Here is a 144,179-nt window from a genome sequence, read left to right on the forward strand (position 1 = left end):
CCCCACTGCGGGATGGACCAAAGACTTACCCTGCATGAAGGAGCTGCTAAGAACATCCGGTCGCAGCATTGGCACAACTGCGTGTGAGGAACTCTTCAACTGGGTAGTGCAACATACTTGGGCTGCATGCAGAAAACTCACTTGAATCAGCTGCTGCTGCTTCAGCACCCACAATAGTGGTGAGCCAGGTACACCAGTCACTTCGATCCTGCTGGTGTAGGTTAAACTGATTTGGGGCCATTCTGTCATGGTTGAACTTGCTTGCTAGATATCTCTGACTCTTAATATAGAGTCAGAGTAGACTCTTAATACACAGACTTCTAGTGAGGCTTACCCTGGATGTTGTCTATAGTGAATGGGGAATAACCATCATCGCCAAGAGCGAGGAGCGAGTGGAACCCAGAGAACTGTGTAAGGAAACACTGGAGCCCCGGTCTCAGGTGTGAATGTTGTATTAAAATACTTGTTTTTATCACAAACGTAAGCGTTTGGCTGGACAATAATCTCTTGTTGCTGCTTTGTGCATGTTGAAATGTCAGCCTATTAACAACCCCTGTATCCAACTTCCCCCATGGGAGCCATGGACTGCTCGTACCACGCTAATCCTGAAAGTCAAGTGTTGAAGGGGTACTTGTCTGAGAATCCATAGCAGGTTGAGACCCAGGACTTCAGGAGTAAAAGGCCTCAACCCACAAGGTTGCATCCAGTAACTCTGAAAGGGGTTATGACACAATCATACATATATTTTGACATGTAAGCGGGGGGATAACATCATACAAATGCAAAGTAGTGATAAATAAAAAAAATGGAAAAATCCTTCCACTCTAATACGGAGAAGAAAGGAAGCATTCTACTAGGGGATTACACATGGAGCAGTCGGCCGATAGGGCCCATTTTTAAGGATTTAAACCAGAATCAGAGCTGGAGCAAAGCCTGTGATCATGTACATGCATACACAGGTTTTGGTCATTCATTGGTTAATGACAAAATCTGAACTGGAGTGAGGCTTAGGGCTGAGAGTGAGGTAAAAGAACAGTGCATGCATAGGGCCACGATTAGGCAGTCTGAGCGCTTTTAAGAAGAGCAAAAAAATTCAACATGATAATGTCCAAGGCTATAACAGTGATATGGAACTGTAATAATTACACTTAGACACTCCACAATGAGACACAACACTATATTATCACCCCTCAACCAGCTCTGAATCACTGAACACAACTTCTTGTTATTTTTCCTCACATCCCACATCACTGTAAGACAGTAGAAGCTGAGTCATGCACATTTCTTTTACCAGCTGCATACTCAGGGCCATATTTATCAGTATATCATGCAGCACAGAAAGTTACCTTGCTGCGCTGCCTGATAGGTAAAGGCGGGAATGTGCTGTACTTAACATTGCACAACAGACAGCGCATTCCTGCTTTTCCCAGTGCTGGCGCACATTGTGCTGCTTAGCACCAGAGCAGGCACTTTTGCACCAAGGTGCAAGGGTGCCTGTGTTGTTAGTAGGATTGTATTTGTGCAGGAAGGGACTGCATGAAAACAAACCCCTGAGGCATTTTCCTCTTTCAATGTGTGCTGTAGAACTGGAGGAAAAATAAAGATATTTCCCCTTGCTACACCTCACCTGTGGAGGCCTAGCCGTTTTGGCACATCTCCAGGTCTGCCACTTATGATAAATCTGGGAATGCTTCAAATTCATGGTTTTTTTCATGGAAACACCCATGCACCACCCAAAGAATGCCTCCCTGGGGCATAGTAATGCAACACAGCAATTTGCAGGCCGTCTGAGGCCGTCAGAGAACGGAAGAGACCGGACCGGGCCCCGTCCCTAAAAACGAATCTGCTATATGTAGTGGTTTGCATTTTTGAAAACCACCGACATCGCCAGGTTACCATCTTTGTGTGTGATCGCCCCCTAATTGACTGCATCTGTTTGATTCCATTCATATTAGCCGTCAAGTAACTGTATTGGGCCGTAGTAGATATGGTTCTAACGAGAGGAAGCAAAACTAAAGTAAAGGGGTGTGGGGGAAAGTCTCTAGGCCCTATGGATGATTTTATCATCAAGGCAAATACTTTTATAGACCAAAGCATTAGTCTAATTGAAGGCAGGGTGTCTTTAGATCTTGCGTTGGCAAAAAGGTCATCTATAGGAAATTTAAGGGATGCAAAAACCCCGGATGCGCCGGATAATAGTGGGCGTGGGCCGATTTGTAAGGGCAGGAGAAGCCTTCCAAATAATGTAGACCTGTCGGCCTCCCAACTTTCCGACTTTCAACTAAGCTTAGATCTATTAAGGATGCCAGAATTAATTCCCGAACTAACACCAGATGAAAGAAATAATACTAGAGGCAGGAGGGAGGGGGCGATAAGGAAACGAAAGACAAATTTAAAAAATACTATCCACCATGATATTAGCATCCAACATGAAGAAAAAGTTACAACACCTCCACATGTTGATTACTTTCCTGACTCCTCGGCCATTAACCAGTCCTTACATGAGAATCTAGATCCTATCAGTGTGGAAAACTCCACCCATTCTCCATCTAGTAACACGCAAAGGGACAATGCAAATTCACAATTGATAAATAACATCGCAGAGCTTCTAAAAACCTTCATTGCTCCACTTGAACTAAGACTGTCCCAGATGGAGCACCAGCTACTGCACCTTGTTAATATCATGAAACCTAACCAAGTACTGGGGGATAAAAAAAAGAGGGGAACTAAGCCACCTCCTCAAAAGATGCCACACGTGCAAAACAAAAAATACGAAACTGCACCCGTAGAAATTCCATCTAAATCACAGTCTTCTGAAGCACGAAATATAGATAGAGCAGAAGAACCTTCCGTTAACAATAATATATACTCTCTTCAGGATAATGTCCCGATAGTAAAAACTTCAGGTCCTAAAATTCCTCCCCCCAAAAAATCGTTGTTTCAAACTAATACTCTGACCTTAAATAAACAGGCTCCTAAAATAGTAACAACTGAAACCAGCAGAGCCGATATGGGGGGATTTCCTGAAAGTAGACTGGCGGTAGACTTGCCACCGGAAGCAAGCCCATTTGTTGTAGTTATGACAGGAGTGCCCGAGCTAGAAGACCATGTCATGGAACCCACATGGTCGCTGAAAAATAAGGTTCAATACTGGCTAAACAACAATCGCCCCATCTCAGAACCTGGGTCATCTAGGATTCTGATGGTCCGCAGAACCCCTTGGGTGGGAAATAGTAGGAAAACGATACCGGGAGACTGTATCTTGATTTCATTCGAACATCCTTGGGTGGCGGATTACATATGCTCATGGGAGTTTCCGAATGCATACGGTGAAATAGGAACCAGGCGACTCTCCTTCTTTTATCCCTGTAGGTCTCTTAGGGAGTCTCCCAATAACAATGCTCCTCCTTGGGAAACAACAGCTCCAGTTCACGGCAAATATTTCAACCAACGGCAAGTAGTGGGTTCCCGTTTCCGTGAGCATGGTGGTTCTCGGTACATACCGGGACCACGATATTGGGGTGGAGGACGAGATGAATGGGGTGCCCACTCACAGCGGATGCCAAACAGAGAGCCACCCCAAAGGGAACCCTGGTCCAGTATTCCAACGGACAATAGATTCAGTGTCCTTGAAATGGTTGACTGACCACTAATTCCATCTAAAGTTACCAACCATAGCATATTACATTCAACGTCTAATTCTATAACGAATTGCCCAATACATGAAGTTGTGACAAATGCAGAACCGCAGCCGTTATCTATTCTCTTTTGGAACATAGCGGGGCTTCGCTCCAAAATTGAAGATGGTTCGGCAGCAAACTTCCTAGAGCAGGGTAAAATTATATGTCTACAGGAGACTTGGTCTTTGACGGAGCTTCATCACCCGGGTTTTCAAACATACTTTACGCCAGCTTTGGGAGGTGGCATTGGTAGACCCAAGGGGGGGCTGACCACCTATATTGCTAACACAGTAAATTATTTCAAAACATCTTTAGTTGCATCTGACCCAAATTTCCAACTATTTAAGCTTGTTCCCAATAAAACCGAGCCTATCCTCTTGCTTAACTTGTATAATAATTTAGAGGACGATACATTTTTGTCTCTTATCTCCAATATTAAGGAGAAATTGATAAATAATTCTATAGCTGGTAAAGGGCCAGTCCACCTCATATGTGGTGGAGATTTGAATCTACATCCATGCCCACACGTTGGGAAAAACAGATGTGGGATCGTGGATGAAGATAATGCTCCCATTATGCACTTTACACATAGCAAAGTGGGGACCGCCATGAACAATGTGTTATTAGACTTAGAACTTGAAATAGCAAATGAATTAATTCCAGGGTCAAATTTTTTGCAACCAACTTATGTGGGCAGGGGCCATAGTACGACAGTAGATTATATTTTCTTCTCGTCAGGTTTGTCCCCCCGAGTGAGGTCTTTTGAGGTTTTGTTAAACACTTTAAGTGATCATTCTGCTCTTAGATTAGAGCTATATCGAACGAAGGGTCAACCTGCAACTGCCGCTATAGCGACAACTCTCGCACAGAACAATCTGGAGCTAGGCAGGATAAACGGTTATACACTGAAGTGGGAGGCGATCAATCCGGAAGTAATTACTGGAAAATTGGTAAAAGAGGCATATATAAATATAATTAAATGCCTTGATTTATCGCAATCTGATGAAGAAATTTTAACTAACTTCGTACAAATACTAGAGAAGATCAAGGTACTTCTTACCACAACTTCAAAGAGGTCACATCCAACTAACAAAGGGTGGTTCAATCATTGCTGTACCACGGCCCTAACAAATCTAAAGAAGGAATTGAAAAAAACAGATAGAGTTCCGGCAATGATCCAACTTTTGAGGCTGCAATATGTTTGTGCACAGAAGCAAAGAATCCTTGAATTAAAAAAGAAATGATGGGATGACTTACACTCTAGTGCCGTCTCAAAGAATAGTTTGGTTTTTTGGCGAACTGTCAAAACACCATATTTCTTGGATTCAGATAGCCCCAAGATAGAAGTGGCCATTGATGAAGATACTTGGGTGGCACACTTTTCTAAGATCTTTAAAGAAACAGTAACAGTAAGAACAGGACCAGAACCCTCTCTCCCAAAAGTTGACTATCCTATTTCCCTGCACTTTGACATTACTGAGGTCCTAGCGGCCCTGAAAGTAAGTAAGAGTGGGAAAGCCCCAGGCCCTGATGGGGTTCCAGTAGACCTGTTTAAATTTAATCCGGATCTCTGGTCCCCCATCCTTACCAGAGTATGCACCGCAGCGGCAAAGGTGGGTTTGATTAAATCATGGACAAATTCAATTATGGTTCCAATCTTTAAAAAAGGAGATCGTCAAGACGTTAATTGTTATCGTCCTATCTCCCTACTGGACTCTTTAGGCAAAGTGGTTGGTAGAGTCGTGCTTGAACGACTCCGGCAGTGGGCTGAGGAGGGAGACATTATTTCAGACCTTCAATTTGGATTTCGGGAGGGGTTTGGAACGGTGGAGCAGGCCCTTAATCTTAGCCTGATTATGGGAAAATATTGCCAAGCAAAAAAAGAAATGGTATATATGGCCTACGTAGATTTATCCGCCGCTTTTGACTGTGTTTCACACACAAAACTTTGGAAAATCTTGACATATATGGGAGTGGACCCCCCTCTTTTGGATTTTATGAGAGAGCTATATTCAGGGGCTTCTGCAAGGGTGCGCTTTGGCACGAAGGGGGAGTTGACCGCGCCCTTCGACGTGGAGCGAGGAGTTAGGCAGGGGTGTGTCCTCGCTCCCTTCCTCTTCTCTCTGTACACAAATGGCTTGGAGGTGGAGATGTTGAGGGGGGCTTTGGACCTACCTCGGGTAAAACGGCGTTTGATACCTGCTTTGCTCTATGCGGACGACGTGGTCATCTTGGCACGCACTCCACGTGAACTGCAGAAGTCCCTGAATAGATAGGTTGAGTTTATGGGTGGCCTGGACCTACAAGTCAATGTCAAAAAAACATTTGTCATGGTAGCTGGTCGAGCCAAAAAACGAGTAAAGAACATCTACCTCAATGAACAAAAATTGGAGGTGACCACTAAGTATTGCTACCTGGGAATAATGATTGACGACAGGCTTAATTGGAGACCAGCAGTTGAGGCTAGATGTCATCTGTTCAAAAGAGCCATAATGTCCCTGACAAGTTTCTCACAGAGATTAGGGAAAAGGCCTCCAGTGGAGCTATTAAAAATCTACTTAGCCAAATGCCAGGCGATTGCCCTCTACGGAGCTGGAGTCTGGGGATTCGTAGATGTCGGTGATCTTCAGGTCGCTGAAAACAATTTCCTTAGATTTCTTTTAGCTGTACCAACGAGCACCTCAGTCTATGCCCTCCATCTGGAACTTGGAATCTCCTATCTCGAGGATCTGATAAGAATTCAGCCTTTATTGCTCTGGCGGCGTATTTTGACCTCTGATAATAATGCCTTATCACAGGAAATTTTGATAGACTCAATGACCATTGACCATTCTCTAAAAATAAATTGGCTTCGGTATATAAGAAATTTCTTCAAGGATCTTGGCCTGGAGAAATATTATTCCGAACCCAAAAAAATCATTGAACTACCGAAGAGAGAGCTGAAAAAACTGGCTCTAACTCATTTAGAGTCCCTGAGGTTGACATCTGAGGCAACAAAATCATCGGTCCTCCACGCCAATTTGATTCAGACCACTCATTCCATCCAACCATATTTAACATTACAGATTAGCACCTATCACAGAATGTTACTGACAAGATTCAGACTAGATTATTTCTATAGATTAGTATCTTTCCCCGAGAGAAATAGATGGGATTTGATTCCCACCACCTGTCCTTGTGATGAAGTATCAATGCAGTCAAATTTACATACAATTTTGTTTTGTAAATTTTATCATCCACATAGGAAGGTTTGGTTACTACCTGTATTAAAGCGATGGGGACTAAGACAATGTCACCCGGCGATGCTACGTCTTCAAATGTTAGAATCTGAATTGATCTGTTATCATGTCCTTAACTTTTTAAGATGTATTGTGAAACATAGGAACAACCTGTAAAATGGATTTTGATTTTAGTCCCTGTTGACGAAGCGAAATTTTGTGAATCCTCGGTCGAAGGTTATACGACATCTGTCTGGTTTAACTACCATTTTTCTGTTTTAAATATGTGTTCTTATTTTGTATTCTACTGTTTAAAAATGTTCTTTTATGGTTTTTAAATCTGTAAAAAACCGAATAAAGAAGATATTATTACTATTATTACAGCAATTTGCACTGCATTGCGTTACTCTGAATTTATGAAGCCACTCAGGGCCACACAAGGTGGCCTTATCTGGCTTGATCAATTGCATGGCAATGGTTTCTTTTCTTTTGCACCATATTGTCTGGTGCAAAAGTGACGCAAATATGATAAATATAGCAACAGGCAGTGGACCAAACCTAAATGCTGCAAACACAACCGTTATCTCCCAACAATTAATTTGTCCAATCAGGTAATTTCAATATAGCAATGTGTGCACTCACTGTAAGCACCCTTTGCCCTACGAGTGCCAACCTGCAATAGGTGAAAACAAGTTAACAAAGCAAACAGCGGTGCACCACTTCCACAGTCCCAATGTTTAAAGCATATCCACAATGTTCTGGAGGTAGTAGGAACTCTTCCTTTTATTGTTGTGTCATCACTGCATATCAAAAAGGTCAGCCAACGTGTTTCGTCCACTTACATGTGGACTTGTTCATGGCACCAAGAGTAGAGAAATATCCATCCTTGTTTGACCAAGAGGATATTACTACTCCTTCCTTATGCAATAAATGGTGATAAAATATTATCCGTGGTAAGATCTGTCTAAAGATCTTGAGGTTTAACGGAACAACCGAAAAAGTCACTGTCTGATGGATTTCACCTTTTGACCATCATCTATATTAGATCAGCATAATGTAACTGACTCTTTATTTCTAATTGCTGTGTCAAGAACCCTTAGCTACCGTACCCTTGACCACCCCGGGAAGTTTATATTTTAAAAGTGCAGGATCTTGTGCCTTTTTTAAAGAAATTGCCACAGATTTGGAAGTCCTCCACATATTTACCGCAACATTTTTTCAAATATATATTTTTTGCCTAAATATAAATATATTCCCACAGATTTCTTTTTTGTCAATCGCCAACGGAATTCAGCACTCAATGAGGAGGAAGCAGTATGGGAATATATGCTTCATTTTAATTTACATCTCATGGTGTATGACGTATATATATAAAATGAAATATGTATAAAATATAAGATATAAATGTGTGTGTATAAGTATATACATATATATTTGAAGCGATTTATGTTTAGGACACTGCATTCATGTTCATGCGTTACATGAACATGCATGCCCTGGGGCACTCACAAAATTTCTATGTGGGGTGCGCAGGGGCCATCCCAAAGGCCCCATGGCCACTGCTGGCTCACCAGCCAGTAGCCATATGGAAATGGTTTGGGCTGTGAGGGAATACTTAAGGCCCCTACTAGCACCCCAGTCAGCTTCCATCGAGCGGGAGCAAAGTTGTGTTCCCTGTTCGGGAGATTGTGGGCAGGGAATTATATTTGTATACCCTACCTGCACTCTACTGGGCTGGGAAAAGCAGTGTCCCTGGCAATGGGATCCCTGGGACAATGCTTTTATCAGGCCCTGGGGGGTGGGATCCCCGGGCACAGTCTATGGCTTGGGGCGAGGAGTTGATGCCCCCATCCCCATTACATAAATTAACCTAGGGCATGGAGTCCCCGGGATCTCTCTGAGGCTGAGGGAGAAAGGCCCCATGCTCCCCCTTCTAAATTATTAGTTTGGCCCAGTAGATGGGATCCCCTGAGCTTTAAAGAAGCACAGGGAGGGGAACTGCACAACCCACTGCCCAAATAAATAAATTCGCCCTAGGGGATGGGGTTCCTGAGACCTTACAAAGGCTCAGGGAGGGGGCCATGTGCCCCCTCTCAAAATAAAAGAATTGACCCTTGGGGTGGGGACCTTGGGCCCCCTAAAGGCCTGGGGAAAGGGCTTCATGTCCTTTCCTACAAACAATCAATATTGCCAACATACCAGGCCCTGGCCCACCCAGGGGGCTGTTTTTTAAAACAGTGTGATAAGATCTTTTAAAAATATGATTGTCCGGGTACATTCAGCGGTTTTCACTGCAGCTGCGTCTAGTTTTCCTGTGGAAAATTGCATGGGGGAAACAGGTTTTGGGACCTCCCCTTTTTCTCTGCCCCACTTCAAAGATTACCCTGAAACTTTCCAGATAAGGGCTGAGATGGATGACATTTTTTTGAACATTTGTGTGAAGATTAGTCAAACGACACCAAAGTTAGAAGCAAATCAAAAAAATCTATATTTCTTTCAAATGTGGTCCTGACTATAACTACCCCTTGCAACGACCACTGGATAACATATAAGGATTATGTTTTGTATGGAGATATGACTGTGTAATATGCGTCTGCATAAATGCAGCTAACAGTTGCACACATTCACCAATCCCAATAACTTCTCACGTCTTTCCTTTTCTAATTCATTTAAATTATAATTTTATTAACATTTTTATTTGTTATGCCACTATCAGTTAAGCACTTTTATATAAATATATACATAAATAAATACATGAGGAAACAATATACCAATTATAAATAGGATAAGAAAGGGAGTAAAAAAAACATGCAAAAATTACATGACGTAAAATACAAATATTAGGCTGCATTCAATACCCCAGAGGCCATATATTGTTAAGGTTGTGGCTTGCCTCGCCTCAATATCGATTTTCTAATTATTGAACGGGGCCCGATATGTTTCCCTAGCTTTCTAGCCCTCCATACTTTCCTCTCGTATGTACCCTTTTCAAGATTAGAAATAGCTAAAAGCCGGGAAATCCACTTTTGGAGTGGGGGGTGAGGGGGCAGGGTCCAACCAGGCTGATGATATACAAATTCTAGCTACAGCCATGGCCAAGAAGACAAACCCTCGCTGTGCCACTGGCACTCCTTCCTTCGCAACCCCTAATATTATTAGATCAGTTGTAAGTCTTATTTGAATCCTCAAAGGTTGTGTCAAAAATGTGTCTATAGCTATCTTCAGAGGCTCTAAAAATGGGCAAGAAGAAAATATGTCAATAATATCGGCATGGGCACTACAACATCGGGGATAGAGAATCCCTTCTTTGAAACCCCATTGGGCGATCATAGCTGGCGTGTGGTATAAAGAAAAGATCATTTTATAATGCTGATCTCAGTACGGAGTGGCCCAGCTTAAGTGAGTCCAGAGACTCGCCCCTTCAATGCTTAACTTTTGCTGCCACTTCTTGCGATGTTTATCTAAGTCATCATCCATCATTTGCTTCATCCCTCCATAAATCTGGGTGATAGAACAGCCCTCTGGATCTCCTATTGCCTCCATAATAGGTTATTTAGAGAAAGCTTCCTCCCCTTTCTTTTTTGAGATGTAGCTTCAAACCTAAAGGTATTTAAAACATTCTTTACGATCAATATTGAAGAGCAACTGGACCTTCTCAAATGGTATTACTCTGTTTGAATCAAGCAAGTCCTCCTTCTTACCCACTACTAGTGCATCCCATTGTGACATTCCCCATCAGTGAATATCCCTGTGAATGATGGATTACCAAAAAGGGGAGTGTACAAATGCATCCTACCTAACCCTAGTTTCTTCCTAACAATAGTCAGACAGAAACTGCTGCCCCTAGGGTCTTAAATTAGACTTTTTTTAATATCTAGGGGCTCTGTATCTCAATAGCCAATTAGGGGCCTCTTTTTCTAGTAGCAATTCATATACATCTGGGGGAGCATCACTTCTCCACTGGTCCATGACCTTTCCTCAGAGTAATTCCTGCATGTATTGAATTACTGCAGTCCAGTAATACATTTTTAAGTCTGGGACAGCCCACCCACCCCCTTTCCCTGGGAAGGGACATGAACCTGAGGGCCCTTCCGGTCTTTCCATATGCCCATGTAAACTTGTTGACCATTTTTTCCTTCTCCATAAATCAGTAACTTTCAAACACTAGGGGTATCGTTCTGAAGAAATACAGAATCTTTGGGAGAAATATCATTTTAATTATGTTACATCGTCCAACAATCAAGAGGTGCAAATTATTGAACCTGTCAAAATCTTACTTCCCCTTTTGGATCACAGGGGCCAGATTTTTTTCCATGATCTTACCCAGCTCAGCGGTTATGATAATCCCTAAATAAACTACAGATTCCATCACCAGTGGATCCGGCAAGCAGATCTTACTGTTGATAGCAATTTGTGTTTTCCCCCGACTAAGCAAATAGCTAGAGACCACCCCGAAGCGTTGGGCCTCAATCTCTATCTCCCTTAAGGCTTCATACAGGTTAGATGTCATTAACGTCTGATCCCTTGTCCCCCAGAATTTTGGTATTGAAGCCATGGAGCCGGATAGGCTGGATTCCTATATTGGCCTAAATTTTCTGCATTAGGGGGTCTATGTAAAGTGCAAATAAAAGGGGAGAACAAGGACACCCCTGTCTAGTCCCCCACGTGATAAGGATAGGGTTGGTTTATTCACCCATTAGATGAGTCGGACCCTGGGAACTCTATATAATGTCTGTATGGCCTCAATAAACCCCTTTCCAATCCCCACCTTCTTAAGTGAGGCCCAGAGGTACTCTCAGGAGACCCTATCAAAGGCCTTCTCGGCATCGAGTAGAATAAGTGCCATAAGGTCTCCGGTAACTGATGTGCCGTCAAATAGAGTTATAACTCTAATTTTATTTTTCCATTATCTTTCTCCTGCCTTCCTTCACCTTTCATTTCTTCTTTTTTTTAAATGTCCGGCCCTGTTTGTCCTGACGGCTAACAAGTGCCCAACTTGCTCGCTATATCCATGGCAGCTTTGCCTACAGGCCAGGAATTCTTTGCTGCTCCTGTTGCAGCGTTTTCCGCAGCAGATGCCTTTACTAGTGCAAGTTTCTGGAGAATCCTCTCAATGCTGAAGCTATTAGCTATAGCCCTAATAAGTTCCTCTTCTGTGTCTATCATTGTGCTATAGATCATGACTTTCTTGTTCCGATTCAGAGAGTAGCTCAAGGTCCCCCCTCTAACCCTGGCCTTTAGAGCGTCCCACACCATCCCACACCCAGCAATGCCCCTATTGACCTCTAGAATTCTTCCAGCCATTTTCTCATATGGTGAACATATTCAGGGCCTTGAAGCAAAACCTCTCTCAAATGTCCAGGTGTGCTCCGGTGCATCTGCCCCTGTGGTTGTTACTTCTAAGACCAAGGAGTTATGGTCAGACATAACCCGGGGGATCTTCTTGGTGGTGCAGGTCGTGAGCAACTGATGCGAGACCAAAAAATAATCCAAACGTGCCACTGCTCCATGTGGGGCTGAAAAATATGTGCTGCCCCCCTCCAGGGGTTTTAAGTGTGACCAGACATCAGTAAGCCTGTTATCTGTTGAGTGAGGGTGTGATGCACATTTGTTTTCCCAGACCGTATAATTACCCAAATTCCCATTCCATAGCCCCCCAGACCATTGATATTCAGGTCACCACAGAGTATGATTGGTGATGGCCATTCTGTGTGCTCCGAATATCGGCATGCAACAGCCCAAACTCTTCTTTGACTTTCCGTCACTTTGCCGGGTCATTCAGCCAACATATATTTATCGTCACAATTTGCATTCTGACTGCGCTTTTCCAGCCTGTTCCAGCAATTTCTCCTTTTTTCCCCCTTCCTCCTTAGTTTACTCATGTAGTGTTTTTTGTTGCTTTTTAACCCATTGCCTACCCCTCAGAATGACCCATCCCCCACCCTGCTACCCCACGCTCCTCTGTCCTTGCAGCCTCCCACCCACCTCCTTCCACCTACACTGTGAGACAAGCAGTCCGAAGGTATGAGTGATGGAGCCTGTACAACAGACCCCCGCAACCAGCCGGATCCCACCGCCCTTTTATATCTGTTTGTGAGATATCCCATCACAAACCCTTTTCATCTGACAAAGACCTTACTATAGAGAGGGGCTGTTCACCCTACTAGGTTTTAGTTTATCAATATACTCTTTGGCTTGAATTTCTGAAGTAAAAACTCATGCGGTGTTTTATAGATGATTTGCAGGCAAGCTGGATTCATCAAATAGGCTTCAGCCCCTACGATTTGGCATAGTTGAATCAACTGTCTTAGTCTCCACCGTCTCTCCACTGTATAGTGGCAAAAGTCTGGTCTTGCAAAGAAAAGTGGTCTTCATACATTCGTTTGGGCTTCGGGACGCGCTTTTGAAATCACTTCTTCCCAGAGCAGATAGTTCCCAAAGTAAATCAAGATTGCCCTCGGCTTTGGGTTTTGTACATTGCGTGGCTGACCTGGGTTTTTTAGAGACAGTGGGAAGCGATGCACCCACTTTTCAATTCCAGTGCTGGAGTTCCCAAAAGGCTTTCTTCATTAATTTCAGCATATAGGCTTGAATATCATTGCCCTCTGCTCCTTCTTTGGTGCCAAGAATGTGCAAGTTGTTCCTCTTTTGACGATTTTCGAAATCTTTCAGCTTCCATTGGAAATCTGTCAGTTGTGCCATCTGCGACTCATTCCCAGTTTGGGCTCTGGCCACATTGTCTTCTAGCATTGCAGTGTGCTCATCTATAGCCAACAAACTTGTGTTTATGTCTACACAGGCTTTAGCCATCTTTTGCACAGCGCCCTGAAACTTTTTAGTTGACAGCCATTTTTTTTCCCATCTAGTCAGGTCTCTTCTTGGAGCTGCTTGATGGATTCATAGGTTAATTTCAAAGAATGCTTTTCAATTTGCGTTATCCTTACATTACTGGAGACTTCCTCCTGCCCTGGAGGATCGGGGTAGACTTTCTGGGTAGCAGAAAAGTCCCATTTCAAAGCAGATTTTACATTAGACCTAGCAAGTTCATCCGCAATTCACTCAGACGATTGAGGGTCTCAGTTCTTCTTGAAGAGCCTCTTCCTTTTCACCACTGTCCCAGGTCCCGCCTGCTAGGTGCTCAGGCTTGAGCTGGAGAGCTGGGTGTCCCTCCCAGCTTTTGAATCACTGGAGCTAATATCGGAGCCCGGTTAGTGAGAAGAATTTGTTGCCTAGCTCCTGAGAGTCTTCCAGCCCTTTCTGCCCTGTTGCCCCCTCAATTAGCGCACTGATGTCCAAATCGACCAAGGCCCGTGTCTGTAGGTATGAGGGACCGGCAGGATATTGATGCCTATTTGCCTCGATTGAGGCCATTTGTGCAGGTAGAGACAAATGCCTCTGATTATCACAACTTACAGGCCCCGTCCTGAGGCACCCTCAGGGTTAAACCATTCCCAAGTGCAAGCCGGCCCAGTCAGTACCTCACCTATCACATCTGCCTTGCTTAAAAGGTCAACCACACCAGGCTTATTCTTCCTCCAAACTATCGATACCCCCTTGCAGGTCCTTCAGGTCACTGAGGGCTCCCATTACTTCATCGATGTCATCAGCGGGGATTACAACAGTGGGGAAAAATTCTGTGATGCTCTGTTGCTGCTGCTGGGGTTGAGTCTGAGGCTGTGCCTGCAGCTGGAGTAAGGATTCAATCCTGAGACTCTAATTTTATTTTCCCCATTATCTTTCTCCTGCCCTCCTTCACCTTTCATTTCTTCTTTTTTTTAAATGTCCAGGCCCTGTTTTCCTTTCAGGAACATTTTAGCGTTGGTATTAGTGCTGGTTCCTGGCTTCCCCAGCTTGGAGTGCTGCAGAGGCATATTGCTGCTTTGGTTAGGGGAGGCTGGTGTATCAGCGCTAGCATTTGCATCAGAGTTCTTGGCCCGAGCAGCATGACTTGGCTTAGGAGGCATCCCTCTTTTGGTGCGGATCCGAGCTGTGAGTCACCTGGTCCTGCAGGCCCCTCCTCTCCTTCAGACTGGAGTAGCTGCTGATGCAAGCTGCAAAGCTCTCCGAGACCCCCGCACGCCGGTGATTATCGCAGGTGCCACAGCCACCTCGACTGTCGGCAACACATCCGTAATGAACGACCCAAGCCAGTAAATTCTCATTGGGTGATTATTGTGTCTCCATTAGGGGATATCCTCTGCTTTACTGCATATAGATCCGAGCAGCGAGGAGCGACCAGCACAGCCATTCATACACGAGCCATCTTGTCTGAGGGAATTGCCTCTTTTCAATTATTCTATCCCTATTTAAAACGCTAGAGTAAATGAATGAGATCTCGAAAGCACCAACTTAACACAAATAATCCTTTAAGGAAAAGGAAGCAAGCAGAAATTACTAATCTAGCACCTATTTGCCTGTAACCTTTGTTTCTGGATTAGTGTGCTACCCGCTGTAAAGCACTTCAGTGACTAATCAAGAACAGTAAGTTTGATATAAATGCATTTATAGTTACAATTAGAGTAACCTGGGTTGGGATGAGGTGTGGAGACAACTGATGGATGATGCTGAACCCAAGCTCCTTTTCACCTTGGCAAGGGGAGACAGTGGAGACTGAGGCCTGTATGACGATGGCTGTCATGTGCTGACAATTCCCCCACATTATGCCGAGCCATGTAGTTGTCTGACTCTGCAAAGGGCAGCATGAGCACTGCAATGCATGGCTGGGATGCAACAGCACCCTAAGAACTGGAGAGTGAAAGGGGCCTCAAATACCAGGCTTGGAGTGCCTTCAAACTGTCCTCCAATGCCCCAACCCCCCTGGGGATTTATCCGCTGCATTAAAGAGCCAGTCAGGCATTGCCAAACAGGCTTGTGGCTGAAAGTACAACTTTTTAGCTATTTCTACAATATCTCAATAATACCTATCTGTGTGTATATCACAACCTGATAACATCCTTAATGTCAATCATATGTGTGGAAAGAAATTCCTTCTTTGGAAGCCAGGACATTTTACCAGGTTTTCACCCACCCAGTGAAGCAGCTATCTGTTTGACTTATTTTGTTTTTCCACTTCTCAGTGACTAACGGTTACAATTGTGAGTGTGAATACGGTTGTTTCTTTCTCTCATAGTGCAATTTTATCTACCTTCCGTGTAGTGTCTTTATCGAGAATCTTTCTAGTGTGGTGATCTTTCCCTGTAGCACGCCTATGTACTGCCGTGCTACTGACATTGCATTCAGTCCCTTGAGTGATACCATTGTTTTCATTTTTCTTGAAATCACAATAGTTTCCTAGAGAAACCATTTCCATGTGCTAGGTTTCATGATGAAACTATCCGTCTAACCCTTTTATTGTTGTAGGTTGCTGATAGAGGCAAATAGTGGGATATTAACCTCACTCAGAAGGTGGAAATTCAGGTTCATATTCAGTTGTTGTTATTTTATGTCATGTTATGCAGATTTGTGGCGTGCACTATCACTCGAGAGGGTATCCTGGTGCTGAGCAGGTGTGAGGCTAGACAAACCTAGGACCTAGTGAGACTACTAAAAAAAGGTCTTCTGCTTCTTCCTGAATTAAAAAAATGAGGAGGAGGCTCTCATGTGTAGTGGCAGGTCATTCCACACTTTAGGAGCGATGTAGGAGAAGGCTTGATCGCTGGATCTGGTTTTCCATATGCTTGAGATGTGTGCAAATAGGAGTCAGGATGAGCGAAGGTTTCTACAAGGTTTGTGAAAGCAGATGCGACTGTTGAGGTATGCTAGGCCCGTGTTCTGTGTTGCCTTCAGTGCTGCCCAGTCTCAGGTGTTGCACCTGTGCCTCAGGAGAATAAGAACTGCACTACATTCCAACCAGTGACAGGCCTCCCCATTAGATTAACCCATACTCCCATAAGAGGATGAAACATGAAAGCACTCAATGGGTGTGCAAGGACCAAGACTCTGGATGCCTTTAACCTCACTCTGAAAGTTGAACCTAATCACAAGAAGTTTAGGGAATGGCTAAACAGGGAGCCTTTCAGCCTTGCTTTCAACCAAACTCAATACAGAGGTTGTGACTGAAGGACCCACCCAATTGGACCGTAACTTTCCTTTCTAAGTATTACAATGTACTGCGTTTCCTTGTCTGTTAGTGCTATGAAGTAACTGAAGGGCAACATGCAGCACTTTACAAAACTTGTAAATAATATATACATCTATCACCATCACAGTCACTCACATCAGACATCGGCATCCCAGCATCAAGACAATGTGCCCCTATTGTCCCATACCATTGTACTCTATGACTTATAAACACGCTTTTATTAGCAAGGCAGGTAGCTGCATACATCTAGCTGTGTTATCCTGTCTGCTGACGTCCACCAACCATCTCCTCCTTGTGTGCTTCTGCCTTGAGCGCCATTTTACTTTTACTGTCTTATTACGCGTTTCATTGGAAATGTCTTCTTTTGATGTGAGGGCTGCTCTCCCCCAAAAAAGAGCATCTCAATAATTATTGTTTAAATCTGAAGCCTGTTCAAAGTCTACACCCTAAATATGTCAAAGCAGAACCAAAATGCAGAGCATCAGAAATGAATGGCCACCTTGCTACGCGGAATGTGATTGTATCTTAAGTGTATATATCACCTGCAATTATTTGTTACTGGTACCACTGGTGTCCCTCTGCTTACACTTTTATGGTTCTTCAATTTGCCTTTTTGTAAACACATCAACAGTTCAAATGGTCTTATGTACACATGTTACTGTATAATGCACTTCCCTTTGATGCCATAACTTCAATCCATAAATGATGCAAATGCAGTAATGAATCAAATCACACCATTCTGTAAACGTTACCAGTATAGTGATACCTCGGAATGATTTGTACCACTCTGAGTAGCACAAGGTTTTGACCTGGTGAGTAAGCGGGGAGGAGTTGTGTTCATGTGTTGTGCTTGGGATGAAATGCACAGGGGCCATCCCAGGAGACTGTGATGAACTTGTCCATCCAGGCATTAAGCCCAATAAGGTTAATTATCTATTTATCCTTGGAGATAGGTTAAAAAGGAGTAATTATCTCTGTCATCAACCATGAATTCAAATCTATGTAGTGCAAAGCTTATTCAAAGATGGATGGCTGTGTAAAATCCTCGATTTGTGGAGAAACTGCTAAATCCTCTGTTTGAAAATCTATGGAGGATTTGTCAGAGAAATTACCACTTGCATACCATCAATAAGGGGGAAATCATTTCAATAGTTAAGTAATCTTATCATGAGGTGTATCCTACAATGTAAGATTTAGCCTGCTCTACCAATTGAAGGATTTTGACATACTAACCAACGTTAAGTCAGGTCCATTATATATAAAAAACGTAAACTTGGGTGTGGTCTCAATTGTACAATGCTGGCACTGGCACTCTATTTCTAATTCACCTATCGTCCCTACCTCAATGCACCCGCCAGTACTCCAATGCCCAGATTCTGAAAGTACAGCGGGGCGCTTCCGTGTTTGCACTCATGTTTCATGCCCTCAAGTAATTTCTGCATTAAAGAAGGGAATTTATATTGCTTCTGGGCCCCTTCTGTAAACAAACTGTTCCCTCTTTTGCATTGGGCCTGCCCCAACAAAAGAGGGAATCATTTGACCTTGTGTCTTTGCCGCATTGCTGACCATGGTGCAAAGGCAAACAGGTTATCTGAAGGCACATTGCTATAATATGGTACAAAGGGTGCAAAAGCATGTTTCAGTAATTTTAACCATAAATGTTTGGTAGAAATAAGTTAGAATGTTTTGGGAAATGTTCCGACACAGTCTGAGGGCCCTGAAAAACAATGAATGATTCTACGAGTTGTAATCTTAAATTCTGCCTTTTGTCACATTGGTTGAGCCTGATATCCATAGTTACTCTTGAGTACCTGATTTTCAGGATCTCCACATGGAATACATCTACATAGAAAGAAACTACATTTCAACTATTTATAAAGTTAGAGGTTCTCGTTGATATATGGAGCATCTCCAGCCCTTGTGGCTGCATCTCAACAACATGCACCCAACAAGGAGTACAATTTGTAATTATCCTGATAATTACTGGAAAGAATATGGTTGACTTTGCCTCTTGTCCACTGTCCATTTGTAGTGCAGGGTGTATTAACAACACACATTGCTAATTTAGCCTTAAATTACAGCAAATAAAAATGTTTTTTCCAGCCTGTGGTAAAACAATTTTAACCTTAACCGCCTCCCAATACCCATACATTTGATTTTCCACACCAGCCATTACTTCCCAAATTGTTAAGTAAATAGTTTAGTGTATTTTAATGTGAGTATACATTTATCAACTAATACAACTTAAAAGGAGACAAACTCAACAGTCAAAATGTCCAGGAATTATATTGATAATAAATTATCAGCATTAATAGCTGAGTTGGTACATAATGGCTCATGATTTGAAAAATCTATTCATGCAAATATATTTTGGATTTCTTGAACAAAGAAAGAAGAGGAAATATAGATTATTTTTAAATGCTAGGCCAAGCTTGTAAAACTAATAAAAAATGTGCCAGCATGAAGCCTTTGGCACAATAAGAATATTCTTGAAGCATATACTGTGGTGTGACAAAATGTGTTTGTAGACAGTGCCATTTAACTGTAGCCTCAGATTTCTGAGTGGCACAGGTCTGAAGCAGCAAACCTTGAAATGTATTATCTTAGGGTCTCCCCAGACAGCATTTCCTATGTAGCCTTGAGGCACTGCTTTTGAATGCAAGTTATTAAATTGATTTTTTTTGTTTCCATGTTCAATGAACATTAAAATTAAAGTTCTGCTTTGTTTCCCAGTACGGCGGGGAGGGGAAATGAAAATATATGCGTTCTAGCCATGTGTAATGATTAGGGGGATAGCATGGATAATGTTCCCACAACAAAACATTTTAGCTTCTCTTGCAAAATGGCAATGGCAACCCATTACTGCAGCATTTACTTAAAGACAGTTTATAGCACACAAATTAGCACAGGACTTTCACAGGTGTTTATCTTCAGAAATGCTGCTATCGGTAAGGCCCCATAGTAGTGTGGTTCTTTAAAATCTTTAGTTCATTTTTAATCGTCATGCACCCTTAAATACTGATCAATGTTCCATAAAATTATCTAATTTATTTTAATAATCTGAGAGCTACTACAATTTCTGTTTAGATTATTGTTTCATTGATTTAGGTAATAATGATAATATCTTTAGAGGAATCAGACTATATTACTAGTGTAACAATTCTTTTAATTTTAAGTAGGTAAAATAGCTCATTTTTTTAGGCTGGCGGAAGAGTTCTGCTTGCAACCTGTCTGTGCACATGTTAAGCACAGGGTCAACTGAGAGATCTTTATTAGTTCAAGTCTTAGTTCAAGTTACGATAAGGCTGAGTAACCATTCCTATTTTGTGCTTACAAACTCATTCTTGTGTTCACCATAAGACAACTCAGTTTGTGGTTGTGATGTATAATTTGGCAATACTAAAATCAGTAAAATTAAACTGGATAACAGCACTTATTGGCAATGCACCCAGAGATAATCAATTTTGCAGTGGGACTTTACAAATGGCCAATTTTAGCATTGATATTGCTAGCTATAGAACACCACGGTACTTTATGGGAATTGGTACAACACTTGCTGCACTAGGCTAAATGAATATAAACTTTTGTAGATGAAGGTGCCTCATTTCTTTTTTAATCGTAGATTTTAATATTTTAAGTGTAACATGCGTTGGCATATTTTTGCAATGGGTAGACCACACTATTTTCTCCTGTGTGTGATCTTTTAATTTGACTTTTGTGTATATAGTCTTTATTGGCTAGCAGTTGCGGCTCGCCAAGGGAGTGCTGCGGGGCGGTGAGGCGGGTCGGGGAGGGATTAAGGGAGGGGGTAATGGAGTCCAACATACGGTGGACAGGAGTGTGTAAGTTATTAAATGAATAAAATTATTTACCTTGCGCACGCTGCATCGCCAACTCAGCGATGCAGCGTGCGTAAGGTAAATAGTTTTATTTATTTAATTACTTACCTTACTCCTGTCCGTCGTATGTTGGACTCCACTACCCCAGCGCCCTGCCCCTCCCCCACCCCACTGCCCTGCAGCACTCCCTCGGTGAGCCGCCACTGTTGGCTGGTCATCCTGCAAATACAGCGCAGATTTACAAAGAAGAAGGAGAGAGCAGTGCAGCACCATCTATACTAAGATGTGGCGCTGTTCTGCTGTCTTTCTGCACTTGCGCATTTTAAGCTGACATGTCCACACCCAGACACACACACATATATACATATATACATATTCACTGAAAAAAACACAGGTTTCAGGGATGATATAGTTAGGGATTAGCATTTCAAAAATCTTAGAAATTCACTGAAAAAACACAGGTTTCTGGGACGTTATAGTTAGTTGGACATTTCACTCTCATAAAACCAGAGAAATTCGGCTGTTATAGTTAGTAGAGCTAACTATAACTCGCGCCCTCGCAATGCACTGCTGATGACGTCCCATATTACATCACTCATGACATGGTCAGTGACATCACTCATGACATCACTGATGAGCTGATGAAATCTCAAATTACATCACTGATGACATCACTGATGACATCATCCAGTGAATGAGTGTTTCAAAAATTCTAAAATGGTATATATATATATATGCCAAGGTGTATTAAAGAATGAGTGGGTGTATGAGTGTCTGAATGGATGATTTAGTGAGAGTGTGACTGACTGTATAAGTGAGTGATTAAACGTGTCTTAGTAAATGCATGGGTGAGTGATTAATCTGTGTGAATGTCTGTATCAGCCTGTCAGTTGGTGTGTAATTGGCTGCATGGGTTGGTGAGTAGCTACATCAGTGTCTATATGGTTTAATGATTGGTTGTCTGAGTACCTGTATGGGTGTCTGAGTGTCTGTGTGGGAGGGGTGTGTGTGACTCCCTGCACAGATGTGCAATAGGGTGATTCACTGGGTGTATGGGTTTATGAGTGCGTGTGTTAGGGACTGTATGGGTGAGTGAGTGTACGTATAGCTGTGTTGATGAGTAAATGGATGTCTCAGTGGTATATGCGTAAGTAACTACATATGTGAAAGGCAGTATATGTGAGTGTTGGAGTATATAAGTGAGTATATGTGACAGTGAGTGATTGTGACAGTGGCTGCATGGATAAGTGTGTGCTTATGTCAGTAATTGTTGAAGAGAATACGTATATGGTATCATCTGTATGAATAAATGAGGTGGTGTGTGTGTATAACTGTGTAGATGAGTAAATGGCCGTGTAATTAATTCTTTGGTTGACTGACTAGGTGTTTGAGTAACTCTTTGGGTGAGTGGGAGTGTGTGAGTGTCTATATGGGTGTATGAGTGGATACACAATATGTGTATTGATGAATGAATGTGCATATAAGTGACTGTATGGGTTAGTGAGTGTATGTGTGTGTAGACATATGAATCACTGAGCGGGTATGTACTAACTGCTATTGGTCTGTCTATGGTTTCGATATTGGTAGTCTGAATTTTAGAGTGAGTGTATCAAAGGTTATATTAGGGTGTGAGGAGGTGCATCAGATGATTACATGGATGATGTCATCAGTGATGTAATCAGTGATGTCATTTGAGATGTCATCAGTGATGTCATCATTGATGTCACTAACCATGTCATGAGTGATGTAATATGTGATGTGATCAGCAGTGCATTGCGGGGCGCAAGTTATAGTTAGCTCTACTAACTATAATGGCTGAATTTCTCTGGTTTTATACAAGTGAAATGTCTAACTAACTATAACGTCCCTGAAACCCGTGTTTGTTTCAGGGAATTTCTAAGGTTTTTAAAATGCTAATCCCTAAATATAACGTCCCTAAAACCTGTGTTTTTTTCAGTGAATTTCTAAGGTTTTTTTAAATGCTAATTCCTAACTATACCGTCCCTGAAACCTCAGGTTTTTTCAGTGAGTCTCTAGGGTTTTTTAAATGCTAATTTCTAACTAAAACGTAGTACTCACGTTTGCATACTCTGTAAATTTGTGTAAAAAAGGTGTATGTATTTCTTTCTGCACATTATACAGGGCACATGAGTATTCAATAGGATATTTGAGGGGCTCTATAACACATATATACATAAGACATGCCTGCCTGTGCAACTAAATGACAGAGCAGAACTGAGAAGATTTGACCACCTATGGGAGAAGTTACCTGCTTTTTATGCTACACTCTTCAGATGCATAACACATATAAGAATACATTTACAAGTAGACATATACCTCAGTCACGACAGCACGCTGACCTTTAAACTTGGCAGCTTGCACTTCCCATTTGAGTACAGAAAGAGACGAGAGAAATTCAGAAAGAAGCAAGAGAGTTACGGAAATAGGCAAAAGAGGTGCAGAAAGAGGGAACAGGAGTGCAGACAGAGGCAATAGAGGTGCAGAAAGATTGAAGAGGGGTGCAGAAAGAGGCAACAGGGGTGCAGAAATGTGCAAGAGAGGTTCAGAAAGAAGCATCAGCAGTGCAGAAAGAACCAACAGAGGTGCAGAAGGAGGCAAGTAGGGTGCAGAAAGAGGCAAAAGAAGTGCAGAATGAAGCAACAGAGGTGCAGGAGACAAGAGAACTAGAGAAAGAGGCAAGAGAGTTTCATAAACAGACAAGAGAGGTACAGAAAAAGGGAACAGGGGTGCAGAAAGAAGGAAGAGAACTGCAGAAAGAAGCAACAGAGGTGCTGAAAGAGGCACGAAGGGTGCAGATAGAGGCAAGAGAAGTGCAGAAAGAAGCAACAGAGGTGCAGAATGAGGCAAGAGTGGTCCAGAAAGAGGAAAGAGAGGTGTAGAAAGAGGCAAGAGAGTTGCACAAAGAGGGAAGAGAGGTGCGGAAAGAGGCAAAATGGCTGTAGAAAGAAGCAAGTGAGGTGCAGAAAGAGGCAAGAGAGGTGCAGAAAGAGGCTAGAGAGGTGCAGAAACAGGCAAAAGGGGTGCAGAAAGGGGGAATAGGTGGGCAGACTGAGGCAAGAGAGGTACAGAAAGAGGGAAGAGGGATGCAGAAAGAGGCAAGAGGGGAGCAGAAAGAAGCAACAGAGGTGTAGAAAGAGGCAAGAGAAGTGCAGAAAGAGGCAAGAGAGGTATAGAAACAGGCAGGAGAGGTGCAAAAAGAGGGACAGGGGTGCATAAAGAGGCAAGAGTGGTTCAGAAAGAAGGGAAAAGGGTGCAGAAAGAGGCAAGAGGGGTGCAGGAAGAAGCAAGCAAGGTACAGAAAGAGGCAACAGAGGTGCAGAAAGAGGCAAGAGATGTGCAGAAAGTAGAAGAGATGAGCAGAAAGAGGCAAAAGAAGTGCAGAAAAATAAAAGGTGCAGAAAGAAGCAACAGAAATACAGAAAGGGGCAAAAGAGGCCCAGAAAGAAGCAAGAGTGGTTTGCACACCATTAGTACCAATTTAATACCCACATTTAGCAATAAGTAATAGGTGACTATTGTAGGTTTTCAAGAGCCTTCCACCACGCTGTAACACTTGTCGCTGCATTTTTGGTAGCGTTTTAGCTGGAACCAAGGTTTTTTTTGTTCAAATCTGCAGATTATGCAGCAGATTATGGATTATGTGGCAAATGCAGAAAATGTATCATTGTGCGAAAGTGGGTGCAGCCAAACAGTCGCATAATTCCAGTGGCCCTGCTCATACCTCCGACTAGGTCCAGTAGTGCTCCTCAGTTTTTCCTACTTTTTTTGTCTCATTGAGTTTATAGTTTAGCTTCTATGGAAGCGAGGAAATCTAAACCTGAGGTTACAACTCCACAACACAGACTACCATACCACATAATTACTCTCCATAAAACATAATTTCACTCTACATAATTCCTATACAATAAATACCACATATGGGGTGGGCGGAATTTGCGTAGTCGCATTACGCAAAGCTCCGCGAAATGATAAAAAATCTCCGCGAGCACGCAAAAATTACGTGAACACGCAGAATTGCTTGTTCGTGATGCTTTTTTCCTGTTCGCGTACACTGTTTGCGCACTCTGTGGAAAATATCTTGCAAACACGCATTTTGAAAGCGCAAACAAGCAAAAAATACCGCGAAGCCGCGGATTGCGGAATATTGGGCAATTTCGAATTCTCCGCAAAACGCGAAATTACCCAAATTCTGCAAATTCCGTGAGTGGAACGGAATTTACCACCTAGGCATACTTTCTATCCACATAATTTCAATGCACAACATACTGCATAATTCCACTGCACAAAACGTACGTCCACTCCACTCCAAAAAAATTCGTAAAAAACGTTTACATTTACAATGCCAATAGCCATAACTTTTGAAAATGCGCGACCTATTACATTCCAAATGCTTCTTTAACTAGTAGTCGTATTTGCAGAGTGGTGGTAAAGGGGGCTACGCTCCGACCAGTCCTCTGGAATTCCGCTGCGTAGGACTTACAGGAGGTACCATGAATGTTTGTTCGCCCTAAGTCCCTCAGGAGTAAAGTGCACTTCATCCTCCAGCCAGTAGTGTACCAGGAGGCACATTTGCAGTGTGGTGGAGAAAGGGGGCCGTGGCCTCCAAAAACTTCTTAGCAATCCCACTGTATAGGACTTACTGGAGGTAACAGGAGGGGTGGTTGCCCCCAAGGACATTCTTGGGGGCCAACTACCCCTTCTATTACCTCCAGTATGTCTCACACAGCAGGATTGCTAAGTACTCATAGCAGGCCACGCCCCCTTTGCCCACCAATCTGTAAACATGCTCCCTGGCGTGCTCTTAGATGGGGATTGAAGTCCCCTTCACTGCTGGGCGTCCTTAGGGGCCAACTAGCGTACCTGTTACCTCCAGTAAGCCCCACACAGTGGGATTGCTGAGAGGTAGACAGAGGGCACACCCCTTTCTCCACCACTCTGCAAACGCGCCTCCTGGCGCTCTCTTGGATTGGGGGATGAAGTCCCCTTGTGTCCTGAGGGTCCCTGGTGTCCAACCAGCCCTCCTGTTATCTCTAGTAAGACCCACACAGCTGGATTGCTGAGAGGTGGTCCAAGGCCGTGCCTCCTTTTTACTCCACTCTGGAAACGCAGCTCATGGCGCACTGCTGCTTGGGGGATGAAGTCCACTTTAGTCCTGAAGTCCTCAAGACACAAAGGGACCTCATTGCCCCACCAGCAGTGTGTCAAGGTGCGCATTTGAAGAGTGGTGTAAAAAGGGGCGTGGCCTCAGACCACCTCTCAGCAATCCCACAGTTGGGGCTTACTGGAGGTACCTGGTGGGCTAGTTGGCCCCTAAGATCCCTTAGTAATAAAGGGGGCTTAATCCCCCAATCCAGAACACGCCAGGAGGCTTCGTTGGCAGAGTGGTGCAAGGAAGGGGCAGGGCATCTGGCAAGATGCCAGCTTTTTTTTAATTAGCTTTTTGGAAGGGGGGCTGTGTGGCCCCCCTCCCTTAATTATTTTTGGACCCTGGGGATCCCATCACCCAGGGTCTGAGCATTTTTTTGTTTTAAAAACATAACGGGAAGAGGGCCGCGCGGCCCCCCCTCCCATGGCCGATTTTGGCCCTGGGGACCCGTTCCCCCGGGGCATGGCCACATATTTTTTAATTTAAAAATAAACCTTTTTAAGGAGGGGGTAGCTGAGGCCATTATTGGCCCCGGGACCACATATCCTTGCCTCGTTTTTTTTTTTTTTTTAATCATTGAAGGGTCGCCTGGCCACACGTTGGGGACTGCCGGGGGAGCCTCAATGCCCCCGCAATCCCAGCCGGCTCCCTGCCTCCTACAGGAGCCGGCATTGCTTTTGGACAAGGGGAGCCACTGACTTGGCAGCTCCCCATGTCCAAAAGCAATTCTGCTTTGCTTCATGGAAGTGAGAGCAGGTTACCTGCTCACGCTTCCACGAAGCAAAGCAGAAGTTTGCAATGACAGGGCATGAGCTGTGCTCCTGCTCTGTCATTGCAAACTGCAATGTCCTGGGGGTAGGCACCCCGGGACATTGCTGGAGCCGGCCCTGGGGGGTGGTGGTCCCCAGGGCCATTGAGGGCTCCAGGAGGGGGCCCCACAGCCCCCCTCCCAATGTGATACATAGCCCCAGGGAGGGGGTGGTCCCAAGGGCCGAAGGGTCAGCAACGGACCCACAAAATGTATGTATGTATGCCCCAGGGGGTGGTCTCCCGGGTTGCGGGGGGCCGTGTTCCCAGCATGTAATTATTAAAGCCCCGGGGAGGGAGGCATGAGCCACCAACACATTTTATATTTGATAAAAGCACCAGGGATGTGATGGTCACCGGGGCTGCGGGGGGGCTGCGTGCCCCCTGCATATAGTCAGTATGGCCCCGGTGAGGAGGCAGTCTCTGGGGCTGTGGGGGACCCCGTGGGCTCCCGCACTATATTTTTTGATTGCCCCCAGGACCTGCCTCGTCCTGGGGCTAATTAAAATTAAGCGTGCAAGACTGCGCTTCGTTTTTCAAATATTTTTAGCAGGATTCGTGCACCCGGTGCAAATTCTGCCAATTTTTCTTTTAATTTGTTTTTTGGGGGGGTCCTGGGGGTCCCTGTGGGACCCCCTGAGGAGGCCTAGGGGGTTAGGGGGTTTCTACCCTGCCCCTTTTCTTGTTTTTTTACATTTCTAAAACTTTTTTCAGGAACTCGGTTTTATCGAGTCAGATGATGGCTGCCAACACTTCTTGGTTTGCATTGTTGACTGTTAATCAAAATGAAACTCATGCTCGGGAGGGTTCGCAAATCATCCTCGGCCACCAGATATCAATGTTTTTATTTTTTAAATTTCTTAGGAAGTACTGAATGGATTTTAAAAAAAGGTTGCTTTCTGAACCAAGACCTACCTTTTTGCCAAATTTGGTGTAATTACGTTCAGCAGTACGGGCTGTAGCTTTGACTAAAGTTTCCTATAGAAATTAACATGGAGAAAACGCATTTTGAGACCCCCTTTTTATCTCAACCCCGCTCGATGAATCACCCCGAAACTTTCAAGAAAGCAGCTGACCTGAGCGAACAATTACTTTTTGAAATTTCACGAAGATTCGTCAAACGGTACCAAAGATATTGGCATAAAAAACCTTTTTGAATAGATACGAGGTCCTAACTATAACTACCTAACAGAGTTGCCCCCAAAGAAAGAGCCTGCACAAGTGGATAACCTTCTTCCTTTATTGGAGGTTGCCAACGTGGGGAACAGAGAACCACCAGTCCATTTCCTAGCCGACGCGTTTCGGGATAAACACCCTTTGTCACAGGCATTACTGGAGTCAAAGGCAAACAGTGCACCTGGATTGCTTCTTCAAGTACCTGCCGCTGTGGGCGTGGCCGTCCACACAGCCTTCTGGTACCTGTAGTGCCGCTGGAGTGTTACTCAAGTGAGTTGTCTTTGTGCTTCATGAATAATAAAGTTTTTAAATCCCAAGTGAGTTGGGGGACCTCTCCGCTCAACTCAAGCTGCCAAAATAACTTTTCCAATACTTGAAACCACTGTCCCAATCGGTGCACGCCTGTTGGTGTTACTCAGGTCCGCTGTGAGGCGGCGGGTCTCTTTCACGGCTGGGCAGCCATAATAAATCCAACAAACAGAGTTGCCCGAGCAAGTGCACTAGACCTGATGGACCCTTTCTGATACAATCTTTTTGTGTATTATTTCAGATCTACTGCCTGTATCAAAGTATACCACAAGTTATCGTTCTTTTACAACAGAATCTTTTCTGTATTATTTCACATATAGTGTCCCTACCTTACTGCAGCACAAACTATTAACCCTTTTATTATTGAATCTCTGTGTGTGATCTAATGATTACTGTTGTAGTTGATGCTAGCAGCAACCATTTCCTGAGGGCTGGTTTACACTCACCCCACACGCATTCAGCACAGACGTCACTGGATATGTGACCCTGGTAATAAAAAGGAGTCAAGCGCAGGTGCCCGTACCCGCTTCCACTATCTATCTGTGTCCGTGTGTTCATTATCTGTTCATGATACTGCCCCTGGGCCATACCACATTACATTGTGCTGTGGACAGCGCATGCAACCATGTTACCTCTGGCAGTGGGGAAAGCTTCTGTTATGTAGCTTTTAGATGCATGGCTATCACAGGTGGAAGGCTACTTTACAGTGCATGAATATTGATGAAGATGATGGTTGCATGTTGTGTGTAGTGTCAGATATGTGTACATAGCAAAAAGTTTTCAAAAAAGCTCTTTAAGCAGAAGAGGAGTCTCTCATCAAAAGCTGTAGAGAGAATTACTAAAATGGGTGGGGTCCACCAACTGTTACAATGGGAAATGTTATGAACCAATCAAATGCTTTTCTTTAAGGTCACATGGCAATTGCACACCCAGCGCGCAAGGAGGCTGCACCCAACGCGATTTTGAGAAAATATATTTACCATACCAAAAATTTATTACAGTTAGAAATATATAAATGTTTAAAATATTTTAGATTATCGCTTATTCTTATATACACTTTAAACTTATTTAGATATAGTTTTGAGACAAAAGAAATGAGGGAATGGCGTACCCGGCGTGACACCATACGTCTATGATGTAACACAGGGCCTGGCAGCATGCACTCGTTGTATACGCAACGCGCAGCAGGCGTGACCCCATACGTACATGACGTAAGGCGTGGCTTGGTACTGTGTACCCGTCGCATACCAAAGTAGCAGCTGGCGCGACCACATACGCATATGATGTTACACGGGACGCGGTGCCATGAACCCGTCGGATATGGAATGCACATGCTTTACGAGTTTAGCAATATGGCAGATAGGATTCGCGTGCTGATGGAGCTTGGTACACTACTGGTATGGGACTTCAGTTTTCTCAACAAAAAAAAAGATATAGATACTTGTTTTTTTGAAGATATAAAACATTACATATTTTTTAAAATTAATTAAAAAAAGGATAATAGAGTTCCAAAATATTAGGTTTTATAAATATTAAACTATGAAATTAACATTTAAAAAACTTTCGAAATTCACTGAAAAAACCATAGGTTTTACAGACGTTATAGTTAGGAATTAGCATTTAAAAAACCTTTGAAATTCACTGAAAAAACCATAGGTTTTAGAGACATTATAGTTAGTTGGACATTTGACTCATATAAAACCAGAGAAATTCGCCCATTATAGTTAGTTAACTATAACTCGTGCGCCCGCAATACACTGGTGATGATGTCACATATTACATCACTCATGACATGGTCAGTGACATCACTGATGACATCTCAAATGACCACTGATGACATCACTGATGACATCATCCACGTGATAATCTGATGCATATACTGATGGCCTAATATAAACTTTGATACACGCTCTCTAAAATACAGACTACTATTTTTGAAACCATACACACAACAACACCAGATACTACATACCACCCACTATTTCCTAGGTCTACACTCACATCCACTCATTTATACATGCAGTTACTCATCAATACAGTACTATAATATGCACTCATACACCTATACATACAGTCACAGTCCGCCACTCATCCATAGTTACTCACACACCTAGTCAGTCATGCAAAGAATCAATCACATACCCATTTACTCATGTATACAGTTATACACACCAACTGCGTTGTTTATACACACACCACATCACTTATTTATGCATATACTAACACATACTTACTGTCTTATATAATCACTGATACAAGAAGACACTGTTTTTTATACACCCACTCTTTAAATAACTTACTCTCACGTATAGTCATTTATATACTCCAACACTCACATAAACTGCCTTAAAACATATACCAGTGAGACATTCATTAACTCACCATTACACCCATACACACACTAACTCACCCATACAGCCCTTCCCAGATGTACTTTTGAATCCATACAACCAGTGAATCAACCACTCAGACATGCATGCAGAGTCACACCCACGCCCACCCACCCACACAGACACTCAGGCACTCATACAGATACTCAGACAACAAATCAATAACCCATATAGACACTCATATAGCTACTCACCAACCCATGCAGCCACTTATACACCAACTGAGACACTTTCACACAGTTTAGTCACTAACCCATACATTCAGTAACACATGTTCAATCACGCACCTACTAAATAATTCATTCTGGCACTTGTAAATCCACTTATTCTTCAATGCACCTTGGCATAGATATATATGAAAGATATTTAAACTTTACAGAAACATACATTCACTGGATGTTGTCATCAGTGATGTCACCAGCTATGTCATTTGAGATGTCATGAGTGATGTCATCAGTGATGTCACTGACCATGTCATGAGTGATGTAATATGTGACATCATCACCAGGGCATTGTGGGCGCGCGAGTTATAGTTAGCTCAACTAACTATAATGGGCGAATTTCTCTGGTTTTATATGAGTCAAATGTCCAACTAATTATAACGTCCCTGAAACCTATGGTTTTTTCTGTGAAAAAAAAAAAAAAAAATATATATATATATATATATATATATATATATATATATATATATATATATATATATGTGACCAAGTCTGTCTTCACTTTTTATTAGTGCACGCTGCGATGTGCCTGAATCGAAACTGTGATATATACTTCCTGGTTCAAAGGTGAGGTCATGTGACCAAGGCTGCTTGTCAGCCGAAACGCGTCTTCTGCCGCTGGTGTGAATAAACTTTACACTTTTCCAGCAAGACCGGTGTGGCTCGCCTTCTTTCCCAGTGGATGTGTGGCGAGAACTTCTGTGCAATATATATATATATATATATATATATATATATATATATATAGGAGCACCATAGCCGCCAGTGCAGGAATCTTGGATGCAACTACAGGCCGTGAATCCCCCCCCCAGCCGAATAATTGACCACGAAGGAGGAAACCGGCAGCATGTGGTGGATCTTACCATAAAGGAGATGTATGCACCAAGTTAAAGAAATTGGAAAAACTGCATCTAAATGAAATATCAAAATGGTGGGAGAACAAGTCTCTTACAAAATACCTGGAAGTAGGCCGCACACCTAGAGGTTTATGAATTTTAATTGCACCCATTCACGAGAATCCAAATCTGGGTATGGTGAGCGAATTGACTGAAATTAACTTTGATTTATATCGAAGGAGGATGGCAATATTAGCAAAGTACGCTGATATTGATCGTAAAACTCTAGTGTAAGCAATTGAGATGCTTAGAAAGGAGCTGAAGAATGGTTCTGAACAAGAATTTGCCAACAACTTTGAAAAGGAAATGAAAGGGTGCCTGACAACATATGAACAGTCAAAAGATCAGAAAACTACCAAGTTAAAGTTGGACTATCAAAGAGGGCAAGTCTTTATGATTTCAAGGCACTTCGACAACATGCGCAAGCAAAAGATGTCAGAGAGCTCCCTGAAAAGCATTCAGTCTAAACAAACAGGGACCAGCTCGGAATTCAGTTCAGCAGTTGAGATTGAGCCAAAGGACCCGGAAGTGCAGGGTCAAGTAAAGATGTTTCTTATGTGGTGGAAGAGGTATGCTTTGTATGGCTAGACAGGACATTAAATCTCAGGCCATGGCCAAATTGCAAAAAATATCCAAAAGGAGGAGGGAAAAAAAATTAGATGTGCAGAACAAAAGCAAGCATGCAAACCAAAACAGACCAGATATGTGAAGAAATGAGTCCATTAAATGCTCGAACTATTGTGAACTTGTCAGACATTGAACTATCCAAATAGGAAGATCACATTTTATCTCTAGGTCTTTGATACTGTGCACCGGAAAAATGTACTTACGGCCAAATGAGAATTGATTTATTTAAGTATGTCTGAAGCTGAAATTACGAAAATATTGCTGGCGAAACTGCCCGATAATCGAGTCAAAGAAGGAAACTTGCAGAGGGATGTCAATAACCTCCAAATATCTGACATAACATTGATGATGGAACTAGACCAATTTGAAAGAGAAAAAGGGGCAATGAGGCAGCTCAATGACACGGACTGCTACTGTAAAATGTTATGATCTCATATTGGTATTGGTCTACTCACACAGGAGGAATATCAGTTTTTGAAGAATGATTTCTCTACAGTATCAATTTTGTATGTTATACCAAAGGTATATGGGAATGCTACTGTTCCTCCAGGTAGGCTGATTATATCAGGCATTGGGTGTATATTTGAAAGCACCTCCAGGTACATAGATTTATGATCACAATATGTCCTCATACCCTCAGGACACTGGGTATTTTCTAAGGAGAATCTATGATGTACCCTGGGAGGGGAATAAGGTACTAATATGACCCTATTTTGAAGTCACATGTTTAAAATCAAAATAGGGTTGGCCCCAAAATATCTACAAGACTTGATGAAACGGCATTGGCCTCTTCGCCCCTTGCGCTCTGCCCAGCAAATTCGGTTTGTTGTCCCCAAAATCCGACAGTCCCGTATGATAGGCCGGTCATTAGCCTATCTAAGACTGACCCTATGGAATTATTTACCGGCTATTCTGCGAGATGAGACCTCTCTGCTTGCCTTTCGTAAAGGTCCGATAACATGGCTGTACTTAAATTAGTTTGATTTATAACCTTCTCTGCTAGCCTATCTTGCTCTGCGCTGGGAAACGCTTCAGGGTAGCTGTGCACCTTACAAATTCTAAATAAATAACTCTGCATGTGGCATCTCTTTATTCAAGCTTTTCTCATAAAGATGGTCTAGGAGCTATGCAATATTTTCTTGGTACTAGACCTTTGTCTTTCTACAAACACACAAATGCTGTTATCCAAGATACATTGGTGACCACACAACAATTTATTCCTGTTTCACAAACAGGCTTACAGGCAAACCAGGAGGAGTTTCGCCCACAGCTATTCAAATTTGCATATGGGCGGTGGGAGGCACAGGTGCGTGTGCATAAAGTTTGCTGTAGAATGGACAAAGCATGTGGTTCTTTGGAACCATTACATTGGCAATTTATATGTCATATGGAGGAGAACTGAGTGCTCTGCTAAATTTTTCACACAGAGGTGAAACAACAATAATCTTAACTTACATTTCACCAGTTCTATCAGCAAACAATAAGTTCATTTCTTAGCTTTAAAAATATTTGTGAAAGATAAGATCCACACAAAAAAATATAGAAAGCCCATTATTGGGAAGACTATATTACAGGCTCAAAGCTTTCATCCCAATAAATGAAAGTACAGCATTCCCTAGGCTGAAAATGTGCATATGCGCCACAACTGTAAATAATAGGAACAGCTGATGTTAGCACAAGATGAACTGGCAGACAGATTCAAAGAAAGAGGGCCCAGTCATGATGTTATACATACAGATAGACACAAGACTAACACTTAAAAACGTGAGACGCTACTGTTCACCAAAAAGGCTCACCAGACACAACATGAACATCAGATAAGGATGATCACACGATACTGTTTAACTCATAAAAGGGTTAGGAAGATAGTAACCAAACTTTAGCATCAAATCAAAAGTGATCCGATCATTAGAGATACAATTTACAACAAACCTCAATTGACCCTTAGAAGGGCTAGGTCCATGTGACAGGAAGTTGACGTGAGTAGCCGTAAGATGAAAACATCAGAGGTTTGGTTAGCTGGCAATATGGGCTTCGGAATGTGGCATAACTTTAAAGCCTGTCCCTATGGAGTGAATACAACTGAAGTCACATCCTCTTTGGTGAACACTCCTTTCAAAATATGCAAAGCTTTTTGCTGCAAAAGTGAGTTTGTTGTATATGTACTATGATGCACATGTGCCAAATTGTCTGTCTGAAGTACAACTTTGAAAATACATAAGAGGATCCTAGAGCATGTAAAAGCCATAAAAAACAAAAACCACAGTTACCCTGTTGCAAGGCACTTTGAAGAGATGCATCATAGCAATAATTTAGATCTCAGCTACTTTGTAATTGAGTTAGTGCTCAGCAACATCAGGGGGTAGGAACATGGTACAACGGTTAAGGAGGTTCGAACCCCGACAGATACTTAACATGAACAGCATAATACCACTTGGTTTGAACACTGAAGAAAAGCTACATGTGCAGCTCTAAGTTTTGTCCCTTTTAAGTGTGGAGTGATATATTATGATATGGCTGCCAAATTAAGTTTTTGTTTTTCAGTTTTAGTTAAGAATATACTGTGCTCAACCATGATGAAATGCTAGAGGATGCGTTTTTTACTAATCTCTGTCTCTGTTGAGCATTTGAGCTTTTAACAAATTGAATGCCCACCAGGACAGAGTGTTTTGCAACATTCATGTTTACCAAACTTGAAGGATTGTGGCCTGCTTGAAAAAGAAATGATTGCATAAGGGCAATAGGGAGGAGCGCTTTGCTTAGAATTATGATGCCTTTATCTTAGAAAGAAATTAAATTTGTTTCCAATAATTTTACATGAACATCAGTTGAGTGTAAGTAAGGTAAAGCCCACTTGAGCTTCATATAAGATACTGGTTCCATTATATGATGTATTCATATCACTTTTGTAATAATGCATAACTTAGGAAATATGTTTACGCACAAATTTGAAACTTTTATTCAGCCATGCTGGTAATGACGAATTCACACCAATTAAGTATTATTCTGAACATTAGGCATCATACACATTTTTATATTTTTTTTCGTAAATTAAAATATCTTTTTTTGCAATTAGTTTGTGAATAATGCACCAACAACGCAATTCAATTATGTTTTGAAATTAGTGCAGTAGGATTTAACATGTCAAAATGATTGAATGTAATTAATGCTTAATCTGCGTTTACGGTTTATTATGAAAGAAAGAGACAGAGGGTTACTATGATATACTACACACATTTTTTCTTCTATGTTGAGCTGGGAGATACAACAAAGTATTAATAATGGCAACAAAATGGCGCTCATTGTGTGAGCAAGGCCAGGGAGACAGCCAAAACACATTTTGCGGTGTTTACACAATTATATAATGTGTAAAAATGTATCCCATGTTGTGTCGTAGCCTCTTTTGCCATCCTGAGAGAGGCGATGGATTATACATCCAAATAAACACAAACACACACACATTAGTGTATATATATATATATATTAAGCCTGGGCGGTGAACTACGCTCCGCTCGCAGAGCTTGCGAAGTTTAGGTAACTTTGTGATTCGCGTAGAGCGCGAAGTTGCAGATTGCTACGCAATCTACAGCGTAGCGTAGTTGTTTTGCTTCCTCGCGGGCTCAATATTCATTCTTGCGCGCGCGGTAACGTCTTACCGTGATTCTGCGTTCACCAACTCGCTTTTCTGTCCGTTCGCATGTGCCACGAGATTTGTAATATGGCCGCCCGATCCCGCGAGAGTGTGCGAATGCGAACACGTCATTCGGACGCGCGAGCTGACTTCCGGCAGCTGTCTTGGTAAGATCGCGATCCCGAACATGCAAAAACTACAATCTGCCGAAGAATATCTCTCGAGCATCATAAAACCTTCTCGAAAATGATCATTTTGCTCAGAAAAACTCCTCAGATTGTGATTTGGCTGTAGTCTTTTGTGCAAGAAGTTCTTTTTAACTTTTTTTTTCAGGAGGAAGGAAGTGCCCCTGAGTCTCCAACTTCCTGTTCCTGTCCAGCAGACTCCTCCCAGTGCTTTGTCTATGTGCTGTTCACTTTCATTTGGATTTGGAGCTGGAAGGGTCAGTTGTTGTGTCTGTCTGCTGCATCATATCATTGGATTGGATTTATTTGAGGACTTTTTGAGTTGAGATTTAATTTTACAAGTAAGTTGGAGAATTGGTGTACATGTTTGTTTCATTGGGGCTTGTTTGTACCTACATTTTTCTGGGATTTTCATTGTTTTTACAAATTATTGTTGTGGGTGGGCTGTACTTTCAATAGGGGCCTAGTTGTTTTTCTTTGCAATTTCAGCCAGTAGGGTACCCATGGGTCCATGTTTCTGTGGTGTCTGTTGAATCTTTCCAATCCTTTCGTAGCCCTGTTTATTTTCATTTTTGTATTAAAGCAGTGTTGTTTAGCAGGCCTCCTTTGTCCGATCATATATAGGCCTTCTTCAGTTCATTGTTTTCCATGGCCTGTTGTGACTGTGAGTGCCCATGTGGCTTGTGGCAATTTTGTGGTGGTAGTTTATTAGTGTGTGCTTCTTTTTCCATAAAGGCCTGCATGTCTTTTCTTTGTTCCCCTTGGCTCATGCTTGTTGTTGTTGTGTCCTGGCCATGTGTGTGGCGGCCATTTTGTGAAGACAGGCAGTGTGCTTTTGGCATAGGCTTACATTGTCTGTCTTCCATTTCTTGTTGTGTGTGGCTAGCGGCCATTTTGTGGAGCCATCCAAGCAGTGTGCTTGCTTTTGCCATTCTGTTCCAAGCGTGTGGCCTAGTCTGCCAGTAGTCATCATCAAATCATGGGTACATAAAAACTGTTTGTGGTGTCTGTCGAATTTTAACACCATGGATGGCTTTGGATTGAATTGCAAAAGGTGGTTTTTGTGGTGGAATTGCAGTTTTTGAGTGTGTGTTAAAAAAATAAGGCTTTTCAGCCAGTGGGTAACCCTAGGAATTCAGCTTGCGTACTTTTGGCAACTCTGCACAGCGCGACAACACAGACTTACAGTTTTTGTCATTTTCGCGCTCTCAATATGCGTGTTCGCGCACGCAATAACGACTTTTTGTACAGTTCACGATGCCAAACACGCAGAATTTGCAATCTGGCAAACAATATCTCGCGAGTAACATAAAACCTTCTTGAAAACGCTGATTTTGTGCTTTTTGCTAAAACAACTCCTCCGGTTGTCATTTTGCTGTAGTTTTGGAGCACGGAGTCACTTTTTAAAAAAATTTTTTAGAAGAGGAAGTAAGTTCCGCAGAGACTCCAACTTCCTGTTCCTGTCCTTTGTATTCACTTTTTGGGTAATATTGTGGTGGGTGGCCTGAGCAAGTGGGTGGCGGCCATTTTGTGAAGGCAGGCATTGTGCTCTTGCCATAGACCTGCATTGTCTGTCTTGTATTCCTGACCTTTTCTTGTTTTTGTGAGTGGCCTGGCCATGTGGTGGCGGCCATTTTGTGGGACCAGCCACTGTGCTTTTTTTCCATAGGCCTCCAAGCTTGTTGCCTAGTCTACCAGTAGGCCCAGGGGTACTACTCAACAATCATCACGGGTGCATGGAAGTTAAACAACTGCTTTTGCATTGTGCGTTGAATTTCAACATCATGTATGGCTTTGGATTAAATTGCAAAATGTGGGCTTTACTTATTTCTGGGGTATATTTCACTTTTTGGGTGTTGTAACTAAATGCCTTTTTATGTGTATATGTTCGTTGTTGTTGCTCCCTGATGCTGCATCTATTCCAAGTGATGCACGCATTTTTATTTAGGGCAAACAGACTACACTACATTTATGTTTTTGTTCTTTGCAATTTTTATTCTTCCTGAGTGTACACAGTACAGTAGTACACCAGGAGCCCTGGCCTTGTTGTCAGTCTCATAAATGGCTACACTGTTGTTGTTCACTGACTTAATAAAATGTAATAATTGTGACCACCCACCACACACTAAGAATTTATATATTATATTAGTTTGATTGTACTATCTTTTGACTGATGTTCTTCTGGCTTCTTTGCTTTTAGGTGCACAAAAGACGGAGGAGGTGTGTCATCATCGCCCATTGTGTTGCCAGACCGACGTCCTGCTGCTGTACACGACATGACGTGTGAGTGACCTGACCAGCCATCTCTGCAACTTGTGCAACTGAGTGCTGTTGACATCTGAAGAAGATGCCCCCAAAGAAAGCAGGTAGCAGGTCCTCCAGTACCAAGAAAGTTGCCATTGAGAAGAAGGAACAGAAGAAGGAAGTGACACTTAAGGCTGGTGTGCCGCCCAAAACCTTTTTTGGGAAACCAAAAATGACGCCTGCAGCAGCGGTGTCCGGGGGCCAAGCTGGGGGCAGCACCTCTGCATCAGTGGGCCCAACCCAGGCCCAAGCAGATGAGTGTGGAAGAGGTAGCCAGCCTAATGGTGGAAATCAGTGATGCTGAGCCTGAACTAAACTTATCGCTATCTCAAAGTAGTACACAATCAACGCAGGAGGGAACACAGCAGATAAGTGGTCAACAACAACAGCCGCAACCACCGCCCGCAATAGTAGCTGTTGTTCCTCCCAAAGTAGGGGCAGTTCAGGAAATTGAGCCTCATGCAGAGGAAGAAGAGGAAGCCACTCCTTCAGAAGTTCCATTGTCTTCCAAATCCCCACAAAGGAAAGGAGGGTTAGTCCATCAAGCTCTTCGCCAAGCCCATCTTCCGATGATCTAGATGCCACTTGGAAGCCACAAACTGAGTCTAAGAGGGAGAGACGTCACAAGAGCAGGCATGGGAAAAGGAAGGTTCCAGAAAGCCTTACACTTATGGAGGTTGATGTAGAAGAGCAGGATGATGATGATGATGATGAAGAACCAGTCATCACGAACATCACTCCCGGCCCAGAGGAGATGGAGACCAACATTTTTACCCTATCCAAAATGGGTACGAGGGATGTAGCACGCATACCTCCAACACAGGTAACACCAACACGACCTCCAGCTTCCATATTTACATTAGCAAAGGGCCGGCAGTGTCCTACACCCAGCACAAGCACCACCTCAGCAGAAGTAGGTAGTGGTGTGCATAGAGTCAAATTCAACGCACACCCTCCAGTTCATCCGGCATTGAAAGTGGCACCTCCAGCAGGAGACAAAAGTTAAGCTCCCCAGTGTGGGACTTCTTTACGGTTAACGAAAAGGAGGAGAACATTGCTATATGCTCCATTTGTCATACTTCTGTTAGTCGTGGTAAGCTTGGTACAAACTATTGCACCAGAGGCCAAATGACCCATCTAAAAAAACACCACGCAATCCAGTGGTAGGAGCACCTTCGTCACATAAAAACTGGAACCATTGCTGTTGGTGGGGATAAACGGTTAGAAGGTCCACTCATGGTGGAACAGGAAGAAGAAGAAGGGGAAGATATTCTCTGCCTTAGTGGTACACAAAGTAGCCCTGTCCCCAGCACTGCAGTGGTAATGCCCACATCCTCAGCAACATCTCAGTGGCACAAGAGTAAGAGTCATCCTGAGACACCAAGGAGTAATGCTTTTAAAAAAAGGGCGACGTTGAACATACCAGGAAGGAATACTACGCAGCCTACCATTCTTAGCATGTTTACTAGGCCAGAGGGGCAGTACGAACGCAACCACCCAATAGCGCGTTTGTACAATGCGAAGCTGGCTAAAATGTTAGCACTGGACCTTCTCCCTTTTTCTTTTGTTGAAGGGGTGGGTTTTCTGGAATTTGTGACAACCATATGCCCAAAATGGAAGGCCCCCAGCCGCTACTATTTCGCTAGAGTTGCTGTTCCAGCACTACAACACGACGTGCTGGAATTGCTTGGAAAAGCCTTAAAACAGAGTGCTGTTCAGAGTGTCCACCTGAAAACAGACATGTGGACCAGTTGCCAATCCACTGATTACATGTGTATCACTGCACACTGGGTCTCTTTTTCGGGTATTAAAGATAAGATATCTGGAGGTGTTGTTGACACTGCTGAGATTTTTAATGACACTCGCAAACATGCAACTGTAGCCATGTTTGCTATGGAGAAATCTCATACTGCAGCAAACATTTTGGATGAGTTTAACAGCAAGGTGTTTGAGTGGCTGCGACCAAGAGGGCTTAACATTGGTTTTGTTGCCACGGACAATGGCAGTAATGTAGTTAGGGCCATGAAAGATGGTGGCTATGTCAGGGTCCCGTGTTTGGCACACTGCATTAACATTGTTGTTCAAGACTTTCTGAAAAATGAAAGCAAAGTCAGTAACTTACTGACCACCTGCAGAGGAATATGTACACATTTCAACCATTCTTTTAAAGCTCGGAAGCAGCTGAGGGTCATTCAATGTGAGCATAAAATGCCAGTCAAAGCACTCATCCAGGAGGTGCCAACACGTTGGAACTCAACTTATTACATGCTTGAGCATCTGTTTGAGCAGTACATACCACTCAATGCTTATGTCATGAAAAGGTCAGGAGATCCTACTGTGAAAGGCATGACCATTGAGATGGCCCAATGGGACCTCGTCAAATGCTTGACAGAGATACTACTTCCTTTTGAGGTCTTCACACGTGAAGTCAGCAGGGAGGACTGTACTATGGGCCAAGCTATCCCATTGCTGTACATGCTAGAGCAAGAGCTGAAGGAGGTGTCAGAAATGTATGCAGGTGTGGATGACAAAGTAGACGCATATTATTTAGCGGGCACCTTAGCCGTTCACTTATCTGAAAATACAAGGATTCAAAATAACAGTGTGCCACATAGACATTACACTACTGCCTCAATTTTGGATCCATGTTACAAATTATTGCTGAGCAGTAATGAGGTAATTCCTTTTTCAGAAGTGGATGTTGCCAAGTACAAAACTTTGATAGCTGAGGAAGCCACTGACTTTGAAAATGAATGGTTCTTAATTAGAGGCCCGCCACCCCAGGCCAGAAAAAGTACTACGGGGCACCCAGAGGCAAGTTCTACTTCAGAGCTCAAGAGCAGTGCGTTTGCCTCCCAGCAGTCACCAACACTACCAGCAATAACATCAACAACAGCACCAACAGGATCATGAGCCACATTTAAAAAAACGGCAGGTGATTGGTTTCTATGGAAAGGGTTTTGTACGTCCATTACTGATGCAAAGTCAAAAGAGGCCAAGCAAATCAGAGCACCCCTGAGCACTGAGCAGATGGTTCAGGCCTATCTGGATGACACAACAGAGGTCTTCATGGAGCAAAGCCCATTGGTGTATTGGTATGGGAAAAGAAGCCAATGGCCAGTGCTCAGCAGGCTGGCGATAAAGTATGTGGCTTGCCCTGTTGCAAGTGTCTCTTCAGAGCGTGTTTTCAGTGCTGCTGGTGCCATTGTTACTGTGAAAAGGACCAGTCTCTCGCCCAAAAGCGTGGAGAGGTTAACCATGATCAAAATGAATCAGCACTTTATACCACCGGAGTACAAAATATGTGAATCACAGCAGGAGGAGGAGAGCGACTTTGATGACATAAGTAGTGGGTTACATGACGTACTTGTGTCCAAACCACCAGAGTTTGAGGACAAGCTCCTCTTCCCTGACAACTAGGCTTTCAAATTGTTCTTCCTTCCTTTATTTGTGTGTGTATCTGTTTTTCTGTTTCAAATCTAATCACAACAAATCCCTCAACACCGTCTCCTCTTTTTATTTCCCTATTGGAGTTGCACGTCTGTGTGCATAACTGTCCACTCCACTCCTCAGAGTCCTGCTCCATCTTCCTTACTCTCCCTAAATACATTTCAAGCAAGCCAGAGATTGGATGGAGATGGAGAATAGTACAATACATGTTGCCTCTAACAGTCCCTCCATAAGAAGTGAAATGTGACTACAGCTATTTTCCGTTTTGTTTACGAGCCGAAACTCATCACTGTCAGAAGGCTAGGCATCTGATCTGACAGCCAAAGAAAAGAGAAAGACAGGTAATGATTATTATGAATGATGGCATGCATTGCATTGGATGCTTGCTGACTATGAGTGAATGTGCATGAAGTCGAACTATACTAGTTTATCTACAAAGTAAAAGTGACTCAAGTGACAGTCAATGTTTCCTTGTTGTTTAATAACCACATTGTACTCCTACTACTGCAGGTGCAGGCCAATATCCGTTGCAATTTTGTAATATGGAATATATTATAAACTTAATCAGTCACTACAGACTGAGTTGGTGTTGGAGAACACGTACCACACAGTGAATTTCAAGGCAGGGCAAGGATCTTCTTCTGCTTGCCCACCCATGCTGTACTTTACTTTGTTCTACTACTCCTCCCACAGTCTCTCTCAGGCAAGTGACTTTCTCTTTCTTTTTTCAAATGCTATTGCCAGTGTCTACTACTACCACCACAATAATGGCATCTTCTCCATTCATTTGGGAAACCAACCATGCAGCCATCACTGTGCCGAACTTCACCATCATCAATCACAGGTAAGATACATATGGTGGGAGGTATAATGGACCAGGAGGAGAGACTGACAGTACTAGTAGGACAAATAAAATAACTCAGTGAGGGGTACCGCATCTATCAGTTTGTGTGTTACAAAATCGGCAGATCTCTTAAATCAAACACTGGCTACGGGCATGGAACAAAGTAACAAACCATGTGACGTAAATTGAATTCGTAAAACAGTAACCCACCAACACAACATTAACATCGGATGTTTAAGTAAATAATATATAATTTAATATACCCTAACAAAAATAAACTATCCCACTCTGACCTGACCCACCCCCCTCCCTAACCCCAACCAATGTCCAAAAGTCAAAGTCCAAAATGTCCGTAAAAAAGTTAAACCCCAATGCCCAAAACCCACCCACCAACAAAAGGAATTAAAAAAGGGGCAAATCCACAAGGTCCTAAATTCGGCGGGCTTTCAGGTGTTTGTCATCCAGGATTTTGACATGCTCCTCTAGGTGCTCCTCCAAGCGGGCCATCCGGTGGAGCATCTGGCGGTGAAATGCCCTGCAGTTCCATACAGGGTGGGGGGCAGCAGTGCTAGATATAGAGGCACGGCGGCGGGCGGCTGCCTGACCATGGTGCCGTAAAACTGGAGGCAGGGCCTGAATGGGGCCCGGGGCATTGGAGGAGGCTGCAGCTGCAGGTGCTGCCGCCTCCTCCTCCGCCTGAGCTACCAGCCGCCGATATTCCTCGTAAACGGCCCTGGCTGCCAACTCCTTCCTCGTAGGTTTTGGTTGGGAAGGAGTATCTATATCAAGAAAGAAAAAGAATATTGTTGTAACCAATACTCTTAGCAAAACAGTAACACAAAATTAATTCAACACATAGTGGCACAGTATCACTAGCAAGCACAGAACATAACATTTGTGGTAAGTATCTATACTCCTACTTCCTCGGACTCTAACATTTGTGGGAGTTTCCAACATTATACTAGCACTATGTACTCCAGTACACACCAGTCGTCTTGTTCTTATCTCTAGTTTAGCGAAATTACATAACCTTGTTGTAGCCGGCATGCCAGCTCAGTCAGCTAAGCTTGCACCCAAGAGAAACAGATATGAGTCACATGATGCAGACTCACATTAGTTTTATTTACTACTACTGTCTGCAGGTGGGGAAGCTCATATTTTTGTATTATGGGTGGCACTGGCCATACTCTGTCTGTTACATGAGGGCAACTGCTCAATTTCAATTTCACCCTGCCCTGGGTACTACAAAAAGGCAGATTATTTATCGGATCCAATGATCATTGCTTATATTATAGATGGTAATACGACATCAGGTCAGTAGCGGTCGGTGGTGGGAGTGCTGCCGGGCGGTGACGTGGGAAGGTGCAGGGTGTGGGTAGTAAACTATGGATTACGGACAATCACAGGTAATTAAATAATACATATAAATACATATAAATAAATAAAACACATTTTGTTGCACGCACTGCATCGCATTTGGCGGTGCAGTGCGCACAATGAAAATCGTTTTATTTATTTTTATGTTTACTTGCCTGTATTTGGCCGTAATACATAGTTTATTTCCCACCCACCCAGCCCCTGCAGGCTGGCTGACACAATTGAAAATACATTAACATAGGTAGGGAGTGGTCCTCGGAGTCGGAGGAAGGCGCTTCGGCTTGATAATATATGTAGATATATAAGATGTGCTTGCAAACTACTGCGAGTTAACTGTATTCTGAAAATACTACTTATATTCCCCTCCGCTTTGCTACTCTGGTGCAGTTTCTTTTACATTTTCTTCAAAGTAAGACTCTCCAGTGACAGTCTCCACCTATGCTGTCTATTGATGATAGTACATCCAGGCATACAGCTATTAAAGTAACTGTCTATCATTCTTTTTTATATATCTCTTAACAAACCTTAGTTGGTTTCACCAACAACCACCCATGCGTCCGCTCCTTCCTTGCTTGCCTTGGCTTTGAGTTTGAACCAAACACCGCTGATGATTCTTGCTATCTAGCACTATCCACCCATACTGTGTCGCCCACCCAGGCAGGCATCTTCTTTCACCTTCCACCCATCCTTCAACAACTCATGCATCTGATTACTATCAGCCACCTATGCATGCTTCCAACATATCCTTCTCTGCCAGTCAGTCATATTACATCTCGCCCGTCCTTCCACCCTTCTTTCCCTCTTTGTTCAACACATCCATCAAGGTCATCTGATCTGAGTTTTTCTTCTCCATAAAATCTTCACAGCTGAGTTGGAGTCAGATATAAGAGGCCATTGGTTACTCAACCCATGCTGCAAATGCTAAGTAAAGGGTGTCTTCTTTAACCGTTGTATAATGTTCACTACAACTTAATAAGTCGCACAGTACAGTGAGTGAAGTGAACGCACTTCCATCTAGTAGTAATGTCAAGAAGTAATGAATATAACTTACCACCACCCGCCACTGCTGCTGGCTCCCCCCCTGTAGCTCCTGCAGGTGCCGCCTGTTCTCCCGTCCCCTCTGGAATGGCCGCATTGCTATCGCCTCTGGCCCCGCCGGCAATGGTGGTTGGTAGTATGCCTAGAAAAAACATTACACATTTTTAGATGCCTGGAAACCTCCCCCTATTTTATTAGTGTTCACTTGGAAGATTGAAAAAAAAGTTAATACAACATACATCAGCACTAGAGTAGTACAGTCAGTAGACAGACACTAGTAGTGTGATATGGTTCCTAGGGTCATCTAGTCCTACTCTACTCTTTTGAAAGTTAGCCTCTGCCATGTGTAACCCTTTTAGATTCATCATGTCTACTACTCTTTTTGCGCATATTTAATTATACCTCGCAGCTTATTGACATGTGCAGTAGACGCCTTTGAGGCCACATGACGGTTGCGTACAAGTGAAGAGGTCGAAAAACAAGCCACTTTGTTATGGAGTTTGGTTAGTCCGTATTGCTTAGCCATCACATGTACATGTTACACTTTTTGCCATGACTGCGAAAGCTTGCATTATTGCAGTATACTATCTAACGTGCAGCATTTTTCTCATAATAGGCGGAAGATTCCCTTCTACAAATCAGAGATTTGCAGAGCTTATGATGCACGATGTAACCAGTATTTCTACGTTCTAAGGTGAGGGGTCTTCCAGAATTCACACAGATCTATTGTCTTGTTCTTGTTGTCCTGCACTTGTAAATGTTTACTGTTTTAATCTTATGCTTTTTGCTGTTGACGATGGCTGTAGTAAATATCATATAACGACGTACAGAGCTTGTTACTTAATTGAAAATAAACCTTTTGAACTTACACATATACTCTGTGGTATTTGGTGTGGTGGGGTGGACTTACACAAGTGAGTGAGCAAAAGGGTGTTATTACGTTCTGGGATGTCTGTCTCATCATCATTGTGTATCTTCATCGTGTGGGGGGTCGGGAGTGGGACCTAATGTGAGACACTATAGGTAGTCTGTCAGGGGATTGTGGGTTTTTCTGACTGAGGTGTGATGAGTAAGGTCCAACCTCCCATCACCAACATCCTATTTTGTTGTGCATAGTTCTGTATGTGGCTCTGCAGAATCACTACAACAGTAGTAGTATGTACTATCCGATCCAAAATACTAGTCAAATATCTGGTTGGGTATTTTGTTGGTGGGAATAGTCAAAGCCTCTACATTAAGAAGACTAGAAGGACAACCCAAACGACAGGACACAGTGGCAAGAGCTATTGGTCAATCTGAGTTTTATTATTCCAAAGAAATCCTTCAATAAAGAGTGGCCAACTGTGCAAGCTTAGCTACAGACAGAATGATAGTAGTAGTAGTAGTACAGAGAGTCATAGCAGAGGCAGTTAGAAGGAACTTAGTTAGAGGCAGGGATAACCAGAATTTGGAAACAGATAGTCAAGGTCAAAGAAGCTTTTGTAAAAAATAGAATTAGAAAGTGAAACCATAATTTATAGTTCGGAAAAAAAAAGATGCAGTAAAAGTTAGGGAAATATAATTGTTAATATTAACCACTGGAGGACTTACTGGGGCCAGCAGCAGGAGCCTCGGTAGAGGAGCGATCCTCTCCTGGTTGATGTTGTCCCGCCGACTCGGACCCTGTCTTCTTGCCCCTGGGTGGTGCTGACGTTCATGTAAGATATAATAAAGAAAGAGACAAACATTAACCCCTTCGCTGCTAGGCCTTTTCCCCTCCTGTGCTAAGCCTTTTTTGGGCTATTTGGGGTAGTGCGCGCTTAGGCCCCTGTAACTTTTTGACCACATTAGGTATCCACGCCAAATTTGCGTCCTTTTCTTCCAACATCATGGGGATTCTAAAGGTACCCAGGGTTTGTGGATTCTCCTAGAGGGTTCCCAGAAATTAGTCAAAATACAGCAAAATTTTGTTTTTTTTGTGAAAAATGGGAAAAACGGGCTGCAAATGAAAGCTTCTGGGTTTTTCTCTGCAAATGGTATCAAAAAAGGGTTTGTGGGGCTGAAATCACCCTTTCTCCAGCTTTTAGGGAATGACAGAATTTTGTCAGAAAACCAACATTTTTTACACAGTTTTGGCATTTTTCTGGGACATACCCTCTTTTTGCTATTTTTTGTGCTTTCAACCTCCTTCCAGTTAATGGTAGAAATGGGTACAAAAACAATAATGGACCCTGGAAACTATACATTTTTGAAAAGTAGACAAAATTCTGAATTCAGCAAGGGGTCATTTGTGTAGATCCATCAAGGTTTCTTTATAGAAACTAACAGTTAAATATAGGAAAAATTAAAAATTAGTTGAAAAAAGCAGCCTTTTGAGTCAACGTTTTCACCTGTAACTTCTTCTAATTATCACATCTCTTAGAAAGCAATGTACCGTTACATCCACTGGACCTTCCTGGTTGTGGGGATATATAGGACTTGTAGGTTCACCAAGAGCCCAACGAACCCAGAGTAAAAAACTGAGCAGCATTTTGTAATGGTTTTTTTTTTTGTTCCGGGTCTATAGCAATTATTGTGGGAAAATGTATACATGGAAAAATCGGTATGAAAGACACCTATGTATTTCTGAAATGGGAACAAACTACAGAGTTTAGAAACAGTGCATATTTGCACATTTTCGAAATTGGGAATACTCATACTTGCATGACAATTATTGGTCATTTTTCAAAATGACTTTTTTTTTACACAATGTCTTTCATTTGGAAGGGAGAAATGCATCCAAAATCAATAGGTAATAACAGTTGCTTTACAAATCTGAACTACCCTAAGTCTCCCGATAAAAATGGTACCTCACTTGTGTGGGTAGGCATAGTGCCCACGACAGGAAGTGGCTCAAAACCTAAGCTGAACACACCACATTTTCACACTGAAAATTTACACTTTTTTTGCGAAGAGTCTAGCTGTAGTTTTTGAACCCTAGCCCTGCCGGCACCTAGGGAAACCTAGCAAACCTATACATTTAAAAAATGACAAAAAAAACACATTTTCCCCACATTTCTGGGATGGAAAGTTCTGGAATCTGCGTGGATCCACAAATTTCCACCCACCCCGCGTTCCCCAAAGTCCTACGAGAAAAATGGTACCTCACTTGTGCGGGTCGGCCTAGTGCCCGCGACAGGAAACGGCGCAAAACGCAACGTGGTCACACCTCAATTTTGCAGTGAAAAATGACCCTTTTTTGGCAAGTGACTAGCTGTAGTTTTTGAACCCTAGCCCTGCCGGCACTTAGGGAAACCTAGCAAACCTATACATTTATGAAAACTAGACACCCAGGGGAATCCAGGATGGGGTGACTTCACTGCCTCCCACCATGGTCTGTTACCCAGAATCCCTTGCAAACGTAAAAAAATGACAAAAAAAACACATTTTCCCCACATTTCTGGGATGGAAAGTTCTGGAATGTGCGTGGATCAACAAATTTCAACTCCCCCCGCGTTCCCCAAAGTCCTACGAGAAAAATGGTACCTCACTTGTGCGGGTCGGCCTAGTGCCCGCGACAGGAAACGGCGCAAAACGCAACGTGGTCACACCTCAATTTTGCAGTGAAAAATGACCCTTTTTTGGCAAAGTGACTAGCTGTAGTTTTTGAACCCTAGCCCTGCCGGCACTTAGGGAAACCTAGCAAACCTATACATTTTTGAAAACTAGACACCCAGGGGAATCCAGGATGGGGTGACTTGACTGCCTCCCACCATGGTCCGTTACCCAGAATCCCTTGCAAACGTAAAAAAATGACAAAAAAAACACATTTTCCCCACATTTCTGGGATGGAAAGTTCTGGAATGTGCGTGGATCCACAAATTTCAACCCCCCCCCGCGTTCCCCAAAGTCCTACGAGAAAAATGGTACCTCACTTGTGCGGGTCGGCCTAGTGCCCGCGACAGGAAACGGCGCAAAACGCAACGTGGTCACACCTCAATTTTGCAGTGAAAAATGACCCTTTTTTGGCAAAGTGACTAGCTGTAGTTTTTGAACCCTAGCCCTGCCGGCACTTAGGGAAACCTAGCAAACCTATACATTTTTGAAAACTAGACACCCAGGGGAATCCAGGATGGGGTGACTTGACTGCCTCCCACCATGGTCTGTTACCCAGAATCCCTTGCAAACGTAAAAAAATGACAAAAAAAACACATTTTCCCCACATTTCTGGGATGGAAAGTTCTGGAATCTGCGTGGATCCACAAATTTCCACCCACCCCGCGTTCCCCAAAGTCCTACGAGAAAAATGGTACCTCACTTGTGCGGGTCGGCCTAGTGCCCGCGACAGGAAACGGCGCAAAACGCCACGTGGTCACACCTCAATCTTGCAGTGAAAAATGACCCTTTTTTGGCTAAGTGACTAGCTGTAGTTTTTGAACCCTAGCCCTGCCAGAACCTAGGGAAACCTAGCAAACCTATACATTTTTGAAAACTAGACACCCGTGGGAATCCAGGATGGGGTGACTTGACTGCCTCCCTCAATGGTCTGTTACCCAGAATCCCTTGCAAACGTAAAAAAATGACAAAAAAAACACATTTTCCCCACATTTCTGGGATGGAAAGTTCTGGAATCTGCGTGGATCCACAAATTTCCACCCACCCCGCGTTCCCCAAAGTCCTACGAGAAAAATGGTAGCTCACTTGTGCGGGTCGGCCTAGTGCCCGCGACAGGAAACGGCGCAAAACGCAACGTGGTCACACCTCAATTTTGCAGTGAAAAATGACCCTTTTTTGGCTAAGTGACTAGCTGTAGTTTTTGAACCCTAGCCCAGCCGGCACCTAGGGAAACCTAGCAAACCTATACATTTTTGAAAACTAGACACCCAGGGGAATCCAGGATGGGGTGACTTGACTGCCTCCCTCCATGGTCTGTTACCCAGAATCCCTTGCAAACGGTAAAAAATCACAAAAAAAACACATTTTCCCAACATTTCTGGGATGGAAAGTTCTGGAGTCTGCGTGGATCCACAAATTTCCACCCACCCCGCGTTCCCCAAAGTCCTACGAGAAAAATGGTACCTCACTTGTGCGGGTCGGCCTAGTGCCCGCGACAGGAAACGGCGCAAAACGCAACGTGGTCACACCTCAATTTTGCAGTGAAAAATGACCCTTTTTTGGCTAAGTGACTAGCTGTAGTTTTTGAACTCTAGCCCTGCCGGCACTTAGGGAAATCTACCAAACCCAGACATTTATGAAAACTAGACACCCGGCGGCTTCCAGGGAGGTATGGCTTACGTGGATCCCCCAACGTTTACTTACCCAGAATCCCCTGCAAACCTCAATTTTTGCTGAAAAAATCACTTTTTTCACACATTTTGGGGTGGGAAAGTAGTGGCATCACCGGGCTCACACAAATTTACCACCACCCAGCGTTCCCCCAGGTCTCCCGGTAAAAATGGTGCCTCACTTGTGTGGGAGGCCCAAGTACCCGCGGCAGGCAAGGGCCCAAAATGTAGTGAGGCGACATCAAAATGGCCTATCGCAAAACCACCTGGTTTTGCAAGGGGGGTCACTTTGGTTTTTGGCCCGGTGCTCGGCGGCCATGTAGGGAAACCTACCAAACCCATGCATTTCTGAAAACTAGACACCCGGCGGCTTCCAGGGAGGTATGGCTTGCGTGGATCTCCCAACGTTTCCTTACCCAGAATCCCCTGCAAACCTCAATTTTTGCTGAAAAAATCACTTTTTTCACACATTTTGGGGTGGGAAAGTAGTGGCATCACCGGGCTCACACAAATTTACCACCACCCAGCGTTCCCCTAGGTCTCCCGGTAAAAATGGTGCTTCACTTGTGTGGGAGGCCCAAGTACCCGCGGCAGGCAAGGTCCCAAAATGTAGTGAGGCGACATCAAAATGGCCTATCGCAAAACCACCTGGTTTTGCAAGGGGGGTCTCTTTGGTTTTTGGCCCGGTGCTCTGCGGCCATCTAGGGAAACCTACCAAACCCACGCATTTCTGAAAACTAGACACCCGGCGGCTTCCAGGGAGGTATGGCTTGCGTGGATACCCCAACGTTTCCTTACCCAGAATCCCCTGCAAACCTCAATTTTTGCTGAAAAAATCACTTTTTTCACACATTTTGGGGTGGGAAAGTAGTGGCATCACCGGGCTCACACAAATTTACCACCACCCAGAATTCCCCCAGGTCTCCTGGTAAAAATGGTGCCTCACTTGTGTGGGAGGCCCAAGTACCCGCGGCAGGCAAGGGCCCAAAACGTAGTGAGGCGACATCAAAATGGCCTATCGCAAAACCACCTGGTTTTGCAAGGGGGGTCACTTTGGTTTTTGGCCCGGTGCTCGGCGGCCATCTAGGGAAACCTACCAAACCCACGCATTTCTGAAAACTAGACACCCGGTGGCTTCCAGGGAGGTATGGCTTGCGTGGATCCCCCAACGTTTCCTTACCCAGAATCCCCTGCAAACCTCAATTTTTGCTGAAAAAATCACTTTTTTCACACATTTTGGGGTGGGAAAGTAGTGGCATCACCGGGCTCACCCAAATTTACCACCACCCAGCGTTCCCCCAGGTCTCCCAGTAAAAATGGTGCCTCACTTGTGTGGGAGGCCCAAGTACCCGCGGCAGGCAAGGGCCCAAAACGAAGTGAGGCGACATCAAAATGGCCTATCGCAAAACCACCTGGTTTTGCAAGGGGGGTCACTTTTGGTTTTTGGCCCGGTGCTTGGCGGCCATCTAGGGAAACCTACCAAACCCACGCATTTCTGAAAACTAGACACCCGGCGGCTTCCAGGGAGGTATGGCTTGCGTGGATCCCCCAACGTTTCCTTACCCAGAATCCCCTGCAAACCTCAATTTTTGCTGAACAAATCACTTTTTTCACACATTTTGGGGTGGGAAAGTAGTGGCATCACCGGGCTGACACAAATTTACCACCACCCAGCATTCCCCCAGGTCTCCCGGTAAAAATGGTGCCTCACTTGTGTGGGAGGCCCAAGTACCCGCGGCAGGCAAGGGCCCAAAACGTAGTGAGGCGACATCAAAATGGCCTATCGCAAAACCACCTGGTTTTGCAAGGGGGGTCACTTTGGTTTTTGGCCCGGTGCTCGGCGGCCGTCTAGGGAAACCTACCAAACCCACGCATTTCTGAAAACTAGACACCCGGCGGCTTCCAGCGAGGTATGGCTTGCGTGGATCCCCCAACGTTTCCTTACCCAGAATCCCCTGCAAACCTCAATTTTTGCTGAAAAAATCACTTTTTTCACACATTTTGGGGTGGGAAAGTAGTGGCATCACCGGGCTCACACAAATTTACCACCACCCAGCGTTCCCCCAGGTCTCCCGGTAAAAATGGTGCCTCACTTGTGTGGGTCAACAAAATAGTACAAACGGTTCTGTCGGGTAAACAATATTACTTCAAGAAGCAAACTTCATTTGTTTTGCATATACGAACACACATAGAGACCATAAGTAGTTTTCAAAAAGGCTTTATGAATTGCATCATTCATAAATAACTAATGACAATGGCTGTCAAATGTAAAACACAGTTGTGACAAAGTGGCATAAAGTGACATAAAGTGCTCAGTGCTGTGGTGAAAAGTGCGTAATATATACAGTGTGATTTTTGCAGGTACTGATAATTTACAAAGGCCAGTATAAGCGAATAATCGAAACAATCTGCAGATCGATTGAATCAGTCTTTTGTGCAGAGTATTTCCAACTGATCCTTGAACAAGTGTCGACGTTTCAACCCAAGGTAGCGTTATTCGCTAGTCAAAACGGGTCTTCATCAGGACAGGGGGTGACAGCCTATAAAATAGTAAGGAATATGGTCAGGTGCGTTCGAAAGACTGAATGCCGTCTAAAATTGTGCATGCAGGGTGAAGACTCACCAAAAGGAGGAGGCCCAATGTAGCTTGTAGGGCGATAGGTGAAGGGAGGCAAGAGCAGTTGTATCCTGTTCTCCCTGGTTGGGAATCAATTCAAGAAAATAGGGTTGAGTAAGGGCCCTGTCGTGGCTAATAAAATGATCGCATGATTTAGGAAAGATTAATAAACTCACTTGCATGCAGGGTGAAGACTCACCAAAAGGAGGAGGCCCAATGTAGCTTGTAGGGCGATATGTAAAGGGAGGCAAGAGCAGTTGTATCCTGTTCTCCCTGGTTAGGAATCAATTCAAGAAAATAGCGTTTAGTAAGGGCCCGGTCGTGGCTAAAAATGATCGCATGATTTAGGAAAGATTAATAAACTCACTTGGTGGGTGCGTGAGTTCTTTTCAATCGTTTGACCAAACCCGCGTTGGGGATAAGTCGTCCTAGGCGGGAAATGCGTGAGCATAGACAAAGTTTTGTCCTCCAGAGGGACGAATCACTGTCAAGATAAAATAAATAAGCTCAGTCAAGATTCCAAGTTCAACCAGGCAGACGGCTGACTCTGGGGGGGGGGGGAAGAGAGGGAGAGAAGGGTTAGCGCACACTCACCCTCCGAGTTAGTCTGGTGTGTAGCAAATGCTTCTTAATCAGCAGCGCGCAGGCAAGCGTCCTGTCATTCACGAAGTCTGTCAGCGAGTATGACAGGTGCTGTCAGTTAAATGGAGAAACGGGGCGCGTTAGGATTGGCGCGTGCGGCCGCGTCATGTGCAGGTTACTAAGAAACGCTCGTGACTCTGATCTCTGAGTCCTGATTCGTTGTGGTGGGGGATCCGGATTGGCTGGAATGTACGTTACTAAGACAACAACGTCACGCGTTCGTTGCTAGGGGCCCGGACTGGGGCGGCGTCGAAGACGTCAAGCCTTCGTTACTGGAAATTATTAACACAGCGCTGGCCATTTAGGCGCGACCAGGTGATAATTAGGAGCGGTCTCGTGATGACTCGCATGGTTAAAATCAAGGAGTGAGGAATTGAGTGTCAATCCATAGTTTATCAATTGGATTATGCACAAAATATTATCATCGCATGTGTCAAAAAATCCTGCATAAATGGATTTTACGTTAGAAATGAAAAGGCAAGATGGCACAGTGAGGACTTGTCTAAACGTATTCAAATTGTTTACATACATCGTGTGTTGGAGGCATTTTTGAACCAGATATAATCAACGAATAAAAACCTTATATATTAGTTATTAACACACCAATGGCTTTCCTGCAAACATTTTGGTTCATGTGAACATTTAGGAATGTTGTGATTATGTACATTTAAAAGGTCAACAAAATAGCGGGTAGTTTCTGACACATCTGACCTGTGTTGTTCCCGTATTTGTAAAATGAATAAATTAAAAATAGAAATCTTATCTATTAGTGTGCCAAACACCTCAAGCATTTTGAACATGCAATTCAATAATTAAAGTATTGTATAGATATACATTTTAACAGATTGCAGATGATATCAAACACAGGAGTCTATGCAAAGTATTCTGAGACATATCTGATTGCCTAAAATTTATAGCACAACCTGGTCTATGTCAAAGCAAGACACAGCGTGGTCTGTGTCCCAAACAGCATGCAGGGGCATGCATGAGGATATCATGTGGCAGTATTACCCATAGCACTAGAGATATTTTAAGGCTAAAGTTGCCCCATCTGTCTTGCAGTCTCCTCGATTTCGTTCAACCCGGTCTGTACAGAGTTGAGCAAATGGATCCATCTACATTCTTTGTAGTTTAGGGTCCCGGAAATTGCACCACCTCTTACATTGGGGCTGACTTTCTCTAGGATCCACCATTTGATGCTGTCAGGAGGGTGATTATGTGTCACAAAATGCTCGACCATAGGCGCACCTTGTACTTTGCACCTAATCCTGCTTGTATGCTGGAGAATTCTGGCTTTTGCTTTTTGGATGGTTTGGCCTACATAGATAAGGCCACAGGGACAAATAATAGCATAGATAACCTGTGAACTGTTACAATTAGTAAACTGGGGCAATTTGTATGTTTTATTTTCATAACTGAAGCTGTTCCCCTCTTGGCAGAGGTCGCATGCTTTGCATTGCCCACATTTATGGTGTCCCGACAATGGTGGCAGTCCAAAATAGTTCCTCAGATCTGGTTGTTTTGGTGGTTCAAGAAAGGCTCGTACTAGCGAGTCTTTAATGTTTTTGCCACGCTTGAATGCAAAGATAGGGTCTTGCTGGGTCATCAGTTCACTCGCTACCAGGTTCCAGTACTTTTTCACGATTTTTTTGATGTCATTGCTCCTCGTATTGAATGTTGTGACGCACACGATGTTGTTGTTTTTGGTGTCTTTAGTTTTGACTTCTAACAGCTGTTCTCTTGGACAGTACCAAGCACGTTTTTTCGCTCTTTTCAGCAGACCCATGGGGTAGCCTCTCTCCCTCAGACGGTTCGTGAGGACGTCGGATTCCTTAAAGTAGTCCACTCTACGAGTACAGTTTCTTCTTAGTCTCAGGTATTGTCCGTATGGCAAATTGTCTCTTAGATTACGGGGGTGGTGTGAGTTGTATCTTAATAGTGTATTTCGCTCCAAGGGCCCAAAACATAGTGAGGCGACATCAAAATGGCCTATCGCAAAACCACCTGGTTTTGCAAGGGGGGTCACTTTGGTTTTTGGCCCGGTGCTCGGCGGCCATCTAGGGAAATCTACAAAACCCACGCATTTCTGAAAACTAGACACCCGGCGGCTTCCAGGGACGTATGTCTTGCGTGGATCCCCCAACGTTTCCTTACCCAGAATCCCCTGCAAACCTCAATTTTTGCTGAAAAAATCACTTTTTTCACACATTTTGGGGTGGGAAAGTAGTGGCATCACCGGGCTCACACAAATTTACCACCACCCAGCGTTCCCCCAGGTCTCCCGGTAAAAATGGTGCCTCACTTGTGTGGGAGGCCCAAGTACCCGCGGCAGGCAAGGGCCCAAAACGTAGTGAGGCGACATCAACATTGCCTATCCCAAATGTCCCATCACTACGTTTTGGGCCCTTGCCTGCCGCGGGTACTTGGGCCTCCCACACAAGTGAGGCACCATTTTTACCGGGAGACCTGGGGGAACGCTGGGTGGTGGTAAATTTGTGTGAGCCCGGTGATGCCACTACTTTCCCACCCCAAAATGTGTGAAAAAAGTGATTTTTTCAGCAAAAATTGAGGTTTGCAGGGGATTCTGGGTAAGGAAACGTTGGGGGATCCACGCAAGCCATACCTCCCTGGAAGCCGCCGGGTGTCTAGTTTTCAGAAATGCATGGGTTTGGTAGGTTTCCCTAGATGGCCGCCGAGCACCGGGCCAAAAACCAAAGTGACCCCCCTTGCAAAACCAGGTGGTTTTGCGATAGGCCATTTTGATGTCGCCTCACTACGTTTTGGGCCCTTGCCTGCCGCGGGTACTTGGGCCTCCCACACAAGTGAGGCACCATTTTTACCGGGAGACCTGGGGGAACGCTGGGTGGTGGTAAATTTGTGTGAGCCCGGTGATGCCACTACTTTCCCACCCCAAAATGTGTGAAAAAAGTGATTTTTTCAGCAAAAATTGAGGTTTGCAGGGGATTCTGGGTAAGGAAACGTTGGGGGATCCATGCAAGCCATACCTCCCTGGAAGCCGCCGGGTGTCTAGTTTTCAGAAATGCATGGGTTTGGTAGGTTTCCCTAGATGGCCGCTGAGCACCGGGCCAAAAACCAAAGTGACCCCCCTTGCAAAACCAGGTGGTTTTGCGATAGGCCATTTTGATGTCGCCTCACTACGTTTTGGGCCTTTGCCTGCCGCGGGTCCTTGGGCCTCCCACACAAGTGAGGCACCATTTTTACCGGGAGACCTGGGGGAACGCTGGGTGGTGGTAAATTTGTGTGAGCCCGGTGATGCCACTACTTTCCCACCCCAAAATGTGTGAAAAAGGTGATTTTTTCAGCAAAAATTGAGGTTTGCAGGGGATTCTGGGTAAGGAAACGTTGGGGAAATCCATGCAAGCCATACCTCCCTGAAAGCTGCCGGGTGTCTAGTTTTCAGAAATGCGTGGGTTTGGTAGGTTTCCCTAGATGGCCGCCGAGCACCAGGCCAAAAACCAAAGTGACCCCCCTTGCAAAACCAGGTGGTTTTGCGATAGGCCATTTTGATGTCGCCTCACTACGTTTTGGGCCCTTGCCTGCCGCGGGTACTTGGGCCTCCCACACAAGTGAGGCACCATTTTTACCGGGAGACCTGGGGGAACGCTGGGTGGTGGTAAATTTGTGTGAGCCCGGTGATGCCACTACTTTCCCACCCCAAAATGTGTGAAAAAAGTGATTTTTTCAGCAAAAATTGAGGTTTGCAGGGGATTCTGGGTAAGGAAACGTTGAGGGATCCATGCAAGCCATACCTCCCTGGAAGCCGCCGGGTATCTAGTTTTCAGAAATGCGTGGGTTTGGTAGGTTTCCCTAGATGGCCGCCGAGCACCGGGCCAAAAACCAAAGTGACCCCCCTTGCAAAACCAGGTGGTTTTGCGATAGGCCATTTTGATGTCGCCTCACTACGTTTTGGGCCCTTGCCTGCCACGGGTACTTGGGCCTCCCACACAAGTGAGGCACCATTTTTACCGGGAGACCTGGGGGAACGCTGGGTGGTGGTAAATTTGTGTGAGCCCGGTGATGCCACTACTTTCCCACCCCAAAATGTGTGAAAAAAATTATTTTTTCAGCAAAAATTGAGGTTTGCAGGGGATTCTGGGTAAGGAAACGTTGGGGGATCCACGCAAGCCATACCTCCCTGGAAGCCGCCGGGTGTCTAGTTTTCAGAAATGCGTGGGTTTGGTAGGTTTCCCTAGATGGCCGCCGAGCAACGGGCCAAAAACCAAAGTGACCCCCCTTGCAAAACCAGATTAACTATTGTTCCTACAGCGTGAGAATTTTGGAATAATATTGCAAAGAAAATGTGGCAGACATTTTGAGGTTTGCAGGACATTGGGGATAAAATTTTTTTTTGAATTCACAAGAGAGACATCACCATGAACTCCCATGGGTTTTCGACAATATCTACAGTTGGTGGGTTATTCTTGCATGGAAAGTGTACCTTGGCAGAGAAACTAAAGACAAAGATTCCTGCACAACCATCTATTCCTCAAACACACACACATACTGGTTGGATTTGGCACGAGGGCGAGTCATGGTTCAGTGTATTAAATTTTATTAACAAGAGATTTCACAAAAATGAAATGCACTGTCAATAATTAAATTCACAAAAAACCAAACCAATGACTCACTGCTCGTGAGCTGTAAAGCCACGTCAAGGCACCAACCACTTAACAGGCCATTCGAACACCTTTCATACGTGATACAAACAAGACCATTCGCACCACCAGGCACAAAAGCAACACATTACAAAATTCACCAAAAAGGGACAAGGTACACCCTGCTTCAGAAAGACAAGTATTACTGCACAGCCATCTAATCCGCAAGCACACACACATACTGGTTGGATTTGGCACGAGGGTGAGTGATGGTTCAGTAGATACAATTGTATTAGCAAGTGATTTCACAGAAATGAAATGCACTGGTAATAATTGAAAGGGCGAGAAACTGAACATTGACTCACAGCTCGTGAGCTGTAAAGCCACGACAAGGCACCAACCTCTTTACAGGCCATTCATACACCTTTCATACGTGTGAGACATACAAAACCATTCACACCGCCAGCCGCGGGCCCATCACATAACAAAACTGACACCACACCAGCACACAGCGCCATTCAAGGGCCCATCACTTTCACACGCCCACAATCCAGACACAGCAACTACACAGGCTGATGGATTGCGTGGAGTGGCACTCAGCTAGCAGTGTGTGTAGTGACCAGCAGAAAGTCACTACTCACACACAGCCAGCAGAGCACCAGTCCACACACAACGCTAGCCAAACACCAGTCCACGCACACCGCTAGCCAAGCGCCAGTCCACGGACACCACCAGCCAAGCACCAGTCCGCACACACCACCAGTCCACGCACACCGCCAGCCAAGTACCAGTCCACGCACACCGCCAGCCAAGCACCATTCCACGCACACTGCCAGCCACGCTCCAGTACACGCACACCACCAGCCAAGCTCCAGTCCACGGACACCACCAGCCAAGCACCAGTCCACACACACCACCAGTCCACGCACACCGCCAGCCAAGTACCAGTCCACGCACACCGCCTGCCAAGCACCATTCCACGCACACTGCCAGCCAAGCTCCAGTCCACGCACACCACCAGCCACGCACCAGTCAACGCACACCGCCAGTCCATGCACACCGCCAGCCAAGCACCATTCCACGCACACCACCAACAAAGTGCCAGTCCACACACACCAACAGCCAAGCGCAAGCCTACACACACCGCCATCACATTTAGGATTTTTTTTAGAAAAAAATAAAAACACAAACAAATTGCAAATAGATACAAATCTTCTAACAGAAAATCAGCAACTAAATACATTGCACTAACACCAACTTTGAAACAGAATCAAATTATCCAAAGAATAAAGACCAGGCAGTTCACTTTACCACTCAAGAATCCTCCCAAAAATTATTTCGTGTGTGGTACGCTCTAAAACAAGCAGAGAGACACAGTGCAGGATGAGAAGGACAGTCGGGGCAGTACATACGACTCTCCTTCCGCAAACCTTTTCGCCAACAGACTCTACATCTCCTACTGGGAAAATCTTTTGCGGGTGTGGGAGGAATGTGATCTGGAAAGTGGCGTTCTTTCAATCTAGCAACATCCTCCACCAGTCCCACTCTAGGAACACTTGCCTGTTCCACTACAACAAGGCTGCCTATTACAGACTCCTGAAACTTAGCAAAAGTCATCTTTGACTCAGGGCAAGAATCCTGGAACACAACAAAAGCATTAAACATTGCCAAGTGGAAAAGATGGATAGCCAACTTCTTGTACCAAATGTAAGCCTTACGAAGAGCAGTGTAAGGTTCCAACCTCTGATCTACTCTGTCAACACCACCCATGTGCCTATTATAGTCTAAAATGCACACAGGTTTGCGCGCTTCAGCGACCTGACCCCAAACAGTCACAGGTGCAGTTCTTTCATCATGGATGGTAGTCAGCATGTAGACATCTCTCCTGTCTGTAAACTTCACAGCAAGAAGCTCCTGGCAACGCAACGCACTGCACTGTCCCTGTACAAGCTTTTGACAAACAAGTTCTTTCGGGAAACCTTTACGGTTAGAGCGGATTGTGCCACAAGCAAGAGTGTCCACTTTGGCCAATTCCCTGAACAACCGCACACCAGTGTAGAAGTTATCTACATATAAATGGTGGCCTTTGTTAAAAAATCCTCTTCCAAGTTCCCAAACAATTTTCTCAGTCACTCCAAAAGTGGTCGGACAACCAGGGAGGTTAAACCTAGATTCCTTACCGGTGTACACCCTGAAATTAGAGACATATCCAGTCCTACTGTCACACAGCATATACAGCTTTATTCCATAGCGTGCCCTCTTACTAGGAATGTATTGCCTAAAAACCAAGCGGCCCTTGAACAACACCAAAGACTCATCCACTGCAATTTCTTTCCCAGGGGCATAAATCTCAGAAAATCGATCAACAAAGTGATCAAGGACAGGCCTAATCTTAAAAAGACGGTCACAGTCAGGGTGATCTCGTGGCAACGCTAAACCATTATCAACAAAATGCATCATCCGAAGCAGAAGCAAATACCTGTCACGAGTCATGACTGCCGGAAAAATAGACGTTGTCATCAAAGGACTGCTAGACCAATATGAAGACATTGATGGCTTCCTTAGCAAGCCCATCAAAAAAGTTAAACCCAAGAACTTCTTCATCTCTTCAACATTTGTGGGAGTCCACCGAGTATGGCTTAAGACTGGCACTGTTGTCCCTCAAAAACTGTTCGGCATACAAATTAGTCTGCTCAACAATCTCTGCAAAAAACACATCGTCCATAAACAACTGAAAAAAATTGACCGGCAAAAAGTTTTCAGTATTCACTCTAGACCCTGGAACACCAGTAAACTCTGGCAATGCCGGCTGCACCATGCCAGGGGAAACCCAGAGGTCATCACTTTCAAAGGGAAGCCTTGCAGCCCCAGCCTGCAGCCCAGATGCCTCTTGCCGCACTACACCAACGGGAAGCCTTGCAGCCCCAGGCTGCAGCACAGATGCCTCTTGCCGCACTATCGGCACATCAGCCTCCGCCTCTAACACAGGCACTTCATCCGCACTAAGAGTATCTTCATCATCCGATGACTCCATACGGAGAGACAACTCACTGCCAGAATCGTCCCCTGCCTCCTCTCCCTCAGATGCAGAGTCAGTCTCTGAACCAATATCAGAGGAAGACTCAAACAGCAAACCAACAACCTGCTGAGCAGTCATCCTGCGGCTAGCCATTATACTTACTAAGATTGAAGACTGCACAAACAAGTCAACAACAACCAACAATGTGCAAACCAAGTAAGTAATGAAATGTGTACCTTTATCACAATGATCAATGTACTCAAAAACTATAGAATTCAATTACAAGAGACAGCTACACTCACCAGAACCTACTTTGTAGTGACACAGCAAATACCAACGATATCCAACTAGAAAGAAGAAAAAAAAAAAAAATTAATCACAAGACAAGAAAATACACATCGAGCACAAATGCAAACAGTTTTTGCCAAGGGGTCGCTTCCTAAATAAAAAAGAAGACATCCCTGGTGTCTAGTGGCCTTTTCTGCCCCCTCCCCTGGGAGCAGAAACGGCCAGAACGACGACTGATCTGCCCCCAGGGGGGGCAGAAAAGTCTTCTAAATAATTAGGCAGCAAAGGAAGCGACCCTTACCCAAGGGGTCGCTTCCTACATAAAGAAAAAGAAATCCCTGGTGTCTAATGGGCTTTTCTGCCCCCCCCTGGGAGCAGAAACGGGCAGAAAGACGACCGATCTGCCCCCAGGGGGGGCAGAAAAGTCTTCAAATTATTATGCCCGCCTAGGAAGCGACCCTTGCCCAAGGGTTCGCTTCCTAAAAGACTTCCCTGGTGACTAGTGGGCTTTTCTGCCCCCCCTGGGGGCAGACACGGCCAGGAAGAGGACCGATCTGCCCCCAGGGGGGGCAGAAAAGTCTTCGAATAATGTGGCACCCCTAGGAAGCGACCCTTGCCCAAGGGGTCGCTTCCTACATAACTAAAAAGACATCCCTGGTGTCTAGTGGCCTTTTCTGCCCCCCCTGGGGGCAGAAACGGGCAGAAAGACGACCGATCTGCCCCCAGGGGGGGGCAGAAAAGACTTCACAAAAATTGGCACTCCTAGGAAGCGACCCTTGCCCAAGGGGTCGCCTCCTAAATTATGAAAAAGTCATCCCTGGTGTCTAGTGGGCTTTTCTGCCCCCCCTGGGGGCAGAAACGGTCAGAAAGACGACCGATCTGCCCCCAGGGGAGGCAGAAAAGTCTTCAAAATAATTTGGCCACCTAGGAAGCGACCCTTGCCCAAGGGGTCGCTTCCCAAATAAAGAAAAAAACATCCCTGGTGTCTAGTGGGGCATCCCTGCTCCACGATCGCGACGCTGTGCGCGATCGTGGAGCAGGAATGCCCTGTATTGAGACATCAGGGGAGAGGAAATACTCTTTCCTCTCCCCCGATGCCTCAATACTACAAATTTCACCGCCGCGGCCCCCACCGGACAAGAAAACCTACCTCTACCCCCTTGGACGCTCTGGAAGAAATGGATTCCAGCGCGTCCAACGCTTCCTGATGACGCCGGCGCGCGCTGTGCGCGCTGATGTCATGGGGAAGCGTGGGGGGGCTCGGGGGTGGCAGCGGAAACTCTTCCGCTGCCATCCGCCTCTGTGGGGGCACGATCGATGCCCCAGGGGGGGAGCGCCAGCGCCTCCCCCGGGGGCTGTGCTCATGACGGAGCGGTTCCGTCATGAGCACAGCTCAACCGATGCTCATGACGGAACCGTTCCGTCATGAGCATCGAAGGGGTTAAGGAGTGCTGTAAAACAAATAAATCATTTGGAAAAATAAGTCAAAAAACATTTTAGGAAACAACATTTGCAATAAAATTGACCTATCTAATCAGATGGATTGACTACTAGGCTGCTTGCTGGATTCATGGATCGTCTACTTATTTATGAACACTCCAGTGTTCCATAATCATTCTGATTACAAATACCAACGAAGCCTAGTAAGTACCACCTGACCTAGACCACCTATTCCAGACTAGGCCTGGGCTAAAATTCCGTTCGCGGAAATTGCGATAATTTGACATTTTCGCGTTCTGCGGAAAGCGCGAAAATGTCAAAATTTCCGCATTCCGCAGCTTAGCGATAATTTGGTTCTTGCTCGCGCTGTAAAATAATACATTCTCGAGCGCGCACGATCGCCTTACCTGAATCCCTGTATTCGCCGACAAGTTTTCTTGATCCGGTCGCGTTCTCCATGAGATGTTGTATTGTTTTTAGCCATTTGCGCTGTCTCGCGACAGTTCGCGCCCGCAGTGACGTCATGCGTCGCGCGATCATGTCTTTCTTCTCGCGATCATGCACCGCGAGACAACTGAAAACAAGATGGCCGTGCCCACGAGCAACCACATGGGTAAGTTGGCGAGCCGCAACCATGCACAAAATCTCGCGAACATGCGGGAAAAAAACTTCCGCATCTTCGCGATATTTCCGCGTGTTTGCGATAATTTGTAACATTTTCGCGATAATTTGCGAAAGTGGGTTTCGCAAATTCCGCCCACCCCTATTCCAGACGGGCCAATAGTTCACTAAGTCTGCATTTCCATTTTTTTAGCCATCAAATGCATAGATGAGATGGAGGACACGCATAAATTTGTGCATACACCAAATTGTGGGTTGGTTGCATCTGATCTTGTTCTGCTACTGACTGACCCTGCTAAACCTACCACTCACTAAACAAACTACAAAAGGTTCTATAGAGGACTGGGGTAAGCAGCACTCAGTGACAGAGGAGGCATCACGCAGACCGTAAAACAATTATTAACTCATACTAACTAAACCTAGTATCCAATATCCATCCACCACTATTTCACAGGAGGACAATGGAAGGACTAGAGTCTCTCTAGCAATAGCATTACCTAACTTCAATTCTCTAAAATAAACTCTTACATTAATCAGCCCAAGCTAGCGCAAAGTTGCAAACAAGTAAGAGTAGCACCGAGCACCTGGGTCCTACAATCACAGAAGATTTTGAAACTTAATTTATCAGCAATGCGTTAGCAGCAGTAATCTTGTTATTCGTCAAAAATTTTATTTATACACAACAATAAGTTACTCACCAAGCCCAACGACCTCAACACCTAGCAGGTACAACAGGTCCTGCTCCCGGTCCAGGATGTCAGACCACCGGTGGGCCAGCTGATTATGGGTGCGCCGGACCCCTGAGCACCGGAACACTGCCCGGTGCACCTTCGCCCACCGACGGTGACGCTCCTGGGTAGCGTACCCAGAGCCAGGCCTGCCGCCTGCTGCCAAGGTCAAGGGGATGTGGCGCTGGATGAAAAAAACAAGGGCGACCACCTCCGCCTCACCAAAAAGTTGCCGGGCCTGCACCCCTGCAGGACGCATTCTGCCGCAAGGCAGGCGGCTTTTGGGCAGAGGCCCCTTGCCCTTTGATGCGCTAGAGCTAGACGTGCCCTTGGCCATGGTTCTGTGGGTAAGTTTGCGCGATATTTCTTACGAACATGCAATAATCGTCGCGAACAAGTAAAATAAGCTCCCGAACACGACATGCGCATTGCAAACACTCTATACGCGACCCGGAACAGGAAATAAGGCATCGCGAGCGGGCGGGACAATTGAAAAACAAGATGGCCACGCCCATTGGCGACCGCATGGGTAAGATCGCAAGATATTATCCCCGAGCATGCAAACAGCTCCCCGAACACGCACAATGCACTCCCGAGCAAGAAAAAGGCATCGCGAGCGAGCGCCCCAAGCAACTACGCATGCTCGCGAAGCTACGCGTAGCTCGCGTAGTGCAAGAACATCTTTTTTGCGTAGCAAGACTACGCGAGCTACGCCCAGGGTTAATATATATATATATATATATATATATATATATATATTACCTACTGGCAGTCGCCAGTAGGTAGTTATAGTAAGAACCTATTTTCCATAGAAAATCCGCAACATTCTATTTGAATAACGTTAGTGCCGATTGACGAATCCTCACGACATTTTCCAAACTTTTGGCCAGCTCCGGACCGCTCCTATCCTGAAAATTTCACGGTGATTCGTCAAGCGGGAGCCGAGAAAAAAGGGGGGGTCCCAAAATGCGTTTTCCCATGCATTTTCCCATAGGAACTGTTGACGCAGCTGCAGCCCAAACTGCTGAACGGAATAACACCAAGTTTGGCAAAGAGGTAGTCCTCAGTTCAGACTTGTGCCTTTTGCTTAAATGGTGTAAATCCGTTCAGTAGTTCCTGAGAAAATCAAAAGTAAAATCACGTATATATCTGAGCGGAGCCTAACCACACATCTCATTGTGAGATCTGATTGGCTGTCAGCACTTCATCCAAGAAGTGTTGGCAGCCATCTTGGGACCAATATTCATGATAGCACCTCATTAAAAAGCATTGCAGTTAATAGAAGGTTTTAAGACTTTAGTTACATTATAAATCATTTGTTGATGGTACCATACTAATTTTAGGAATTGTGGTGTGTTCTAAGGGGATTTTATCATGTGAAAAAGCCTTCTGCTGTGATATCATGAATCATGTTTGAGAGAAAACTATTTTCTCATGCTTTTCCCACAGAGGTGTGGAAGGTGATCTATAAGCTAAACTGAGAGCATATTTTCTGTAAATTCACATTATCTTTCTCAGTCATGTGAGAATGAAGCCTGACATTCTCAGTAAAACATGTACATCCAACAAGGGCAGAGACTGTCAGTTGATTCCTTTGTGTTCTACTGCAGCTTCCCAGAGTGTTCCAAAGAACAACTAAAGCGCTAACAGTCTTACTTATGACAAAAGTATGGCACACCTGAAGCCATCTTGATTGGAATAAAGTGGTAACTCTTAAAACATTTAATTTAAAGAGGAACAAAATGAGGGGGTTCATTTTGCCATAGAAAGTATGATTAGTGCTGAAGAAAGAAAAATTAGGGCACATTTTGAGTGACTTCTCAAATCGTCTTCTATTTCATTAAAAATGTCAGACATGCAGACTGAAACATGCACTTTCAATACCAGCAGCAGACTTCCCTGGTGAGCAGTAGCTTTACTCCAGTGATCTAATAAGCAACTAGAGTGCTAACATTCTGAATTTATGGCAAATGTGTGACACATCTGAATGCCTTCTTGATGGAACCAAAGTAAAAAACTGAAAGTATTTCCTACTGAGGAGACTGCAGTAAATGAAGACATTAGGAAACTTCATAACAAATAAATCTCCCAAGATGGCCACCAGAGACAAAAGAGCCCAAATGTAGACCAAATATCACCCAGATGTAGCCCAAGTATAGCCCAATGACAGAATGTCCCAGAGTGTTCTTAAGAACAACTAGAGCGCTTACTGTCTTACTTATGACAAAAGTATGGCACACCTGAAGCCATCTTGATTGGAATAAACTGGTAACACTTAAAACATTTAATTTAAAAATGAACACAATGAGGGGGTTAATTTTGCCATAGAAATTATGATTAGTGCTGAAGAAAGAAAAATTAGGGCACATTTTGAGTGACTTCTCAAATCCTCTTCTATTTCATTAAAAAATTCTGATATGCAGACTGAAACATGCAGTTTTAATACCAGCAGCAGACTTCCGTGGCTAGCAGTAGCTTTACTACAGTGATCTAATGAGCAACTAGAGTGCTAACATTCAGAATTTATGGCAAATGTGTGACATATCTGAATACCTTCTTGATGGAATCAAAGTAAAACACTGAAAGCATTTCCTACTGAGGAGACTGTAGTAAATGAGGAAATTAGGAAACTTCATAACAAATAAATCTCCCAAGATGGCCACCAGAGACAAAAGAGCCCAAATGCAGCACAAATAACACCCAGACGTAGCCCACATGTAGCCCAATGACAGAACGCCGAACCTCTCTCCGACTCGCCGGTCAGCGCTCCCAAATCTCGGAAACTCTATTCCCTGTTGAACTTGGAGTCTTCCCTGGTTCCTTCGGGATTTGTGCATGAAGGTTTTTTTAACCTTTACTTTTCAGCTTCTTCGACCTAACGTGTGGGTTATATCTTGAGTTTTTCGGGTAAGATCTTATATAGAACACATGGGTGCTTACACAAGGGGTCATATAACTAAGTTTATCGCCAGTGCTTGGGCGGTACATTCACATTCCATTTTTTCGGTTACGTACATATCAGACTTCATCGGAAAGCTGTTTTACCTTTTTTCGCTATTCTGAGTATTGCGACAAACTCCGTTGTGAGTATAACTTTGTTTACAAGTCCGGTTTCGCTCTGCTGCTTGTGTTTACTTTCTCTCATGTCACAAGTTTCATTGCTACTTTTCCAACTTTTCACTTGGTACCGTTGAGCACCGAATAATTTGCGCGCTTCCTGTAGTATTCACGCATTATCGGGGCATTTTCTCCTCATCTCTTTGTCTAATCTCTTCACACGCATAACGCTACACACTACACTCGACGATCACGTTAGCGAGAGCATGCATCTCACCTTCAGTATTCACCTATTCTGTCTACTATTCACTCACTCACTGAACTCCATCTCAGAGTGCAAATCCTATTTAGAATCTTTTGATGTAACAAACACACGAATACAATGAGATTTTCTGTTCTGTTGTAGCTTTCATTACGGTGGACCATTTGGAAATTGACTTCCCTCCGATCATGTGTATCCCCTGAAAAGGGTTTAAAAACCCGAAATGCATTGGGACTTTTCATTGCAATGAAGATTACATTGTTCTGTTCCACACATGTTGCTTGTTCCTTAACAGGACTCTAAAGAGAGAATGTTTTTGTAAAATCTCAATTCTATATGTTTTTGTTTAACAAATTGTTATGTTGGTATCTATTTTGATAACTGGATAAGTTAACATATCATGTACATTTGTGTTCAAACAATTTAGATGATTACTAAATCACGTTTGAGACTTTTTTAGTCTACAGCAGTTTCACCCCATTACTCTTCACCTGATCATAGCTCTGGAAGTAACACCACATCCTCTCCCCTAAGTGCAACATTTAATCAAGTGGTCAACTGGATAAAAAAACATAAAGATTACAAATAATTTAAACGTTCTTTGTCGCTATTTGAAAACTCAGAAAATATGTTCTCATTTTAGTTTTTTAGAGCACTAACCATAATTTTGATGCAAATAAGACACTCTCATATATGTAATTTCTAAAGGAAATGCTCTAGGTATTACAGTTTTGATTACATCAAGATGACGTCAGGCGTTCCACACTTTTATAATAAATATAGAATGTTAGCAATCTAGTTGCTCATTGGGATACTGTTGAGAGGCAGAGGCCAGGGGCACGGACTCTGAAAATGGAAGGCAGGTAGGAGTGTGCAGAGGCAACAATTTGACCACACTGGGCAGGCAGGAAGGGCAGTGGCAGCACAACAGACTATGGAGGGCAGTGGAAACGGGGGCAGGGGCAACAAACCAACAATACAGGACTGGCAAGAGAGGCTGTGGCAATATAATAGACCATTGTGGGCAGAAGGAAGAGGCAGTGGTAGTACAACAGACCAACAGACCCGTTTCAGCCAGGACACGTCCAATGTTTTTAAGCTCAAATGGGCTTTATTTGATCTGTCTCCTGTCTACAATCTCCTCTTTTTCAATGTAACTCAAAGGGGAAAATCAATACCCCAGTTTTTTTTCAAAATCTCCCTCTTACCAAGTTCAAAATGTTCGCAAGTTTGGGACATTGGATCATGGTAGGCAGGAGGATAACAGGACAGGAGGGACATGGAGAGGTGCATCAAACTGACCCTACAGGGCAGGCATCAGGGTTTGCAGCAGCACAATACACCACACAGGGCATGCGGGACGGGAGTGCAGCACAGCAATCCATAGAAAGCAATAGGGAGGAGACAGGACCATGCACATGGACAACAGAGAACAGAGGGGAAAGAGGCAATGGTAGCTAGCTGACCATAATGGACAGACAGGCGAGAAAGCTGCGGCATTACAGACCATAAAGGGCAGGAGGGACGGATCAGGGGCATTACAATGGAACAGACAAGCCAGGAGGGAGGGAATAGGGGTCTGCAGTCTGCACATGGAAACTGAGGGCTGGGGGCAAGGGGGCAGGGCAGGAGCAGCAAGATGACCATGGAGATCAGGCAGGATGGGCACTAGAAACAAGACACACCATGGAGAGCAACAGTGAGACTATGATGGCATACACACAGACCGTGGAGGGAAGGTGGAAGGGGGTAATGGGCAGCTAGCTGACCCCACAGGGAAGGTGGGAGGGGCCATGGCAGCACAGAAGACCATGCATGGCAAGCGGGAGGGTTAGTGGCAGCACAATGGCTATGATGGGCAAGAAGGAGGGTGCAGGGGCATGCACAAAGGACCATGAAGGATAGAAGGTAGGGTCAGGACCTGGGCACAGACAAGAGAGTTCAGGGGAAGGGGCCTCGTGGGGCAGGCAGGAGGAGCAGTTGCAGCACAACAGACCATGGAGGGCAGAAGGGTGTGGCAGTAAAATGGACCATGGAGGACAGGAGGAAGGGGATAGGGGCATGGCATGTGGAGGTGGCAGGGACAGGTTACAGTCATCTGCCAATGCTAGGCAGGTGGGAGGGGAGTGGCAGCTCAAAAGAACACTCAGAGTAGATAGGAGTGGCAGGTCCATGGAACATGGTGGGCAAAAAGGATGGAGCAGGGGCATGCACAAAGACATCGGAGGGCAGGGGGAAGGAGAATAGGGGCAGCAAGCTAAGCACAGAGGCTAAGCAGGAGGTCAATGATGGGCCATAGAATTGGGCAATGGAGGGCAGGAGGAGTGAACTGGCACATCATGCTAAATGGAGGGCAGTGGCAGCACATCAGACCATGCATGGCAGGAGGGAGGAGGCTAGTCCATGGATTCAGACAACAGAGGATACGGAGGAGGTGATGGGGCAGCAAGCTAACTGTTCAGAGACGGTGGGTATTAGGAACTTTATTGTTTCTAAAATGTGTGTCTGTGCGAACTACTTAAAATATGAACAAGTATGCAGCATAATCTCACTTTTATTCAGGAAGAAGAGGACGTTTGTGACTGTGACTTCGGGCTCACTTGGCAGAAACACCCCCTGACCCTCCACCTCCCATCGCAAAATGTAATGCCTGTGAAAAGTGTAGGTGGACGCAGTGTTATATAGAACATAGTCCTGAGAGCACGATTGAAAATGAAAACTAGATATAGTATATGGTATAAACTATGCACAAAAAATGTGTGATATAAGATGAACCGGGGCGTGAAATATAATATGCAATACATTGTGCGCAATGACAGATTCATTGGAGAGCGCGAGATAGTACAGGCACTAGCGCGTGCTATGCGATATGCGCCTTGGAGTGTAATATGCACAGGGCAGTGTTGTGTAACCTAACTAGTCTCTAAAGTTGTAATATAAAATATGTGCTGGGGAGTGTAACGTTGCATATGCACTGTGACAAAGATATGGATCCCAGATTGTAATATGTATGGCATAGCGCTGTGCGTTATAACATAGGCATCGAGGAAGGCACGTTAGATGGGGCAATATAACCCGTGCGAAGGCAAGTGTGGCATGACATATTCACGGGGTGGTGTTACAGTGCACATGGGCTAGAGAGTGTCATAGCATACGCACTAGCTGGTGGAATACAACACAGAGGTGTGTGGCACTCGGCGGGCACTGGTGGGTGTAACACAGCATTGGGCTCAGCCAGGAGCACGTTATGACTCTCAAGTGAGGTTCGTCTCCTTTCCAGAGAGTAAAATAAAAAGTATTACACATCCGGCGGTGGATGTGTGTTTTATTAACCGTGAGGGGGGGTTCTTGCATAGTTTGGTCGAATTTTTGTCGAATACCCTTTGAATGGCTTGGTGTGCATGTGTATTAAATGTGCCCGTCAATAGCTACCCATGTTTGTATAAATAAACGACAAGGGTGTCTACTTGGAGAGTACCCACCGGCGGGGGCGCCGAGATTAGGCACGGTAGGGCGTCAGACACGTCAGAGCTTCACTAGCGGTGTAAATACATTCCACGTGGATTCATTGTATTCATAGTTGCCTTTTAATGAATATCACGCAAATCGTCATGGTGATAGGTACATACGGTTTGTCCAGCATGTCCTAGGTGTTTCTATAAATATATATTTTTTTAAATAATAAAAAACAAAGGCCGGCCCCTGGGGATGGGGTCCCCGGGGCCATAAGTGGCCTGAGGAGGGGGGCAACGCAGCCCCCCTCCTAAAGAATTAAAAAAAAAAAAGGCCATGACCCGGGGGTTGGGGTCCCCGGGGCCGATTAAGGCCTTGGGAGGGGGCCACGCGGCCCCCTTCCAAATTAATTTTTTTCAACAAAAAAAATTAGGGTGCAGGCCCTGGGGGATGGGGTCCCCAGGGCCAATAAATTGGAAAAAGAAGGGGGGGCACACAGCCCTCCTTAAAAAAATAAAATAAATAAAAGACAGGCATCGCGCTGGAGGCCACGCCCCCTCCTTGCAGCACTCTGCAAACGCACCCCCTGGCCAGTTGTAAGTTGGCTATTCAGCAAAAAAGTCCCTATTGTTGTCAACAACCAGGAGGAAAGGTACTCTCCAGGAATCAAATATCTATTGTTATAATACAATCCTAGTTAGTAAGAGCAAAGTAAGCAAAAGCTGCAAATATATGAAGTGTATCACAATACCATTTATTAAAACAAGTTCATTCTAAGCCACTTTATGTTAGGTAAGTGCCTTACTAATCCTCCTGTAATAGGTTACAATCTAAATTACACTTTATAAAAAGGGGGAAAATAAGGACTGTCCTCTATTGTATGTACTCAATACAAAAGTTAAAACAATAAAATCATAATAACATCAGTGCAATGTTTAGTATAATCAATACAATTGTTAAAAACAGTCATGAACAATATTTTAATCTTATCAGTAGAGTTGTTAAAAAAACAGTCGACGCAGCGTTTCGGTGACTTCTTTATGTTTAGCACCTTCCTCAGGACTAACAACTTTATACATAGATCTGTGTGGCAAAAGAAATACTAGGATTAGAAACCATTCCTACGGAAATCCTACACTTTTGCAGCAATCACTACTTCGTCCTACTCTTTTCTATAGGTCATATAGATATTATCAAAGTCCACAAGATCCTATCTATTCATTTTCTCACTGCTATCATGTCAGATGGCTTTAAAATTCGTAGCCCTAAAATATCCCTTTGTGTTTATTCATTCTCTACCGGGCCTATTCTTCAAATAACTAATATGTCAACATACACTTTGTTGCTAATTGTTTAACCATTTGGTTATCTATCTTTAATGACTTAGTTTTTTATTTATAACCACTAAGTAATATTCATAATCCAACACACATGATTACTTTATAATATTTATACTTGTAATTTTATATTTAGTTGGACCAGAGATACAGTACCTTTTGTTTTGAAAAAAAGATTTTTTTATATTTTCTTTTTGTATCAGCGAATATATGCTGTTTCTAATTCTCCCGGTCACCATCAATATCTTGGTCTGTTAATAATACAAAAATTAAATATGATTCCTCTTGATTAATAGTTCCTTATTACAATGTGATTGCATACCTTTGACGTCAATAATGCGTACTTCTATTCGTTAGAGCCGCCGTGTCTTATTTCTTTTTTAAAAAATTGGTATACAAATTATTGATCTCTTCTCTTCTAAGGAGTAGAGATAAAAACACATATACGTCTTTGTTTTTATTCCTGAATTTGTTTGGAGAGAAACAAAATTTGTATTTACTTCTATTATCAGGGTACAGATTAAATTCAGACAGTCTATTCCTGCTTCTTACCCTTTCTCGGTGGACTCGAGTATAATTGCTCAAGTTTGGTCCTTCTATATCGATTCCCACTTCAGCTTATATATAGAGGCGCTTTTTCAATTGGCGCTTTTAAGGCATGAATTGAACGATATTCCGTTTGCATCCAGTCTGTAAAATTAATCGTACGTTTCTATTATCCATTTATCAATTAAAACAGTCTGGTATAGCATTTCAATATATACCAAGACCACGTGACTAACTATATATCTGCATTCATTTTATATATATATATACATATGCACTAATTTATCAGTCGTTGGTATTAATTCTAGACGGGTATAGCAAAAATTGCCACTTGATTTTATACCGTACCCTCAAAATACGTGCACTCAATATTAAGTAATTACAGAACGAACAAGCGTTTTTATTGACATCTTAGGTATAACTTCTCAAACGGTTTAAGCAAGAATGATAACCATTCTGGGTGCCACTCGTGTATGTTCGCTCTCAAGTTTTACCGGAACATATAAAGGGGGCATTGTAAATATAAAAATATATAAAAGATGGTCTTTCCAACTATTTTGCAGCTATAGAGTACGCTCATAATCCAGCCTATTATAAAGGCAACTCTGAGGTCTACACTCCTTTAATGTTGCCGATAAATATAGAGGGGTATTAATTATGTTTAAAGCAGTTTTCCGCCTCATTGCAGTACCATCTATTATATTCCAGTACTCCTTACTGATACAAGATATTTTAGCTTAACGCAAAAAGAAAATATTCACTAGAGGTTCCCCTAGTGCTTACCGGATCGCGTTTTCGCGGCCTCCCTGCTCTAACAAATTTCCAGGTTCGTGCATGTGACGATCTTCCGGAAACCCGGGCTTTTTGTATCGTACAGCACGCCCACTAGTGACGTTACTAACTCGATCGTGGAAATGCTATATATGATTCATCTCGTTTATCAATTTCCTATACCTTTTCCTTTTAGGATCTAAATTTGTTAATATTTTGAAATAACTGTAGTGGTCAAAGTTGCACTTATTTTGTTGTAAGTTGGGGAATTAATTCCTAGTGGGCTAGTTGGACCCTAGGGACCCTCAGGAGTCAAATGAAATTAATCTCCCAACTAAAAACGGCCACAGGGCGTGTTTACACAGTGGTGAAGGGAGGGGATGGGGCCTGAGTTAACGTGTGTAAACACGCCCTGTGGCGCGTTTTAAGTTGGGGAAATAATTCCCCTTCAATCCTGAGGAACCCTGGGGGCCAACTAGCCCACCAGGTGCTTCCAGTAAGCGCCACTGTGCTGCGTTGCAGAGAGGTGGTCTAGGCCGTGCCCCTTTTTACATCTCTCTGCAACGCAGCTCTGTGGCGCTTACTGGAGGTACCTAGTGGTCTAGTTGGACCCTAGGGACCCTCAGGATTCAAGGGGACTTAATCTCCCAACTTGAAACGGCCACAGGGCGTGTTTACACAGTGGGGAAGGGAGGGGACGGGGCCTGAGGTGACTTGTGCAAACACGTCCTGTGGCGCGTTTTAAGAGGTAGTTTTAATCCCCTGCCCTATTATATACTAGGGGCTTACAGAGGGGGTCATGCTAATCCCAGGGGGACCCCAACGCATAGTGTTCCCTAGTGTATATAGGTGTTTTCACTGTATTGTGAGTGTCTTTTAACATAGCACTGGCTCTAGGACTGGTTAGTCAGACTCAGTTACCACCAGTATCTGTCTGAAAAAGTTGAGGGCACAGGATAATTTTGCAACAAGGCTTCTTTCTGCTCTTCTTTTTGTTCTTTCTGCACGTTATCCTTCTTCCTGCACTTTTCTTCGTCTTTGAGGACTTCTGTTGCTTCTTTCTGCATTTCTTTTTTTTCTTTCTGTCCGTTTTTTCTTCTTTCTTCACATGTCCTATCTCTGTAGGCATAGTTAGAATTTAGCATTTAAAAAACCTTTGAAATTCACTGAAAAAAACATAGGTTTCAGGCACGTTATAGTTAGGAATTAGCATTCAAAAAACCTTAGAAATTCACTGAAAAAACCATAGGTTTCAGGGGCGTTATAGTTAGCTGGACTTTTCACACATACAAAACCATTGAAATTCCCCCGTTATAGTTAGTTCAGCTAACTATAACTCGCGCGCCCGCAATGCACTGCAGATGACGTCACATATTACATCACTCATGACATGGTCAGTGACATCACTCATGACATCACTGATGACATCTCAAATAACATCACTGATGACATCACTGATGACATCATCCAGTGAATGTGTGTTTTTCTGAAAATTAAATATTTTTTATATATGTATATCTCAAGGTCGATGGAAGAATAAATGGGTATATAAGTGTCTAAATGGATGATTTGTTTTTGAAAAATTGATTGTGTAACTGACTGATTAAGTGTATCATAGTGAATACATGGCTTAGTGAGTAATGTTTAAATATGTAAATATCTGTATCAGTCTCTCACTTTGTGTATAAGTGGCTGCATGGGTTGGTGAGTAGCTACATGGGTGTCTATATAGGTTATTAGTTGGTTTTTTGAGTATCAGTCTGAGTGTCTGCATGGTTCGATGGGGGGTATTACGTAGTGCATAGGTGCATGAATGAGTGACTCACTGTTTGTATGTGTTGAAGACAGCATGTGTGCAGGACTGTATGGGTGGATGAGTGTGTGTATGGGTGTGTTAGTGAGTGAATGACTGTCTCAATAGTGTCTTTATGAGTAACTACATACGTTTTAAACTAGTATATGTGACTATTGGTGTATATAAGTGAGTATATGTGAGAGTGAGAGATTGAAAGAGTTCCTGAATGAATAAGTATGTGTTTCTATAAGTGATTGTTTAAAAGACTAAGTATGTGTAAGTTTCCCTAGAAGTAAGTGTGGTGGTGTGTGTATAACTGTATATGCAAGTAAATGTATGTTTGATTCTTTATTAGCATGAGTGACTATGTGTGTGAGTAACTCTATGGATGAGTGGCATTGTGTAACAGGATGTATAGGTGTATGAGTACATATGATGAGTGAGTACATGTATGAGTGACTGTATAGGACTATAGGTGAATGAGTGGATGTGTATGTGGATATTAGAATTACTGAAGAGGTTGTTGTAACTGGTATTGGTATGTCCATTGTTTTGAAAATGTTAGTCTCTATTTTTGAATGTGTGTATCAAAGGTTATATTAGGGTGAGAGGAGGTCTGCCACTCTATCACAAGGATTATATCATCAGTGATGTCATCAGTGATGTCATTTGAGATGTCATGAGTGATGTCATGAGTGATGTCACTGACCATGTCATGAGTAATGTAATATGTGACGTCATCAGCAGTGCATTGCGGGCGCGCGAGTTATAGTTAGCTGAACTAACTATAACGGGGGAATTTCAATGGTTTTGTACAAGTGAAAAGTCCAGCTAACTATAACACCCCTGAAACCTATGGTTTTTTCAGTGAATATATATATATATCTGAGGTTTTTTAAATGCTAATTCCTAACTATAACGTGCCTGAAACCTATGGTTTTTTCTGTGAATTTCAAAGGTTTTTTAAATGCTAATTTCTAACTATGCCTACAGAGATAGGACATGTGAAGAAAGAAGAAAAAATGCACAGAAAGAAAAAAACAGAAGTGCAGAAAGAAGCAACAGAAGTCCTCAAAGACGAAGAAAAGTGCAGGAAGAAGGATAACGTGCAGAAAGAACAAAAAGAAGAGCAGAAAGAAGCCTTGTTGCAAAATCATCCTGTACCCTCAACTTTTTCAGACGGATACTGGTGGTAACTGAGTCTAACTAACCAGACCTAGAGCCAGTGCTATGTTAAAAGACACTTAGAATAAAGTGAAAACACATACATACACTAGGGAACATTATGCTTTGGGGTCCCCCTGTGATTAGCATGACCTCCTCTGTAAGACCCTAGTATATAATAGGGCAGGGGGATTAAAAGTACCTCTTAAAACAGGCCACAGGGCGTTTTTGCACACGTTAACTCAGGCCCCGTCCCCTCCCTTCACCACTGTGTAAACACGCCCTGTGTCCGTTTTTAGTTGGGAGATTAAGTTCATTTGAATCCCTAGGGTCCAACTAGCCCACTAGGTACCTCCAGTAAGTGCCACAGAGCTGCGTTGCAGAGAGGTGTAAAAAGTGGCACGGCCTGGACCACCTCTCTGCAATGCAGCTCAGTGGCGCTTACTGGAAGCACTTGGTGGGCTAGTTAGCCCCGAGGGGCCCTCAGTATTGAAGGGAAATTATATCCCCAATTTAAAACGTGCCATAGTGCGTGTTTGCACACGTCACCTCAGGCCCCGTCCCCTCCCTTCACCACTGTGAAAACGCGCCCTGTGGCTGTTCTAAGTTGAGAGGTTAGGTCCCCTTGAATCCTAAGGGTCCCTAGGGTCAAACTAGACCACTAGGTACCTCCAGTAAGCACCACAGAGCTGCGTTGCAGAGAGGTTTAAAAAGGGGCTTGGCCTCAGAACACCTGTCTGCAGCGCAGCTTCCTGGCGCATACTGGAGATGCCTGTTGGGCTAGTTGGCCCTCAGGGACCCTCAGTATTGAAGAGGAATTAATTCCCTAACTTACAACTCGCCAGGGGGCGCGTTTGCAGAGTGCTGCAAGGAGGGGGCGTGGCCTCCGGCACGATGCCAGTCTTTTATTTATTTTAATTTTTTAAGAAGGGGGGCTGTGTGGTTCCCCTTCTTATTCTAATGTATTGGCCCTGATGACCCCATCCCCCAGGGCCTGTCTCCTAATTATATTTTTTTGACCCCAACCCCCAGGGCCGGCCACTGTTTTTTATTTTTAAAAAATATATATTTATAGTCACACCTAGGACATGCTGGACAAACCGTACGTACCTATCACCATGACAATTTGCGTGATATTCATTAAAAGGCGACTATGCATACAATGAATCCACGTGGAATGTATTTACACCACTAGTGAAGCTCTGACATGTCTGATGCCCTACCGTGCCTAATCCCGGTAGACACCCTTGTCGTTTATTTATACACACATGGGTAGCTATTGACGGGCACATTTAATACACATGCACACCAAGCCATTCAAAGGGGATTCGACAAAAATTCGACCAAAACTATGCAAGAAACCCCCCTCACGGTTAATAAAACACACATCCACTGCCGGATGTGTAATACTTTTTATTTTACTCTCTGGAAAGGGGACGAATATCACTTGAGAGTCACAGCGCGCTCCTGGCAGAGCCCAATGCTGTGTTACACCCACCATTGCCTGCCGAGTGCCACACACCTCTGTGTTGTATTCCACCAGCTAGTGCATATGCTATGACACTCTCTAGACCATGTGCACTGTAACACCACCCCGTGAATATGTCATGCCACACTTGTCTTCACACGGGTTATATTGCCCCATCTAACGTGCCTTCCTCGATGCCTGTGTTATTACGCACAGTGCTATGCCATACATATTACAATCTGGGATCCATATCTTTGTCACAGTGCATATGCAACGTTACACTCCCCAGCACATATTTTATATTACAACTTTAGAGACTAGTTAGGTTACACAACACTGCCCTGTGCATATTACACTCCAAGGCGCATATCGCATAGCACGCGCTAGTGCCTGTGCTATCTCGCGCTCTCCAATGAATCTGTCATTGCGCACAATGTATTGCATATTATATTTCATGCCCGGTTCATCTTATATCACACTTTTTGGTGCATAGTTTATACCATACACTATATCTAGTTTTCATTTACAATCGTGCTCTCAGGATTATGTTCTATATAACACTGTGTTCACCTACCCTTTTCACGGGCATTACATTTTGCAATAGGGGGTGGAGGGTCAGGGGGTGTTTCTGCCAAGTGAGCCCGGAGTCACAGTCACAAACGTCCTCTTCTTCCTAAATAAAAGTGAGATTATGCTGCATACTTGTGCATATTTTAAGTAGTTCGCACAGACACACGTTTTAAAAACAATAAAGTTCCTAATACCCGCCTTCTCTGAACAGTTAGCTTGCTGCCCCATCCCCCTCCTCCCTATCCTCTGTTGTGTGAATCCATGGACTAGCCTCCTCCCTCTTGCCATGCATGGTCTGATGTGCTGCCACTGCCCTCAATTTAGTATGATGTACCAGTCCACTCCTCCTGCCCTCCATTGCCCAATTCTATGCCGCATCATTGACCTCCTGCTTAAACTCTGTGCTTAGCTTGCTGCCCCTATTCTCCTTCCCCCTGCCCTCCGATGTCTTTGTGCATGCCCCTGCTCCATCCTTTTTGCCCACTATGTTCCATGGACCTGCCACTCCTATCTACTCTGAGTGTTCTGTTGAGCTGCCACTCCCCTCCCACCTGCCTAGCATTGTCAGATGACTGTAACCTGTCCCTGCCACTTCCACCCTGCCTCTCCACATGCCATGCCCCTATCCTCTTCCTCCTGTCCTACATGGTCCATTGTACTGCCACACCCTTCTGCCCTCCCCGGTCTGTTGTGCTGCAACTGCTCCTCCTGCCTGCCCCGTGCGGTCTGTTGTGAGGCCCCTTCCCCTGAACTTTCTTGTCCGTGGACCTGACCCTCCCTTCTATCCTCCATCGTCCTTTGTGCATGCCCCTGCACCCTCCTTCTTGCCCATCATAGCCATTGTGCTGCCACTAACCCTCCCACTTGCCATGCATGGTCTTCTGTGCTGCCATGGCCCCTCCCACCTTCCCTGTGTGGTCAGTTAGCTGCCCCTGACCCCCTCCCACCTTCCCTCCATGGTCTGTGTGTATGCCATCACAGTCTCACTGTTGCTCTTCACGGTGTGTCTTGCTTCTAGTGCCCATCCTGCCTGACCTCCATGGCTATCTTGCTGCTCCTGCCCTGCACCCTTGCCCTCAGCCCTCTGTTTACATGTGCAGACCCCTACTCCCTCCCTCCTGGCTTGTCTGTTCCATTGTAATGCCCCTGATCCATCCCTCCTGCCCTTTATGGTCTGTTATGCTGCAGCTTTCTCTCCTGTCTGTCCATTATGGTCAGCTAGCTACCATTGCCTCTTGCCCCTCTGTTCTCTGTTGTCCATGTGCATGGTCCTGTCCCCTCCCTCTTGCTTTCTATGGATTGTTGTGCTTCACTCCCGTCCCGCATGCCCTATGTGGTGTATTGTGCTGCTGCAAACCCTGATGCCTGCCCTGCAGGGTCAGTTTGGTGCACCTCTCCATGTCCCTCCTGTCCTCTGTTATCCAAGTCCATGTCCCTACCCCATTTCCTTCCATGATCCAATGTACCATACTTGCGAACATTTTGAACTTGGTAAGAGGGAGATTTTGAAAAATAACTGGGGTATTGATTTTCCCCTTTGAGTTACAATATATATATATTATCTACTGGCGGTCGCCAGTAGATAGTTATAGTTACAACCTAGTTTCCATAGGAAATCTCAAAATTCTATTTTGAATAACTTTGGCGCCGGTTGACGAATCCTCGCGAAATTTTTAAAAACCAATGGGGCGCTCCGTTCAGGTCCTACCCTGAAAGTCTCGGGGTTATTCGTCAAGCGGGGGCCTAGAAAAAGGGGGGGGTCCCAAAACGCGTTTTCCCCTTGCATTTTTCCATAGGACCTTTAGTCGCAGCTACAGCCCGAACGGCTGAACAGAATTACGTGAAATTTGGCAGAGAGGTAGCCATAAGGTCAAGGAAGTGCCTTTTGCAGGTCTGGTGTAAATCTGTTCAGTATTTCCTGAGAAAATAGCAATTTAAAGCATATCAATATCTATACGCGCGCACCGTGCGCGCACTGTGCGTGCACCCTGCCGTGCGCGAGCGCAATTCTGATTGGTTGTTAGATGTCGGTAAACATTCGAATCGGTCGAAACCAGGAAGTGTCGGCCGCCATTTTGTCTCTCGCAGTCTGAGGGGGAGAAAAAAAAAGGTGGAGAACGTGAAAAGGGGGCAGAGTGGACAGTTCCTGACCCCCTAGCCTTGGTCAGGGAGTCACAGAAGGACGGACCCCCAAGGGAGAAAAAAACATTTTTTTTTTTTTTTTAAATTGCGAGGTGCGCGCACGGCGCGCGCACGGCATGCACTGCGAACAGTGGGTGCTCGGTGCGCGAAGCGCACCGAGTGCCCACAGAGCGCACACGGTGCGCGCACGGTGAAGAACCTGAAAAAAAAAAAAAATAATAAATACATAACTTAGCATTTAAAAAAACGTACAATTTCACTGAAAAAACCATAGGTTTCACACACGTTATAGTTGCGAATTAGCATTTAAAAAACCTTGCAAATTCACTTAAAAAACCATAGGTTTCACACATGTTATAGTTAGCTGGACATTTCACTCGTAAAAAACCAATGAAATTCCCCCGTTATAGTTAGTGCAGGCAACTATAACTCACGCGACCGCAATCCTCTGCTGATGACGTCAGATATTACATCACTGATGACCTATGTGTCTTTATGAAAAATTAATATTTGTAATATATGTATAGCTAAAGATTAATGGAAGAAGACATGGGTAAATAAGTGTCTAAATACAGTGATGTAATATCTGACGTCATCAGCAGAGGATTGCGGTTGCGTGAGTTATAGTTGCCTGCACTAACTATAACGGGGGAATTTCATTGGTTTTTTACGAGTGAAATGTCCAGCTAACTATAACATGTGTGAAACCTATGGTTTTTTAAGTGAATATATATATATATATATATATATATATATATATATATATAGAGAGAGAGAGAGAGAGAGAGAGAGAGAGATAGATAGATAGATAGATAGATAGATAGATAGATAGATAGATAGATAGATAGATAGATAGATAGATAGATAGATAGATAGATAGATAGATAGATAGATAGATAGATAGATAGATAGATAGATAGATAGATAGATAGATAGATATAGATATATAGATACATATAAATATATATGTTTGTGTTCATTTGTATGTACGATCCGCCATATGTATATATATATATATATATTATATATATAATGCTTCAGTAAAAGGCTTTTGCCAAAACGAGTTGGCCTGTTGTATTCAGCACAGAGAACTTTGGTTTAAAAATAAAAAATACAAAATACATGTGGAAATAGACCGGAAATTTGCCGTCTCCCATATATATATATTTATATATCACCTACTGGCGGTCACCAGTAGGTAGTTATAGTTAAGACCTATTTTCCATAGGAAATCCGCAACATTCTATTCCCAATAAGTCTGGCGCCGGTTGACGAATCCTCGCAAAATTTTCCAAACTTTTGCCCAGCTCCGCTCCGCTCCTACCCTGAAAGTTTTGTGGTGATTCGTCAAGCGGGGGCCGAGAAGAAAGGGGGGGTCCCAAAACGCGTTTTCCCCAGGCAATTTCCCATAGGATCTGTTGTCGCAGCTACAGCCCGAACCGCTGAACGGAATGACACCAAATTTGGCAAAGAGGTAGTCCTCAGTTCAGACTCGTGCCCTTTGCATAAATGGTGTGAATCCGTTCAGTAGTTCCTGAGAAAATTAGAGTTAAAAGTACATAAATATCTATGGCTGCGGAGGATCCGCGGACCATACATGCACCGTACGCGCACCCTCCCCGAACCGAGCGTGCACCCTCCAGATCGCGCGATGAATGCTAATTGTCAGTCGAGAGTCTCTCTACATTCGAAACCAGGAACTGTTGGCGGCCATTTTCTGCCTCGGTAGAAGCGAGGCTGACGAAGCAAGGTAAATAAGTGTGTAAAACATATAAAGGGGGCAGAGTGGAAATACTCTGACCCTCTAGAGGTGCTTAGGGGGTCTCAGAAGGACCCCCTGGGGCCCGCTTTTTTTTTTTTTTAAACGGCAAAATGCGCGCACGGTGTGCGCATCCTATCACGTTGGGTGCACAGATCCACGGATTTTTTTTTTTAAAAAGACAAGAAATCTTTGATTGTATGACTACTTTGTACACTGAAAGGTAGGGTGTATATTTCTGTTTTTTAAAGGTATGATTCTTATTGGTTAACAAAAACAAATTGTAAGGAACATTATATATGATTAGCTGATATGTTGAAAAGTGAAGCACACTTCCTCTCTTGTGTAGGAACATTGTGTGCTGAACTTCTGACCTGTGTGCTTAGTGCAGTGTTCCATGACCTGTTTCTATGGAAACAGGCAGAAGGCAGATTGGGGGAAGGGTTGAAATGTATTTCAGTTGGAAAGGGTTGAAATGTTTAACCAATAGAAATGTGTGTTTGCTTTTGCGTTTATGTGTGAAGGATGTGATTTGATGTTTACATGTATATGTGTGGAAAATGAAAGGGAAACTTTTCCATTCTTTGTTTTTACTGAGAGGTGCACAGTGCAGAGATTCTGTAAAAGATACTATGGTGAGTGACTGATATACTTCTTAAACTACAAAAGAACTTGAAAGATGAGTTATTTTAATCAGACTAATGTATTTCTCCTGCTAAAGTGTAGGGAGTACTTTTTTTCTCTACAATCTTATTGATAGTGTGTGTGCATGTAGAAACCATTCAGTTATAAGCATTTGTGTTTTTCATGTGTTTTCAGACAGATAACTGTGCTGTTTTTATATTTTGGTAGAATTAGAAACCAGTCATTGTTTATGAATTTGTGAAATGAGTTATGTTATGTTTCTATACTAAAATGTAGTACTACTTCTAGATGAAGAAATGTGTTTTGGTATAGTGCAAGGGATAGTGTTGTTTGTCTAGAATCACACAGTGAGTCTGTGTGCATTTGGGAACCATTGTGAGAGAAGTATTTGGTAACATTGTGTATTTGCTGACAGATAACTGTTTTAACCTGTCATGTTGTGAAGTGTTAGTAGTATTAGAAGACAGTTATGGCTTATGATTTGATTAAATGAGTCAGGCTTTGACAGAAAAGTGCAGTCCTGAAATATGTAGATTGTGTGCAGTTCCCTTACCACTTGCAATGTAGTGAATGAGTTTTGGTAAACTCCTAGGGATAGTGGTGCTTGTCTAGAATCACAGTGTGAGTTAGTGTGTATTTGGGATCACTGTGAGAGAAGCATTTGGTGACATCATGTATTTGCTTACAGATAACTTTTTTAAAACCTGTCATGTTGTGAAGTTTTAGTAGCATTAGAATCCAGTCTTTGCTTATGTGTTGATTAAATGAGTCATGCTTTGACACGGATGTGCTGTACTTAAATATGTAGATTGTGTGCAGTACCATTAACTCTTCTAGAGTAGTGAATGAGTTTTGGTAAACTCCTAGGATAGTGTTGATTGTCTAAAATCACACTGTGAGTCTGTGTGCATTTGGGTAAGGATTGTGAGAGAAGCATTTGGTAACATCGTTTATTTGCTGACAGATAACTGTTTTAAAACCGGTCATGTTGTCGAGTTTTAGTAGCATTAGAAGCCCGTCTTTGCTCATGCTTTCATTAAATGAGTCAGGCTTTGACACAAAAGCGCAGTCCTGAAATATGAAGATTGTGTGCAGTTCCCTTACCACTTCCACAGTAGTGAATGATTTTTGGTAAACTCCTAGGTATAGTGGTTGTTGTCTAGAATCACACTGTGAGTCTGTGTGCATTTGAGAACCACTGTAAGAGAAGCATTTGGTAACATCGTTTATTTGCTGACAGATAACTAATTTAAAACCTCTCATGTTGTCAAGTTTTAGTAGCATTAGAAGCTAGTCTTTGCTTATGCATTGATAACATGAGTCAGGGTTTGACACTAAGGTGCAGTACCATGTACTATTCTGTTCACTGTGGCAGAACTGAAAATTTAAAAGTTTTACCTAAGCACTGTCCTAGAAGTAGTCTGATTATTTAGTCAGTTTCTAAGTACCAAATAGATTGCTTCAAATGTCTATGCAGTATGCATGTAGTGTTCTAACATACAATACACTTGTCTTTTACACCTTCAATTCCCTAGTCAGTATCCATACACTTCCAGGATACACCCTGTCACTCCCTTTGCAGTCCTCTAGTGACCCATTCAACACCATGTACTAATCCATTCACTGTGCCAAACCCAAACACTTATAAATTCACCAAGACACTCTCTTTCCAGTACTCTAATGATTCAGTCACTGCCTAAGTATTCATGCACTGAGTCAGGCCTTAGCACATGGACTTCTTCAAACCCCTATCCACCATGCATGCAGTCCTCTAACCACCTACACACTTGTCTTTCACACCTTCAATTCCCCAGTAAGTAACCATACACTTCCAGCAAACACCCTGTCACTCCCCTTGCACTCCTCTAGTGACCTTATTGAGCATCATGTAATAATCCATTCACTGCGCCAAACCCTAATAAATTCACCCAGGCACTCTCCTTGCAGTACTCTAATCATTCAGTCAGTACCCAAGTACTCATCCAGTGACCTAGGCCTTAGTATATGGAATGCTTCAAACCCCTATCCACTATGCATGCAGTCCTCTAACCACCTACACAATTGTCTTTCACACCTTCAATTCCCTAGTCAGTATCCATACACTTCCAGGAAACACCCTGTCACTCCCTTTGCAGTCTTCTAGTGACCCATTCAGCACCATGTACTAATCCATTCACTGTGCGAAAACTCAAACACTTATAAATTCACCAAGATACTATCTTTGCAGTACTCTAATCATTCAGTCAGTGCCTAAGTATTCATGCACTGAGCCAGGCCTTAGCACATGGACTGCTTCAAACCCCTATGCACTATGCATGCAGTCTTCTAACCACCTAGACACTTGTCTTTCACACTTTCAATTTCCTAGTCAGTATCCATACAGTCGTGCAAACATCTTGTCACTGCCTTTGCACTCCTCTAGTGACCCATTCAGTACCACGTACTAATCCATTCCCTGTACGAAAAGCCTAGCACTTATAAATTCACCTAGGCACTCTCCTTGCTGTACTCTAATCATTCAGTCAGTACCCAAGTAGTCATGCAGTGAGCCAGGCCTTAGCACATGGACTGCTTTAAATGCCTATGCAGTCCTCTAATCACCTACACAGTTGTGTTTCACACCTTCAATTCCCTAGTTAGTATTCATACTCTTCTAGCAAACACCCTGTCACTCACCCAGTGTGTCTCCTTATAGTACTGTCATACTAATCATTTAGTAAGTTAGCATGTAGAGTTTAAGGGCCAGATGTATCAAAGGGTTTTACTCATTCTGTGTCTATGGGAAAATGTGTTCATACATATGGCCGTTAGTGAGGTAGGCTTTAGGTCATGAACTGCTTCAAAGTAGTATGCACTATGAATGTAGTGTTTTAACCATTGTCACACTTGTGGTTCAGGGACATAGTTTCTTAGTCAGTATTTATATAAAATGTGTTTGTACAGTAATGGAATAGTATCATTTTGAAAGTTATTAATATACATTTATTTGTGATTCTTTTATACAGATACAGAACAGGAGTGTTTCTCATCTGTTTGTACTCTTCTCGTGCAAGATTGTTTGGATGAAGGGTCCTTAGGTGTTTCATCATACTTGCTGTGCCGCATGAGTATTTTTTGTTAGGATCCCTGTTAGAGTCGGGGATCTCTGGTTGGAGCAAGGTTGCCCTTGTGTCAAGCAGGAACCCTCTCCTCCACGTCAGGGCGCAGGATAACCCCTCGCGAATGACCCTTGCTCACCCTCTAGGTGCGTGGCGTGAGCAGCCAAGGCGATTCCTCAGGCGTTGTTGGTTAAGCACTTACAATCGTACACACAGTAAATACATCAATCCCCCCAGAAACGGACACCAGACTTGGATATATATAAAAATACGATTCTTTATGTAAAAATAAGGTATATATATCTCAACAGACTTATCACAAGACCAATAACGTTGTCGCTAGGCCACCAGGTTATACAGCAGGCAAATGTTCTTGGTTCGTAGTTTCAAATGGATACTTCGTAGTCTCTTTACTCGTAGTTCCAGTACTCACAGAGATCGGTTCCTGCGAACGGGGAAATAAGGCGTTGCGGGCCCCGAGCCCGATACTGGACTTCTTTCGTGATTAGGAGAGTCGGCACAGGTCGGTGCGACTCTCAGCTTGGGAAGTGTTCTTGGGTCCTCAATCAGCAGGTGTGGGCATGTAGGCAGGCGCGGCCAGCGACCCTTTAGCACGGCGGTGCAGGAGGGTCTCCACAGCGGGGGCGGCGCGGCCTGAGAAGTCTGGGGATAGCGAAGCGGGGTCGCAGGGCACGGTTATTGCAGCTGGGTGACCCGGCGTAGATCACAGTCGTCGGACGGCTTCCGGCAGGAGGGGTGATAGCGCGTTCAGCGCACTCCAATGGCAGGCGGTGACAGGGATGCAGGCGGCCTGGCCCGGGAACAGAGAGCGGCTCCGGACGGAGCGGGGCTCTCACGGGTTGGAGGCAGGCGAGCTTCTGAGTGTCACGGCCCTAGGAGGGGCGATGAGGGGCGCAGTCTCTTTTCCAGCGGGATGCACACACGGCTCGAATTGGAGGACGAGCAAGAAGCACAGAGAACCCACTGTTCCTGGGGTTCAGTTCAGGGGGCAAGCTCAGATCAAGCCCTTGGAGAATGTTCAAGCACAAAGTAGCAAAGTCTTTTCAGTAAGTCTCTTCCTCTCCTCTCTCAGCAAGGCAAGCGGCAGGCCAGCTCCTCCGGCGTCTTCTTCTCCTTCTAGTCGGGCAGAGGTTCTTTGTGGTAAACAGGATTCTGATTTCTTAGGAGCCAGGCTCCTACTTTTATACCATGATTCTTTTGTTCTTCAGCGCCAGGGGGCCTAGGCCTGGCTCAGTCCAGTTCTGGAGCACTTTGTTATGGTGACTCTGCTCTTTCCTTTCAGCAGTAGGGCAGAGACATCAGCCGCCCCACAGGGGGTGGCGCCGGCTTTGTGGTGGCAGAGCACAGGTCTATTCAAGAGTCAAGGTGTACTCCTCCCACCCATCCAGGTGTAATCTCTCTACCCACCACCTGGCAGCCAACCTGTCTCTGGGGATTCCCCAACCCTGCTCCTTACTGTTGCTGGGCAGAACACACACACATACAGCAGAGGCGGACTGAGATGGTCAGGTCAGTAAATACTAACTTTCTAAAAGTAGTATTTACAAACCCAGGATACTAAAATAAACTTGACTACAAGAAGTATTTTATCATCCTGAGTTCAGGCATACTAAACTTGACACTTCTACCATGCTCTCTGAGTCCACTGGGGTCACAGCGTTGGCGTGATCCCAGCAGCCCATTCTGGCCTATGGAGAGCAGGTAGCCTTCAATAGTGAAAAACGACAAGGGCTGTAATTCACTACTAAGACATGCCACACACACCAGGGCATGTCTTACCTTATGCCTACAATGCACCCTGCCCTTGGGCCTCCCAGAGGGGTGGCTAATATGTAGGTAAGGGAAGGTTTAGGGACTGGCAAGTGGGGGCACTTGCGCAGTCAGCGCGACGGTCCCGGACCGCGCACAGGGTCTGCGGTGGCAGGCCCTAGACACACTTTACAAGGCCGCTTCCGTGGGTGGCGCAACCAGCGCTGCAAGCCCACCAGCGGCATTGGCATTCACAAGCCCTGGCACCCCGGGTGCACTTTACTGGGGACTGACAGTGAATCCAATAACCCAATCATGGACATCAATTACAGGTACACCTTACCTAGGGAGCACTTGCACTGCGGCACGGATTAGCCGTGGCGCAGTGCCCTGAGCGGACAACACCAGCAAAACAATCGAGGCACACCATCAAAAAGTGGAAGGGAAACTCACGCCAAGGTGCCAGGTCTAACACGTGTCCCCTCCAGCTGAAATGTGGGGAGAACTACCCTTGCCCAGGGGGTTCCTCGTCACTAAGGCGGAAATACCTGGACAGACCGTCAGCGTTGGCGTGATCTGTACCAGGACGGTGTTCCACCGTAAAGTCCATACCCTGTAGGGAGATGGACCACCTCAACAGCTTCGGGTGTTCACCCCTCATTTGCATCAACCATCTGAGGGGCCTGTGGTCCGTCTGAACCCGGAAGTGAGACCCAAACAAGTAGGGTCTTAGCTTCTTCAGCGCCCAGACCACAGCAAATGCTTCTCGCTCAATTGCACTCCACCTACTTTCCCGTGGAAGTAACCTCCTACTGATGAAGGCTACGGGTTGGTCCCAGCCCTCCTCAGTCATCTGTGAGAGAACAGCCCCTACACCATGCTCTGAAGCGTCTGTCTGTACTAGGAATTCCTTGGAGAAGTCAGGGGCCAAAAGCACGGGCGCCGTGCACATGGCAGTCTTCAGGGTGTCGAAAGCTTTCTGACAGGTGTCAGTCCAAATCACGTTCCTGGGCTGCTTCTTGGAAGTCAGCTCTGTCAAGGGGGCAACGATCGTTCCATAGCCCTTGACAAACCTCCTGTAGTACCCAGTGAGCCCCAGGAAGGCCCTCACTGCGGTCTGCGTCTTGGGGGGTTCCCAAGCCAGGATGGTCTCAATTTTGGGTTGCAAGGGTGCCACCTTGCCACTCCCCACTTGGTGTCCCAAGTACACCACGGAACCCTGCCCGATCTGGCACTTGCTTGCCTTGATCGTGAGGCCTGCTCGGCGCAGAGCCATCAACACTTCCCAGAGGTGGCGCAGGTGTTCGGGCCAGGTGGCACTGAACACTGCGATGTCATCCAGGTAGGCGGCACTGAACGCATCCAGCCCAACCAGTACCTGGTTGACCAACCTCTGAAAGGTGGCAGGGGCATTCTTCATCCCAAATGGCATGACTCGGAACTGGAAGTGCCCATCTGGTGTAGAGAATGCTGACCTCTCTTTGGCCCCATCGGTCAAGGCGATCTGCCAGTACCCAGACGTTAAATCAAACGTGCTGAGGAACCGGGCAGCCCCCAGCCGATCAATGAGCTCATCAGCTCTGGGGATGGGGTGCGCGTCAGTCTTCGTTACTGAATTGAGTCCTCTGTAGTCCACACAGAACCGGAGTTCAGGTGTGGCTCCCGGCGCAGCAGCTTTGGGGACCAAGACCCACACCTTTTGTCCAGGTTGAAGCTCTACCAGAGTGGCATTCCGGTCGTACCACCGCTTCATCTCCTCCTGGCTGGCTTCCAGATTTGCCTCAGCAAGTTGCCTGAAACGCCGAGTCTGGTTTCGGAAGGCCAGCATGTAACTGTATACATTCTGGGGAGGTTTCCTGGGAGATTGCTCCCAGCCTTCCTTTACCAAACTCAGAGGTCCTCTTACCGGGTGACCATACAGAAGCTCAAAGGGGCTGAACCCTAGAGACTTCTGCGGCACCTCTCGGTAAGCGAAGAGCAGGCATGGCAAGAGGACGTCCCACTTACGCCTCATTGGACCGTCCAGGCCCATGATCATGCCTTTGAGGGTTCGGTTGAATCTCTCAACCAACCCATTTCCTTGGGGGTGGTAAGGAGTGGTGAACTTGTAAGTTACCCCACACTCCTTCCACAGGGATTTCATATATGTGGATATGAAATTGGTCCCCCTGTCGCTCACCACCTCTAGAGGGAATCCCACTCGGGAGAAAATTCCCATCAGTGCCCGTCCCACCACGGGGGCCGTCACTGTCCTCAGAGGGATGGCTTCAGGGTACCGGGTGGCATGGTCCACCAAGACCAGGATGAACCTGTTGCCCAGGGCTGTCTTGGGGTCCAGAGGCCCCACAATATCAATACCCACTCGTTGGAATGGCGTACCGACCACAGGGAAAGGTTGCAGAGGAGCCTTGTGCTTCCCTCCGCTCTTACCACTTGCCTGGCAAGTCTGACAGGTTCTGCAGTAGGAATCTGAATTCTTATGCATTTGGGGCCAGTAAAAGTGGGTGACAAGCCTGTCATAGGTCTTGTCCATCCCCAAATGTCCTGCTAAAGGCACATCGTGAGCCAGCCCCAGTAGGAAGGTTCTGAACTTCTGGGGTACCACCAGCACACGGGCTGACCCAGGTTCAGCAGCCTTAGGCTCGGAATACAGGAGGTCACTCTCCCAGTACACGTAGTGTGTTTTGGCCTGAACACCATTGGCCTGGTCTGCAGCCTGTTGCCGCATACCTACGAGAGAAGGGCATTCTTTCTGCTCCCTGCAGAATTCCTCCCTGGAGGGACCTCCTTCTTGCTGCCAATGGGTCAGCTCAGGCAGATCTCCCAGTTCGGCAATCTGTTCCCCGGTAGGCTCCAGAGCATCCCCCTCAGGGTCTACTTCCTCCTGGGCCGTGGGAACTTCGGGGGCCGGTTTCCCGCGCCTCCTGCGCCTTCTCCCTAAGGCCGGTTCCTGGACCTCTCCCTCAGGCTCCAGGACCCTCTCAACACCCCTACTGGCTGCCATGGACCGGGTGGTCACGCACGCCCAGTCGGGTAGACCCACCATCCTCAGATGCGTGGTCTTCTCCACCTTTTCCCAAGGGGAGCTCTCCAGGTCGTTCCCTAGCAGACAATCTACAGGCATGTCAGTTCTCACAGCGACTTGTAGAGTACCAGAGACCTCCCCCCACTCAAAGGGAACTTGAGCCATTGGACAACGACTCTCTACGTTGTCAGCATTGACAACCCTACAGTAGGCATTGGGTACAATCTGCTCTTGAGACACCAGGTGTTGCCTCACCGAGGTCACGCTGGCTCCTGTATCTCTAAGAGCCTCCACCTTCCTTCCATTGATGGTCACCACTTGCCCATATTTCTTAGTGTTAGAGGGCAGGTAGGTTACAGGGACCATCTCACTGTCTCCTAGCGAGACTAGGGTCATCTGCCCGGGACCCCCACCCTCCTGGACTGCTACTTCCTCCCCAAAGTTAACACTAGCTACTTGCCGGGGTGGAGCACCAGTGGGTGCGGTCTTACCAAACAGGCGACACTTAGGATCAGAGGCAATGTGACCCGGATCACCACACTTATAACAATTGAAGGGCCCCTTTGGAACAGGTCTACCTGTCGGGGCCCCGTTCTGCTGCGGGGGGGGGGGAGGCTGAGAACCCTTCTGCTGGTTCCCTTGGGAATTACTTTGGGGGCCTTTTTGGAACCCCTTCTGTTTACCCTTGTCCCCCCCACTCTTCTGCTGGGGACCCTGCCCACCTTTGGCGGAGTCTCCCACTTGACCCTTGTGGACCCTGGTGCTGAGCGAGCGGTCCGCCTCCTCAGCAAGCTTCCTCGGGTTGGACAGCTTGCTATCAATCAGGTGCTGGCGTAGCTCAGGAAAACATTGACTGGACAAGTGCTCCCATGCAATTAAATCAAGCAGCCCTTGATAATCATTCGCTTTGCTACCCTTCACCCAACCATCCAGCGCTCTGCAGAAAAAGGTCACATATTCCACATACGTACTCTCAGGGATCTTCTTCGTCTCCCTGAACCGCTGTCTATATAGCTCCGGAGTTAACCCATACCTGGTCATTAAAGCTTCCTTCATATGGGGGTATGAGGTTTGGAGATCTAAGGGTAAATCTAACAGTGTGTCACGCCCTTCAGCAAGGAACCTTCCCCACAACCCCGCTCCCCAGTCTTTCTCAGGGACCCGGTGTGAGGACATGGCCACCTCGTAGGCCCTAAACCACTGCCCTATGTCATCCTTTCTAAAATACTCCTTTACTACATCTTTGGGGATGTACACCTTGGACTCTACCTGCGCTGGTGGAGTGCTGCCACCAGAAGGAGCGGTGTCCAAACTTTTCGCCTTCAGCTCCAACTCCTTCAATCTGATATCGTGATCCATTTGGCGTTGTTGTGCCTCCAGGGCCAACTTCTGCTTTTCCATTTCCATCTGTCCTGCCAACTTTGCCATCTCCATTGCATGCGCCCTGTCTGCTGCCCTGTCTGCCAGCTCCTCTGGCGACCGGACTCTGCTGGGCTCCTCAAGGTTGTCGGGTGGAACGATGTCCCCCGCATTCCGTAGGTCTCGTGACTCCTTCCAGGCTCTCAACGCCTTGGTGTACTGGGGCTTCCTCTTGCATCCAGCATGGGGGACTCTGAATTGTACACTGTAGCCTTTCAATTGCTCCATCGTGTAGCCTTCCAGTCTCTCCCAATCCACCTCATCTATTCCAGAAATCACAGAGAGTGCTCTCCCAGCGGAGTGTGAGCCAGGCATGGTTGCAGTAATGGCAGATGTCTCAACAAAGTTCAACAATTACAAACCTGTGGCTGCGTTATTTGGTCTGCTCTCACTATCTGGTGATTAATAATTCACTGTATGCAAATTACAAGTGCAAATCCGAAATCCCAAACGCTGCCAACAATGTTAGAGTCGGGGATCTCTGGTTGGCGCAAGGTTGCCCTTGTGTCAAGCAGGAACCCTCTCCTCCACGTCAGGGCGCAGGATAACCCCTCGCGAATGACCCTTGCTCACCCTCTAGGTGCGTGGCGTGAGCAGCCAAGGCGATTCCTCAGGCGTTGTTGGTTAAGCACTTACAATCGTACACACAGTAAATACATCAATCCCCCCAGAAACGGACACCAGACTTGGATATATATAAAAATACGATTCTTTATGTAAAAATAAGGTATATATATCTCAACAGACTTATCACAAGACCAATAACGTTGTCGCTAGGCCACCAGGTTATACAGCAGGCAAATGTTCTTGGTTCGTAGTTTCAAATGGATACTTCGTAGTCTCTTTACTCGTAGTTCCAGTACTCACAGAGATCGGTTCCTGCGAACGGGGAAATAAGGCGTTGCGGGCCCCGAGCCCGATACTGGACTTCTTTCGTGATTAGGAGAGTCGGCACAGGTCGGTGCGACTCTCAGCTTGGGAAGTGTTCTTGGGTCCTCAATCAGCAGGTGTGGGCATGTAGGCAGGCGCGGCCAGCGACCCTTTCGCACGGCGGTGCAGGAGGGTCTCCACAGCGGGGGCGGCGCGGCCTGAGAAGTCCGGGGATAGCGAAGCGGGGTCGCAGGGCACGGTTAGTGCAGCTGGGTGACCCGGCGTAGATCACAGTCGTCGGACGGCTTCCGGCAGGAGGGGTGATAGCGCGTTCAGCGCACTCCAATGGCAGGCGGTGACAGGGATGCAGGCGGCCTGGCCCGGGAACAGAGAGCGGCTCCGGACGGAGCGGGGCTCTCACGGGTTGGAGGCAGGCGAGCTTCTGAGTGTCACGGCCCTAGGAGGGGCGATGAGGGGCGCAGTCTCTTTTCCAGCGGGATGCACACACGGCTCGAATTGGAGGACGAGCAAGAAGCACAGAGAACCCACTGTTCCTGGGGTTCAGTTCAGGGGGCAAGCTCAGATCAAGCCCTTGGAGAATGTTCAAGCACAAAGTAGCAAAGTCTTTTCAGTAAGTCTCTTCCTCTCCTCTCTCAGCAAGGCAAGCAGCAGGCCAGCTCCTCCGGCGTCTTCTTCTCCTTCTAGTCGGGCAGAGGTTCTTTGTGGTAAACAGGATTCTGATTTCTTAGGAGCCAGGCTCCTACTTTTATACCATGATTCTTTTGTTCTTCAGCGCCAGGGGGCCTAGGCCTGGCTCAGTCCAGTTCTGGAGCACTTTGTTATGGTGACTCTGCTCTTTCCTTTCAGCAGTAGGGCAGAGACATCAGCCGCCCCACAGGGGGTGGCGCCGGCTTTGTGGTGGCAGAGCACAGGTCTATTCAAGAGTCAAGGTGTACTCCTCCCACCCATCCAGGTGTAATCTCTCTACCCACCACCTGGCAGCCAACCTGTCTCTGGGGATTCCCCAACCCTGCTCCTTACTGTTGCTGGGCAGAACACACACACATACAGCAGAGGCGGACTGAGATGGTCAGGTCAGTAAATACTAACTTTCTAAAAGTAGTATTTACAAACCCAGGATACTAAAATAAACTTGACTACAAGAAGTATTTTATCATCCTGAGTTCAGGCATACTAAACTTGACACTTCTACCATGCTCTCTGAGTCCACTGGGGTCACAGCGTTGGCGTGATCCCAGCAGCCCATTCTGGCCTATGGAGAGCAGGTAGCCTTCAATAGTGAAAAACGACAAGGGCTGTAATTCACTACTAAGACATGCCACACACACCAGGGCATGTCTTACCTTATGCCTACAATGCACCCTGCCCTTGGGCCTCCCAGAGGGGTGGCTAATATGTAGGTAAGGGAAGGTTTAGGGACTGGCAAGTGGGGGCACTTGCGCAGTCAGCGCGACGGTCCCGGACCGCGCACAGGGTCTGCGGTGGCAGGCCCTAGACACACTTTACAAGGCCGCTTCCGTGGGTGGCGCAACCAGCGCTGCAAGCCCACCAGCGGCATTGGCATTCACAAGCCCTGGCACCCCGGGTGCACTTTACTGGGGACTGACAGTGAATCCAATAACCCAATCATGGACATCAATTACAGGTACACCTTACCTAGGGAGCACTTGCACTGCGGCACGGATTAGCCGTGGCGCAGTGCCCTGAGCGGACAACACCAGCAAAACAATCGAGGCACACCATCAAAAAGTGGAAGGGAAACTCACGCCAAGGTGCCAGGTCTAACAATCCCCTCGTAACAGAACTCTTTTGAAAATCTTGTGCATGAGAAAGGTGGTATTGGTCTTTGTTTCCCCCTCGAGAAAAGTAGAAAATTTCCATATCACTGAAGGAAAACGTTGTGGGCGTGGTGCATCCTCCAAAAATTCAACTTTATATTTGGTGAAAATTTTATAGCGACATCATTTACAGTTTTTGTAAGTTAGAGTTAAAAATGTTGTTAGCTGTGTGCCTTTTATATTTCTGTGATTTGTATTTTGAGAATGGCATGTTGTTTTTTTTTAACAATCTTTGAGATTGTCTTTTGTTTGCCCGCTGTTAAGTGATGAGTACGATTGAAATCACTATTTTTAGTGAAATTTAATATATTCTGAGAACAGCAAAAAAGGCAAAAAAATGACTTTTTGGAAATTATGCTGTGTTGTAAAAAATGTATTATTACATGTTATAATTTTTTTTCCTTTTCTTTCACAGATCCATATTTTAAAATAAGCAATTTATATGAATTTATATTTTAATGAAAAACAGAAAAAAATGTATACCATTTTTTATTCCTATTACTGTGAAGGTAAGTTTAACTAAGTCTCAATATGCAGAATGAAGAGGCCTGCAAGAAGCTACAAAGTTGAAACACGTTTCTAAAAACACTCTGTTTATGTAGTTTTGAAATCTGACCATAATCAGATATCATGTGACCTGCAAAAAAAGAGATTTGAGGGGTTCATAATATTCCACCTTTTTAGCTGTTGAAGGACCGCAATCATTTCAATCATTCTTCTTTGAACATCTTTGCAGACAAAACTCTGTGCTTACCTTCTATCATTCGCAAGGAAATTTAAAAACGGAAATATGTCACTTTTTGTAACATAGTTATTGTGCAAGATACTCTTTTATATTTACAAAGAGAGGGAAAGGCACTCTGTGCACTTTTTATACTCCATGTAAATATAACCTCATCATGCACACCACTTTGTGTTGAAAGGGTGTTCTATAAGTGTTGTTGTGCATGATTGCACTTAATTCTCATAGAACAAGACATGTCTAGATTTATCAGAAATCATAATTCTCGATATGTGTGTGAATGCTGCACCATTTTACATTTGGTGTAGGAAAGCACAACAAGGAGAATTGTTTTAATTTCTCCACATTTTTATATCTTCAATGCATACTGAAATGTTCATCATACATTGAAGAAGAAAAATGCATTTTCTCATTGTTTTTGTGCAGGAAGGTGTGTTTTTCTGCAGAAAAACAAACAGCACATGACACAGATATCCTTGCACTATGGTGCAAGGGTGCCTGTGTCACCACATGGCTGCAGTTTAAGCAGCCGTGCAGAGAGAAGCATAGATTTGCAACATATTTATGTACATATGTTGCATCCCTGTGCTTCGGAAGTACTACAGCACACTGCAGTTAAAGAGGTTACTGTGTGATGCTGCAGCACTTCCTCATAGTTCTGCACTTATACATTCACCATACGCTACTAATGCATTCATTCAGTCAATTGCATACTACACATACATTCATCTAAACTAACACTAACAAAGAAATTTAGCTCTTTTTTTAAACCAGGAAACTTAGTTCCTAAAAGAACTTTTTTTTTCTTCTTTCTTCTTTTATAATTTTTTGGGGGGTTTCTGAACAATCTTTACATTTTTTTGGTTTTTCTGCAAAAACAAAAAACAAAAAACAAAACAGGAGAAACCAAACAATGAAATTTAGGGAACAATAAAAAGATTAAAAAAACTAGCAAATGTGACTTTCTTGCCGGCGGCAGATCAGATCGATCGACTGCTCACCATAGCACAAAGTCTTATTGCACTTAGTGCAGAGCACTTTTAAAAATTGAAATTGAGGACGGATGTCCAAGGTTTGGGCCGATGGATGCACTCTTGATGTGCTCGGCCGCGATGAGGTGGATGGCGCAGGAGCGGGAGTGTTTCTCATCCGTCGGCACTCTTCTCGTGCAAGATTGTTTGGATGAAGGGTCCTCATGTGCTTCATCATACTTGCCGTGCCGCAAGAGTATTTCTTGTTAGGATCCCCTCTCGATAGGACTCTTTTGCAAATCTTGCACGTGACCAAGGTGGCATTGGTCTTATTCTGCCCCTCTGGAAAAGTAAAAAAATTCAACACCACTGAAGAAAAACGTTTTTTGGGTGGTGCCTCCGGCAAAAATTCATCCTCAGAAGTATGAGGTGATGCAGGTGATGCCCGCTGCCCTGAAGCCATTTTTGGTTGAAAAAAGTTAGAGCTAAGTGTAAACTTAGTCTAAAAAATCTTCTTCTCTCCAAAGAGTTGGTGCTCTAAAGAAGGTCAAAGAAGAATGATTGAAATGGGTGGGGTCTTTCAATAGTTAGAAGAGGAAGTGTAATGAACCAATCAAATCTCTTTTTTTGCAGGTCACATGGGATCCGCGCACCCTGCGCTTACGCAGCACGCACCCAGCACGCATCCTTGAAATTGAATAAAAAAAAATTATAGGATTAGATGTAAAAATATATTAGTTTTAAGACTAGTTTAGAGTTTGTCTTCAATTAATATTCACATGAAATACATACATATGTTTTTTTAAATGTTAAATACTTCGCGAGATCCGCACACCTACCGCGTCATAGACGCAGATGACGAATCGCGGAAGCGCGTAAACGTCGTGTTACGTACATCGAACGTGTCGCGTATAGGCTGGGAGTCGCGTACCTGACGCATTGCGATCGCGCACTAAACACGTACCCAACTCGTACCATGCACGGATGCTATCGCGTAGGGATCGAGAACGGTGCGCATAAGGTGCGCGGATCCAAAAACATTGAAAAAAATATATAAAATACAGTTTTGAACATATAGTTAAAAAAATATTTTTAAAAATATAAAAAAATATGTTTGTAAAACCCATTAAGTTCAAATAACATTTTTTTATTTTTAAAAGAATTAATTGAAAAAATAAGTTTAAAAAATGGTGATAAAAAAGTATTTTAAAAAAAAGATAATTAATGAAATTGACACACTGAATTTGAAAAATATAGAAATCCAATCAAAATCATTAAACATGATATCTTCAGAGATAAGTTATAGATAGGAATTAGCATTTAAAAAACCTTTGAAATTCACTGAAAAAACCATAGGTTTCATGCACGTTAAAGTTAGGAATTGGCATTTAAAAATCCTTTGAAATTCCATTATTTCAATATGTATTGAGAAATGTTTTGAAAGTGTAGAATACTATGTTTCAGCACAGATTATTATGAACGTGTAATTCTGTTAGATTAATATGTCTTGTTGATATAATTTAATCTTGATGAAGAGAGTCTGGATTTACTGACAGGTTAGGGGTCCACACATTTGAAGACAGCCTGGAGGCAGAGATTGGCACAAGCCAGTAAGAGTAAGGCACCATGGGTAATAGCTGTTGTGGCTAACATGAGATCATTGGAGGCTGGGGACTTATGGTCAATTTGATTCTCATAACAAAACTGATTTATAGAGTAACTGACTATTACCACTCTAGTATCCAATCCAAGATGGCACCCTTCACTACATGCCATTTTATCTCTTCCTCTCTTTCCTGTTGTTAGAAATGGGGGTCTCTAGTTGGCAATGGCTGGCCACTGTCCAAGTAGGGACCCTTCTTCCTAAGTCAGAGTAAGCGGGCTACATCCTTTGATGACCCCTGCTCAACCCTGTGGTAACGTAGCACGAGCAGCTAGGCTTATCTCAGAGGCCGTGTGTGAAGCATTTATGACCATAAACAGTAACACAGTGAGGAACACTACAAAGGGACACCACACAAGTAGTTATAAAAAATAAGTATCTTTATATATAGACTTAACACAAGACCAATAACAGAAAAAAAGCCACAATATTGGAAAAATAGGGTTACTCCTGAAATGCTGCAAACATAGTTTAAAGTGTGCAAAGAGGAGTTCAGTTCAAAGCAATGGTCTCTGCGACCCTTTTACTTACAAAGTACCTGGATTCTGTAGCAAAACAACCAAAATGTCGCAAAGGAGCTGCAGCGATGAATTTCCTCACGCGAGACCAGCGATGCGTTGAATCCTTGCCACAAGGGAGGATGATGCGCTGATCTACAGATGTGAGCGGGACAAAGCGACAAACTTCTTCACGCTAAGCCAGCGATGCTTTGAAATCCTTGCCGCAAGGGAGGATGATGCGCCGAGCCTGTTGCGTGTGCGACCCTGTTCCGATGAGAAGAAATGGCGCTTCGCGAGGGAGCGATGATCCGGGTGCGATGCGATGAAAATGGCGGATGCCCGGCATCCGCGCTGCGATGTCTTGAAGCGATGAACTTGATGCGATGATCTTTGGTCAGCGAAAACTTGGAGGCCCGCAAACGTGCGATGCGATGATCTTCAGGTTAGCGAGCCTTTGGCAGCCCACAAACGTGCGATGCGATAATCTTGAGGTCAGCGAGCACTCAGCGGCAGCAGCGCGATGATTTTTCGTACGTGCTTCAGCTGCGGCAGCTCGCAAACGGGCATTAGCAACGATTTTCAGCACTCTCTTCTCTGTAGTAGAACTAGAGGCCCTGGAACTCACAGGAGCCTCACCTGCAGATAGAAATCCTCTTTGGGAGGAAACAGGAGGCTGGTGGTGGAGTCTGATGTGCCTGAGACTCCAGCAGGAGGCTAGCTCTCTTCTAGCCCTTGCTTTATTGCTTTAGCAAGTTGAAATAAAAGTTATCTTCAAAGTCCTTTTCCTCTTCTTCCAAGTCCAGTGAAAACTACTGCAGGCCAATCTAAGAAACAGCACACAAGCACAAGGACAGTCACCTCCTGCAGATTCCTTTAGTTATACGAACAGAGGTTCCCCTTGTTGTCCAGGAGCAATACAAATTGTAGGGGTTTCAGCACAGATATTTATACCCCCAAAGTCTTTGTTCTCAGAAGCTACAAGTCACTGAACCCAGCCAGAACCAGTTCTGCCCAGTCCTGGAGCACTTTGTTTACCAGGCTGCATCCTTCCTTTCAGAAAGAGGGGGTCTGCCATCAGACGCACAGTAGGAGGTGGAGCCAGCATTCACCTTGCCAGGCACAGCCCTATTCAGGTCAAGGAGCTACCCCTCCCCATACTCCAATGCAGATCTCTCTATTCAACCCAGGTCTGACTCAGCCTGCCCTGTCCCTCCAAAACCAGACAGCCAATACACATAACAGCAGAGCACACTGGAAGGCTTAGGCAATAAAATACCTACTTTCTAAAAGTGGTATTTTCAAACACAGAATATAAAAATAAACTTCACTAAAAGATGTATTTTAATATTCTGAGCTCAGGCATACTAAATTCGTTTATCTACCATGTTATTTGGGTCAGTTAGGACTATAACATGTAATAGTCAAACTGCCCATTCTGGCCTATGGAGAACAGATAGCCTTACAGTAGTGAAAAACAAAATTGGTTGTAATTCACTACCAGGACATGCTACACACATCAGAGCATGTCCTACCTTTCACATACAATGCACCCTACCATATGGGTGACTCACATGATGCCAAGGGAAGGTTCAGGGGCTGGGAAGTGGGTGCACTTCACAGCCAAGATGGCAGTTCTGGACTGCACGCAGACCCTGCAGTGGCAGGTCTGAGACACACTTTACAAGCTGCTTCTGTGGGTGGTGCAAACCAGCGCTGCAGGCCCACCAGCAGCATTTGGTTTACCAGTCCTGGGCACACACAGGCCATGCTACTAGGGACTAACAGGTAAACTAAATAAGCCAATCATGGATATACCAATTCACATGTCATATTTACACAGGGAGCATTCGTGCTGTGGCACTGAATGGCAGTGGCACAGCACCCAGAGCATCTAATACCAGCAAAAACAGAGGAGATAACAGCAAAAAATGGAAGGGAGACCCACGCCAATGGTGCTAGGTCTAACACCAGTCAATCTAAATAACAGCATTATTAAAGGCAGCAAGATGTAAACACTCATTGTCTGCTAAACCTATGTATTGTTGGATTCTCTGACACCTTTACTGTTTTCTATGCTCCCCATTGGTTCCTGTACATTGTACATGTGCTGTGCTGAATCTCTTGCCTTCAGTCCTTCTGCTGTGCTTTTGGAAATTTTTACTGAATTAATCTCCATGCCAGTAGGTGCCCGCTGCCTGCCAAAGTGGTGATGCAGCCGGGCCGGAAGAGGGAGATGGGGTGGTTTACAAAAAAAAGAACCTTAACGCAGCTGCTGTCTCTTGCCGCATCGCGCTCTTCCTGATTCTGGGCACAGGCTCCCAGAATGCACTACACCAATGCTGACGCTGCATGAAAGCAGTGTTGGGATCAGCCTGAGCACCAGCAACTTGCGCTGCCAGGCAGAGGGGAGCCTGTGCCGCTCACCAGCCCCTGCAACGCAGCTGGCGAGAGCTTCACTGTGCATGAGGGTTTGGCCAGCCTGAGACGGCCGGTCAAACACCTCATACGCAGTGAAGGGAGTGGCCACCACTCCACCACCAGCAGTGTCATTCCCTGGACCCGCCCCCAAGCCTCGTCAGAGTCCTTTGGGAGGGTCCAGGGGATCAAAATAAAACAAATGTTATTTGCTGGCGGTGGAGGGTGCGGGGACGGCACTCCTCCACTCTAATGGAGCAGCCGCCACTGTTCATTGAGACCAATCCAAGCATATGGTTCTAACTGCAGGAAACCTCCAGCCCAGGTGAAAGTCACAAACTCCAGTAGGTGAAGCAGAACACCTTTGCACCGTGCACCTGCCACTGTTTCTTATGCAAAAACAACAATTGATGGACAGAATGCAGAACAATGTCATACATTCACCCCAGTACAGAGATCTGGGCCTAAATCCATCGTTTTTTTGCTCACCATGCCATTCCAGTTTGAACCCAGCCATATGCAAATCAGTCTTGACCCTGTGCCCCATGGGAACAGTCCAGCCCGAACTGCCAAGCCAGGTCCTTCCTGGACTGGAAACAAGCATCCTAGGACCGGTTTCGGGCTTTCAGCCCTCGTCAGCCAGGATAGCTTGATTCCAGTGGCATGGAGAGCACGGGACTCACGTCTGAGCATACCCGTCCCACTCGGGGTGACAAATGCAAAAACAACAATTGATGGACAGAATGCAGAACAATGTCATACATTCACCCCAGCAAGTAACACATACTACTGTTAAAGGTGTCTTTATTAGCTGATTGCAATGGTGGTCACTAACTTTTAGCAGTCACTGAAGGACAAAAGGCTGATTTAATTCAAAGGCATGCCTTTCTGTGATTTGCATGACACACAGTTTGGAGTATATGACCTTTAATCTACTGAGTTACCATAACAAATACGCCAATTGTAAAACCTTAAAAATGTCATTTTGCAGTTGAGGACAGATATCATCCATTAAAATAGTTTAACAGACGGCAAATTTTAAATACTAAAAAGAAGAGGTTCCAAGAAACAAACTTCTAAGTTTAAGACTCTCATATGCACCATGTAGTCTTGAATGGGCCCTTTTCAACTGACACCAGTCTATTCACATGGGCACCTCTAGGTCAGAAAAGATCTGTGTCACCTACGGTGTCCTATATGGTTCCATCCTGTTTCATGTTTTCTTCAACCTCTACATTAATCCCCTAAGTCTAAGTTCTAGTCACAGATAACAGCTTCAAAATAACCTCCTCTGCTTCAGACCTTCCAATGTTGCTAGCACTGTCTGCATATCACCCCCATTACTCCCACCATGCCTTTGACAGAGGTTCAACCCCATTCAGCAAAGCTCTTACCCCCATTCTAAACTTTCATTGACGCAGCAATATTTTTGGAAGACTGGAAGCACACAGTCATCAATGCCATTCGGAAGAAGCTCTCAGCAGAACCCATTAAACTTGTACTCTAACAAATGATCTCCATCCTTCCATACCAAGATACGGTCCTACAGAAAGCATCAACAGGCACCACACAGACCACCACACCAACCACAGCTCCTCAACACCACGCAATCAAGCTTCAGACCTAACCACAACTCAGAGACAGCCCTTTTAGCAGCAACAGATGAAATGCAGATTATCCCAGATGGAGGAAAGACTGCAGTCGTCATCCTACTCAACTTCTCTTCAGCCTTAGACATAGTCTTCCTTTCCATCATATTCATTTGACTTCACAAGGTTTGCATCCAAGGATCCGCCCTCGTATAGATGTGCACTTGACTTACTGGAAGAACACAGTAGACTTTCCACCCTACACCTCAGATGCCTGGAAGCTCCTTTGCAGAGTCCCGCAAGGTTCCTCGCTGTTGTACAGTTTCCACTTTCTCAGTAGGAACTGTTCGTTTATTGGACAACATAAATTTTGGATGGTGGCACACTGATTCCATGCACCCCCTCAGGATATGTTGGCCTAGAGACCAGCTAGCTCAAAGTGCCACCATAAGAACCCCTAAACCTATTAGAGTAACAAATGGTTTGGGCAACCTCAGAATATAAGAATATTGACTCCCCAAGCAATCGTGGTAACAGATCTAGAACCTTTCCACTCAGTCACTCATGCTCGCTCAGAGAGATACAGAAGAACTACACAAAGGGATGGTTGAACCATTGTGATACTTGTGCAAAATGTATGCACTGCAATAATCAGATTCAGATTCAAAACTTTATTCGGTTATTAAGACAAAATAACCATAAAAGTACAAAAGACAAAATTACATATAGAAAAAATAACAGTCATTGGGACCACACATAGGAAAAACTGCATAAGTTCAGATCTCAATTGTTTTCCGTAGTTTAAAAACATTTTTAAGTAATGAGGAAATAAATATGACTGTTAAAATACTATCCAATTTCTGTACAGCTAAAAAAGCCGGGCGACAGCGATTAATTTCCATAATTTTTAGCAAAGGAACAACATACATTCGCCTAGGTCTAGTATAAAACTTACAGAAAAAAAGTATATGCATGTCAGATTGGACTGATAAATCATCACAGGGACATTTACTCAAAATTTTTGACCAATTATTCATTGCTGGAAAGCTGAGTGATCTGAATAATAAGTTAAATCTGAAGCGTATTAGCAAAAACCTTTCATAATCACTCATCACTAACTTTAGATATTGCTGTAAATACTTGCAAAAAACAATTTGCTCATGGGCTACCACCGTGGTTTTCTTAATCTCTGTTCTAGTTCTGGTCTCATGCAAATAGGTCATACATATTTCTTTTAGACATTTCCTAGATATATTACATAGAGTAGATGGATCTGTGTAGTAATTCCCCATCCCTAATAGTGTGAAAAAATAATTAATATAGTTCAGCCATCTAATTTTTCCACACTTCTCTAGACCCATCGCATTTTCCATAATCATTCGGTTTAAACCAGACTCATCTGCAGTTCATATTCTATGCCATAGTAGAACTGGTGTGGTTTTTATTATGTCTTCCAAATATGGCTCCCCAAGTTCTACATGGCAAACATATGTCGAAACACTCTGTGGAACCCCTAAAAGATATTTCATAAAATTATTTTCAACCACTTGTAGAGTTCTGACATTTGCATACCTCCACAGGCCTGCCCCATAAGTAACAATAGCTACGCAAGACGCTTTATAAACAGTCAACATTTCTTTAATTGTCTTCCTCCCTATTTTTCGACTAAAATTTTTTAAAGCCATAATAGATTTACAGTACAACAATTTCCTTGTCTTGATTGTATTGTTCCATAGGCCCGTACTGTCAATTAAAACCCCTAAATAGGGGAATGTTATAGTATCCTCTACTGGGGTAGATCCAATATAAATTGCTTTTTTCTTTCTCTGTGCACCCGGCCCGCAATGCATGGTAAATGTCTTAGAGCAATTTATACTTAAATCAAGCTGATTCATAAAATCAGAAAAGGATGTAACTACTCTTTGCATGGCCTGCGGTGTTCTAGCCATCAGGACCGCGTCGTCTGCATATAGCAGAATTGGGATTGATCTTTTTCCTACAATCGGCACGTCCCTACACTCGGTTATCAGAGTTTTTTCCACATTGTTAATATAGAGTGTAAATAGGAACGGTGCCAGGACACAGCCCTGTCGTACACCCCTTTTGATTGCAAAAGATCTAGTACATTCACCATTTTTTCCGTATCTAACTCTGGCCGATGCTCCTACATAGAGATCTCTAAGAAAATTAATAATTTGTTTGTCTACTCCCAAATTATTCATAACTAACCAAAGTTTACAATGTGTTACAGAGTCGAATGCAGAGGTAAGATCCACAAAAGTTAAAAACATTCGTCCCTCTTTGGCTTTGGAATATTTTTCAGTTAAGATATGCAAATTCAAACACTGTTCAATTGTTCCGAGCCCTTTCCTAAAACCATACTGTAGGTCACTTAAAATATTAGCTTTGTCTGCCCATACATGTATTCTATTTAAAATTATCCTTCCTAGAATTCCGTCTTGTCTTGTACAATGGAATACAACTTGGCAAAGTATTCAGCCAACTCCCACTCTGTAATTGCCACCTCTAATGGGTCTGCATGACTAAAATTTAGAAAAGGGGCATTGACAACTTTCCAGAATAAGGCAGAGTCTTTACTTAAAGAGGCGTCACATAAAGCATCCCATGCTTCAAACTTTAAAGCATTTTTCCTATTTTTAAGGGTTTGCTTATAGACATTCCTACAATTTCTAATTAAATCCATATCTTTCTCCTTAGCATGTATAGCATGCTTTAGACTTTTATATGCCTTTGTACATTCTGAGTCAAACCACCCCTTCTGCCTTGTATTCCCATCACTAGTACCAACCCACAATAACTTTCTTATTTGGGCAATAATCAATACATTTTTTTTAATGATATCAGAATCATTGGCATTCTCATCTGTACATACATAAAATTGGGGCAACATACTTTTTATTAGTTTCTCCTGGAAGTCAGCTGGGCAAATTTTTGTCCACTTTAGAGCATATCCATTTTTACGGGCCATGGTGATATTATCTATTATAACTTTAGATTTGGCCCTACCACGATGTTTCTTAAATCTCATACTTATTTTAAAACTTAAAGGAAAATGGTCGCTAAGCGGGCAATCCAGAATGCTATAGCTCTGTAACATATCCCTATGACTAGAAGTCATCAAGGCATAATCAATGGTTGTGTTTGCCCCTCTGCCATTAAACGTTGGTAAAAAGGGGATTTCTGGACTAATCAACCTGTTTACAAAGTCCAAATCATTCTCAAATATTAATTCATTTGAATAATCCCCTCCTTCCAGAATGTTCTAATTTTACCCCACATAACCCACTCTCTGCGCTCCTACATATTTGGCAGTTAAAATCTCCTACCCAAATAATACAAATGTCCTCAGTCCTCCTCCCGATAGCCGAAGTGATATTACTACCTAATAGTCTGAAGACATCCACTTGGTCTTCCCCTTGAATATTATCATACAAATTAATCAACACTAAAGAAAACCCTTTGTTAATTGTGATCCTTATAATGTGATAATACACATTATTAAAAACTAACTCAGTTTTAATTCCTGCTAACAAATTTGAAACATAGGTACACAGACCTCCTTTGGCCCTACCATAAGGTGAGCTTACTGCTGGGGAGAAATATGTTTTAAATCCATTAATATGTATGGGTTCAGTTGTCCACGTTTCCTGGAGGCTAATAACATCATAATTACCTAGCAATTTTTCCCAGTTTTCATTACCCAGTTTAGATCTCAACCCTGCAATATTCCAGCTCAGAATAGACCATACCTCCCCACTAGATTGATCAACCACTAGATCATTATTGCTATTGAAGGATGTTTTTCCACCACAGGGTTCCTCAATTTGTGGGCTCTCACTGATATGAACCACCTTAACTATCTCTAATTCAGTGATGGTACTTTGAAGCCCTTGGTCCTTAAGCTCACTCCTTTCACTAGTGATCAGATCAGTGGGTCTTTTGTTCCCCTTGAGTCAGTCAATATCTTCTAGCCCCTGCAAGATTTGAAATCTATTTACTAAAGGGATATTGAAATTTGGGCTGACATTACCTCTATGTCTGAACCTGTGCTCCCCATGATACCAGGTATTATCTCTCCTTAAAACCATTGATGGATAAAAATAGGTTAGGTCTACAGTTTGAATTCTACCTATATTGTAATTAGGTTCCCAATGACATATAAAACTCACCGCTCTTCTATCTCTCAGGTTTACAATAATACAATCTCCTTGTATCCAATGTACTCTCCTAACATTTAGAATTTCCACACGTGTTTGTCCAGGTAAAGGCCTATTATAATTCAACCAGTGTATTACCTTATTCTTAAGTTCCTGATAATTTTCTGTCTTTCTATTGCTCAGCTCTGGGGCCCCTGCCAACACTACTGTATAGGGAATTGACTGTGGGGGGAGGTCAATATGTATTTTTTTGTCCTTATCATAATTATTTGCATCCTTGTTTCCATTATACACATTTAAGTCTGCCATTCCCTCCTTCCCCTTAAGTCCCTTACCTTTCTCTCTTTCAAATCTTTTACAACCAGAATCCCTTTGGTTCAGCATATTTACCCCCATAGGTGGAATAAGGGGTACATTATCCTTCTCACACCTTGCAGGTAAAATTGCCGGTTCTAATGAGTGCGAAACACTAATGGCAACATTATCTGATTTGTTGGTATTAGATACAGCTATAGGTCTAATTAATGTACTAAGATGTTCCAGTGTTTCTAAATTACCTGCCCCTTGCTTTTCTAAGCCCTCAATTTTTTCAGCAAGAATTTTTAATCTTCCTACTATTGGCAGTATCAAAGACTTCATTACCTGCTCAATTTTTATCATGAAGTCTACCAAATCTGTCAATGTAATTCCTTCTTGTATAGTGGGCTTATCATCTTGGTTAAGGGATTCAATACTACTTAGTGACTTTCTTTTCTCCCCTTTTTCTTGTGGGGGGATTGGTACATTTTTCTTATTTTTACGTTTTGATTTCCCTTTCTTACGTGAGTTCTGCCCAACGTTTGATTTTGAGCGATTCCCTTGTGTCCCCTGCAAGGGGATAGCACTATGTGTTGATCCCACTGTGTTTGTGTCTTTATTTTCACAAATAATTATCTCCTCCATATGATCAGACACATTGTTTATGTTAGGTTGACCCTCGCTTAACCCTAATCTGGGAGTAAGAGACAACCTATTTTCCCGAGTCATAAAATCATCAGGAGGTGTAGTTTGCGAGATTATAACACAGTTAGGGTCCTTAGCCGGAAAGTCCGCATATGAAGCCATAAGAATGGATTCTTGTGAATATGCCATGCTCAACGCAGTGTTAGGGTGATCTTCAGAGACTTGGTTCTGGTGCGCTTGCAAACAAAGACTAGGGGGTAGTGATAGCCGCCTCTCAGTGCTCTCAATTGCGTTAACGACTACCCCTATCATTTTTTGCAGCATCCTATCCATTGCTGTCAAGCTTGGGAGAGGGGTTTTCGGTGGAGCTTTGGTTTTTGCAGTTGAACGAGTAGCCATCGGCGTGGTTTTGCCCATTCTTAACAGCCACCGTACGTTCACTATATATAGAGAACACCTTGAATTAGACTTTCAGCAGAATACCTATAATAACAGCCAACGAAGGTGGCCCAGCCCAGCCGCGGTCAGCCCCGGACGGCCACAGACGGCCCGCCCTTTGCCCGGGCTTAGCCCGGCACACGCCCGCACGCGTCCCGCGTAGCGGGCCTTGCACTGCTTATATGCGCCTCCTGGCGCTGTTGTGACGTGCGTGCTGTGCGCCGCCGCTGGTGCTGCCGGGATTCGTAGTCCCATTGTGCGGCGACGCTGTGACTGGCTGGGAATGACTCCTGGCGGTGGCGGCACAACCTTCTGGTCGGTATGACTCCTGACGATGGCGGCGTTTGAAGATCAGGTAAATTCCCCCCGCTCCGCCGGCCTTGCACTGCTAATATGCGCCTCCTGGCGCTGTTGTGACGTGCGTGCTGTGCGCCGCCGCTGGTGCTGCCGGGATTCGTAGTCCCGTTGTGCGGCGACGCTGTGACTGGCTGGGAATGACTCCTGGCGGTGGCGGCACAACCTTCTGGTCGGTATGACTCCTGACGATGGTGGCGTTTGAAGATCAGGTAAATTCCCCCCGCTCCGCCGGCCTTGCACTGCTTATATGCGCCTCCTGGCGCTGTTGTGACGTGCGTGCTGTGCGCCGCCGCTGGTGCTGCTGGGATTCGTAGTCCCGTTGTGCGGCGACGCTGTGACTGGCTGGGAATGACTCCTGGCGGTGGCGGCACAACCTTCTGGTCGGTATGACTCCTGACGATGGCGGCGTTTGAAGATCAGGTAAATTCCCCCCGCTCCGCCGGCCTTGCACTGCTTATATGCGCCTCCTGGCGCTGTTGTGACGTGCGTGCTGTGCGCCGCCGCTGGTGCTGCCGGGATTCGTAGTCCCGTTGTGCGGCGACGCTGTGACTGGCTGGGAATGACTCCTGGCGGTGGCGGCACAACCTTCTGGTCGGTATGACTCCTGACAATGGCGGAGTTTGAAGATCAGGTAAATTCCCCCCGCTCCGCCGGCCTTGCACTGCTTATATGCGCCTCCTGGTGCTGTTGTGACGTGCGTGCTGTGCGCCGCCGCTGGTGCTGCCGGGATTCGAAGTCCCGTTGTGCGGCGACGCTGTGACTGGCTGGGAATGACTCCTGGCGGTGGCGGCACAACCTTCTGGTCGGTATGACTCCTGACGATGGTGGCGTTTGAAGATCAGGTAAATTCCCCCCGCTCCGCCGGCCTTGCACTGCTTATATGCGCCTCCTGGCGCTGTTGTGACGTGCGTGCTGTGCGCCGCCGCTGGTGCTGCTGAGATTCTTAGTCCCATTGTGCGGCGATGCTGTGACTGGCTGGGAATGACTCCTGGCGGTAGCGGCACAACCTTCTGGTCGGTATGACTCCTGACGATGGCGGCGTTTGAAGATCAGGTAAATTCCCCCCGCTCCGCCGGCCTTGCACTGCTTATATGCGCCTCCTGGCGCTGTTGTGACGTGCGTGCTGTGCGCCGCCGCTGGTGCTGCCGGGATTCGTAGTCCCGTTGTGCAGCGACGCTGTGACTGGCTGGGAATGACTCCTGGCGGTGGCGGCACAACCTTCTGGTTGGTATGACTCCTGACGATGGCGGCATTTGAAGATCAGGTAAATTCCCCCCGCTCCGCCGGCCTTGCACTGCTAATATGCGCCTCCTGGCGCTGTTGTGACGTGCGTGCTGTGCGCCGCCGCTGGTGCTGCCGGGATTCGTAGTCCCGTTGTGCGGCGACGCTGTGACTGGCTGGGAATGACTCCTGGCGGTGGCGGCACAACCTTCTGGTCGGTATGACTCCTGACGATGGCGGCGTTTGAAGATCAGGTAAATTCCTCCCGCTCCGCCGGCCTTGCACTGCTAATATGCGCCTCCTGGCGCTGTTGTGACGTGCGTGCTGTGCGCCGCCGCTGGTGCTGCCGGGATTCGTAGTCCCTTTGTGCGGCGACGCTGTGACTGGCTGGGAATGACTCCTGGCGGTGGCGGCACAACCTTCTGGTCAGTATGACTCCTGACGATGGTGGCGTTTGAAGATCAGGTAAATTCCCCCCGCTCCGCCGGCCTTGCACTGCTTATATGCGCCTCCTGGCGCTGTTGTGACGTGCGTGCTGTGCGCCGCCGCTGGTGCTGCTGGGATTCGTAGTCCCGTTGTGCGGTGACGCTGTGACTGGCTGGGAATGACTCCTGGCGGTGGCGGCACAACCTTCTGGTCGGTATGACTCCTGACGATGGCGGCGTTTGAAGATCAGGTAAATTCCCCCCGCTCCGCCGGCCTTGCACTGCTTATATGCGCCTCCTGGCGCTGTTGTGACGTGCGTGCTGTGCGCCGCCGCTGGTGCTGCCGGGATTCGTAGTCCCGTTGTGCAGCGACGCTGTGACTGGCTGGGAATGACTCCTGGTGGTGGCGGCACAACCTTCTGGTCGGTATGACTCCTGACGATGGCGGCGTTTGAAGATCAGGTAAATTCCCCCCGCTCCGCCGGCCTAGCACTGCTAATATGCGCCTCCTGGCGCTGTTGTGACGTGCGTGCTGTGCGCCGCCACTGGTGCTGCCGGGATTCGTAGTCCCGTTGTGCGGCGACGCTGTGACTGGCTGGGAATGACTCCTGGCGGTGGCGGCACAACCTTCTGGTCGGTATGACTCCTGACGATGGTGGCGTTTGAAGATCAGGTAAATTCCCCCCGCTCCGCCGGCCTTGCACTGCTTATATGCGCCTCCTGGCGCTGTTTTGACGTGCGTGCTGTGCGCCGCCGCTGGTGCTGCTGGGATTCGTAGTCCCGTTGTGCGGCGACGCTGTGACTGGCTGGGAATGACTCCTGGCGGTGGCGGCACAACCTTCTGGTCGGTATGACTCCTGACGATGGCGGCGTTTGAAGATCAGGTAAATTCCCCCCGCTCCGCCGGCCTTGCACTGCTTATATGCGCCTCCTGGCGCTGTTGTGACATGCGTGCTGTGCGCCGCCGCTGGTGCTGCCGGGATTCGTAGTCCCGTTGTGCGGCGACGCTGTGACTGGCTGGGAATGACTCCTGGCGGTGGCGGCACAACCTTCTGGTCGGTATGACTCCTGACAATGGCGGAGTTTGAAGATCAGGTAAATTCCCCCCGCTCCGCCGGTCTTGCACTGCTTATATGCGCCTCCTGGTGCTGTTGTGACGTGCGTGCTGTGCGCCGCCGCTGGTGCTGCCGGGATTCGAAGTCCCGTTGTGCGGCGACGCTGTGACTGGCTGGGAATGACTCCTGGTGGTGGCGGCACAACCTTCTGGTCGGTATGACTCCTGACGATGGTGGCGTTTGAAGATCAGGTAAATTCCCCCCGCTCCGCCGGCCTTGCACTGCTTATATGCGCCTCCTGGCGCTGTTGTGACGTGCGTGCTGTGCGCCGCCGCTGGTGCTGCCGAGATTCTTAGTCCCGTTGTGCGGCGACGCTGTGACTGGCTGGGAATGACTCCTGGCGGTGGCGGCACAACCTTCTGGTCGGTATGACTCCTGACGATGGCGGCGTTTGAAGATCAGGTAAATTCCCCCCGCTCCGCCGGCCTTGCACTGCTTATATGCGCCTCCTGGCGCTGTTGTGACGTGCGTGCTGTGCGCCGCCGCTGGTGCTGCCGGGATTCGTAGCCCCGTTGTGCGGCGCCGCTGTGACTGGCTGGGAATGACTCCTGGCGGTGGCGGCACAACCTTCTTGTCGGTATGACTCCTGACGATGGCGGCGTTTGAAGATCAGGTAAATTCACCCCCGCTCCACCGGCCTTGCACTGCTTATATGCGCCTCCTGGCGCTGTTGTGACGTGCGTGCTGTACGCCACCGCTGGTGCTGCCGGGATTCGTAGTCCCGTTGTGCGGCGATGCTGTGACTGGCTGGGAATGACTCCTGGCGGTGGCGGCACAACCTTCTGGTCGGTATGACTCCTGACGATGGCGGCGTTTAAAGATCAGGTAAATTCCCCCTGCAATAATCAATAGACAGAAGCAGACAAAAGTGATTTCCAATATAAGGACAGTAAAAAGAATGAAATATTCCACGATTGTGCTAAAACAGTGTAGATATGCTGGCACATAAGTACTGAATATAGTGTACTCCTAATATGCGCTCTCTAGCCTAGTTGCGTAGCACAGTGTTCTGCCAAGAATTCCCTACTGGAATGATCTATATCCCCATTACCTGAAGGCAAGGTATGTAGGTCCTCGTCTTGGTCACTAGTTGTACCACCTCACAGAGGGTAAATAGGATTCAGCTGGACTTAGACTCTGACACCGCGACGACTTTACAATGACAGCAGAGTGCTCCTTTAATTTGAGCACGGAAATGCATGTGTATTTATAATAAGATCATCCATACTTCCATGCCGAGGCTTCAACTGGGCTGATATTGTATATTGTCTTTGTGATAGCCATGCCGCCTCATGGACGAATAACAAACAATAACATTTGTACAATGTGGGGCATATTTACAAGAAAGTGGCGGAGCACGGATTAGCTCCACAATTGCTGAGGCTGCACTCCATCACTTTAAAAATGCAGGGATACGCCGTATTTGCAATGATATGACACACCGGCCCCTGCTTTTTTCCCTGCGCTGGCGCTAAATTCAGCTGCTTAGCACATAGTGCAAGGGTGGCTGTGTTGAAGGAATTACTGTTTATGTGCAGGAAGGTCTCCCTTCCTGCACATTAACAATGCAGAATGGCGATTTGCAACTCCTATGTGTGCTGCCTTATGCAGCACACATATAAGTTGCAAATTGTAATTTTTTTAATGCTTGTTTATGTGCAGTAAGGGTCACCCTCCTGCACATAAACAACTATTCATGGCAATTTGCTGTTTGTGTGTGTGCTGTACAATGCAGTACACATAGAAACAGCAAAAACGAGGAGAAGTAAAGTATTTCTTCTCGTTTCTCCATGTTAACACCTGGTTTTCCCTGGTCTTAATAATGGCGCTGCCTCCTATTTACGCCACCCTTGTAAATAAGGGGCAGCGTCAACATCAATGGGTGTTGCAGGAGAACGCCCACTGGAACACCCATTGCCCACTCCTTTCCTGCTAAGTTTAGCATGAAAAGGGGCCTTATTTACAAAACAGCATTACGCCACGTTAAGTGGCTTAATGCCGCTTTGTAAAGAAGGTGAAGCCCCAATCACCACAGGAACGTTGCAAAAAGTGACATTCCTGTGGTGATGGGAGCTTTTAAATATACACCTGTATGTCTTGGCATTGTACTAAATGTTCAAGGCGTCATGATAGTGTATGCCTAGGAAGTGAAATTGTAAGCAATGTTGTTTCAGATGTGTGTCAAAAATCATTGTGTCGAAAAAAAGGCATCTAAATAAACATGTGCATGTAAAATAGCAGTGTTTCTTCCCAGGACTAGCCTAGCCACGTGACACCCACTCCTCGGACATGAGTCGACTAATGTTATCTAATAATAAGTAAGCTATACAGATCAATACCACAGCATATGTTCATATAAAAGTTGCCAAAATAATTAAAAGGGGAATCATACAGTTTGAAAAACCAAAGCATACAGAAAGCCAAACATAACAAAATGTAAAACTGAAAAAAATAACATTTTAAAAGGGATTTTTAGGATGTTAAAAAAACAGGCAGACTCAAAAAGTTCTCACCAAACGGAATAGCCAGTTGTTCATGTGTTCCGAGATGTAGACAAAGCATTTCTGTTCCTAGCAGCCGCAGACGATGATCCCATTGAAACGTTTATGGAGCAAACGTGCTGCCATCCTACTTCCAGTGCTGAAGGAGTGACCACAGTCAGTGGTAAATCCACAGAACAAAAGCAAAGATCCAACTCACCAGGAGCAGAAGCGTCCCAGGAAGGCTGGTAGAATGAGTTCAGAAGCAATGGTAAACGCAAAGGACAGTGATACAAATGAGCCTTTAAGGGGTTCACCAGTATGTCCATCTTAAGAGGCTGCACCAATTGCATTCCTAGGCACAATTTCAAGGCACACTTGAAAGTGCACAGCAGACAGTGGAATGCAGGCAGCACACAGTGAAGCCATACAGGCCAAAATGGTAGGAAACAATGCTCCTTTAATTCCTGAAGCATGGGTGCACCTAAACATTGTACCATGTGTTCACGGCACAGGCGCACATGTGGTAGTACAAGTTATCTTTGTTCTTGAAATAGGTCATCCATTGCACAGCAATAAATAAAAATCACAGCCCGACAATCAGGAATAGGACCAGCAGAAGACCTCCAAAAGCACTTCCAAGCACGGAGTGAATGAATGATGGAATGACTCCGAAGACTGTATGGAAGGTACTAAGCTAACTTGAGCCCAAGTTATTAACAAAATGCGCTACTCCCACAGTTTGAGACATGTTAAAAATACAGTGCACCAATTCTCCAAAATGCTGAGGAAAATTGTTGCGGAGTAGCAACTGTATCTCAGAAGAAGACCTTGCAACTTGAAGATTAAACTTCTCCTTCAAGGATATTAAGGACACATCTTTCTGCAACAGTAAGACTTTCTTTCAGTCTCGTCAGGGCATCAAAGTGCATGGTGGAAAGCTTTATTGAAGGTCACAGCGGTGCCTCCTTAACTGTTTGGGCAGGTGGAAACAATACTTGTGTACAGCAAGTGACCACGGAAGAAACTGTGACAAGATAGGCTTTGCCCGGTCTCATCGCGCCACAACCTTGATCGTTCAACATCAAATAACTCTCGTCCCAGAGTACTGAGGAGGGGCAAATGCATAAATGTAGGAAGGATATAAAGCTGGTGGACGATTTACAGGTGTGGGCTGCCAGTCTGGCAGACTTACTTGACCCCCAGACACTAGACCACCCTAGACTGTCGATATTCAGATTTTGGAAAATGTAATGGTATACTGTGCAGTGTGATGGAGATACCATGATGTCCAGCCTTAGCTGATATGTTAGGTGCCTAAGACCCTAGACTGTCTATGATGGAAAATGTTTGTGTCCATGACTGTGTGTGGTTGAATTCTAGAATGTTCTTAACAGCCAATTTGCAACCCTGTTGACTAAGATTGGTACAGTCAAGGTAGAGCGTGGGTGGATCGGTGGAGGGATATTCTGCATTTGTCTTTACAATATCTGTGGTATATGGATATTACTTGTTGAAATGTCAATAAAGATTATAATTTCCAAAAACTCTGAGATTAATATGAAAGTTGGACAAATCATGACCGCCCGGGAGCCTTTAAAGTGGCAAGATGAGTCTGCTGCGAAAGCATTATAAGAACCATGGAGCAAAACCTCCTTGCACACTAAGGAACCACCAAAAGCATTTTTGTAGCTGGCACTGCTGAGAAAAGCTTCAGTTTCTTAATTCTAACACCAGATTTTAAAAGGTAATTCCCAATAATTATGTAAATACCCTGCCCCTAATGCTTCATATCTGCCCACTTGATGGTGTTCTAAGCTGTGTTGGAAACAAAATGTTGAAATAGGCAGAGTAATAAACCCATAGATTATCCAATCCATGAAAGGTGGTTCAGCAACAGTGAATGGCAGCCTCTCTAATTTTGGTATGTGCTAATCTCTTCATGTGTAACATAGTGTATGTCGCATTTTTGAGTGCCATGAGTATTTGCTGTTTTGTGAGTTGGTAAGGTGATAACAGGGGTGTGGCATTAATATGTCAACATGGTACGCGACCAGAATGAAGTGTCTAAAATGTCCAACTCAAAAGCAGGATGGATCTAAGTTGCGACTGCCCATTTGGAAATGCGAACATCTTATGGTTCATACTGTCTATTGCTGACAACACTATGTTACCCAGGGAGTACATTCTAAAGGACAAGGTTGTCAATACATTGTCAATTTCTGCAAAAGCCTTTTCTAAATAAGCCCTGTAAATCTTGTGTAGTCTTTCAGCAGCTTACTGCTGAGAAACGTTCCATATTTCTTTGTATATTGTTTAAAAGAAGCGTTTCTGATGTGGTTTTCGAGTACCTAGCAAGAAGCCCCATAGTTCCAGGTAATCCAAAAAAAGGGACAAGTGTTGTTTCACCTCTGACAATGTTGACGTTTTTCACCAAGCAAGGCATAACTTCCCAGCACTATAAGTTGCCACCACCTGAGTGTTATGTCCGCATGTAACACTGGTCAGGCCTGTTGATTTTAAATCCCTTGGTGTTACCCAGGAACCATGCTTTACTTCTGTTAGTATCTGACGGCCAAACTAACTATCCCCACCAATTGGCGTCTGATGAATTGTATTTTTCTTTACAGGTGATGGTGCAAGTTTATAATAATAAGACACTGGATCTAATGCAGCATAACCAGAAAAATTAGCAAATTTCTGGGCAAATGTTTTTGAACTACCCCATGGTGGTGTAGGGGAATGTTCCCATTGTGTGCTATTAAAAACAACACATGGAGCACTTGCTTTATGCAAACAATAATTAACGTAATGTTGAAAACAGAACATTTCATCATAATTAGATGTGCCTTCGTAGAGTTCATCAGATGAAAAAACAGTAGAATGTCCTAGTTCTTCTAGCATTTCATGCACTGTGTCTAAATCCCAATCATCAGAGATAGTACTAGGGTTGACAATGTAAATTAAAGATAATTTAAACAAATATGGAATTTGTTAAAGTTCTGTTTGGCCACACACATCATACAATACCCTATCCCAAAGAGCCACATCAGGAACTGGAACAGCTGAAATGTTCACCAGGGAAAGGTCTCTCCATTCTTTGTGTGATTACAAGTGTGGTTTGAGAACCAAGCTCACCAGTTGTACTGCAGAACATTCTGGGAGATAGTGCCCATTAAGAAGCAAGAAAAACACTCTCATAAAAACAATCCACAGGACCAGGAAAAGTAATGCAATTGTAATCTAACGGTGTAACCATGTCGGAACAAACTATGTCTTTTTCAGCCAACGATGAAAAACACGTACTCTCATCCTAAATGGTAGGGATGGCGGATGGCGGTGCTGGTGGATCAGATGAATCTGAGGAATAGTCATCAAAGTTGATGAAGTAGCCAGAGGCAGCTCGATCTATTTTTGGCAGCTCTTGCAGTTTACAAAGAACTAGGAGATGACTACGCCTGGGTGAAGTTTGCAGGGTCGTGCTACACAGAACTCTGCAAAGTGGCCGAAGAACTACGCGGAGTTCCACAATCAGGCGGAGTTTCCAGGTGCACCCGTTCACATTTTACATCAAACGCATCACAGAGTGAGTCCTTGCATTTGAAATCACATGCAAACAGGACTAGGCGGTTCACAGGGGTGCACCCATCTTGGTTTCTCCATTTGGTTCATGGTGCTAGGCCTATTTTTGAATCCCCTGTTAATCTTTTCAATCCTCCACCCTGCTAATTAATTTACCCATAATTTTCAATTATTATATTAGTGTTTGTTTTTGTGTCTTTGTATTTTGCATTTTTTTAAATTGTTTGTGTTTTTCATGATATTTTGTACTTTTTTTAGTGCTTGTTTACTTTCTTTGTGTTCCATTCCTTCCTTCCTTCCTTCCTTCCTTCCTTCCTTCCTTCCTTCCTTCCTTCCTTCCTTCCTTCCTTCCTTCCTTCCTTCCTTCCTTCCTTCCTTCCTTCCTTCCTTCCTTCCTTCCTTCCTTCCTTCCTTCCTTCCTTCCTTCCTCACTTCCTCCCTTCCTTCCTTCCTTCCCATGTCCCCCACCCACCCAGGGCCATGTCAAAACAGGGGAGCAGCAGTGCCGGGCCCCCGACCGGCTGCCTACCCTGTAGACTGTGGTGCCGCCCAGCAGCCACATTCCACAATATGAGCATTTTCAGTGTTTGCAACGGGCGCACCTTTAAAAAGGTGTGCCAGGTGTAAACAATGAAAGTGTGCCATATTACGATGAATGCACTGCCCCAGGGCAGCTCATTAAGGTGAAAAATGGAACGGCTGCTTTACAGCCATTCTGTGTTTTCACAGTGCAGGCGGCAACCCACCTGCACTTTTGAAAGGGATTAGGAATCCCATTGTGGGCGGGTACAGTCACTGACTGCACCTGCCTGCAAGGAGATGTCTGGGGGGTCCATGGAACCCCCTTTCCCCCCACTAGAGGGTTGCAATCGGTGGCGCACTGACAGTGCACCACCTTTTAGATGGCACACTGTCAGTGTGCCTCCTGTGGGCTTCTTTACCTCTGGGCCCGCGTCTGTAGTATGAAGCGGGCACAGAGGCAAAGAGATGACCTCATTTGCTTGGTGCAAGCCCCCATGCAAATGAGGGGATGCCCCCTGCAGATAGCATTGTTGCGTTATGTGTGCCAGCGCTATCTGTACTATAGATGGGGCTGCACAAGTGTCTGTGGCCCCCTCTTAAATACCAAAGTGCCCCGGGGGCACGCAAAGCGGGCACAAATGCTTGTTGCGCCCCCAGGGCACTTTCTGTAATATGGCCCCAGGTGTGCAGGCCCAGGGCTATCTTCAGTGAAGTGGAGGTGGCAGCACTGTTTTTCCATACTGGCAGCATGCGGCAGGCCTGGCAGTGCATAGGCTGCGCTGGGCGAGGTTGCACCAGTTTTTTCGGCCCACCAGCCAGGTTTGGCACACCGTCCAGCAGCTGACACACCGCTGGGCAGATATCCTTCACCGAGAGCAGGACCTACTGGACCTGCTTGGTGTTGAGATTCCAGAGCTAAGTGAGTATTAATTATTTGTTGTGTTTGTGTCTTCAATGCAAATGTTTTTTTTCTGAATAGCATTCTGCTCACACTTAGAGGTAAGTTACGTTTATTTTACGTTAGAATATTATTATTATGTTATCCAGTGTCAGCTAGGCAGCTGCTCCGGCACTACCTAATGGTCCTTATCGGCTCTCGCTGCGGCTGATTAATTAAGAAGTCATTGCAGACTCTTCTGTCTTCCTGTCACAATAGTGAATCAGTGATATCAGTGAGCTAGCGTTCTTTATGTAGCTCGTACAGTCCCAAGCTATTTGACAATGATGTGTAGCATGCATCTATGCATTGCAAAAAAGGGAGACTGAGTTGGTCCATAAACTGAGTTGAGTTGAGAAATTAGAATATAATCAAAGATCATTCATTGCAATGCATTAGTTCCAAATGCAGTTTTTTTAAGGAACTTTGGAAAAGGGATTTTAGGATTATTATGGCCAACTCAACAACAGTCAAAAGACTTGAATCTAGTAATAAGCGATCTATTTTAGATAAGTACAGTGTTTGCCTGTCATAATAATTTTGCGAAGATTATTTCTACCACATTTTTCTATCTTCGTTTCTTTCATCACCACCCAAGGGCAAGAAGAGGGGCAGTGCACATGGAAAGCCTGTCGGAGAGCAACTTTGGGAGCCCTAGGGAAGGCCCACTTTTCCCTGCGAAATCCAGTTTGGGGCCAAGTGGGCACCTATGGTACACCCTGTAAATTCCTGCACCATGTGGCAGGCACCGGGAGCTTGTGCTGCGGCCGGTTTCTGACTGCCGCACAAACTCCCATAGGGAAATGGGACTCTGCGACTGTAAAATATGCGGTCGCATTGTACTTGTGGACCCGTGGTCGTCGGACCCGCGGTCGGTCAGTCTCGAAACTGCAGGTATGTCGGTATGAGGAATCTCCACCCGACATCCTAATTAGGCTCAAAATATTTATAAATCAAACCACTTTAATTAAAATTAAAAAAATAAAACTGAACAACATACATTTTTTACAATTTAATAAAAATATTTTACAAATAAAAAACATTAATGTTTATAAATATTATTTTAAATAAACAAAAACATAATGATATTAATTAAAAATATGTAAAATAAATTATTAAATATTAAAATTAATACATATAAAATTCCCACTACAATTTATACAAAAATAGACAAAATCGCATACTGATAGTACATAAAATGTATGACTCCTACCTCACACAATGCAAAATTTGATAAAATATTGTATTACGGAGAGCTAAAATCTTCTACTCCCGCTACAATTAATACAACACTAGAAAACATTTTAGATCAAAGAGAGATACAATTTACTATTCCCACTCCAATAAGTGCAACAGTAGGGAAAGTGTTGGATTGCGGAGGGATAAAATTGACTATTCGCACTCCAATGAGTTCAAAAGTGGAAAAAGTGTTGGATTGCAGCGGGGTAAAATGCAATATTCCCTCTTCAGTCAGTGCAACAGTAGGGAAAGTGTTGGATTGCAAAGCGATCAAATTTACTATTACCACTTCAATCGGTGCAACATGTTGGATTGTGAAGGGGTAGAATGTATTATTCCCACTCCACTGAAACAATTAAAACATCAGTAAAATTTAAATCCAACAATAATTTCAATATAAAAAAAAAATATTAACAAATATTTATTAACAAAAATGTATTTATTAAATATTTTTTTTTTAGGAACCGCTTGCCATATACCCCTAAAGTTTACAAGCAATATCTAACACGTAATTTTAAAAAACAAAATATTTTCAATATTGACATAACAACAAACTAATTATCAATAAAAAAAAAGTAATATTGTTGAACTAAATGTTATTTACTATCCACAATATACCCACAAAAAATATACAAACCACTCCTAAAATTTAATTAAAAATTAATTTCACATATAGCATAACATTTGTTATTTTTTATAATTATTATCAATTAAAAATGTATTCTAGTTGAAAAATGTTTATTACACAATTAACACAAGTAATTATAAATTACATAATCATTATTAAATACAAATATTATTATTACTTAGAATTAATTTACCTTCACCCTGTATCCCTTTAAACCTCACAACCCAAACCTAAAGTAAAACAATATTTACACAAATAACATAATTAATGAATACTTTAAATAATTAATATAAATTATTATTTAATTAAAATTAAATAACTTTTCACCCTGTACCCCTAAAAACTCCACAACCCACACATACACTTTGGTGCCGATTCCGATCCTGTAAAACCCGGGTACAAATGGTCGTACGGAGCGTTTTCTCCGTCGACTCGTACCCGGGAAAAACACCTTAAAAACTAGCAAGTACGATTCGCACAGAAATACCATTTCCGTACGAGTCGTAAAAAACACCGACCGGCAAAAAAATACATACAAATCTGATTCTGGACGGCGCATACGCGACGTCCGGATGGAGTCAGGCAGCGTTTTATGGACCAGCAAGTACGATTCGTGCCGATGTCACTCCGCATGTAGCCTTTTTTACGGGAGCCAAAAACTGCCGGGAAATTGAGGACGACGCGAACAAGGAGCACCGGTACGCGACGGACAGCGATGGACCCCAACCTACGCGTCATCCCAGCCCTCATAGCCTACGACCTCGTGTTCAGAAACCGACGCAGATGCCGCAGAAGGTCAGAACAACCCCCAGGGGCAAAGGGGGGGGGGTGCAAGGGGCAGGAAACATAACCCACACCCCACAAAATACTAATACATCCTGCACATTAATTACCTCCATGGTCTGGTCACTTCGCGGGGCGTGTCCACCAATCCCACGTTCCGCCACAACGGAAGTGGACGTGGACGCGTACCCGTCACCACCACAATGGTGGTACGGGACGTACCCACGCCCCTCAGAGCGTGGGTACGCTCCGTACCACCATTGCAGTGGTCATGTAGGGGTACGCGTGTACGGCCCGTACCCGAGCCCCCAGAGCGTGGGTACGGTCCGTACCACCATTGCAGTGGTGATGTAGGGTTACGCGTGTACGGCCCGTACCCACACCCCCAGAGCATGGGTACGGTCCGTACCACCATTGCAGTGGTGATGTAGGGGTACGCGTGTACGGCCCGCACCCATGCTCCCAGAGCGTGGGTACGGTCCGTACCACCATTGCAGTGGTGATGTAGGGGTACGCGTGTATGGGCCGCACCCAAACCCCCAGAGCGTGGGTACGGTCTGTACCACCATTGCAGTGGTGATGTAGGGGTACGCGTGTATGGCCCGTACCCACGCCCCCAGAGTGTGGGTACGGTCCGTACCACCATTGTAGTGGTGATGTAGGGGTACGCGTGTACGGGCCGCACTCACGCCACCAGAGCTTGGGTACGGTCCATACCACCATTGCAGTGGTGATGTAGGGGTACGCGTGTATGGCCCGTACCCACGCCCCCAGAGCGTGGGTACGGTCTGTACATACGCGATGCTGGGTGAGGGTGCTGGGGTACGGTGTTGGAGTGCGGTGCATACAAGCGGTGGGGGTACGGTGCATACACGTGCGGCCCTGGGGTACGGCGCGTACATGCGGAGGTACGGCATGTACATGGGGGGTAAGGTGCGTACATGGGGGGAGGGCGCGTACATGCGGTGGGGGTACGGTGCGTACAAGTGCGGCCCTGGGGTACGGCGCGTACATGCGGAGGTACGCCGCGTACATGGGGGGGTAAGGCGCGTACATGCGGTGGGGGTACGGTGCGTACATGTGCTGGCCTGGGGTACGGCGCGTACATGCGGAGGTACGGCGCGTACATGGGGGGGTAAGGCGCGTACATGCGATGGGGGTATGGTGCGTACACGTGCGGCCCTGGGGTACGGCGCGTACATGCAGAGGTACGGCACGTACATGCGGGGGTGATGCGCGTACATGGGGAAAGGCGCGAACATGGGGTGTACGGCGCGTATAGGTGTGGGGCTGGGGTACAGTGCGGACAGGGGGTAAGGCACGGACATGGGGGGGTACGGTGCATACATTGGGGGGGTACGGCGCGTACAGTTGCGGGGCTGGGGTACAGTGTGGACAGGGTGGTGTACGGTGCTGACATATTTGGGGGTGGGGGGGCTGTACGGCTCGTACACGGGCATAAGTTTACCCGTGTTTATGTGTCCTACTGCGTTGGCTCCATACGGGCCATTTTACATGCGATTGTGTATTCGGACGGACGGTCGGGATCGTACTTGCGCGCTCGGACTTGTGTTTTACGATTTGCACTCTCGTAGACTTTTCCCGACGCTATTCGTAGTTATTTTTCACGGACGAATCGTACTTGGCAGTTTGTACGGTACTTGTGCGACTCGTACGTAAAAAAATACAGATACGGGTCCGAACCCAACAACCTGCACATAAAATATTAATAAAAATAATTACACTATTAAATGAAGAAGAGGTCTTGTTTTAAGATCTATTGCCTAACCTATAAAGCACTAAATGGAAAAGGCCCGCTATTTCTGCAACAGAAAATCAAAACTTACACCCCAGGACGCTGCCTAAGATCCTGTGACAAAGCCTTATTATAGGTACCTAGTATTCATCTGACGCGCAGTGGTGGAAAGGCTTTTTTCTTATCTTGCTCCCCACTACTGGAAACAGCTGTCACTTCATGTTTGTACTGGTCCAAACTACTGCAAATTCGGGATACTTCTCATATCCCACTTATTCTAACTTTATCCTTCTGTTCTGATCCCTACTTCTGCACAGCGCCGAGATGCCCCCGGGTGAGTTGAGCGCTATATTAATTATTTTAACATAACATACCATAATTAATTATTAATTAAAAATAATATTCATTAAAAATGAATCATTAATATATTATAATTAAATTACTTGCCACTCTGTGCCCCTAAACACCCACAATAACAAACATGACTTAAATTAAATTTAACAACTACTAAAAATGTTACTAATACATTAAAACACATAAACATGAATTATACAAAAAAATTACATCATATACATTAAAAATATATACCAAAATACATAACAATAATTAAAAACATATTATAAACAACATTTTTGTAATCGATAATAATGACTTGTATATTTTAAATATCGATATCACATACCTTGAAATCAATATTCTTGACAACGATATTCTTGCTGGCGATATTTCCATGACAAAATATTTTTGCAAGTCGATAATTCCAACTCAATATTTTGTCTCAACACACGCCATGTCGCCTAGTGGACGAATAGCAAACAACATTTGCACAATGTGTGTCTAGGCCTTGTACTAAAAGGTGTTGTGATTATGAAGAGAAATTGTAAGCAATGTTCTTTCAGAGAAACTAACCCTGCACTGTCACACAAGAAAATGTGTGTCAAAAGCCATTGTGTCATAAAGAAAGCACATTCAAAAACGTGTACATGTAAAATGGCAGTATTTTTTACCGGGCCTAACCTAGCCATGTGACATCACTTAGCCCAACCCTTTTCAACATCTACATGATGCCACTTGCAGACGTCATCATAGCTCAGAAAATCAACATACTCACCTACACCAAAGACCCACAACTAATTTTGTCCGTCTTGGAAAAAACATCAAAAACCAGGAACAACTGCAACTTGTGCATGACCGAAGTGTCCACCGGGATAAAGTCCGACTACCCCAGATGAGAACGAAGTGATCATTTTCAGAAAGGATACCTCACTGTGGGACTCCACCTGATGGCCTATGGACCTAGGATCAGCATCCAGCACACAAGTAGGAGACTCAGGATCATCATCGACAGCAAGCTAGACATGTTTGCCCAAGTCAATGCCATCAACTCGACCTGCTTATGCACCCTGAAGACGCTGAAAAAATATTCAAATGGCTACCTAACAACACCAGGAAAACTGTCACGCATGCCCTCATCACCAAAAGACTAGACTATGGCAATACCCTCTACATAGAAATTACTAACCAACTCACAAAGAGACTCCAGACTGTCCAAAATGAAGCAGCCAACCTGGCTCTCAACATTTCAGAATGGTGTCACATAACACCTCATCTAAGAGAACTACATTGGATCAACACATACAATCTAAGCTCCTTACCAAGGAATACAAAGAACTACACAACACAGATTCAGCCATATGCAGTTTCACCAACCCTCCAGGCACTTGTGCTCAGCCAGACTCTCACTCGCTCACGTACCATGGGTTTGCAAAAGTAGATCGGCATATCATACTTTATCCCACATCACCCCCAAAGCATAAAAATCATCTTCCACTCCACATTAGGGCCTCCTCTTCATTTCCTGAATTCCACAGAAGCTGAAGACCTGGTTCTTCAAGTAGGCATCTCAACATAAGTCCCACAACCTGCAAAGCGTTAGGATACCCTCATAGGTGATATGGCGCTATGGAAATCAACAGAACATAACATCTAGACCTGAGTGTCTAGCATCTACCTGATATTCAACCCAATCAAGAAAGAATTTGTGTTATTTGCCAAGAAAAATAAGCAGTAAACAGTACGAGCCGGGATCAATGACATAAGCCTTGACAGCTTCGAGCCACAAAAGTTACTGTATGCTAAGCCACTTGAATTCATCCTTGACTTCAACCTCAAGGAAAATTTTAGCACAAAAACAAACACAGCTTTGTACCAGATCTCTCTCCTGACGAAAGTGAAACTGTTTCTTTGAGAAAGCAACATCAGAACTGCTGTTCAAGTCCTCATACTCTCACATCTAGATGGTGCCAATTTCCTACTCCATTGTCTCCCAGACTCCACACTGGGACCTCTTTGGGCATCCTACATTCGACAACAAATCTCCTCCAAAGCTTGAAGACATATGCTCACTAACCCCCATCCTGATGGAACTGCATTGTCACCCCTTGCAGGCCTGCCCCATCTTCAAAACCAGTTACATAATTCACAAAGCCATCATAACCATCACCCCTTTATCTCGCAGACAAACTCACCATTTCGGCCAGGACACCATCAAACTGCAGACTAAGAAGTGTAAAAAAGCAAAAAACGAAGGCAGCAAGGGCCAAATGTACATAGGGAAAGGTTTGCGATTACCAAATAGCAAATTTTTGCAATTCGCTATTTGGTAATCGCAAACATAAATGTACAAAAGTCTGCTTTATACTTTCTTTGAACCCAGTGGGTCACAAATAAACTTTCCTCATTAATATTAATTTGTGACCCATTGGGAATCGCAAAAATCACAGTGATGGTGGCCTGCTGGGGTCAGCAGACCACCTTACCTGTGATTGCTTTTTAATAGAACCCTTTTTTTACAGGAAAACAGGATGCATTTCAAAAGGAAATATGAAAAGTTTTCTATAATTTTTTAAGAGTAGGCACTGGTCCCTGGGACCACTGCCTGCTCTTAAAAAATGTTTTTATAAACATCCACAAAGGGAAAGGGGTCCCTTGGGGAGCCCTTCCCATTTGCAAATGGGTTAACTCCTACTTGAAGTATGTGGCAAAATGCAAATGTTTTGCAAAACGCTCACACATACCATTCATTTTTAGAAAGTGAAACCCTGAAAATGCCCCTTCCTAATACCGAATCACAAACCCAAATAGCAATTTCGGTAATGTACATTCAGGGGCCGATTCCGATCCGGGTCGGAAAGCACTCCGACCGAGTTGGATCTGGAGTGTTTTGCGACCGAGCCGGTCCCCTACAGTCCGACCGAGCCAGTATGATGCGGCCTTATGCTGTCGGACCCGGTTCGGTCGGACTTCCATAGAAGTCAATGAGAGCTGGTCGTACGACGCATACATCGTACTGGCTCGGTTGTAAATCGCATCCATTGCACACCACGGTTAGCTTCCGACCAAGACGTACGAAGCGGGTCGGACCCGGAAACGACTTGGTCGGTGAATCTCATGTAGCTCGCATCGTACTTGCTCGCTCGTACAGCTGTACGAGTCGGCCAGAAAACACGCGTACGGCTCGTAGTCTTTCCGGCCAGATCGCGTTCGGTGCCCTTCTGACCCGGATAAGAATCGGCCCCTCAATATTATATTTTGCAGTCGCAAACGGCCTGATTCTGCAAATTAGGCCATCTGAGACCTCATAAGAGCTTTGTACCCTAGGCCTTTACCATCTCTGCAACTAGGATCTGGAAAAGCAATCCCATATCCATCAGGACCATGCCAAAAGTGCTCCAATTTAGGAAAAAATTGAAGACGTACCTCTTTAGAGAACACTACATCACCGTGCATTAACAGTCACAAACCAGCTGCCTAGCCTATCACTCTTTGACTTTATGCTTGTTTTGACCATGTACAGTGCTCCAATGCTTTTTAGCTATGGTCACATGATATAAATACTACATACAGACATACATACATACATACATACAAATATGTGGAAGTAGGGAGAGGTGTGGTGTTCTGCCAAAACCTTGAAGTCGATATATGTCAATATAAATCAACAAATGGACAGGTCAAGTTTATTGACATCAGGTTTGCGACATGCAATTGGTAGCAGGTTAGCAAATGGAGATACTACCAAGGAAGGTGATATAGTGGTCTATAAAGAAGATACTATGACACTTTAGGAGCATTTTTTACTCAGATTTGACTTCTCCGAATACAATGTACGGGAAGGGTGGCTGATTGATTGTACAGGCATCTTTATTATTCTCCTGGATAGTTGCATCACAGACTTGTGATGCTGCCCGAGAGTGGAGCCTTCTAAGCATTTAATCTCCTGTATTTTTACTAAAGTTCTAAATCAACAGCAAGGACCTGACCTTTTTAGTCAATGAAATTAATTTGTATTCCATTTCTAGTTTCTCATGGAGAGTATCTGCCCCGGAGACAGAAAACCACAGCCCTTCTATGAAAGAAGAAAAATTATTTTACTTCAAAGCATACATTAAATAATTCTGCTTTTTCTTAGTGGCTTTCCCCTGTCTCATCTATGAGCCATGCAATTCTCTAGTTCTCATTGTTTTATATGAAGCCAGAAATGGCACGAGGGAGGATGACCCTGGAAGGAGGGAGTTGGTACACAGGACTGTAACTACAAAAACTTGGACTCTGTCTGATTAATGAAGATTACTGGCAAGTTTTTCATCATTACCACATGATCTGTCTCCGTTGTTCCTATCCTTACTCATTTAAAATTTACCATAACCTAGAAAATCTTCCCCATGAAGAACAAAAGATTACACTAAAATATAGGGCCCGATTCACAAAGGTAGACTGAGCCGAAAGTATAACTTTACTACTTTCGCTATTCATAAAGGGTATTTACGAGTTGTGTAATTAGACTTTTGTCTCAGTTAAACTTAAGCTTTGCTCTTAATTTTAACTGACTTTAAAAGTCCTGGTCTCAGTTTAACAAAAGATCAAAACTTACGTTTAACCGAGTCAAAAATCCAACTTTACGACTCCTAAATGCCTTTCGTGAATACCGAAAGAAGCAAAGTTTTACTTTCATCTCACTTAACCTTTGAGAATCGGGCCCATAGTGTGGCGCCAATCACATGTATTAATGTAGAGCATTATGCCAGGTCTGGTGACTTAGTGGACTAATGTGTCCACTGTAGAGGCCTGTGTTTGAGCTCATGGTCACAGGTTCAAATCTCGGCAGGTCCACTCAGCCTTTCATCCTTCTAAGGTCGATAAAATGAAAACCATTGAGTTGGGTAACAATAAACATCTGTTATTCAGCACCTTAATACCCTTGGGTGACACATGCACTTTACAAATGCATGTTATGTTAACATATCATTATACAAAAACAGAAACTACATTCTACACATTTGTTCGAGATAGGCTGAACAAGGGATCTAAAAGGATATGATGTTATGGTGTATGAACATGTGATGAAATGCCTGATAACAACTGAACACATTTTCTTCAAGGGAATTCCTCAGACTACCCCCCAGACTACCACCCATGACCTGTCAGCCTCACAACCTACTCTAAATACCCAGAGGTAATGGTGAACTGGCACTGTTGTATACTTTCTGCATGACTGATTAAACATAATGACTAAGGCCACGTAGGAAATGTGTTTTTCTGGATTGGAGGTCACAGAAAAAGCCTCTGACTCATGCAAATGACTCATCAGCTCTAAGTAAAGAAGAAGGGACTGGCACATGTTCAAGCATATGCAAAACTCTACCAGGTAGCTTATTGGATCTGGCCACAGAAAGGAGGAACAGTGTTTTGGTAAGAATGGAACTGAGAGGGAAACTCTGGTCTACCGTCTGGCCCTAACTGCAATCCCACTTTGGGGCCGATTACGATGTTGGTCGGATAGCTTCCAACCGCTAGTCGGAAGCTTTCCAACCGACACGGTCGGTTCACGGTCCGACCGCCCGATTACGATGTTGGTGGTCTGAGCGTAAACCAGCCTGTCATTCCACATTTCATCATATGGTCATTCCGACACAGTTCCGACCGGTTCTGGGAGTCCTACGGCCAGTCAGAACCGCACCGTAATACCCTATGGAAGGCATTTCCACCGTTGGGATTACAATGTCGGTTTCCCACAGCTTTTCCGTGTGGGCCTTTCTGACAAGGAAAGGCTGTCGGAAAGTGACTTTGGGGGTCCCTAGCAGGGCCCCCTTGCCTCTGAGGTCTACTGTTGGTGGTGGAGGGGGTACCTAGAGTACCCCCCTGTCAAACCCAGGCCTCAGTGGCAGGTACCATGGCCAGTTGACAGCCGTAACACAAGCTCCCATAGAGAAAAGTGAGTAATCAGGCAGTCGGGACAATCACGAGACGGTGTCAGTCAGAGGCAACTCCGACCGACATCGTTATAAGCCCCTTTATCTGCAAAGACATTAAGGCCTGAGTCTAATACTCCTGTGAGAGTATGGGTGTACCAGGATTATAATTGTCTCCATGTGACACTCCTGTGGTATCCACGGGGCAGAAAAATAGGAAAAAGGCCTAAATAAGATTCTTTTGGCCAATGTATAGACAGAGCCAATCAACAAAAGGGGGCCCCCAAAAAACAGAAATAGAGGTAGAGACAATGGGGAGACTAATTCAGAGCAAACGGAGAAGAACTCTACCCTATTTATCAAGAAAGTACACAGTATCAATAAATATCTTTAGATGCCAGCTAGAGACACACAAAAGAAAAAAGGACAAAGAACATACAATTGTATACATATATAAGTACACATACAGCAATAATTGAGATTTTATACAAATATTTATTGCATTGCTTTAAATAAATGTTGTAAATAGATATGATACATTAAAGGCTATTTAGTAAGACAAATTCAGAGAACAAATACAGATGCAAAAAAACAAATTCAAAAAACACAGGTTCCCACTTCAGAGAAGAAAAAATCTAATCATATACACATTCATTCACACCCAATCACACACATTCATCAAGATATATATAACTGTGCTGTTAATGCAAAAACTGAATGAGTGGTAAACACCCAGGACCCAGTCCTCAAGGAGGTCTTCACAGAATTACTCGAGAACACAAATGAGTATGGAAATTCTGGATGGAATAAAGATTTCAGAGGAAGACAATATGTCTAGATGTTGAGTCCAATATAAAGGATCAAGAGGGCGGGGCTCTTGGGAAAAACGCCGACGCGCGTTTCGGTGAAACAACTCCGAGGAGCGGAGAACCACCTTCTTCAGGGCAAGAAACAGAACCACACAAATCAAAAACGGGACCTGCGTTGATAGAAGAAACAAAAATCCAGAAGATAAACTCCACGGGATTTAGGATGACTTTAGCGATTGCAGGCAGGAAAGAATACAAGTCCAGGAAAGCTCAAGGGTAATAACACCGCTAGAAAATCTACACGCCAAGAGTTTCAAAGATTCAATGCAGGCGGATGAGCTGCAGCGAAGAAACCTGTTGCTTGTCGAGTCGCCGCTATATACAAAAAACACCAGGGAACGTCATTGTACTCCGTGCGAGAGAAAGCAGAAATACTAAACGGTGTGAACCAGATTCATCAATGGATGCGTGAAGCTGGCGAAAACGGCCAAAAGCCGATAATAGACTCAGTTCTTCGGCGGGCGTCCCAAACGGATAGACCAACGTCTCTGAAGCGGCGTCCGGAATAAAGCAGTCGCTAACGAGTCAATGTATAGACAGAACCTTCTCTCTTCAGGCCTCCAAATCTGAATTCTTGAAGAAAAATTGAGGCGGCAGCAGGAATGAAGTCACGAATTCGTAAACGTGAACTTATTCAAAACAATCCTTTATTTTTCTTCATATAAAACATAGGAACACACAGGACAACAGCCAACGCGTTTCGTTCCTTTTAATGGAACTTCATCAGGGCATAATGATGTAAAAGTTTCGATAAAGTTTTACTAGTAGTATCAAGAGTGAAGATCCTCCAAAAATAAACAAAGAGAAATGGGTATGGTACAATTTATTTCAATAGACGTTACGATTGACGCTCACGATGTGAGGCTCCATGCCCACAGTCCTCCCGGACAGACAAGCATCACTCATGTTAGAAAGAGATGCAACGAGGGAAGCTAGAGGGTTTCATTGCTGTATCAGAGAATGATCCAATGATCCAAGATTATCTGTTAAAATAGTCTCCAGAAGGTACGTCAGCAGCATAAACAAAATTGCCTGTAACCAGGACATCAAAGAGTCATATAAATATGTTAGCCTTGGTCTCCTCACCTCTGCTTGTTCTTCAGGTCTGAAGAGCTGTAGTGAGTGCCAGAAGTGCTTTGTTACCACAGGTAGCCCTCTTTTTTGCTCAAGAGAGAATAAATAGCTGTGTTAGAAGGTAGTAGCTCTCTTTTCTTATGGCAAACTGCAGAATATGATGCTAATATGTGTGGCTTAGTCAATGTAAATTGCCACCATGTACATTAATTGTTACCAAAATGTCACTGCTGAAAACCAGAGTCATTTTGAATACCATATAGATGCCGATCTGCTCACTTAATTTATATCCAGTTCCAGTCCTATGACCTGACCAGTAAGGGTTTGAGGACTATGAAAAGGTTGGAGTACATTGGTTTCCCTTGTTTTTATTGAGGGACGTGTGCAATGGTAAATATTTTAAACTATGCGCGGCTGAGGTCCAGGGCTTTACTGGTCTGTGAAAACAAATAGGAGGGTTTGAGGTAAAACACCAGACTCAGTCATTCCAACTCCACATACCTATGCAACATCAAGAAAACAGCTGATATCTTATGGAATAAACCCCAAAAATTGGTTCTCTATTCCTACATCATGACCTATTCCTAAATCATGACCCTCTCCTGCGCTACAAGGTTTTTGTACTCAAACCTAGATCTCATATTACACATCCCTCCCCATCCACACACTTACAATATCCATTATCATCTGCAAAACAAGCATTTGCAATGCAATCAGTCTCACATTTATGAAAGTAAGAGCTATTGGTGTTGTAAATTATTTTGTTTTTTATTTTTATTTTTTGTAGGGGAGTGGATGTATATTGTTTGTAGTGGAATTATGTGGTTTGAATTGGAATTGTTATTTGTGGAATTGTGTGGGGTGGAATTGTGTGGTTTGTAGTCTATTTGTGTAATGGATTTATGTGGTATGGTGAATTGACGAGGTGAGAGTTGTATAAAATAGATAGAAAATAAGATTGAGAGGGATAGGAAGTTTGTGGATGAAGTGGTGAATGAAGTCTAGATAGAGTACCAGAAATAGTGTGTGAGTAAGAGAGAAAGAAGGGTAGACTAAAGAAGCATAACTAAATCTTTTGAGTGTGTCGGCATTTGCAGCTAATCCGATGTGCAGGGGTAAGAGGCAATTAGGAGTGGCAACCAACTCGCTTACAAGGCCACCACAGCATGCCCAATGACAACATTGCACATACCTCAACGAACTACAGCCTCAAAATAAGAATGACATTTTTATTAATCGCCATCATAAATCCAAGTTACTGTGTACCAATAATGCACACCTGCAAAGCTTTTCTGTTCCAAATGTTAAGGCTGGCAAAAGTAATAAAGGAAAAAAAGAACAAAAACAAGCGAACAAGGAATTTGCACACAGTATTTGGATTAAAAGGCAAAGCTAATCTACCCAAACCTGTCATCACTATGGAAAGAAGTGGGTTTCTAAAACAAATTTGATTCATGCATGAGCTGCACTCATCAACTAAAAATATAGTTATAGTGGGAGCAGGTAGAGCACAGTCTTGGTCCCAATTACCCTGAAGGCATGATAGGAAGCTAAGCAGGCCACACCCTTATCAAGGACCTGCTTGTGGAGCTAGAGGTATATTTTTGGTAGGAGACATTAACTCAATATATGGAGGGGGTGCGAAAATGTACATAACCAGAATTTTAAGCATACATCAATTCTATAAAGTAGTTGTAAATTGGTTACTGTGAAGCAAAGAACAACTACTTGTGCTTAAAGGTGCAAACGGAGGAAGATAATATAGCTCTAATGGTTTAGGGGGTACAAACAGTTTAAAGGTGGAGGTGTCAGGGATGGACAGAAGATGAGAAGATGGGGTATTTCTGTGATGTTATAGAGTAGTCTCAATTCAATTCAATTCATGAAGCTTTATTCGGTTCATAACATATAATGACCATAAAAGCGCACAGCAAAACACAAAAATACAAAGATACATACTAATAAAGGAACACATTTTAAAAATCATGCTTTTTCTATAATAAATAGCTTTACAAATAAAACTTGCAGTATAAAAAAATATATCAGGGGAATTCATATTAAAAAGCAACCTCATTGCATCTTCCGGATTAAAAATACCATATTTTAAAAACATGGGTTTTAAAAACGTAATCCTTACATTCAAGAACAGAGTGCAGATAAGCATAAAGTGCATACTGCTTTGTTTGGAGTGTCCGTCGCACGGGCAAGGGCCAACAGGGTATCTTTTTTGTTGGGGGAAGGCCACCAAGACATGCGCCATTCCTAGCCTTAATCTGGTTAGGACAAATCTATGGGCTGGGCGGGTTACCATGTTAAGGTACTGCTGAAAACCCTCATTTTCAGTGTATTTATTATAAAGTTGAACAGTAATAAAGGGACCAGACTCAGCTAGACGTTTTTGGGTTCTAGACAACAGAAAAGATTTTTTCATGTCATGTTTAACTAGAACTCGTGTGGAATAACAATCTAATAGCAAGTTCAACCCAAAAATAGCCTGATAGCTCTCGACAACATACTTAAGCCATGGGATTTTCATACAGTTATCTAATTTAAAACAGTCTTTAATAACAAGTTGGTTGAACTCAGTCTCTTCCTTATGCCAGATTGCTTTGTAAAGTGACAAGGGTCTAAGGGAAACAAGGTCACTCAAATAGGCAGCCCCGACCTCTTTATGAATTAACTCTGTTGAGGCAGAAGCAGGAAGACACATAAGTTTCTTGAGGAAGGTGTTTTCTTCCCTCTGAAGACAACCAACGTTAGAATAACCCCACAGCCCTGCCCCATATAGGGCAATGGAGACACTTTTGGCCTTGTATATCTCCATCATGTCTCTTATTCGTCTATCCCCTATTTTTGCGGCAAATTTGAATATGCCGTAGGAACTTTTGGCCATTTTAGTTCTTACATTTATTAATTAAATCCTGGGCCCAGCTACCATTGCCCGAGAAAGTGACACCCAAATAGCAGAAATTTCTGACTTGCTTCACTTTTACTCCTTCTATGAAAAAGGCGTGGTTCTTACGGGGCTTAGGCCCGCAAATCATAATATGAGTTTTACTTTTATTTATCAATAGCTTCCTCTCCCCTATAAATTCGGAAAACCGATCCGTCAGGCGCTGCAAACCAATAGGTGTCCGAGATAGGAGCACAGCATCATCCGCGTAAAGCAGAACAGGCACACCTATCCCGGTAACCTGAGGTGCATCAGCCTAAACTGTTTTCAGGATGGTTTCCACCCCATTAATAAATAAAATGAACAACAAAGGGGCAAGGACACAGCCCTGTCTAATTCCCTGTTTCACACTAAAATTCGGGGTACACTCCCCATTGACCCCATATCGGACGCTTGCTTGCATCTTGTTATATAATCTAGCAAGGAAGAAAATAATTTCCTTGGGGGCGCCTAATTCTAACAAGACTGACCAGAGAAGCGGATGATTAACTAGGTCAAAAGTTCTACTTAAATCGGCAAAGCAAAGATACAAATTGCCACGCATAGCCTTGGTATACTTGCCGATTAATAGTTCTAAGTTGAGGCACTGGTCCAAGGTCCCACGACCCTTTCTAAAACCATATTGGGAGTTGGCAAGAATCCCATTCTCCTCTGCCCACGCTTCCAATCTAAACAACAACACCCTGCTCATAATCTTCACCGATGAATCCAACAGACTAATCGGTCGATAATTACAAGCTAAAGCCTTATCCCCCTTTTTATAAATAGGGACAATAATTGAATCTTCCCATGTGGGCGGATTCAAAGTGGTTACCGCTGCATTGAGGACCAAAGTAAGTATTGGTCCCCAGATCAGCGGTTCAGCCTTATAAACATCAATAGGGACTCCATCGGGCCCCCGGGCCTTTCCCCCCTTGCTAGCCTTAATACTGCATTCCACCTCACCGAGGGAGATGTGTAGTGGAAGCATGGGTCAATGCCTTCGCTCATTACCAGTCGAGACACTATCTTGAAAAATAGATGAGAAATGTAACACCCAGGCCTCACTTCCCACATGAGAAGAGAGTTGGGGGATTGTATCATCATGTAGGAAGGGAGAATTAATAGTAGACCAGAATAAGCGGCTGTCCAGGGTTTCTGCCGCCTGAGTTAAGTTATCCCAGGCTTCCTGCTGTAGTTCTTTTTTCCTTCTAGTAAGCCCCATTTTGTAATCATATCGTAGATTCTTGTCCCTTGGGATAAGGGCTAGTGCTTTTTTAAGTGGGGAAAAAAGGGCTGTACAAGCATGATCAAACCAGCCCTTACCCTTACCTCTCATACCCGGCTTATTTCCAGTAAAAATATTATTAATAATCAAATTAATATCAATACTATTAGTCACAACGGAGATTGCTGAACACCCTGGTGTTAGAATGGTATTAATATCTTCCAGACTTTTAGATATGATTATAGGCACTACTACTGCAGATTTTTCCCCTTTCCACCTAAGCCTAGTTCCGTTAGCTTTATGCGGTTCAATATTAGCTATGGTTCTTGGCGCTTTCTGGTCTCTGCAATTCCATGACTCAATTTGCATGGTAATGCAATTGTGATCACTCATGCTGGAGACATCCTTTATCATGATCGAACAATGGGGCATTAGACTAGAAGAAACCAGAATATGATCAATGCTAGAACTGGCGTTCCTCCCAGTAAATGTAGGGATAAAATAACCACTAGCCTCTACATCAGGCCTCACCAGCTCTAAATCATAGGTTGCCGTTATACTATTAATAGCCTCCCCATAGGTGTTATGTGGGAAATGAGGCGTATTTTCGCCACTATTGTTTTGTACCCCACAAGCCCTAGAGGAGGACAGACTGCATATTGTAGAATTAAAATCACCTAACCAAATAAGAGTAAGAATGCATTTTGCTTCTGCTACAAGCTTCATGAGGGCACTGTCAAACTCAGCTATTACTTTGTGCCGGGAATTGTTAAAAATGTTATTATAAAAATGTATTAAGAGCGCTTCAAATCCTTCTGTTAGTCGCACCCAGAGAATTTGGGAATGGGCACCAACTGTTAAATGTTTAACAACTGTCAGCTTAAGGTCTACTGATATAAGGAAAAGCAGTCCCCCCTTTGCTCTTCCATGTCTAGACTCAGTAGCATCCAAGCTATAACATATATAACCATCAAAGCAAGGTTGAGCAGTACACCAAGACTCTTGAAAACAAAGAATATAATGTGATCTAAACAGGACCTCTCATCCCAGATTGTTTTCCTTAGAGGCCCAACCGGCTATATTACAACTAGCAATAGAGATACCCCTACGGGAGCAGTTATTAAGCTCATCTTGGGCAGTATTGCAGATGTCTCCATTGCAGCATAGGTCAATCACAGACACACCCAAGCTGCTAGCTACATAATTAATCGATTCCAAGTTACCCCCAATAACATTTGTTACTACTGATCCACTGTTAATAGTTCCCAGGTTATCGTTAAACTGAGGATCCTCATGAGCTAACTTAAACACATCAGAATGTTTAGACAGACCGCTAAGAGTAATGGTCGCCTGAGACCTAAATGTCTTCTGATGTCAGTCATTCTGATCTAAGGAGTTCAGGGATTGATATCTATTCTGAACAGGGATTTCAAAAACTAACCCGTAATTAGGGGATAATGATCTATTTCTATTAGTGGCATAATTAGGAGGGGGACTCTATCCCTGTTAGTAGCATGGGGCGGCTTACTAAGATGGTTGTAGAAATAACCAAGAGGTCGTACAGTTATGTCAGTCTCATACTGTGAAATAGAGGCTGCTCTTAGCAGAACCGTCGCAACATGTTGGGGGTGTTGAAAATTAACGATAACACAGTCCCCCCTACATGACTTCCTTGTGTTTCCTATCCAGCTAGCCCTTCTTGGAGTTATAATTTGATCAAAGAACTTTACCGGGAACCCACAGTGCTTATTTAGCCAAAAGGTTGTTTTATTTTTTAATGAGTCCTGCGACTCTAAAGTGGCTCTAGTCCGGCCAAGATCTAAGCCGGGGATATTGGATAGGACAACAACATAAGGTGCACACTCTGGTGGGAGGTCTACGGATCGGTTATTGTTAGGTGCAGCTTCCCTAACTGGTATAGCAGTCATAACAGGCTCCTGCACAGTAGTGCTTGTATTACAAGCCTGTAATTCACTCCGACTTGCCGGTGCAGGTACTGCTTGGACCTGCTTTATCCGACCACCTGCTCGTGTACCTAGTGTGGCTACTTGCACAGAACAGGCGCTTTTGTTAGTCGGTTTAGGGGCAGGTTCAGCTCTAATGCCATCCTTCACTGAGAGCCCAGGATGTTCCATCTTAGTCATAAGCCTATCTAGGGCACTCTCCAATCTAGACACTTCGGCTGTAAGTTCATTAATTTTGGTGGTTAATGGCTTAACAATCAGCTAAATTTACTCTCAATATTACCAACTAGTAGATTGAATTGCTCGGTATTAATGGTAACAGAATTGTCCTTACCCAAGGTCCCTTTTTCACAAACAGACTTCTTGGATGCAGGTTCGGCTTTTCTTCTAGTAGAATTTCCTCCCCGTTTGTTAATTACTTTTCTGCATGCCCTCACTGCACGCGGGGCCAACGGGCCTTGCTGTGGGACAAGTTCCGGTACTACCAATAGGTCTTCGATCAAGGCAGAAACAGCTGGAGCATCAGATACTGCTACAGATAAAACTTCGGGATCACAATGGATAACCACAGGCTCAACAGTGTCAGTTATATCTTCTTCACGGAGTCCCAAAGGCAGGGGCAGAGTAGGCAAATTATCTCGCCCTAAGGATTTTCTACGGTCGCTGTTTATCTTGCTTACAACTTTGACCAAATAGTTATCCATGGCTGACTTTTGTTTGGTCATAGTAGCATAAATTGAATAACACAGCTGCTGTACGAAACGGGCTATGAGTTGCAGGGCTGTTAAACAGATATACACCAATCCCCTGAATCTGGAGGCACACACAGCTCACCAAACTGTCTAGCAATCACAAAACGCTTACTGGATTCTGGGAGCGGCAACCAAAGGGGATGGCCCTGCCCGGACTCATACGGTCCTCGGAGGGCCACAGAGGGCCCGCCCTTTGCCCAGGATTAGCCCGGCGCCGCCCGCGCGCGTCCCGCGACGCGAAGGAAGCTGCCATCTGTTCAGCGCCTCCGGGCGCGTAGATGGCGTCGGCAGCCGCTAGGGAGCCTGGGAGTTGTAGTCTCCCCCTACTCATGGCCGCGCGGTGGAGTTGCGGCAGCAGGGGAGACTCACAGCGTAAGGCACCCAGGAACAGCGGTAACGGCAGGCAGGAATGACAGGACAGCAACGGAGCCCCTGCAGCAGGTAGGGCATCTTGGAGCCACTGGTTTATAGAGTAGTCTTAGGGATGGGGTAAATGAGCACCGTCTACGTCCGGTTGGATCCATCCCATGATATTTTAACCCCAACTGGGTTGGGCTGGTTTAAGACAAAAGCAAAGGTTTAATGCCTGACTATTGGGGGTTTCAGGAACTGCTGCTATGCTGCCAGGGGGATTTGTTATAGTATAGAATATCAGGGGGCTGGGTTGTTGTTAAGGGCCCATTCTCCCTTGAAGTTTTAAAACACAGCGCAATATCATCAGTGGGGGAGGCCCGGGCAATGGTTTTTAAGACTCCAATAAAACGCCCTTGAGTACGAAGGCACTTGTAGACATGAAGAGGTAGAGCCATTCATAAGTGCTTGCCCTGGAGTTTTAGGAGCGGTCGATTCAATGAGTGACTTCCAGTGTGCCGCACACAGTGTGTGATGTGTTTAAGATGGAATGTGGCACTACTGCACCTGGGGAGAAGGGTCTTCTACGTGAGCAATGAGCATGGGTAAAGGCGTGGCTGGGGAGAAGAGGTCCCAAAGGTGGTGGGGGGTGCTGAAGGCAAGGGGTACACAGAGAGGGGAAACCGATCGATGGGAGCACAGTGCCGTTACTTACCCACACCCCAGGGAAGTTCACGGATCCTTCCTCTTCCTCTTCCCCCTCGTCCATGGCAGACTGTGAGCCCGAAAGTGGCGATGGCGGGTCTTGGCCAGCTGCAGGAGCGCTGACTGCAACCAGAGGAGAGGCAGCGCCATGTGTGCTGCAGAGGTGGGGGACTAGGTAGTGGCTTTGAAGCACCCACTCCGTGTTTCATTGTGCAGGCGGCAACCCACCTGCACTTTTAAGGAGGATTAGAGATCCCCATGCAGGAGGGTGCATGTAGTGATTGCATCCACCTGCAATGGGATGTCTGGGGGTCCATAAGACCCCCTTTACCCTCCTCTAGAGGGCTGACAACAGAGGGCACACTGACAGCTTCTTTGCCTCTGTACCCAAACCCATAAAATGGCATGGGCACAGAGGCAAAGGGATTTCCTCATTTGCATGGGGCTACGTCCTCGTGCATGCAACTGAGGAAACACAGTCTAGATATAGGCCTAGCGCTGTATGAGCACAAGTGCTATCTGTATTACAAAAACGGCTTCACAAGCGTCTGCAGCCCCTTCTGTAACACCAAAGTGCCCCAGGGACAAGTAAAGTGGGCACCCTTGCCCCTGGGGCACTTTGTATAATACGGCCCCTGATGGTCACGAGTTTGAATCCTGGCAAGGCATAGTTCGCCTTCCAGCCTTTCAGAGTTCAAACTGATTACCATAAATGTAGGTAATCAAGAGGTCTGTTTGAAGCTTGATCTAAAAACGTGTTGTTATTTTTAAAGTGGAAGTAGTTCCTGTATTGCAATCACGTTATCTTGTCTGGTTTACATCTGAAAAACTGTGGTATTAAGTGCTCACTAATACCTACACACTGCTATTATAATTATGGTAATTATATCTTTTATCATCAGCGCACCAGCGTCTAAGCAACATTCTGGCAATTATTATAGAATCACTGGACACATTGGGATAGCTGCGAATCTTCAGTAATTATAATGTTTGTTTCCCAGCTTCTTTCTAATAACATTATGAACGGTGGAAAACAGCACCACTTTATTGATGCAATTTTGAAATCATAGGTACAAAAGGCGATGTATATGCTTTTAAATGTATTGTTGAAGTGCCCTTTTGTTCTTCAGCAATTCACTCATGTTAGAACCAAAAGCAGGCACTTTTTTGCTGGATTCCTTAGTATTATTTTCTGCTCCTCTATCCGAGCTCATGTTATGGTATACTCTGCAGATGATCAATGAAACAATAGGAACTCAGGGGCAGATTTACAAGAAAGTGACGCATCTGTACAGATGCGTCACTTTCCCTGCGCCATCCTTAGAAACCCTTGCGCCACCATAGATGCGCCGTATTTACAATACGGCACACTATGGCGCAAGGATTGACAGATGCGTCAGAAATTCTGATGCATCTGTTAGCAGAGAAGTCACGCATTGCTGGAGTCGTGTCGCAAGCACGACGCAACTCCAGCAATGCGTGTTGAGGCCTATTCCCTCTACACTGCGTCTAAACCTTACGCCTGCTTCAAGCAATCTTGTAGATTTCACTGAGTCACTTTTACGAGGCCTTCCTGCGTGGGAACGCCTACCCTGTGTCACATTATACCTGACGCAGGTATAATGTGACGCAGGGCTTTACAACGTGACGCATCTCCCTAGATGCGTCATGTTGTAAATAGGCCGTATTGTTTGCGCCGCTGTTATGTCAAAAAGTGACGCAACTGCAGTGCAAAAGTCACGCAAGGGGCTTGTAAATCTGCCCCTCAGGATGGCCGAACGCCTCGCGGCTCTGCCCTTGAAGTACATCAAAATATCTTATCAAACACATTTTCAGGCCAAATCTTTGTTCTTCGAACTTCAAATACAACTACATAAAAATCGGCAAAAAAAGTAATTTGACATCGTCAAATGTGTATTAAATCGCCCACCTCACGTGACTGTTGCTGAACCTAAAAAGAAATATGAAGACTTGTCAATTTTTGTCAACAAGGATAACGCTTCCTCAGACTTTATCAACTCTTTCCCTCCTACCTTCTGTAGTAGATCACTGAATAGCTGGCGTCACTTCAAGAAGCTGTCACAGGTAGAACTCCTTCTCATCATTGCTAAACTTAAACCATCCAATTATGTCATGGACCCACTACCATCTATGCTTACCAAAGAGCTCTAGTCTTGCACCTTATTGGGTGATCCGGTTTAATCCATCACTATCTCAAGGAATTTTTCCTGATTGTTTAAAAATGGGTCCAGTCACAAGAGCCGAACAGGCCTGACACTGGCTGGAGGAGATGGACAGTAGAGATGGGAGAGAGCGAGGGAACTTCAGCAGTAGAAGGAGATGTGGAAAACAGTGAGGCCCACACTGGGCACGACGGACTGGCAACATGGAAAAGTGGTGAAGTATTGGACAGGCCCAAGGGAAGGCCAATCAACAGTGGCTTAATAATTTGCATGCTTAAAGAAGAAGCTCCTCCCTTCCACACAAAGTAAATGCGGATCCAACCTGGAAGGTGTCCAAGAAGAGACTCCTGTGTAGGCGATGGAGCAGTGGAAGCAAAGAGCAGAACTGAGTTGTTAGATTAACGCGGTGGACAGGGAGAGACGTACTTCGTTGGGCGACAGCTGACCTCGCAAGCAAGAGTGCTAACACGGAGCTGTTCTCACTCCCCCGCCAGTTTGAGTTTAAAAATGTAATAAACTCGGTTCCTCTCTAAGAGTGAGGGGCTCTACTAAAGGTGACATCCGCTTTACTTCTGGATTTAAAGGAGGGAGGGTGAGCACCCAGGGATAACAGTGGTGAGAGTCCTGAGGAAAGCCGGGGTATTAGTTTTGCCGGCTGAAACATGTCAACACTTTTGCAGAGTGGAAAGGTTGGCGTCTCATTATAAGCTCCCCAACCCAGCATCCACATTTTTTGTTTTAAATCTGGACAGGGTACCTAATATTAAAATTATGATAAGGGCTCCCTGATACCAGTATTAAATCACTTTTTCTGCACCATTTCTCACCTGTGATCTTACACTCTATGTTGTATTGTCTTCCCCTCCCTATTGCTCCACCGCCAGCGTTGGGCTGGTGCGGAGGTGTGTTAGCAGCCCTATGATGAAGCATGACACAGTTTGCTGTGTGTGAGGGCAGTTTTATAAATTTGGTGCATTCCCATACACTCATCCACCTTCACGCATTGTTATTAGCCCTCTTCTATTTGTGATATTAAATTACTGAGCGGGAGGTCGAAGAGGGTTCTCTATCCTCTCACCCCTCATTTTCTTGTGTGTTTTCTGTTAGATTAACACACAGTATGTTAGATTTGTTGGGCACATTGGGTCACAGCACCTCAGGAGGCATTGGGTGGGTTGGACCCATTGTCTGGAAACATTCTGCCTATGCCTGCATGGGCTTAGGAAAATATGCCTGGGTGCAGTTAATTTACTGTTAATGTTCCCAAGATCCCTGTGCCACTGCAAGAGCAGGCCATAAGATGATTATGATATGGGAATGCATTATATAGAATAACCATCAAGGCAATTGCAATAATGAAGTATGGATATAAGATACAATTGAAGTGTTGACTTGGAATGTAGGGGGACTAAATATGTATACTAAAAGAGGGTAGATATGTTTACACAGATAAGGCATCCACATTGCTTGTCTCCAAGAGATACATATTCTTCCTGAAGAGGCAGATAGGATAAATAGGAAGTGAAGAGAAAGTTCTACCATACTGTGTGAGATGTTGGGATATAGATGACACTAAAAGTGCCATTTGGTGAAACCATGGTGATAATCGACCATGAAGGCTATTATGTACTGGTGAATGGAAAGGGAAAAAACAGGGACTTGACAATTATAAGTCTTTATGCCCCAAACACAGATGACCACACTTGCTATCCAGGTTTTAGGCCAGTTGGCCATTCCTTATTTGGCCTCATCAATGCTATGGATGGGTGATTTTAACTGTGTCCCAGACGAAAAAATCAACAGGTCGCCACAATGACCCACTGATAAGCAGATTATAAGGAGGTCGCTGGCACAGATCTTGTAGGAGCTAGACTTCATACATGTATGGAGAGAATAAACCCCCCAATTGCAAGTTTCTTATTA

Source organism: Triturus cristatus, chromosome 11 (assembly GCF_964204655.1).
Source record: "Triturus cristatus chromosome 11, aTriCri1.1, whole genome shotgun sequence".
NCBI lineage: Eukaryota > Metazoa > Chordata > Amphibia > Caudata > Salamandridae > Triturus > Triturus cristatus.